At 41.9% G+C, this 144,179-nt stretch overlaps 2 protein-coding genes and 4 long non-coding RNA genes across 7 annotated transcripts; 2 read left to right on the top strand and 4 right to left on the bottom strand.

The window, feature by feature from the left end:
- Positions 1–1,793: 1,793 nt before the first annotated feature.
- LOC118557025 (protein NLRC3-like) lies at positions 1,794–40,386 on the top strand. Its single transcript, XM_036125894.1, has 7 exons — positions 1,794–1,810; positions 2,031–2,150; positions 8,898–8,976; positions 9,136–9,358; positions 23,952–23,969; positions 38,262–40,023; positions 40,149–40,386. The coding sequence occupies exons 2-7, from the start codon at positions 2,095–2,097 to the stop codon at positions 40,384–40,386; spliced, it is 2,376 nt and encodes a 791-aa protein (XP_035981787.1). The 5' UTR covers positions 1,794–1,810; positions 2,031–2,094.
- LOC118557095 lies at positions 21,997–23,597 on the bottom strand. Of its 2 annotated transcripts, XR_004927588.1 has the most exons (5): positions 22,665–23,597; positions 22,550–22,576; positions 22,410–22,445; positions 22,199–22,270; positions 21,997–22,108 (listed from the first exon to the last, which is right to left on the bottom strand). It is a non-coding gene; the product is annotated as an uncharacterized LOC118557095 (long non-coding RNA). The 2 variants fall into 2 exon arrangements; XR_004927587.1 differs by lacking the exon at positions 22,410–22,445.
- A 9,839-nt stretch (positions 40,387–50,225) lies between the features above and the next one.
- Positions 50,226–73,385, bottom strand: LOC118557101. Its single transcript, XR_004927596.1, has 3 exons — positions 73,241–73,385; positions 72,823–72,920; positions 50,226–50,260 (listed from the first exon to the last, which is right to left on the bottom strand). It is a non-coding gene; the product is annotated as an uncharacterized LOC118557101 (long non-coding RNA).
- An 11,212-nt stretch (positions 73,386–84,597) lies between these two features.
- Positions 84,598–118,372, top strand: LOC118557085 (NLR family CARD domain-containing protein 3-like). Its single transcript, XM_036126178.1, has 9 exons — positions 84,598–84,686; positions 84,907–85,032; positions 92,069–92,147; positions 92,307–92,532; positions 107,395–109,171; positions 109,297–109,470; positions 111,065–111,238; positions 117,589–117,635; positions 117,775–118,372. Exons 1-9 carry the CDS (start codon positions 84,598–84,600, stop codon positions 118,302–118,304), a joined length of 3,222 nt encoding a protein of 1,073 aa, XP_035982071.1. The 3' UTR covers positions 118,305–118,372.
- Positions 118,373–127,548: 9,176 nt separating this feature from the next.
- Positions 127,549–128,883, bottom strand: LOC105933422. The gene is made up of 3 exons (XR_004927597.1): positions 128,863–128,883; positions 128,696–128,759; positions 127,549–127,818 (listed from the first exon to the last, which is right to left on the bottom strand). It is a non-coding gene; the product is annotated as an uncharacterized LOC105933422 (long non-coding RNA).
- A 105-nt stretch (positions 128,884–128,988) lies between these two features.
- Positions 128,989–129,319, bottom strand: LOC118557100. The gene is made up of 3 exons (XR_004927595.1): positions 129,287–129,319; positions 129,160–129,207; positions 128,989–129,056 (listed from the first exon to the last, which is right to left on the bottom strand). It is a non-coding gene; the product is annotated as an uncharacterized LOC118557100 (long non-coding RNA).
- Positions 129,320–144,179: the final 14,860 nt, after the last annotated feature.

Genomic DNA, 144,179 nt, shown 5'->3' with positions numbered 1-144,179 from the left:
TAATTCAGCATTAAAACATGTTTTTTTTTACATGTGACAGTGTCCTGTATCATAACCACATCTCTGGCATTTGTTAGAAACCAAACTGTGAGAAAATCCGTTAAAATTCAGGGAGTTATGATTAATTTTAGTTGGTAAAACTGCTTCCTCAGTACAAATAAATGTACTGGGGTCGCATGAGAGATAATAATAATATCTATGGTCCAACATCTGTTGCTCTTTACTTTTACTTTCACTTTGAACCCAGTTTAGTTCATCGGTGGTTCTGTTTGGTCTCAGTCTGTTCAGATCTTGTTCTTCAGCACTTTGGACCGTTGGAACAAACTGTGAGTTTTCTCTGTTTCCTACCAGAACTTTGTCTTGAGGAACTTTCCAGTTATTTATAGTTTAATCTCTGCTGTTTGGAGACTAATTTACGGGGTTATGAGATTATTGATTTTCTGGAACCAAACGTTACGAAGAACTGATATTCATTTGTTTTCTTCACTGAACAAACTGCGTCATTTTATTCCCTGGAATCAAACTATGATGTCATGGCGCAAACAAGCCAGCAGGGGTCGCCATAACCCTGAACTTTACAGGGAAAATAACGGTATCTAAAAAGACTCTTTAGGTCACTGGATGTTTTAATGACTGACATTTTCTCAGGAACTATAAATGGGTATAATAGTTACCGTTAAACTAAAAGCTGATCACAGAATTGATGAAAAATGGTTTTAAAAAATTTCTTTAAACGATGTTTGTAAATTGTGAACTTATTTTTGGAGATAGCATGGTGACAGATGAATGGCTTGACAGATGACTGTAAAGCTTTCAGAATTATCATTAATTCTTTTTAATGATATTTCTGTAATGAGCTCAAGCTGAGTGACTAATGGCACTCCACATCCAGATGTCCAAACCTTTACCTTTTATTTTATTTATTTAACCAGGTAGATTATTAAGAACAAATTCTCAAGCTGGATGGAGCAGCTAAATCCAGACTAGACTATTGGCTTGTATCAGAAATCACATGTGATCTAGAAACTAACTGCAGTATCTCTGCTGCATCACTGACACACCAATGTACCTTTAGACTCCTCCAGAAAGACAAAGACAGAGTAGAGGAGGTTGGAAATTCAATTCAAATCTCCTTAAAACGTACCCTTTGTCAGGATCTAAAATTAACAAATAAGGACATAAAAAAAGATTATAGTGTAAAGTTTCCACACATTTCCTGTTAATTTCCACTAAAAGCCAAAGATTATTCATTTGAAGCTTACAGATGGAATAAACCCTCCTGAGTTTCTGTAGAAATATTTTGGCTTTTAGTGCAATAATTGCTCCTCCTGGAACCAACATGTTGAACCCAAAGACCAAATATTCTATGAATGAATGAAAACTAAGGCCTTTAGGAAGACTGACATAAATAGTTGCTGATGTTCAGTCAGAGTGGATCAATGTCAGTGGATGAAATGTTGCTCCATGGCTCCATCTAGTGGACTGATAGTAGAAGTACAGCAGCTGATGGCAGCTTCCTCTGCCTCTCACTGCTGTCTGACTGCATTCAGCTGATATGAAGCAGAGAAGAAGAGCCAATCAGAGGAGGAGCAGCTGATCTTTTTTCAGCACTAATGATGTAAAGGATGATCAGAGTTGATGATCAGATGAATGATGTGTGTTTCCTCTGCAGGTGAAGGTAGAAAGTGTGTGTGAGCTGATGTGGATGTGAATTCAGCAGCATGGATCAGCCTGAGGACAGAGAGGAGGGAGTCCCTCCCTCTAAAAGCACTCTGTGTGGGGAAGCTGAGAGCCAGAGCCACGCTCAGAGGTGAGATCAGCATCTCTAAGTGTCCAGAGCCCTTTTCACACAGCGTTCTCACTATATCAGGCCAGAAGAGACCAAGTGGTCCTGAAGCTGCTGCTGGTCCTCTTTGCTGCTTCATCCAGACTGAACACAGCAGCTCAGCTCAGTTAAACAGGTCCAGAATGTGGGCTGGTATGAAAACAGAACCTCACAGAATGTGTTTTGATCTTAATGTTTCTGTTAGGATCCATCAGAGACTGAAACCAGAACCAGAACCAGAACCCAGCTGTGTGTCCTTTAAGAGCGACATGTCAAAGGTTCTTCCTTTGACCTTCAAACCTTCTGGACCTGCATCCTCAGAGAGGTGAGCTGTATCTAACTGCTGTAACTGTGGAAACTGAGTCAATCTGAAATGTTTTTATTCCAACATGTGTTTAACGTGAGCTCAGCTCTTTTTCCCACATTTCTATGTTCATATGTGAAGTGGTGTGTGTTGGATGTTCTCCAGAACCACAGCAGTGAAAGTGGAAAGAATGGATGCTGCTATATCATGTTTACCAGACTCAGGCATAACCTCATTCTGGAGATGGGGTTGAAACTGCCACCCCGTTTCTTTGACTTAGGCAACTTTATTTGTCATTTTGTATGCACAGAGTGCGTACAGAACAAAATTCCGTTTGCATACAGCTTAAAAAATTACAGTAAATTGCAGTAAATTATAGGATAAGGTGCAGCAGTGATTTATAGTAAACAATTGAAATGTAAACAGTGTAAACAATGCAGGGGAAATAGACAGTGTGCGATCACAGTGTACAGGTGAGTATTATTAAAACCGTGCAAATATACGAATGTGGTACAGAGTCCATTTTGTGGCTTCAGCAGTTCCAGCAGTTCAACAGTCTGATGGCGACAGGGAAAAACTTTTGCAGAACCTGGTGGACCTGCAGCGGATGCCAGAAGGCAGCAGGGAGAACAGTCCATGGTGGGGGTGTGAGGGGTCCTTGATGATGTTTCGGGCTCGAGACACATTGTCCTTGATGGAGGGAAGAGGAGCCCCAATGATCCCTTCTGCTGTCCTCACCACTCTCCTCACGTTCTTCCAGTCGGTGGCACTGCAGCCTCCATACCACACAGAGAGACAGCTGGTCAGAATGCTCTCTATGGTGCTTCTGTAGAAGGTCGTGAGGATGGGCGGGGGCAGGTGGGCTCTCCTCATCCTCCGCAGGAAGTACAGTCATTTCTGTGCCCTCTTCACCAGTGACGTGGTGTTCACAGACCAGGTGAGGTTCTCCGTGATGTGCACCCCCAGGAACTTGGAACTTGGTGCTGCTGACCACCTCCACAGCTGAGCTGTTGATGAGCAGTGGAGCGTGGTGAGGCCGGTTCTTCCTGAAGTCGACGATGATCTCCTTCGTCTTCTCCACGTTCAGGATCAGGCTGTTGTCTCTGCACCAGCCCACCAGCTGCTCCACCTCCTCTCTGTAGTCCTGGTCGTTGTCGTCTCTGATCAGGCCCACCACCGTTGTGTCGTCAGCAAACTTCACGATGTGATTGGTGGTGAACCTGGGGATGCAGTCATGTGTCATCAGGGTGATCAGCAGGGGGCTCAGGACGCAGCCCTGAGGGGAGCCCGTGCTGAGGGTGATGACATCAGAGGTGTTCTGTCCGACCCGGACCGACTGAGGTCTGTTGGTGAGGAAGTCTAGCAGCCAGTTGCGAAGAGGTGTGCCGAGGTCCAGATGTTCTAGTTTTCCTACAAGGTGCTGTGAGATGATGGTGTTGAACGCTGAACTGAAGTCCAGGAACAGCATCCGCACGTGCGCGTTCTTCTCCTCCAGGTGTGCCAGGCTCAGGTGAAGAGAAGAGGAGATGGCGTCCTCAGTGGAGCGGTTCCGTCGGTAGGCAAACTTGAACGGGTCGAGTGTTGGGGGAAGACTGGGGACATTGTGCTCTTTTACCAGCTTTTCAAAGCACTTCATCATGATGGGAGTCAGTGCAACAGGCAGGTAGTCATTGAAACAGGTGACTTGAGGTTTCTTCAGCACCGGAATGATGGAGGCAGACTTGAAGCATGCTGGCACTATGGCTTGGTCCAGCGAGGTGTTAAAAATGTCTGTGAGGACACCAGCCAGCTGACCTGCACACTCCTTGAGCACCCGCCCAGGTATGTTGTTGGGGCCTGGGGCCTTCCGCAGGTTGACTCTCCTCAAAGTCTTCCACACGTCGGCGGTGTCAAGGCAGAGCACCTCCTCTTCCTGATGGGGGACATCTTTCACTGCTGGAGTGCTGTTCAGTGTCTCAAACCTCCCAAAGAAGTTATTTAGTCTATTGAGAAAGTCAGCATCAACTTCACCCACCGGGGGGAGGGCGTGTTGTATTCAGTGATCGCCCGTATGCCTTTCCACATGCTCCTGGTGTTCATTGCGTCATGGAAAAGCTCCTGTATTTTATTAGTGTGGTTCCGCTTCGCTAGCCCGATGGCACAGTTCAAGTTGGCTTTCGATGCCCTTAGTTCCTCCTGGTCACCAGACTTGAAGGCTGAGTTCCGAGCTTTTAGCGCTTGACGGACCTCCACAGTAATCCAGGGTCGTTGGTTTGCCCGGGTGATGATGGTCTTGGTGGTGCTGACGTCCTCAATGCATTTATTGATGTACCCTGACACAGTTATGCCGTACTCATCGATGTCAATCTTGTCATCATAAGTTGCTGCAGCTTTGAACTTGTTCCAGTCATAGCACTCAAAACAACATGGAGTGCCTCCATTGCTCCCTCAGTCCACACCCTCACCTGCCTCACTGTAGGTTTAGCTCTGATCAGCAGGGGCCTGTATGCAGGGATTAGCATCACAGAAAGATAATCTGAAGAGCCCAGGTGGGGGCGTGGGGCTGCCTTGAATGTGCCTTTTATGTTTGTGTAAACCAAGTCTAGAGTGCTCTCTCCCCGAGTAGCATCCAATCCACGTGTTGGTAAAATGAGGAAAACAGTTTTCATATTCATATTCGCCTGGTTAAAATCCCCATTAATAACGAAAACCCCCTCTGTGTGTGCAGATTGCAGCTCAGAGATTGTCTGATAGAGGACACTCATAGCCTCTTTTGTATTTGCGCTGGAGGGCACATAAACCGCTGTGATGATGACAACAGTGAACTCTCTAGGCAGGTAAAAAGGTCTGCAGCTAATAATCATAAGCTCTGTGTCCGGAGAGCAAAAATTTGTGACTATTCTAGCATTTTTACACCAGTTGTTATTGACGTAAGCGCAGAGTCCGCCCCCACGGGTCTTACCGCTGAGTTGTTTATTTCTGTCGCCACGGAAAGTAGCTAGCCCCTCCAGGCTAACAGTGTGGTCTGGGATTGTTGAGTTGAGCCATGTCTCGGTCAGGATCAGAGTGCAGCAGTCTCTAAACTCCCTCTTTGCAGAGAGTTAAAGTTGTAGATGGTCAATTTTGTTGTCCGGTGAGTGGACGTTGGAACGCAGGATGGAAGGGAGCGGCGATCTGAACAGGTTAACCTTTAACTTAACTGCCAAGCCTCCCCGGCAGCCACATTTCTTTGGCCGGCTACACCACTTCCATTTGGCCCTCCTTCGTCGTAGGCTGCTCGCCGAGTCCGCCGCTTCACAGGCCTCCGGGACTGAAACCCGTAGTAATCCGGAGCCGCATAAACAATCGAGCGTGGTGGTGGTTACAAGTCCAAAAACACTACATGACCATAACTCCAGCAGGCGCTGGCGGTCAAGTATTGATCGGCTGGGTAGATGAGTGGTTTCCGGCGAGACTTTTGACTGTTCTGCTTCTCACGAAGATCATAGATTATAGAGCCATGTTATATGGGGGAGGAATGAAATTAACTGACCTTAGGGTTAGGTACAAAAACCACTGATCTTAGGCCAGGAAAACAAATAATTAGGTTTAAACCCTCCATCAAGTGTAATACAAGGGTCAGACCTCTAGGGACAAACTACAAATACCTGGTTAGGACGATGAATTAAACCCACTGAACTTACGGTTAGGTCTAAAACACACCAAAGTTTGACTTTTGACTGTTTTTATCTGCTTTTAACATCTTTTGAAAAAATCTTTATTAATAATCTTTCTGAATGGACTTTATCTGTTTTTTTCCTGTGTTTTAGGTTTCCGTTGTTTTCTTTTATTTACTGTAATGCTTGTAATCATGCGATTTTTGTCATGGTTTGTTTTGCGTATTTTAGACTAATTGTTCATTATCCACTTCATGGCCATCTCAGCCACCTTCCAGTCACCACTCTCTGACCATAATTGGCTCCACCTTTACTGACTAATTATCCTAAAGCTATACTACCTGGTTCACTGTCTACAAATACCTGCCTGACCCAATCACGTCCTGACAGAACATCTCTTCCCTTCTCACTACATGCATGTTTTTCCTCCCAGTGATTGTGCTGCTCAGGGAGCTGATCACGTAGACCTGTTCTTGTCTGCTGTCACTAGTATTTTTAGTGCTTGTGCGCGCAACCTGTGTCCGGCAAGAATATCGAGTTCACAGATATCCATTAATTTCAGTACGTTCTGGCCAGTATAAACGCATTGTGTTTCCCTACCTCTAGACACCTGATTGAAATTATTAACAGGCCTCTGCAGCATTTGAGGGCTGCTAAAGGGTCATGCAATCATTTTCAGACTTAGACTTTAACTTAGACAACTTTATTGTCATTTTGTATGTACAGAGTGCATACAGAATGAAATTTTGTTGCATATAGCTTACAACAGAATAGCAAGAGTGCAGGTGGGATAAGGCAACAATACAATATACAGTAAGTGCAGTAGTGATCAGAATGTAACAATGCAGGAGAAAAACAGTGTGCAAGAACAGTGTGCAGAAGAATGTTCAACCGTTGTTCATGTGCAAACATAATGGTGCAAAAAGGCATTTGTGCAAAAATGCGGTAACGTTGAGTTGTGCACTATTTAAAAGGATAATGAAGGTTCGGCAATGTTGGTAATGCCAGATAATGATGTAATGATGCAAATGTGGTTCAGAGTCCAGTTTAGAGTTCAACAGTTCAAAAGTCTGATGGCAAAAGGGAAACAGCTGTTGCAGAACCTGGTGGACCTTCAGCGGATGCTGCGGAACCTCTTCCCGGAGGGGAGCAGATGCTCCAGTTTTTCCACCAGATGCTGTGGGATGATGGGATGAATACAACTTCACCCACCGGGGGGAGGGCGTGTTGTATTTAGTGATCTTCCGTATGCCTTTCCACATGCTCCTGGTGTTCCATGCGTCGTGGAAAAGCTCCTGGTTTTTCTGTCTATGGTTCTGCTTCGTTAACCTGATGGCACAGTTAAAGTTGGCTCTCGCTGTCCTCAGACTTGAAGGCTGAGTTCCATGCTTTCAGGGTAAGATGAACCTCCTAAGTCATCCAGGGTCATTGGTGTTCTTTGTGGTGCTGACGTCTTCAATGCATTTGATGATGTAGGCTGACACAGTCACGGCATACTCATCAATGTTTATGTTGTCCTCATATGTTGCTGCAGCTTTGAACGTGTTCCAGTCAGAGCACTCAAACAGTCCTGGAGTGCCTCCATTGCTCCCTCAGTCCACACCCTCGCCTGCCTCACTGTAGGTTTAGCTCTGATCAGCAGGGGCCTGTATGCAGGGATTAGCATCACAGAGAGATGGTCTGAAGAGCCCAGGTGGGGTCGAGGGGCTGATCTGAAGGCATGTTTTATTTATATATATATATATATATATATATATATATATATATATATATATATATATATATATATATACATATATATATATATATATATATATATATATATTACTAATTCCAGAGTGTTCTCTCCCCAAGTAGCAAAATCAACGTGTTGGTAAAAATGAGGGAGAACCGTTTTCATATTTGCTTGCTTAAATTCCCCAGCAATTATGAAAACACCCTCCATGTGTGCAGATTGCAGTTTGGAGATAGTCTGATACAGAACACTCATTAGTATTACTGCTGGGAGGGATGTAAATCGCTGTGATGTTAACAACAGTTAGCTCTCTCGGCAGGTAAAATGGTCTGCAGCTAAAAGTCAGTAGCTTGATGTCTGAAGAGCAAAACCTTGTGACTATTGTAGCATTTCTACACCAGTTTTTCTTGATGTAAAAACACCGCTGAGTTCTTTGTTTCTGTCTGCTTGGAAATGTGCGAGCCCTTACAGGCAAACGCCGTTGTCAGGATGACAGCGCAGCAGTCTCTAAACTCCCTCTTTGCAGAGACCTTGAATTGTAAATGGTCTATTTTGTTGTCCAGTGAGCGGACGTTGGAGAGCAGGATGGATGGAAGCGGCATTCTGTAGGGGTTAGCCTTTAGCTTAGCTTCTATACCTCTGTGACAGCCACGTTTATGCGGCTGGCTGCACCGCCTTCACTTGCTTCTCCTCCGGCATGTGCTGCTCTGCGAGTCCGCTGCATCTTCGACCCCTGGGACTTGTTCCTGGAGCACTCCGAAGCCACGTAAACAATCAAGCATAGTTGTAGTTACAAGTCCAAAAACACTATATGACAATAACTCCAGCAGGCGCTGGCGGTCAAGTACTGATCTGCTGGGTTGATGAATAGTTTGTAGCGAGTTTGGCAGCATTTTTTTATTAAAATGTCTGCAAGTTAGTCAGAGCTGTATGCCACCGCTGCCTTCAGGACGCCGCCGGAAGCAGTAAGGTGTGCTGGAACAGAGACACATATAGAACATCACAACAGAATAGTGGGCTCTGAGGGCCAGGGTTGAAGACCCCTGAACTAAACCACCTTAGATCTGGACATCAGAACCTGCTGAATGTTCCATTCATCCTGAAGACCTATGTGGACAGAACCTTCACCTCCACTGTCCCCAAACTCTGGGTTACTGTCTGAACCAGCATAAGATCTACTGACAGAGTGGACAGTTTAAAATGGGACCAAATATCGGATGGATGGTTTTAATTGCTCTGGTGTTCTTTTATTTATTTATTTATTTTTGTATTTGTATTGTGTTCATTTGATGCTCAGTTTTTCTGCTTTAAGGATTTTTACTGTGAAGGTTTTGCCAATTCATCTGTGAAAACTGGTGAATGAATATTTAATTCCTAATTGTTCTGGTTCCTCCACAGAGTGGACCAGCAGAACTCAGAGGTTCCCAGAGGTCCGTCTGCCCGGCAGCATCAAACCCAGCTGGACTCCATATTTATGGTCTGTACATGTACAACAACTACTTTTCCATCGGTTCTGTTCAGTCGTCTCCATGCTGGACTTTGTGGACCAGTGGACAGTCAGTCTGTCCAACATGGTTCTGATGTTTGGATCCATGATCTCAGTCTGATGTGTCCTTCATATATTATTCTGTTCCAGCTGCTGGAGGACAACATTGTTACTTTTGTGAAGAAGGAGCTAAAGAAGATCCAGAAGGTTCTGGATGACCCAGACTGCTCAGAGAGTCAGAGAGATGACGAGGAGGTGATGGAAGGTGAGGATGAAGAGCAGAGGAGCAGCAGCAGAGAGGCACTGATGAAGATCACTCTGAACTTCCTGAGGAGGATGAAGCAGGAGGAGCTGGCTGACCATCTGGAGAGCAGTAAGAGGATTTCTACAAAGATTTAACCTGATGGATAAATCACACATTTACTGATGTCTGAAGAGATGGAATCACATTTATTCAGATGATTTTCAGAAGATGTTCTTGTTTTGACCTTTTCCTCTGTGTTCCCTGGATCAGCCTTCATGTCTTTTTGGGGTAATTTGGTTCTCCAGTCAGCACCTGAGAATGTCTGAAAGAGACTAGATCTTTTCTGTTAGCCTATCCAAGTTACATTGACCAGGTTTCTTTGCAAAGAAATTAGCAGAAAGCAGAGAAAGAGATTGAGTAAGGTCAGCAGAGGAATGGAAAAGCAGAGTTTTAAGCAATCACCTTTTTCTGCTTGAAGATGTCAGATAGCCTTAAATAAGTTGGTTAAATTCTAGCTTAACTAAGTGTCAGGTCTAAATACCTAAAACATCATACAACACAGGGTGCCTGCACGCTGGGGTTTTCCCCAGTGAACGAGAGGGTGGCCTCCCTCCGCATTCGTGTGGGGGGACGGGTTCTGACTGTTGTTTACGCTTATGTGCCAAACAGCAGTTCAGATTACCCACCCTTTTTGGAGTCCTTGGAAGGGGTACTGGAGAGTGCCCCTCCTGGGGACTCCCTCGTTTTGCTGGGGGACTTCAACGCTCACGTGGGCAATGACAGTGGGACCTGGAGGGGCGTGGTTGGGAGGAATGGCCCACCTGATCTGAACTCGAGTGGTGTTTTGTTAGAGACATAAGGGTATATGTTCTGTCACTTTTTAATCCGATTTTGATGGATTAAAAGTGGGCGGGGCGATTAAAAAGGGGCGGGGCTTATTTTTTAATTGACCTTTTAGGTGATCACATGATTGTCACGTGACCCTGCTCGTGACCCTCATGTGACACCCTATCATTGACCCCTACCGTGACCTCCATATGACCCCTCATGTGACACCCTCATGTGACACCCCCCACATTAATCATTATTAAATTAATTATTCTTTTATTAATTGTATTATTATTATTTTCATTTATATTCATATCATTAATAATATTATTACTACTATCATTGATATTATAGTAATTATTTAATTCTGTTACGCATACCCAACCTTATTTAGTAGTATTATTGTAATCATTTAAAGTTATTTATAATTATTTAACTCCGGTATACATACCCAATCTTTTTATTAGTATTATTATAATTATTTTGAATTATTTAATTCCGTTACGCGCACCCAATCTTTAAGGTGGGAGGAAATCAGTCTTTGTTTCAGCCGTAAAAGCAGTCAGACTCTGAATACTTAAAGTTTCAAAATAAAGATTAAAAATAAAAACTATATAAATCGTTTAGACGCATAAGCTTCCCCATCCGGAATCTGTACATAAAAAGCTCAGGGTTCTCGCTCGGCTCAGAATCCTGCGATGCAACCCCTCAGCTCTCCCTGTAAACAGCAAGCGTTACTGATCGCTTACCAGTTGCAGCTTACAACATAATAAGTCCATACACTCTACAGGTCTCTGTCAGTTTGAGGGTCATAAGTTCACTCGGTCAGTAAGCAGTTAAAATAATACTCAACCTGTTCGAAGCGCCGCGCGGGAGGAGACACAAGGGGGGAGATGTCGCTTTCTCTCAATCATCTGACCCCTCAACACAAAAACTGTGTCTTTCTCTACAACCCTCGCGCTGTCATGCTTAGTATTTATAAATAGCGGACACCCTGTCACAAAAAAAAAAAATCGACAGGATGTTGTATTTCACGCCTTTACGTATCCTAAAAATCCCCATCACGCGGACAAACACAATGCCTGTATTATCAATAATGTATATATATAAGGCCCCCTTCCCCTCCCACCTAATCGAAGGCATATACGGTGACTCCTCCGAAAAATGTCAAAAGACATTTATGTGTGAAATGTTTGTCTCCCCTTTATTATAACTTTTTTGTTACCATCAAGGCTCAGTATAAAATTAAGCGTTGTAAAAATGAAAAAATGATTGAACTTTTTGGTGCTTACTGCTGTTTCTTGTTCTTCATTCAATTTTGCACAAATATCCTATTTCTCATCCGTACCCCTCCCCCATTTCCGACCCCCTCCCCCACTTCCGGAATCCATACCCCTCCCCCATTTCCGGTCCCCTCCCCCACTCTAGGAATTCAAAACTGACACAGATTCAACAAATAGGATCTTCTCACCAACATGGCAATCAAAGGCGGGGCTTACCGGTCGATGGTTTCTTCCGCGCAACTCCAAGACAGGCTCAAGATAAAACAACTCCGGTTATGTTTCTGCTTGACGCATCGCGTGACAAGATGATAGCAGACCAGATGTCAACGCTGTTCTGCAACTGTTGCAACTGGAGAGATGTTTTGGGTGATCAAGAAAGTGGTAGCTTTTTAGACCCGCCCTCCTCACAACACCCGATACCGCCCCCCCTTCAACGTTAACCACACCCCTTCTCAGTATAAAAAACAACCGGGCAGACCGATCGGAACATCCATGCAACTTCACTGACCAGACTTTTAGCATCTGAAACCATGAACAACTACGCGGTTGAAAGAACTACAGCTTCAACATCATCGCAGCATGGCTCCCCGGACAGCGACAAATTCTTTCCGGGACCGTACCACCCTCCTTTCCCCTCGCCAACCCCTGAATCCTCTTCCAAACTCGACAGCGACAGCGAGAGTCTCCTCACATCGCTGCAGAGGCGTATCGACGACTGGGCTAATGCCCCCGGAGGCATGCATGTACGGCCCGAGTACTTTGTTTTACGGGATGAGAATTCCACGCTTCCAACCACACTTCCAGCCAGGCTTCCAGCCATGCCGTCTCTGTCAGAGACCCAGGAGGAAGATTTACAAGTGCTGAATCTTCCACCCACCCCTGAGGTATCCCAGGACTCACAACTACCCTCGGGCCAAGGAGATCCAGCCTCCCCAGACCCTTCTCAACCCGAGGATACGCTGCTTCCATCCAGCCAAGGAGAGACTGACACCGGCGCCGATGAATACAATGGATGGAAGCGCTTCGGGTTCATCAAAGCGGTGAAAACCGTGGTGTTTCATCTTTTGAACGCTGCGATCGGAAAATACATGCACGGTAAATGTTATGGGTGTAATAACAACCGTCCTAGTCAGAGAGACCATGAATGTTCGGAGCTGCTTCAGAATGGGTTATTTGAACGCAATTACAAGGGTGTAATGCGACTACTTTATAACGCACGTTTCTTCGATGCCGTTCAACGGTTTCTAACCGCTCACAACATCCACCAAGACAACCACACAGTCAATGCCGTCGTGCAGGCCTATCTGTACGAATTGACGATGGTCAAACGGGTGCATGACCACATCAACGAGGTGTATAATCAGCTGGTTGAAGAAAACTATGAATTAAAAGATCAACTTGAAACCATCACGCAGTACTGGAGGGGATGCTGAAAACCAGTGCATGCATGTTTTCTCATATCTTTCTTTAATATATATTAAAGTAGTGTTTTCTACAATTAGTTTGTGATATATTAAATGAGTGTTTTTTAACATTGAGTGTGTGGTATATTAAAGTAGTGTTTTCTACAATTAGCTTGTGATATATGAAATGATTGTTGTTTACAATGAGTTTGTGATATAATAAACAAATGTAATTTCTTTCCTCACTCCTTATGTTAATAAAAAATATATAAAACCCAACTACATTCTTTCTACACTTTTCTTTCAACTAGAAAAAAAAAAATCTAAACATCTAAAATGGTACCACTACCATTCGTGTTTGTAACAGTGTTTTGAAACTCCAAATGGGCTAGCTAGGAGCACTGTGTATTTGTTATATGTTAAGCAGCAAACTTGCAGGCTATACTCTGTCTTTCTGAGTTACCACCCTTAGATTGGTGGTGTCTAAACTTTTTCACCCCACCAGTCAAAACGGTCAAGTGGAAATTACTCAAAATTGTATTTGCAGGTAAAACTGTTTCAATTTTACGCACTGTACAAGAAAACCGAGTTGTATGTAATCTGTGTCCATCTACCTCTAGTTTTGAGTTTCGAGCTAAATTTGTGCCATTCTTGAATTGAGGTTGAAGAGAAATTCTTTTTAAATGGCCCCTGGAAATAGTTTAGGCACCCCTGCCTTGGGCCGTTGCCTACTAGGCAATCCCGTGGAGGCGTTGTGGACAACTAAGATAACATCCGCAGGTATTATAATCACAACACATGTCCTCAGCCGCGCTTCTCCCCTTGCGCCTGTTCTCCGTCTCACTCAGCGGAGTTACAAAAGAGAAGCCGGCATGCACCTATGTAAAACCCAGTAAAATACATTAATAACAGCTTTTATCTGCAGCTCATTTTTCCATTGTCTGCCTAGAGAGCTTATCTCTAAAAATTAAAAAAAATCCCCGAGCCTATCGTTCCACTTCCCGCGTTACTCTACAAAGAGCAGAATAACTTAAGGGAATATTGTTTTGCACAACATGATATCTAGTGAAAACTTCAGTTTTAAAAGAAGAAATAACTTAATATAAGCAGGTCTGGAAATCAGTTAAGAGCCTGGTGCAAAGTCTTAAAAGCAGCATCTCTACATGTGTGACAGCTATCCCGTCCCACAAGCACATAAGGGTATCAGATATTAATTGAAGCACAACTTCTCTTTTACCAGAGATATTAAAAGTGGGGTGGAGAACATGACAGGACATCTGTGTTTTTAATGTTGATTTCAGAAGTCTTCCTGTTGCAAAACATTACCGTTGTTAATTATGAATATAGGCTAAATATATTTTCCTTTCATTACTTGAAGTCTGAAAACATTACATATCTTTTTTTTTTTCTAATACTGACTACTTGTCATTTTATGCAAATATGATAATTTGGTTAGTAGTTTATAAGATAAAACCAATCAAGCAAATACTTCTAAGTAGTGTATAAACATGTTGAAGAAGTTTTGCAATGGTATATTTCTTTTCTAAAATGAAAATTGGTAGAAACTGTCATGGTTTAGGTTTTTTGGTCCGGCTTTTTTCCTGTTTTTATTTTTTTAGTTCCTCCCCTCACTCAGCTCAGCCTCCAGATTTGTGCGGGTAATTATATTTCTGATTCATTTTTAGTTGAAAACGGCACCCCTCAGGGGAGTTAGTCCAGTACTATTTTCTATTATGATAAACCTGACATAGGAAAATCACTTTTTGCAGATGACGGGGCAAAGAGGAAGGAATATGTTGTAAAGAAAGTTCAGGATGCTATTGATTGTAGTGGAAGATTGGTCTTTGAAATGGGGATTTAAGTTATCTGTTGAGAAATCTCAATGTTTTTCACGAGAAAGAAAGTCAAAGAAGATATTTGTCTGAAATTGTATAAACAAAGATTAGAAAGGGTAAACGTTTTTAAATTCTTGGGGTTTGACAGTTTGCTTACGTGGAAACTATTCAATACTAAGAAAGTATTGAATATTATGAGGTGTTTAACAGGAAGTTTATGGGGAGCTGATCGTATGGCGTTGAAAAATGTAGATATTGCATTAGTTAGATCAGTTCTAGATTACGGTTGTATTGTTTTTTATTCAGCTTCTAATTCATCTTTAAAAGGTTGGACATAATTCAGGCTCAAGCGTTGAGAATATGTTGTGGAGCAGGTTGGAAAAATGCCATTAAGTCTTAGAAGGAAACAGTTGAGGGCAAATTATTGGGCTAATTTACAAAGTCAAAAAGAAACACATGTAACAATAAAAATACTAAATGAAAGTTGGGAAAGTAGTAAAATTAAAAAGGAGGTATTTAGTAAGGGAATTATTCAGATAATTGAGGAGTTAGGGATCAATAATTGGGCCGTTAGTCTACCTTAATGCCGGCTATACCATCATGGTTACTACCTCAAGCTAGTGTTGATCTTTCTTTATTAAAAAAGATTAGTTCAAGCAATAACATGTTAAGTATACAAGCTTATGTGAACACTTTGATACATGAGAGATATGGGTATTATGTACATGTATTCAGGGATGGGTAAAAAAAATCCAGAGAATGGAAAAACAAGCTGTGCTTTTGACATTCCTGAATTAAAAGTTAAGGTGTTTAAAACTGAATATTTGTCAGTTTATGCAGCATATTACTGGGAAGCATCCATAGTTTCAGCATTCCAGAAACTGTGGAACATGTGCTGTTTGAGTGTATTAAATACTCAAATCAAAGAATGGATCTAAGGAATGGAACAAGAAGGAATCAAACAACTGAACATTACAAATATCTTCTCAAATAAATACGGAAAGATGGTGCTTAAGATCATGTCATCTTATCTACAACAAACTGGACTAAAACTAACGATTTAAGGAAAAGTAACTAAAGATCAAGTAGGCGGTGATAATGCATTATTTGATTGCAAGACACCGGTAAAAAAAAGAAGAAGAAGCTCACCCTCCACTCCCTCAGCAATCTGTCACACCTGTTGGGCACTAATCAGTCAGAAGTAAAAGGCACCTCTCCAAAATAAGTCACTGACTGAAATGTTACTTGAGTTAAAGTATCTGAAATGTCTTATGTATGAAAATTACTGTAAAAATAGATGTATTTAATGTAATAAAAAGTAAGAAGTAAAACAAAGCAAATGCAGTTTGAATGACATTTTAGTAAACTTTAAAAGTCAAATTTACTTGAAATAATATAAACACCCAAGTGCAGGAGAAATTAGACAGAAAACACAACCTTTTTGTAAGCTTTCAGTTTTCCTTCTTCAAGTAAGGTCAGTGCTATATACTTTAAAATTGTACACAACCAAGTGCAGGTAAAATTTAGACCAGGGGGTGTATACTAAGAACACGGTTAATTGATAAACCAGTTCCAGCCAACCTACAGGAAGTGGTAAACCTGCTAATAGATACACCTGCGGGTTATCATTGAGTTAAGAAAACTCTCTGCTATTAGATGCTTTACCTATACCACAAGGTTAATTTAACCTGCCCTACCACTGAACCAGCTTCTTATCCTGTTGGTGGTGATGAACAAGGTCAGGCAAGTCCCGACTTTGTGGCAGTCAATCAGTAGGTGGGGTCAAAACACTTGCGAGTCTGCCTGTGATTCCGAATGGGAATCACTGGCGAGTCTCTCTTTTTGTAACGAGTAACTAAACCAAACATTGAACATGTATTGGAGTAAAAGTATGCAATTAAGATCAGAACTATAGTGAGGTAAAAGTTATCAAAAAATGTTATACTTGAGAAAAGTATAAAGTACTCCAAAATATACTTAAGTACAGTAACGAAGTAGAAATACAACACTGCTGGTTTGTTCCCTGCTTCAGCCGCTGGATTTTCCTGCCTTCATCCGTACCTCAAGTTTTGTTCGCTGCTTCATTGCCTGGATCTCCTGCTGCCCTTGTACTACAGCAACCTTGCATCTCATCTACATTTCTCGTCTCATTCTGATTTCCTCATCCACCAATCATCTCTCTTTCAATAAACTATAGTTCAGAAAAAGTTCATCCAAAGATAAATTTATAACAGAAACAAGTTTGGTTTTAGTACGGTGAAAATATTTTAATTAAAGGTTGTCAATGCCTATAAAATAATGAGCAAGGTGGGACAAGGGAAGGTGGAAAAACATCCCTGACAGAAGTAATCATATATTAGTCATCCGTCTTTGTTTTTTGAAAGCTGAACTCCGTTGCTTTTACAAAAGCATTTTTAAGCTTTACCGGAGCATAATTTGTTGTTTTAATCTTACTGCTGGCTGGATTTTTCCCTTTTATGCGGTATAACTACAAATACATGCACTACAAATACGCACAGTTTGCTAGGTTAACGAATGACTGCTAAACCACAATGTTTTTTTTGTTTTTGTTTTTTTTTTACCTGGGCACAGCCACCTATGGAGCTGGTCTGCCACTACCCTCTCTGGCATAGAACGTTTGTCTGCGTTCTTTCTGTGTCCCTGCTGTCTTCTCTAACCCCCACTTTTCCTCTCCACTGCTGCTACATGCTGCAGTCAATGACACAATGCAAGCGATTGTCCACTGTAGCAAAATCTTAAATCCCTTTGAGATGCTATTGCATCACATTAAATAGAACATTCATGCTTGAAAACCTGCCAATGTGGCTGAATTAAACAATTCTGCCGAGAAAAGTTGGCCATAGTTATTCCAAAATGATGTAAAAGACTCATTGCCCGTTATCACAAACGCTTAATGGCAGGCAACGGAGGAACAACCCTTTGTCAGGTTCAGAAGGCCATTTCTTTTTCACATAGGCTCAAGCTGTTATGTATAGCTTTTTTTTTTTAAATAAGTGAAATCATCATCTCAAAAAGGCAGACTGTCACACATTTGAGTTTGTCCTACGTTAACTAAGACCAACAAGCACATCACAAAGGTTTAAAGTTAAATAAAAGAAACTTGACAGTTATGAGCAGTAGTCTATGCTGTATCTTTATATATCCCTCAATACATGGAATCATCATTTGAAAACAGCATTTTGTATTTACTCTGGTTATCATTGTCTAATATTCAACTTTGTTTAACGACAGACAGTTAAGTGTGGGAAAAAAAGGAAAGAAAAGGGGGTTATCGGGGCAAATATTTTTCACAGGACTGACTTTAAAAGTCCGTTAAATATAAAAAGTGCGACAGCCAACTCCGGTATACTTAAACCAACAATATCTGAATAAGTTTCTACTGTTTAGGCTGCTAAGAATGTACTTCTGGTAACTCTGAACCCTGAGACTTCACAGAGTACAACAATGTATGTACCAGCGTTTATAGGGTAAAATTCAATTAAGTTTAGATAACAACATCAGATGCTTCTTTAACCCCAACTGAAGTAGAATAATTTAGTTGCTTGGAAAAACCAAGAACACTAAACATGCTTCACACTTTCAGAAGTAGACAAGGTTGTGATAGTATAGCCTGGAGCATGAATACTTTTACTGAATAAATGAACAGACGGACTGGGACTGCACTATTCACACATCTTGTTAGAAAAAAAAAAACACCAAAGAATTTATCGTCATTATGCATCATTATGCAATTTGAAACTTTAAAGACAATTTTGTATCAGTTCAGTTTTTGTTAATTTTTCTTACCAGGAAAAACTTATGAATGTAAACGTATAACATTTTTGAAACTCAGTAGAATTAGACTTTCTCCTGAAGCTCCCTTTTTCATTTAAACAAAAAAATTGAAGGAAAACAATGGTGAGGGCCAACGATGGCACCTAGAATATGGATGGACGCAGAAATGGTTTTAAATTCTTTCTGGAGACTATTGTCTTGTTGTGGCTAAAAGTTTACAACACTACTGTCTCAATATGGTGAGGGTCTCTATAACATTTAGAGTCTGCTTATGTGAATTAATTTCAATGGACTAAAAGATCATGTATGAGGTCTGACACTGGTGAGAAGTCCTGGCTCACATTCTCTGCTCCATTTAATCTGTGCCCTCCAGAGGTCAGAACCGACCATGTAGGCCAGTACAATTCATCCCACCAAAACCTGCTCTGGGTTTACTTTGTGCACTGGTGTGCCGTCCTTTTGAAACAGGAAGGTGTCATCCCTAAATTGGTCCCAAAAAGTTTGGAGCATGAAATTATCCAAAGATTTCTTGGTTTGCTGCAGCATTATGAGTTCCTTAAAGGAGCAATTAGCGATTTCTCACCAGAAGGTGAAGCTGCCTCCTCTGCTCTGCCCCACAGGATAATTGGAGGTACTAGTAGACTGTATATAAAACATTAAAATGTTCATCTCCAGATGGTCATGCAGGTGTTCAGTAAAGGAAATAATGGCATTGAAGCGAACATAACTTATTCTTCAGACCACCCAAGAAAAGGAGGTGGTGTAGCTTTATTTGTTAGATCCTGCCTTACAGTCTAGATTCTCGTTTCTAAATCTCTTCCTAAGCAGTTTGAACTTTCAGCTTTGAAGATTGACTTGTGCGGCGGATAGCTTTTAGCTGTTGTTGCTTGTTACAGAACTCCTTCAGCGATTGTTGACAGTTTCTTCTAATTTTCTAATTTTGTCTGATTAAAATGTTCAAGAAGAGAGACTGGTTTACTGTTTCCCTGTTAGAGGGTTTTGAGACACACCGTCTTGCTTTTAATGTTTCTCAAATTATTGACGGTGCTACTAAACCTAATTTCCATCTTTTCATCCTCAATGCAATTTTTGTAAATGATCTAAGTGATCATTGTCTAGTTGGTGCAGTTTGAAACACTAAAATCCTCCATTTTGAGCCTGTTCTTGTGTAAAAAAGAACTATAAAGCATTTTAGAGAACAGGCTTTTCTTCATGGTATATTTCATTACAATTGGAAGTTCATTTATCTGTTTGATGACATACATTTTCCTGGGACTATTTGTTTGATATTTTTTAACTATTGTATTGACAAATGTGCTCTGTTTCATCAGCTGAGAGTTAAGGGTTGAGTCATTTCCTGGTTCAACACTGAATTAGCAGGTCTCCTGGAAAGGAGAAATCAGCTCCGGGAAGTCACAAAGAAGAAATGATTCTGAAGTTGATGGGTTACATTTCCATCAATTAAAAAATCTGCTGGCTGCTACCTTAACGAAAGTAAAACACGATTATTGTGAAATGCCTAAATAACCTAAAGAAATTATACCAAGCTGTTAAGGCTCTCATTGCTCATTAACTAAATAATATAATTTACTTCAGTGCAAGGTAGCATCCTGTCTCAGTGACCTAGATTACTGTGATGTTTCTTATAATGCACCTGCCACCTCTCTGCATTAGATGCTGTCTATCATGGAGAATTACGGTTCATACCAGCGTCTCTCACACCTCACTGTACTTTATATTCCTTTAAATTTCAACCGGCCATCATCATCAACCCATAAACTCATGCATTGGTACATTTTCATCTTTAAAGCCGTCTGATCCTGTGTTATTTATCCCATTATATGTCATTTAGTCCAGCAAAAGACTTAGTTCCCAGGACTTTATCACTTTCAGTGCTCCATTAGTAAAAACATGAACTCTGTCCTATCAACGTGGAGCACTCTACAACAGGATATGAAAATATCCATGTTGATTCCTCTGGGAGAATTTAAGCTTATATTCAGAAATATAAAATAAATCTTGCCATGAAACTTGTTCTTGTTTTTAGGTTATATTTTGTCTTATTTAATATGATTTAAATCCTTTAAGTGTTTGTTTTGTTATTGTGTTTGTAAATATGTTTTTGTTTTGTTTTACCAAAACCAGTCTCCTGTAAATTATATCTTCCCAGATAGCAAAAGATGTCAATTCAATGTGGAATTAGGGTCAAAAAGATTAACTTTTGGTTAAGGTCGACGATTAATGGTGGATCAACCAATCATCCAGTTCTAGCCAATGTTGAAAAGATGTCATTGAATGTTGTTTTGAAGACAAATTTTAATGATCGAAAAGCCATTGTGTATGCTGTGTGTTGCACCCCTTCCTCCTCCTGAAAGCATTTTGTCATTGAGCCAGGGTTTGTCACATTTTAAATTAAATAACATATGTTGAGGACAGTGAGTCGTCATTTTTTTCAGTACATTTTACTTGTCTGGAAATATTTGTGCATAATGTGCAGTAAAAAAAAATATCATGTCAAAGAGCAAACAAAACATTTACAAACTAAAAATACCTTAAACACGTTCCAATTATTTGAAGATTTGCATTACCAGAATGAACGGCGAGTTGATCCAAGGAAGGGCAGTAAGCTTGTCTGAGCTTACTCAAAGCAGCATGCTGCTGCATGCTGCTGCATGCTGCAGTAACACTAATATCCATGACGTCCAAAGCAGAACGTTTTACTTATAAAGAGGAGAATAATTCTTGTTGCAGGTTATGCACACATATAACATATTGGGACAGCAAAGACTACGCTATAGAATTAAGAAATGGGGCATTTTAGTAATTTGTGCCTTTTAGTTTAACAGAGCACTAAAACTTTAGGTTTGAAAAACAAGGTGTACTAAACTTTACAAACTGGGTTTCAAAGACTAGACAAATCCAACTGTAAAAGCTTTTGAAACTGCGCCAGTTTTATCATCGTCTTGTTTTAGAATTTATGGACATATTGATAATAAGACCCATCTTCTGTTCAGCCAAGGTTAAACATTTTACTCAAAAAATGTTGTAAAAATTCACAAAGAAAACTGTGTTTTAGTATGTGAAGTGTTATATTAATCAACAGTGAGGTAAAATGAGAAGCCCTTGATATCTGCAGCAGATAAGTTCAACTTCATGGAAAGTTGACATAATCAACATCTTGTATTATGTCTTTTCAATTGTGACATTTACAGCAGACCTTGTTAAAACATTTAGCTTTTTCATGATGATAGCTTGTGTTAAGTTTTCATATTTAATGCAGTTTCTTCATTAAACTCCACAACTGTTTTTCAGCCATTCCTCATAAATTACTTTAATTCATCTAAATAACTTTTTTCTCTGTTTTGTTTTTAACCTATGTGAGGCAGAACTGAAAAGTGCTTTACAAATACAGTTTATAAGTATTAAAAGTTTAACATTTTAACAGAAACCCACTTCCAAAAGAGCCACCTTTTTAATGTATAGTTTATTGAGAAATAGGATATTTGTGCAAAATTGAATGAAGAACAAGAAACAGCAGTAAGCACCAAAAAGTTCAATCATTTTTCATTTTTACAACGCTTAATTTTATACTGAGCCTTGATGGTAACAAAAAAGTTATAATAAAGGGGAGACAAACATTTCACACATAAATGTCTTTGTCACAGTGTGCTGAAGAGGGACACTTTTCCTTATTGCACATCTCTTTGTAGCCTTCTGTCTGGGTTAGACCGCTTACTGTTTTTTGGGGGCAAAAACAGAAGAATAAAATAATTGTTTTAAAAAAAAAAAAAGCATTACTCCAATAAACACTAGTAAATATTTTACCGTCAATTGGGTTGTAGAGGAGGCAGTATTCATGGGAAGGGTTCCATTCTTGGATTTTGTGGTAGAAATGCCCTTTTAAAACACACAGAATGCACATTTAAAAAAAAAAAATTGTAAAACGTTTCAATGTAGAAAAGCAAACCAACCCTAATTTGCAAAAACGTTTTTGCTGCCGTCGGGCTAAAGAAAAAGATGATTTCTGTAACTTTACCCGGACTGAGGGAGGTGTGCTTTACTTCAAGTTCTTCTGAGGAACCAAACAAGGAACCCCTCAGAAAGAACACGCAAACCACTTATTTTTCATAAGCTATCCATTACAAGGAATATATTGCTAGCTCAGTGTTTCCTCACCTTATAGAACGTTCCCATTTAAAAACCCTAAAAGAATAAAAAGAAAATGGTTAAAACAACATATTAGTATCTTTAAATACTTTAGATACTTTATCTTTATGAAAGTAAATCCTACCGTAGTTCAACGGTGTTAAAAGTATATTTTCTTGCTTCACACCTGTGAGGTCTGAAAAATAATTAAACATATATTGTTACACCGCCGAAAAGCGTAAGGGGGGATTCCCCAAGGAAGATTACTACGGTATCACATGATCAGTAGCGTCATAGAGAGGATTCCCCCACCGTATATTCAACATATAACTTAAAAATCGTTAGAATATATTCATTAGAACTTACCAAAGAAGCGTATCCCATGTTGTAGGTTGGGGCTTGCGTTCTGACCCGCGGCATGGATGTGAGCGTTAGTGAGGACCGAAGCAGAAGACGCTTGTGACATATTTCGGAGGAGTCACCGTGCATGCATTCAGTTAGGTGGGAAGGGGGCCTTATATATACATTATTGATAATACAGGCATTGTGTTTGTCCCCGTGATGGGGATTTTTAGGATGCGTAAAGGCGTGAAATACAACGTCCTGACGATTTTTTTTTTTTTGTGACAGGGTGTCCGCTATTTATAAATACTAAGCATGATAGCGCGAGGGTTGTAGAGAAAGACACAGTTTTTGTGTTGAGGGGTCAGATGATTGAGAGAAAGCGAGATCTCCCCCCTTGTGTCTCCTCCCGCGCGGCGCTTCGAACAGGTTGAGTATTATTTTAACTGCTTACTGACCGAGTAAACTTATGACCCTCAAACTGACCTGTAGAGTGTATGGACTTATTATGTTGTAAGCTGCAACTGGTAAGCGATCAGTAACGCTTGCTGTTTACAGGGAGAGCTGAGGGGTTGCATCGCAGGATTCTGGGCCGAGCGAGAACCCTGAGCTTTTTATGTACAGATTCCGGATGGGGAAGCTTATGCGTCTAAACGATTTATATAGTTTTTATTTTTAATCTTTATTATAGTCTGACTGCTTTTACGGCTGAAACAAAGACTGATTTCCTCCCACCTTAAAGATTGGGTGCGCGTAACGGAATTAAATAATTCAAAATAATCATAATAATACTAATAAAAAGATTGGGTATGTATACCGGAGTTAAATAATTATAAATAACTTTAAATGATTACAATAATACTACTAAAAAAGGTCGGGTATGCGTAACAGAATTAAATAATTACTATAATATCAATGATAGTAGTAATAATATTATTAATGATATGAATATAAATGAAAATAATAATAATACAATTAATAAAGGAATAATTAATTTAATAATGATTAATGTGGGGGGTGTCACATGAGGGTCACGTGGTGGGGTCATATGGAGGTCACGGTAGGGGTCAATGATAGGGTGTCACATGAGGGTCACGAGCAGGGTCACGTGACGATCATGTGATCACCTAAAAGGTCAATTAAAAAATAAGCCCCGCCCCTTTTTAATCGCCCCGCCCACTTTTAATCCATCAAAATCGGATTAAAAAGTGACAGAACATATACCCTTATGTCTCTTTTGTTGTTGGACTTCGGTGCTCGTCATGGATTGTCCATCACAAACACCATGTTCAAGCATAAGGGTGTCCATATGTGCTCTTGGCACCAGGACACCCTAGGTCGCAGTTCAATGATCGACTTTGTTGTCGTTTCATCTGACCTGCGGCCGCATGTCTTGGACACTCGGGTGAAGAGAGGGGCGGAGCTCTCCACCGACCACTGCCTGGTGGTGAGTTGGCTCCGATGGCGGGGGAGGAAGCCGGTCCGACCGGGCAGGCCCAAACGTATTGTGAGGGTTTGCTGGGAACGTCTGGCAGAGTCCCCCGCTAGACGGAGCTTTAACTCCCACCTCCGGGAGAACTTTAAACACGTCCCGAGGGAGGCGGGGGATATTGAGTCTGAATGGACCATGTTCCGCGCCTCTATTGTTGAGGCGGCTAGTCGGAGCTGTGGCCGCAAGGTTGTCGGTGCATGTCGCAGCGGCAACCCTCGAACAACCCTGGAACCCGCTTCCCTCACCGCTGGTGAGGGAAGCGGGTTCAGCTGTCAAGTGGTTCAGCTGTCAAGCTGAAGAAGGAGTCCTACCGGGCTTTTTTGGCCTGTGGGACTCCGGAAGCAGCTGATGTGTACCGGCAGTCGAAGCGGCAGGCGGCTCGGCTGGTCGCAGAGGCAAAAACTCGGGCGTGGGAAGAGTTCGGAGAGGCCATGGAGAAAGACTTCCATACGGCTTTGAAGCGATTCTGGTCCACTATCCGGCGTCTCAGGAGGGGGAAGCAGTGCAGTACCAACACTGTTTACAGTGGGGGTGGTGTGCTGCTGACCTCGACTCGGGACGTCGTGTTTCGGTGGGCGGAATACTTCGAAGACCTCCTTAATCCCACCAACACGTCTTCCATTGCGGAAGCAGAGCCTGATGACTCTGGGTCGGGTTCTCCCATCTCTGGTGCTGAGGTTGCCGAGGTTGTTAAAAAGCTCCTCAGTGGCAAGGCCCCAGGGGTGGATGAGATTCACCCTGAGTACCTTAAGGCTCTGGATGTTGTGGAGCTGTGTTGGTTAACGCGGCTCTGCAGCATTGCGTGGACATCGGGGGCAGTTCCTCTGGATTGGCAGACTGGGGTGGTGGTCCCCCTATTTAAAAAGGGGGACCGGAGGGTGTGTTCCAACTACAGAGGAATCACACTGTTAAGCCTCCCTGGTAAGGTCTATTCAGGGGTTCTGGAAAGGAGGGTCCGTCGGATAGTCGAATCTCGGATTCAGGAAGAGCAGTGTGGTTTTCGTCCTGGCCGTGGAACACTGGACCAGCTCTACACCCTCAGCAGGATTCTGGAGGGGGCATGGGAGTTTGCCCAACCAGTCTACATGTGCTTTGTGGATCTGGAGAAGGCATTCGACCGTGTCCCCCGAGGGATCCTGTGGGGGTTACTCCGGGAGTATGGAGTACCGGGCCCTTTAATAAGGGCTGTCAGGTCTCTGTACGACCGGTGTCAGAGTCTGGTCCGCATTGCCGGCTGTAAGTCGGACTCGTTTCCGGTGAGAGTTGGACTCCGCCAAGGTTGCCCTTTGTCACCGATTCTGTTCATAACTTTTATGGACAGAATTTCTAGGCACAGCCAAGGTGTTGAGGGGATCCGTTTTGGTGGCCTTAGGATTGCGTCTCTGCTATTCGCGGATGACGTAGTCCTATTGGCTCCATCAGGGCGTGATCTACAGCTCTCACTGGAGCGGTTCGCAGCCGAGTGCGAAGCGGCCGGGATGAAAATCAGTGCCTCTAAATCCGAGACCATGGTCTTGAACCGGAAAAGGGTAGAGTGCCTTCTCCGGGTTGGGGAGGATGTGCTGCCCCTAGTGGAGGAGTTCAAGTATCTTGGGGTCTTGTTCACGAATGAGGGGAAGATGGAGCGGGAGATCGACAGGCGGATTGGTGCAGCGTCTGCTGTGAAGCGGGCACTGTACCGATCCGTTGTGGTGAAGAGAGAGCTGAGCCAAAAGGCGAAGCTCTCGATTTACCGGTCGATCTACGTTCCTACCCTCATCTATGGTCACGAGCTTTGGGTCATGCCCGAAAGAACAAGATCCCGGATACAAGCGGCTGAAATGAGTTTTCTCCGTAGTGTGTCTGGGCTCTCCCTTAGAGATAGGGTGAGGAGCTCAGTCATCCGGGGAGGACTCAGAGTATAGCCGCTGCTCCTCCACGTCCAGAGGAGCCAGTTGAGGTGGCTCGGGCATCTGGTCAGGATGCCTCCTGGACGCCTCCCTGGTGAGGTGTTCTGGGCACGTCCCACCGGGAGGAGGCCCAGGGGAAGACCCAGGACACGCTGGAGGGACTATGTCTCTCTGCTGGGAACGCCTTGGGATTCCTCCTGAGGAGCTGGCCCAAGTGGCTGGAGAGAGGGACGTCTGGGCCTCCCTACTGAAGCTGCTACCCCGAGACCCGACCCCGGATAAGCGGAAGAAGACGGACGGACGGACAGTGCCAGAAACGTTACAAAGAAAGGCACAAAGACAATTAGTTTGGTTTGGCTCGCGAGGAGAGTAGGAAGAGACCGTACAGTTACAATCTCCAACCCAGTCTGCCGGTCTCAGCGTTCTCTTCGGTTTTATTAAGTTTGGGGCGTTTCCCTAGTTACAGGACTGAGGCTGTACTGAAGGGTGGGGGAACAGGTAGTTTACAGCCTCAGTTGTCAAAAAAGATACACAGTTGAGTAATCATGTTAAGTCAGCACATAATCTTGTAGCTGAGTCTTCTTGTTTCAGGAAGGGAAGAAACAGAGCTTCTTCTGTTTCTTTGCACAGACATGGTTAAGCTATCATGTGAGTAATATGATTATATCAGAAGCTTACATTACTACAACAAGATAAATCGGTTAATGAAGTATAAACATTAATCCCAACACTAAGCTATCTTTATTTGTCTGCATGCCCAATATTAATTATGACTTTTACCCTCTGTATGTCTTGAAAATCTTTTGTTGTAAGAAGGTGGATTTCTTTAGGGTGTACAGCCTCCATTTAGCATTCATGAAAGCAGCAATTTAGAAATGAAATGGTATTGTCACTGTTCATGTTAAGGTGAAGCATGCAGTCAAAACCTGGTTCCGTTCATCTCAAATTAATATGGAGTATTTTTAAGTTATGGCTGATTCTAGGATGCACAGCATCACAGTCCCTCTCTGTTCTCACTGACAGGTGGTAGCCTGTTGGAAAAGAAACAGCTCTAGGTGCTCAGTTAGCTAATGACACATTTTACCATCTGTTCTGCCACTTCGTCCCACTGGCAGAAAGTTTAAGAATTGTAGGAATTTTCTCCAAGAAATCGTAACATTGAGCACCTTTAAGGGCAATGTTACCAAACATAAAGGCGGTATTTTTTGGGTTTTGTTATTTATGAGCAACTGTTGGGTTTTTAATAGGACGAAAGGAAGAAGAAAACACAACAACATTGGGGAACTTTATAAAATCCGCTGCAGCAGTCAAATTAATAAGGCATAGCACTCATAACTGCTCTTCTTTCAGTGTCAGCCGTAGGTTCTCCAGGAGTCCTTCTGATTGCTCCAGTCAACCTAATGTAAACTTCTTCTCTGGGAATCCTGGTGTTGAGAAGATCTGGCCTTTCCCGTTTAATGTTCATTTTTCTCCTTCTTGTGGAGGTGTGCCGTTCACCACTTGGCCTAACGCACGCTGACAGCACTAACTCCCTATACATAAACAATACACCCACCCCCCACCCCTCCCCTGCCGGAGCCACCGGAGACCCGTTAACATAATATAGTCTTAAGTTGACTACATTAACAGATTCTATTTTGATCCTGGTCTATCCACTGTATCTGGTAATTTACAGGTTCTATCTGCTTCCTTATCACTGCTGACCCTAAACATTTGGGCGCAAGCTTAGCAGAAAATTTGTCTGTAGCTTTACAAAGCGGATGAGTTCGGGCCTGGTACAAGTCTCCCTGCAAGAGCTGTACACTTCTATAATTATAATACTTGGCTTCTCTGACCTGGTTCATCCCTTCTCTCCGTCTAACTTGTTCTGCCATTCTTTGTGCCTTTCATATAGCTTATAGGGTGACTGCTGGGGACTAGGTGGATGGCTAATGATTCTCTCTCAGGCGGCCTTAAGATAGCAATAAAACATAAGCTCAGCCAGTGAGCTCCCCGTTGTCTCGTGCTGAACAGAATTGATGGCCAACCAGAACTCCTGGATTCACTGGTCTCATTTGATGTGATGCTCACCCACGAAGAAGGTCTTTCAGTAAGGTTGGCCTGCGCATGATAACTGGTGGTACATTTTTTAGTCACTCCCAAAGTTCTGCAAGTTATTTTCGATGTTGTGCTATCTTTCAAGGAAACATCTCCACCCACTTGTTGAAATAATCAATGATGAGCAGAAGATATTTGTTACCTTTTTTGCTATGTGGTAGTGGTCTCATTAGATAAACTCCATTTTTTCCCACAGCTTATTGATTGAAGTAGGCTGCATTAACCCAGCTGGTTTTTGGTTTTTATGTTAATAGGCTTGGCATGTAGTACAAGTCTTTACATAGGACCACACATGCTTACTGATTGAGGGCCACCAAGCTACCTCCAAAAGCCTATGCAACATTTTTAACCTTCCCAGATGTCCACTCAGAGGGTGATCATGGAAGTAGCATAAGAATTGGGAAATCAGGGGTTTAGGCAGGTCTAGTTGGAACTTCTCGCCATCGTCCTAATTGATTGACTTCCTGTACCATACCTCCTGGATTTTATAGAACCCCATTCTATTACTGTAGGTCTGTTAGCAGTAGCAGCCTGGATCATATCAAGGAGATCAGAGTTGTTCTCCTGGGCTGTTCTAATGTCCGCCAACGACAAAGGTTAATCTGTACCCAATTTAGAAGCAGCCATAGCCACAACTGCAAAGCTAGCATCAGATACTGCTCAGAATAGAGCATCTGGAACAAAGTTATGGAGCCCTTTTGGGACAGTTAAACGTCCACAGAAACGCTTCATGATCTGTATGTACAATGAATTCAGTTCCTTCTGCAACATGTCGCCATTTCTCTACAGCCCATACAACAGCCAAGCATTCCTTTTCTGAAGCAAAAAAATTGTCGCCGTTAAAATGGGTTTACGTTAACGCCGTTAATAACGCGTTTAACTGACAGCACTAATATATATATATATATATATATATATATATATATATATATATATATATATATATATATATATTTAAATTAATAAAATGCTAAATATTTCAGCACATGACTGGGAGACCGGGTATGGTTGTAACACTTTTTGCTCCAGCACCTTTAACTCACAGAATATTTGAGCTAGAGTTTTCAAACTTTTATACAAAATACCCACATTTGTTTACTACAAATTGCACCAATTCAAACCTCTGCAAGTGTAACCCACCCTAAATCTGGAGAAAGAAAGAAAAAAAGAAAACTTAAGTAGGGATAGTATGATATTGTGATCAATAATTGTCACAACATAAAGTATGAGTTTTCTATGTTCACCTTATAAATCAGACACCAATAGTTCAGGTTAAGCCACTTTGTGTTAATTAATTCTAATTCTCAACACTTTTCAGCAGTGGTAAACATTTTGCGGTAATGCCTACTAGGTGGCCACTGTGCGGCGCTGGTGTTCTTTCTGAACCTGTTGTGGAGGGAGAAACAGCGACAGCGTAGCTCTGAAAGAAGAAGAGAATAATATCCCGAAGAGTGAATTATTTTGTTCTTTCTTTTGATGGCGGCTTCTGAAAACTTTTTTTCTGTTAACATAGGTAAGCTCAAATATCATGATTATTCCTAACTTTTATCCTGTACAAGTTTTAAAGACTGCTGTTCGCATACAGTTGAAAGGAGGGGCACCATCTTAATGGCTGCTGTACTGACTACTTCTAGAAGTGTGGGTCGTGTGTTGATGTCAATGTAGTTGCTAAAACTGTTTCATTTTATACAAATTATTAGTTAAGACATATGTGGCCAAATGTTAAATTTCATTGTTGTGCTGACTTTAGAGTTGTAGTTTGATCTAAACGTAAAAAAAACAACAAAAAAAACTGTGCAGCGCTGTTTTTTTTTTTTTGTTCTCTTTCTGAACCTGTTGTGGAGGGAGAAACAGCGACAGCGTAGCTCTGAAAGAAGAAGAGAATAATATCCCGAAGAGTGAATTATTTTGTTCTTTCTTTTGATGGCGGCGTCTGAAAACTTTTTTTCTGTTAACATAGTTAATGGCTACTGAGAGATTGAGTGGCGGACTGTGAGCGAGACAGTGGGTACGACGGAGGAGTGGTGTGTTTCCATTCCGGCGACCATAGCAGGAGAGAGAGAGAGAGCGTGATGGACAGCGGGCTGGACTCTGAACTTCAGGCCTGAGTTTGAAATTTCATCTTTACTGTCTCATCAAATGAGGATTTTTTTTTTTGTTTTCCTCTTGTAGTGTTGGAGGATAATATCGGATTACATTTTTTTTTACTGAGCTCAAAATAGGTATTGGGTTGTGCACAACTAAACTAAATTGACTATTGCTGCAGCAAAATTTAAACAGGTACTTTTGTTTGTTCGTTTGCTTTATTTTTTTTTCTGGCCAGAATATATGTCATCATTATTATCTGACATTTTGGATCAGTAAGTGACCGTGTCTCATTTATTGTTGGACATTGGAAAATAATAATTTTTTTTCTTCAAAAGAGTTAAAGTGCAGTTGTGTTTTCATTTCTCTGTGTGAAGTCAATAATCATCGACAGCCAAAGACTAAATGATTATTAAGTGCTAGTTCATTTGATATCTATTTCATCTTTAATCCCTCGGACCAGGACATTGCTCAAAGTATTTAAGTAGTGATCCCAGACCTTGAGGTTATTTTTTTTACAGGTACATGTTGGAGGTTGATCAGAACCTGGTTACACAAGAATATCACAGACTTCATGAGTTCATGTCAAATACATGGTGTTCCTTTGTTACAACCTACCCCACTACTGGGGTAGGTTGGAACACCTGCTGGGATAAGTTGTAACAATTAGACAAAAGAAGCAAAAACAGAGGCCACACCATGTGATATGCTTCAAAAAGAGGTTTACTGAATTAAAAGAACAATACAAGAACAATGTCTCTCTCTCTCTGTGACTGACCATAACTCAAATATACTCTGTGTGTGTGCATGTGTGTAAATTATTCTACTAGAACAAACTTCCTTAACATATATAATGTATACTTAATGAACACTGAACAAACATGTAGGTCTAACAAAAACCAATGTCAATGTGTGTGTGCGTGTGCTTGTGTTTGTGTCTATGTGTGTGTATCCTTAATCAGAGTGATGAATGATGGTAGCCCAGGAGTGCAGGCTTGGTGGGCCCAGAGACTGCATAGGGCACATTTTACCCACACTTCCTGTGGCTTTGAGTTGCCAAATGGCTCCATACAGACAACACAAAAATATTCATCGTCTGAGGTCTCAGAATCCTCAGCATTGGCTTTTAACATTTTCTTGGCAGGCTTTCTTTCCTTCCTCTTTTGGTTGCCTTTATTCTTTGCAAAGAAACTCTTCCTTACATTTTTGCTTCCTCTTCCTTTTTTAAAACATATGCAGGCACACCTCTAACAGTCTTTCGTATCCACTACCTAGGCATTCTGTAAAATTATCAAAATCAAAATGTTCTTAGTTGTATGTAAGGGGATGGTTGTAACACTTTTTAAAGATGTGTTACAACCCACCCCAACCTTGTCAGCCATGTTTAGCTAGCTGTAGTAGCATAGCGGTTTGATATTAGCACAGGAAAATGCATCACATTTTGCCTGAGAAATTACACTTTCATTTAATGTTAGAAATATGGTTTTATCTGCAACAGTATAAATACTAAACAAAATATAGTCATGGTTTTCAAAAAAATTACTTTCTTACCTCAAAATCCGTGTTTTCTCCTTAGTATCTGCATGTGCCTGTTTCCAGCCTTGACAATCACAATATGGGATTGGGGAGGAAGCGGGTAAACACTGAAATGATCATGTGACTCCTATATTATCCCTGATTGGTGGAACTGGTGGTGTTACAACTCTCCCCATGTTACAACCATACCCTGTCTCCCCTACTTGATAGTTTTAGAACATAACATAAAAGTATATGGCATTTGACATTTTAAAAGTTTTAAGCCCCCCCTGAACATGAGAAAATCCGCGTTCGATGCTGTAGCGCACATATTCCCTAGATACTGGGGAAAATAGGGAGTACCAATATGGCGGCTGGTGGCTTCAAAGCGACTCGTTCTAACAGCGGGCGATTAGCACTCCAGTGTATAATAGAGCTCAGTGGTTCCACCTAAAAGGTCATCCATTGCAACTCTTGTAAACTCCGCATGTCGACCACCCCCCCCCCCCCCCCCCCCCAAACACCGGAGGAAACTTCAATTAAACCAGCCGTAAAGCTGTTGAAACTGGCGTCTTGTTTTGCTAAATCCCATATGACAGAAAAAAACGTTTGTTTAAAATTTCCCAGCACCTAAAGAGCAACGGAGATATTTTTGAGATGCTCTGAATATGTAGCTGCGACTGGTCAGTTGATTTTATAGTCACAATACAAGCTTTTGTTTTTGGGATTGTCACATTTTTATTATACAGATTTATATGTCTTAAGCACAAAATAACAGCTTTTTTTAATTTCAGGTTTATTTTGTGTCAGATTTTTCCTTGGTGTTCCTTTTGGCCACTGGGATGTTCTGTTTTTTAAGGTCCAGTGTTGACCATGAAAGAGACATAATGTGACAATATTGTAATTTGTGAAAAGCTTTTATGTGCAGCTGTGGTTAAAAAATGGCTAAAATATAACATTTTAAATTAATTTATATTTTGCAATAATATTTTCAAGCAAAAAAAAAAACTTGACACGTTAATATGAGATATGCCAATGCAACTTTAGGGCACTATTTGGCTAAAAACATTTGCTATTCAAGGTTATTTGAACATATCGTGATATATATCGTGTATCGCGATATAGCCCAAAGATATCGTTATATTAGATTTTCTTCATATCGTCCACCCCTAGTGTTAGATAGCAGAGCATGTTTGCAACACATTTGTTAATTTATTTCAGCCAGAAAAGAATTACTGCCTGTTATCTGGAAAGGCAGTGTGTTCAATGTTCACTTCAGCTTACTTAAATCCTTTCCTCAAGCGTGCTAAATTTCTTCTAGCTGTTATGCATTTTGTCAAAGATCTTCCTGTAGCAAACCACACCATATTCATTGCATTTTATTATAATTAAGATGTTTATTAAAGTTCCAGTAGATATTTCATTTACTTGTGTGTTTGAAAAAATGTAAAGAGAATGAGCTTTGGGAAAAAAATCCTATAAAATGCTCCCAACTGTCAGTTTACTTTTTTTTGGTTGTCAAAACTTTAGTCTTAAATTGACTTGTTTGTGGTTACGCCTCATTGTGACAGGCAGTGGGGCACTCCAGAAATTGGTTTGATTTTCACATACCAGTCATTGTTGAACTCACACACAGTCATATATGTCCTTATGCAACTTATTTAGATGTTTTTTCCCACAGTATATTTAATATGCTAGCACATCTTAGCTAACAGGTGGATGCGTCACCTTAACGTGTCCCTTACTTATAAGAGGTTTTGGAGCTTTCGAAACCAGAGAAATTATCTCAGCTGGGGGCTTCCGAACAACTTTGAACAGTTACTGGATTCTAAACCAGAGCCAATTTAATGTCCCATTTTTTTAGGGAGGCAGCTTTAATGTTGCGTTTTTGACAAAAAAATATTTTCTTTTCCATACAATAAAGGAACTCTAAGTAATCTATAGGGACAGCAAACAGGCTTAAATCAGAGGTAACCAGACTTTCGTTCAGTTCTTTATGAAAACATTTAGATACCTATCAATGAGTCTTAATGTACAGCAAACATTATTTTCTCTCTTACATATTTGCACTTATTTTGAACCATTTCTTTGCCTCCAAAAATACAAAACCTTACTCAAGAGCTAACATAGCCACTGGAGATATTTAAAAAGGAAAAAAAACATTTCTTGGGAGCGCTTGACTGTGACGTTGTCTTCTCTGTGGCCTCTAGAACAAAAGTGCTATTGTGGAAGTTGGCAAAAGAAGAAAAACAAAGTATGTGGTGTTTCAATTTTATTGGGACAAAAACAATCAATGAATCAAAGTTGCAGCAAAACTTTCTTGGTAAAGTCTTTTTGCCCAACTCGTCCCCACTTCTGGTCCTCTTCCTTCACAATGAGTCTTTGCATTCTGGTGTGAAATGTACATGTGTCCACCCCACAGCCCCCCTGAAGACAGAATGGCAAATAATACAACAAAAAGTATGACCATCTTCAACTAAACCATATTGCAAAAACAAAAAACACTAGTAGTACTGCTTAGGTGGTTTAACAAGGCAGCCACTATGTGTGTGCTTGGCAACCACAGGTGGTTAAAGTGAAGGAGGAGCAAGTCTCCGACAGCGGCGAAACTGCCCACCTGCAGGAAAAACAACAGCAGAAGTGGTCAGGGCATGAGAGCAAGTAGCAAAATCAGGAGGATGGCCGTGGTGTGGAGGTTGGGCCAACTTAATAGGACCATGCAGAAACACATCCTCCTGACTACCTCCCAGCTCAGCAGAAAAAAATTCTTCGACTTTGCCTATAGCACGCAAAATGGACCATCAATTAGGTTGAAGTGGAAAATAATGTAATGGCGTAATTGTCATGAACCAGAGACAGAGGGACCCAGAATTCGGCCAACGATTTCAACAATTTCCTCCTGGGGATTATTAAAGTATGTCTGATTCCTGACAAGCAGAGGTTAGGTGAAAGATTGTTTATTTACAAAATGCAAAAACAAAAACGGGCATCAGGCCAAAAAGGGGAAGAATACGTCCAATAACCAAAAATAACAAAAAGCAGTCACAGATGAAACTATCTACAAAAACAGGGGACAGGCCAACTCAAAAATCCAAAGATTGGTCTTATCAGGAAACAGGCAGGCAGAATCAACTCAAGCAGTGGTCAGTTAAATAGGCAAACAAACAGAGAACAGGGAATTCTGGACAAGACTGTTTAAGCCTTCTTGCTTCCCCGGGTCCGTTAAGTCGTGTGCAGGTCTTAGTTCAAAAGTGCAATAAAAACAAGGAACAGAATTGAAGTTTCGCCTTTGCAAAGGGAGAGAAGTTGCACCAGCCAGCACCGGCGAGCCAACAACTCTGTCATATTCCTTCTGCAGGCTCCTTTTATTAACTTCAAAGGGGAGGGTCTCACAGAGTTACATGAGCGAATGACACACTGTTGCACAATCAGGTCTACACCTTAACACTACCTCTACCCTATATGGAGCTGCTTCTTTGGCTGCCCGCTGTGCTGGGTCTTCCGGTCATTGCTTGCAAGCTGCTGACCGCAACCCCAAAACTGTCATGCTTTGTTTTCTGAACCCGAACACAACCACAACAGAGTAAGTTTTAACAGATTATTGAAGCTTGTGGATAGTGGAGGAAGGAACCAAGAGTCCGTACTGAGCAGAAGCAGGAGGATGGTGAAGGCAGGAACTGGCAAGAAGGTCAGAAGCAAAGCACGGAGGCAGCAGAACCAGGTGCACAGCAGAAAGGAGACTTGGAACCTGTCTGCATAATCCAGTCTTCATACCAATTGGCGTGGTTTTGAAGCTTTCTGCCAGCTGTCTTAAAAGCATATAAAACCATGTTAAACCTTCATAAAAGTGTAAGAAACGGATCAAAGTTAATACATTCCACAAGACTCACCGATAAGGATGGAAAAACAATGATCTGACAGAGTGCACGGGATAGAGGCAGGTATAAGTAGGGGAGTGAGCAGGTGAACGGAATGAAACTAATTACTGGAATTGGTGGAGCTAATCAGGGGAAGGAAAGTGACTGGAATTAAACTGAAGCTGATTGGATGGTGACTGGAGAAGGAGAGTGACAGGGTAGTGACTGAGAGGCTGATGAGACAGAAACAGCCTATAATTTATTTATTTATTTTCTTTCACTTTCTTTTTTAAGGTATCACACTACACATTCAATTCAATTCAATTTTATTTATATAGCGTCAAATCATGAAACATGTCATCTCAAGGCACTTTACAAAATCAAGTTCAATCATATTATACAGATTGGGTCAGATTATACAGATTGGTCAAAAATGTCCTATATAAGGACATGTCAGCTTAAATAATAATACATCCGTCCGTCCGTCCGTCCGTCCGTCTTCTTCCGCTTATCCGGGGTCGGGTGGCGGGGGTAGCAGCTTCAGTAGGGAGGCCCAGACGTCCCTCTCCCCGGCCACTTGGGCCAGCTCCTCAGGAGGAATCCCAAGGCGTTCCCCGCAGAGAGACATAGTCCCTCCAGCGTGTCCTGGGTCTTCCCCTGGGCCTCCTCCCGGTGGGACGTGCCCGGAACACCTCACCAGGGAGGCGTCCAGGAGGCATCCTGACCAGATGCCCGAGCCACCTCCAACTGGCTCCTCTCAAAGTGGCGGAGCAGCGGCTCTACTCTGAGTCCTCCCCGGATGACTGAGCTCCTCACCCTATCTCTAAGGGAGAGCCCAGACACACTACGGAGAAAACTCATTTCAGCCGCTTGTATCCGGGATCTCGTTCTTTTGGTCATGACCAAAAGCTCGTGACCATAGATGCGAAGCGGCCGGGATGAAAATCAGTGCCTCCAAATCCGAGACCATGGTCTTGAACCGGAAAAGGGTAGAGTGCCTCCTCCGGGTTGGGGAGGATGTGATGCCCCTAGTGGAGGAGTTCAAGTATCTTGGGGTCTTGTTCACGAATAATAATACATATGATTTAGCAATGGTATCAAGGTGTTACACGATTGTATCTGTTGCTTTATGTCTGTTGGTTGTGCTGTTCTTTTTGTGTCTCTTTCCAGGTGATGGAGCAGACAGAGGACATTTTATCATTCTCTTCCTTTTATCTCTTCTTTCTTTCACCTCTTCTCTTTCTTTTTTTTCTCTTCCTGTTCTTACTTTACTCTCCCATTGTAATGTTCATATAATTTGAAATTCTCCCTGCAGGAATCACAATAAAGCTATTTACATGCACAAATCAAGCGGAGCATTATGGCGAAAGCTGTTTGCTCCACTTGTAAAAGCAAAATCTGTCGAGCTCTATTTGGCATTAAGACATCAATTCTTATTGCCACATTGCTAGACAGGACACTGGAAAAAAAAAAAAAGAAACTAAGATGGACAACTACAGAGCCAAAATAACCATAAAGACCAAACCCAAGATAGAAAACAAAGCTAAGACTGAACAGAACACAAGCTATGATAAAAACTAATAAAGGAAACCAGCTAACTAAAACAGTTAACAGGCTAAACATAAATCCAACAAAATACAAAACAAGAAACAGAAATAAACCCTAAGGCAGGAAAGCTAACTTAACCAAAACAACAACATGAAACAGAACATTACAGTAATGGTTGATAAAAATGTACTTGGCGGACACTAGATCCTTGGGCACATGCGACTGTGGAAGGCAGAGATGTGCCTCCACTGGGGCGAAACACTTTGCCTGCTCACCGTATTGACAATTGAATCAGATGTACCAGGAAGAAAAATCTTCAATGGGGGTGGGTACCTGTCTTTAGTGGTTGCAGCAGTTAAATGCCTCTTTACCCTGTCAAGTACTTTTACCTCAGAGAAGCAGTCACACATTGAATAACTTCTTTTGTAGGAAATGACTCTCGAAACAGAATTTCATACTTTAACATTTTATTCTAAAAAAAAACTGAGAAATAGTGCAGATAAATACTGAGGCTCTGTTAACAGGTATCAACACAATAAAAGGAATGAGGAAGTTTAAGCCCAGAATGCTGTTAACACAAGTCTTTATAGAAGCCAAGCTCCTCCTCTGGCTCCTCTCGTTGTGCAAATAGAAAGTGGTCACCACATAGGTAGTATCTGCCAGACTGCTGAATAGCATATAGTCCAAGTTTATCCAAGTATATGTGCTGCCAGGAGACAACTGATCATTTCCTTTATCAGTCCAATTCCCCATATCTATGTATGTCACATGTGTGACCTACACAATGCCTATGAATTATCTGTTATTTTCCACAATAACAGCTTTCAACAGCTCCAACAACTTTTGGCTTCATGTTATATCTAACAGTTTCCTTCCTAATGTCACTTTTTGTGTTAATTCAGAACAACCTGTTGCAGTTTTTCAACATAAACTTAAATCTGGTCTGAAGAAAAAGTTCCAGTGTGTGTTTGAGGGGATCGCAAAAGCAGGAAGTCCAACGCTTCTGAACCAGATCTACACAGAGCTCTACATCACAGAGGGAGGGACTGGAGAGGTCAATGATGAACATGAGGTCAGACAGATTGAAACAGCATCCAGGAAACCACACAGACCAGAAACAACCATCAGACAAGAAGACATCTTTAAAGTCCCACCTGGAAGAGATCAACCAATCAGAACAGTGATGACAAAGGGAGTGGCTGGCATTGGGAAAACAGTCTTAACCCAGAAGTTCACTCTGGACTGGGCTGAAGACAAAGCCCACCAGAACATCCACTTCATATTTCCATTCACCTTCAGAGAGCTGAATGTGCTGAAAGAGAAAAAGTTCAGCTTGGTGGACCTTGTTCATCACTTCTTTACTGAAACCAAAGGAATCTGCAGCTTTGAACACTTCCAGGTTCTGTTCATCTTTGATGGTCTGGATGAGAGTCGACTTTCTCTGGACTTCCAGAACCAGGAGATCCTGACTGATGCTACAGAGTCCACCTCAGTGGATGTTCTGCTGACAAACCTCATCAGGGGGAAACTGCTTCCCTCTGCTCTCCTCTGGATAACCACACGACCTGCAGCAGCCAATCAGATCCCTCCTGAGTGTGTTGGCATGGTGACAGAGGTCAGAGGGTTCACTGACCCACAGAAGGAGGAGTACTTCAGGAAGAGATTCAGAGATGAGAAGCAGGCCAGGAGGATCATCTCCCACATGAAGACATCAAGAAGTCTCCACATCATGTGCCACATCCCAGTCTTCTGCTGGATCACTGCTACGGTTCTGGAGGATGTGTTGGAGACCAGAGAGGGAGGAGAGCTGCCCAGCACCCTGACTGAGATGTACATCCACTTCCTGGTGATTCAGACCAAAGTGAAGAAAGTCAAGTATGATGGAGGAGCTGAAACAGATCAACTCTGGAGTCCAGAGAGCAGGAAGATGATTGAGTCTCTGGGAAAACTGGCTTTTGATCAGCTGCAGAAAGGAAACCTGATCTTCTATGAATCAGACCTGAAAGAGTGTGGTATCGATATCAGAGCAGCCTCAGTGTACTCAGGAGTGTTTACTCAGATCTTTATAGAGGAGAGAGGGCTGTACCAGGACAAGGTGTTCTGCTTCGTCCATCTGAGTGTTCAGGAGTTTCTGGCTGCTTTTCATGTTCATCTGACCTTCATCGCCTCTGGTGTCAACCTAATGGAAGAAACAGAAAAAGTATCTAAGAAGTCTGAACCAAAGTCTCTTCACCAGACAGCTGTTGATCAGGCCTTACAGAGTCCAAATGGACACCTGGACTTGTTCCTCCGGTTCCTCCTGGGATTTTCACTGCAGACCAATCAGAGACTCCTACAAGGTCTGCTGACACAGACAGGAAGTAGCTCACATACCAATCAGGAAACAGTTCAGTACATCAAGAAGAAGATCAGTGAGAATGTGTCTGCAGAGAAAAGCATCAATCTGTTCCACTGTCTGAATGAACTGAAGGATCGTTCTCTAGTGGAGGAGATCCAACAGTCTCTAAGATCAGGAAGTCTCTCCACAGATAAACTGTCTCCTGCTCAGTGGTCAACTCTGATCTTCATCTTAGTGTCATCAGCAGAAGATCTGGATGTGTTTGACCTGAAGAAATTCTCTGCTTCAGAGGAGGTTCTTCTGAAGCTGCTGCCAGTGGTTAAAGCCTCCAACAAAGCTCTGTAAGGACACAGATTGTTGCTACTTATGTTTTTGGTAGTAAGAAATCTGCTAATGAGGTACATATCAATTCCTGTTTTTATTAGTTTATAATATTATACCAGATGTTTATTTCATGTCTCCTCAGACTCAGTGGCTGTAACCTCTCAGAGAGAAGTTGTGAAGCTCTTTCCTCAGTTCTCAGCTCCCAGTCCTCCAGACTTAGAGAACTGGACCTGAGTAACAACGATTTGCAGGATTCAGGAGTGAAGCTTCTCTCTGCTGGACTGGAGAGTCCAAACTGCAAACTGGAAACTCTCAGGTACAATGATCTCAATCCTGTAGAAACTAGATTTCTGGCTATTACCTACGCTGAGATTATCTAAATGTGTCATAGTTTGAGGGTCTGTCTTAGTTTAGTTTATGTTTTGGGTTCTTTCTTGTTTGATTTCCATTATGGTTTATGTTCTGCCTCTGTCTCAGTTTTTGTTCAGTCTGGATCTAGGCACTGATGCCTGGTCTGATCACCCATTGCATACACCTGCTTAGCTCCACCCTGTTTCTCATTACCTGTTCATCTGATCCACCTGCAATGGTCAGTATATATTCTGCCTTCAGATCAGACATCAATGCCAGATCATTTACGAGCCAATAGTGAGTTTTGTTCCAGCGTTCTGTTTTTTGATTGACCTGTTGATGCAAACCCGATTGTCTCTGGATTCTGAGCCAGGCTGACCCCTGAAACGCACTGCTTTAACCACTAGGCCACCACTCCCTTTGCAAGATGGCGCTGCGCAGGCAGCAGCCGATCACCTTGGCTCTGTCCTTTCTTTTCGTACTTTCTGTTCTTTACAGTGTTGTTTTTATATTGGTGAATACCTATTCGGGTATTCCGAACTTATGTGCACTGAAGAAGCCAAGTTTTGGGACTTTAGTGCTGAGCCTTCTGCTAGGTTCGGCACTTTTTGATGCTGCAAGGGGAGACCCCTTTGTCCACGACTCCGGGAGTCCCACTGTTTATAGGCACAACCAGCTCCTCGGACTACGGGACTCTATGCACCGCTGCCCTGCTTCCCACCACGCTGAGAAATCAGACATCCCTGCAGACATACAGAGGAGACGAAGAGGCTGCAGGGGTGGCCGGACGAAGCAGAGAAAAAGTTATCTACCATCGGTTGTCACGGGAAACGTTAGATCTCTCCGCAACAAGGCCGAGGAGCTCACAGCACTTACCCCTTTACAGAGGAGGTACAGGGACGCTAGTATCATGTGCTTCATGGAGACGTGGTTAGATGGATCTGTCCCAGACCCAGTGATCTCCCTGGATGGGTTTAAACTTAGCCGCACGGACAGGATTTTAGCGGTGAATGGAAAAAAGAGAGGAGGGGGGCTGGTGGTGTCTGTGAGTGAGAAATGGTGCAGCACGGCTCATGTTCACGTGAAAGAGCAGATACTCTCGGACTTAGTTACTTGCAATGAGTTTGAGACCTTATTATCTGCCTCGCAAGTTTGGTCACGTGATCGTGCTCTGTGTTTACATCACTCCCTCCATGGCGCGGTGAACAGACAGCAGACACAGCACCCCTGCACTCTCCTGCTCATCACAGTTGTACACACTCACCCAGTACGTCACGTGTACAACAAGGGGCAATAAAACTCTGGACCTTTTTTCTGCAAATGTTAAGGATGCTTACACCTCTACCCCCCTCTCCCCACTCGGATGCTCAGATCATAACCTTGTCTACCTACTCCCTTATTACTTTCCACTGGTGAGGAGGACAATAGCACAGAAGTCAGTGAAAGTTTGGTCAGATGAGGCCACTGAGAAACTGTTGTTCCAAAGCTTTCATGGTGATGACATCAACAGCCTGACTGAATGTATCACTGGCTACATGACCTTCTGTGTGGAGAGCATTGTGCCTACATGACAGCTATGACGCTTTCCAACCCAAACCCCCCCAGGACCCCTGAGCTGAAAATCCTCCTGACCCAGAACAAATAGGCTTTCTACTGAGGGGACAGAGAAGAGCAGCGTAGAGTTCAGTGGGAGCTCCTATGGAGGATCAGGGTGGCAATGAAGGACTATAGGAGGAAGATGTAGGGGCAGCTGGCGCAGAACAACGTCAAAGCAGTGTGGAGGGGTCTGAAGAACATCTCCGGCTTTGGGCAGAGAACCAGCAAGGCTGCAGATGGTGATACCGAGTTTTCAGATGAGTTAAACAGGTTCTTCACCCAGTTTTAGTCCCCTCACACTGGCCGCCTCCCTGCCCTCAACTCTCCACATGTCTCCAACCCCAAGCTCCACAGAGACTTATCCTCCCCCCGCTGACAACCTCACCAACGCCTGACTCATCCACACCTTCAATCCTGCCATCCTCCCCCCTCACAGTCACTTCAATGCAGCTGAGAGGGCAGCTGCTGAGGCTGAAACAGAGCAAAGCCTCAGGAATGGACGACATACCCCCAAGGCTGCTGTGGACCTGTACAGATGAGCTCTGTGAGGTCCTCAGCAACATCTACAACCTGAGCCTCAGCCTGGGGGTGGTGCCCACCCTGTGGAAGACCTCCTGTGTGGTACCGGTTCCCAAAAATGCCGCACACCAGGGAACCAGCCCACTTCAGACCAGTCACTCTGACCTCCCACCTGATGAAGACCATGGAGCACCTCATCCTTTCACACCAGCGCACCGTGGTGAGCCCCACCCTGGACCCGCTGCAGTTCGCCTACCGGCCCAACGTCAGAGTAGAGGATGCCATCATCTACCTGCTGCAGCGGACGCTCACCCACCTGGAGACCACCGGGAGCGCTGTGAGAGTCGTGTTCTTTGACTTCTCCAGCGCTTTCAACACCATCAGACCGGTGCTGGTGAGGGAGAAGCTGGAGGATGCTGGGGTGGACAAACATCTGGCTGACTGGACCATCGACTACCTCATTGACCGCCCTCAGTACGTGCGGCTGCACGGCTGTCAGTCAGAGGTGGCACTCTGCAGCACCGGGGCCCCCCAGGGCACCGTTCTGTCTCTGTTTCTTTTCACCCTCTACATCTCGGACTTTACTTACAACACGGACAGCTGCCACCTTCAGAAGTTCTCTGATGACTCGGCCATTGTGGGCTGTGTGTCTGAGGGGAACGAGCTGGAGTACCGGTCGGTCATCATGGACTGGTGTGACCATCAAAACCATCTGTGTCTAAACACCTGGTGAGGAAGGCCACTTCTGTCCTGGGCTGCTCTCTGGACTCTGTGGAGGGAGTGGCTGAGAGGAGGGTGTTGTCCAAGTTCACATCCACATGGACAACACCTTCCACCCCCTGCACCAGACTGTAGAGGAGCTGAGCAGCTCCTTTAGTGACAGACTTAGACACCCTGTCTGTAAAAAGGAGCGCTACCGCAGGTCATTCATTCCTGCTGCCATCAGATTATACAATGCTGCACTATAACTGTAACCATAACTGTAATAACTAATGTTCATTTACTTTTTAAACCCTGTGCAATAACCTGTGCAATAGTCCTGTTAAATAAATGACTTCTGCTGTTATAGTTATCTCACTACCTCACTGTGCTCTTTACCTGTTACCACTACAATGTACAACTTCAATACATATGTATATACGTCACCATGAATGTATATAAGTCATCTTAGAATACTGCTTTATTTCCTTTTTGTAGTTTTTTGTTTTTGTTTTGCTCCATTGTATATATGTGGACACACTGTATTTACCCTATGCACCTTGTCATCCTTTTGGCACCTTCTTTTGATTACTGCATTTTGAACCGATGTGTAACAAGTGAATTTCTCCACTGTGAGATCAATAAAGCCTATCTTATCTTATCTTATCTTGAACCTGTTTTTCCTGCCCCTTCTCTCTGCCTGCCTGTATTGCCTAACCTGGTTCTGTTCATTCAGTATCTGAATCTGCCTGATTCTTACCTAGTTAGTCTGCTTATTTGTATACCGACCCTGGACTGAGATTTGACCACTGAGCTTACCTGTCCCTGTCTTACCAGACTGCCGTAAAATAAAGTCATGAATTATTAAACTTTTGTATGGCTTAATACTGGGTCCACCTGTCCTGTTCTTGACAAAATGTTGTTTCATTAATAGGTTTGTTAACTTTTCCTCTCTGGCTTTTATTTTCTGTGAAGACAAACCACTGCTTCATTCTTTATTGCAGCTTCATTCCTTGACTCCATCAATAGATTAAAGCTATCTTGACACCAGAGCCATGGTTCCACTAAGAACACCAGGTTCTCTTTGGGACTTTAGGTCCAGCTTGAAAAAGGTTTAAAGCCAGCTCTTTCTGTAGAGTTTGCCAGTTTGCATCCCAGTGGAGCTCTAGTCAGGATTCATCTGTTTTAATGTGTCAGATGTTACTTTTTATAACTTACAAAACAAAATAGTTAGATTTTTATTTTACCTGCTGATTACCAGTTTCTTTGGCTTTTTTCCAAGCTGAAAATAAGCAGTCCAGAACTTGGGTTCTACCTCAATTTTTTCATATTTCTCATGTGCTGAATTGTGTGCCTGCAGCTTGTTAGGCTGTCTGATCTCAGAGAAAGGCTGTGCTTCTCTGGTTTCTGCTCTGAGCTCCAACCCCTCCTATCTGAAAGAGTTGGATCTGAGCTACAATCATCCAGGAGACTCAGGAGTGAAGCTGCTGTCGGCTGGACTGGAAGATCGATGCTGGAGACTGAAAGATCTCAGGTATGCAGGAACCTGCTACAGGTTGAGAGGTCTGATAGAGGAGGAAGAGGGAAAAATGTCTTCTCTGTCCTTTAGTCAGTCCAATAGAAAATAGTCAGGTTGAATGTACCAGGGAAGATTAAGATGGTGTGGTTAACGGCGTCAACTTCAGTTGTCAGATCTTAAAGCCAAACAACAGGAGAGTCCCAGAATCGTTTAAATTCTTGTCATTATTCTTTCCAAGTCTCAGGGTGGAGGCTCTGTTTTGACTCAATCAGTGGTTCTGCATTTCAAAGCTGCAGTGAGCAGCTGGTTAAAGAGACAGATCTTTGTTCATCCTTCTGACCCATCTGGGGTCGGTGTTGTCTTTAACATCTGCTTAATAGCCTCAAATCCATAGGATTTGCCTATAAAGCCATAGGTTTAGGCTACTAGTTCAGGCTACTAGGTTGCCTAACTTGTCCACTGGAAAAGGGGGAGGCCTTAGGTGGGAGGTTGCTAGTAGATTGGTCACTTCCTTCTTATCTAGCAATGAAGATCTCATAGGAACTCTATGTAATATCATTAGGTTCAGAGATCTTTAGAACCCTAGCTAGTTTGGGCTTTAACCCAGAATAAAGAAGGATGAAGGAAGGTGTTTAGTTCAACCCCAACAACAACACCGGGTTTTACGTTTTTTTTTTTTCATTAAATATCCCCTTTAATGAATATTATCTGGTCTGCTAGCATTTCAAATACCTGTTGCTAGACTGATTTCTAAAGTGGTACAGAAGAAACAAAATAACTGTAGTGCTGCTACAAGCAGTGTTTATGGTAATGTACCTCTCATCAGGATCCCTAACGAAAGTCTGCAGAAACTACAGTATATTCAGGACAGTGTTTTAATTATCCTCATGAGAGTGTAAAAGTATGAACATATGACACCCATTCTCCAATCACTTCCCATTTCTCCTAGGTTGAGTGTAAGGTCTGAAAGTCCCCAGATGTAGCAGATGAAAACTATGATCCTATCTCACTACAACAGTAGTTATATAATAATTATATAATAATTGTTAAGTAAAAACTGTAATGGTTAAAAATTACATAGGTCTAAATAAACAATCAATTAATGTTTCTATACAAGCACAAAGCTTGTATAGAACATTAATTTACTGTTGTGTTCAGAACAGGGGCCCCTTTTGTCCTCTGCCAATAAGCATCTATGGTCCTGAAAACCCCGCCTGCAATCAGTTTTGACTCTGGGGGAATGGAGACAAGGTGTAGTTGTCGATAGTGAAGCGAAGACTTTTCTTGAGGGAAATTGTGGCAAATAATTATCAGGTCTGAATTTTCACGGTTAAGTTTGAAGAAGTTGGTCTGGATCCAAGATTCGGTGTCATCCAGACAGTGTGAGGGAGAGTATTGAGTGGCAGGGTGATGGAGTTTGTGGAGATATAAAACTGGACATCATCAACATAGCTGTGGAAGTGGATGTTAGTGAATGATGTTGCCAAAAGGTAGCAGGTAAAGTTGAACAGGAGAGTACCAAGCACCAAACCCTGGGGGATGCGTTGGGACAGAGGGACATTGGAGGAGGTGCAGTTGTTGATGTGAACGAATTGTTGTTGTCTGTGAAATATGGTTTTAGACAGGAGAGTGCAGTGCCAGTTATGTAGAGAGAGGACTCAAGGCGGGAGAAAAGAATGGTGTGGCTAATGGTATCGAAAACTCTGGTCAGGTCAAGGAAGATGAGGACGTTAAGGTGGCCAGAATCTGCAGAGAGGAGGATGTCATTGGTGATTTTCAGGAGAGCTGTGTTGGAAATGAAACTGGTTTGAAAGAGTTAAAACAAGTCATTTGCCTGTCTCCAGCATTCAGTAGTTTATATTTACTAATAAATACAGTAAGACAGTATTCAAAACCTCTGGAGGTTTTTCACATTTTGTCATGTTACAGATACAACTTTCACTGCATTGTTTGGCCTCAAACCCAGCCGCAGTGCTTGTTTCCTCAAAGCTAAAGCTTCATCTCTTCTGACCGAAGCACACACTTCCAGTCCCAGAACAGTTAAGTTTTTCATTTTGTGATGGTAGCACAGAGTAGGCTTATTTTTTCTACCCCGACTCCCAAGCAGCTAGTTGTTTTATAATATAACATACATAATAAACAATACATGGTGGTTTTTGAGATTTTGTATCCCGAAAATGCTGCACTCTGCTAATAAAAAAACAATTGTTTATTGTTATAGAATTTAGTTTTATCCATACTGCAAGGTAAAGGTATAAAGGGAAACTGGTCAGAGTAAAAAAAAAGGACTTTAAAATGAAATAAAGGTTAATTTCTCAGGTGTTTAGAAGGATGAAATCAGCAAACAGCTCCTTAATTTTCAAGGAAAACCCGAAAGAAAAACAGGGGTTGCCGTTCAAAGTTACTGCAGGGCTATCGTTGGATGGGATTTGTAGGGTTAAAAAATAAGTGAAGCCTGCCTGACTCACTGCACCCTCAACATTTCCAACACAAGTTATCCAGATGATTCATCCAAGAAAACCACGGAGATGTTTTTGCATTTAAAAACGTTTTAGTAAGTGGATGGAAGAAAAAAAGGGTGCGAAACATACATACAAAAGATAAGGGCGTCAGCAGTTAAAAAAAACACTTGGCTCCACTCTGTGAGGTACACAACCACCAAACTCCCATGATGCATCATCCCTAAAAAGGTGACATGTATGCATCATTAAACCAAAGAACTAATGATAATAATAACAAAAATGTCCACAATAGCTAAATATACAAATTACCCAAATTAATATGAATTACCAATAATATCTAATAATTTCAAGAAAAGTAAATTTAGCAAGAAAAACAAAACACAAAACATTAACCATATTGCATACCAAGAAAATCACAAAGTATAAATTCAGGCTCCTACTGGATTAAATAAAAAGACACATTTTAATGTAAGCAACCGGGGAAAAACACATTTGCTAAAATGTCGTAAAACCCTTAAACTCCCCTGATAAGCTATGATCTTATTTTTCACCCCCGCCGTTCATTGTTGCAATGTTGATTGCAAAAGGGGTATTCTGCTGCGTCATGCAGGGGCCCATCTCATCCGGCCGACACCTAGCCCTGCACGGGATGGAAGCCTCCCTTCGCAGCCTCTAAACTTGTCTGATTAAATAAGCTTTGATCTTATTTTTATTTTTCCCCACCATTATGCTTACTTTTATTTTCCCCCACCATTATGCCAGTTGACACGGGACGTCTCGAACAAACGCGTCGAGGGTATTCTTTTGACAAACTCCTCCCCAAAGAGCCCGGCTCAGGCTTACACTTCAGCTGTGTAAGACACTATGATCGGTCGCGTCCACTGACCTGCTTCTAGCTAAGATCCAGCTGTTTGCTTAGAGAGGAGAAAGAACTGAAGTGAAAACCCTATCTTGCCATTGTATGGTTATTAGCGGAACAAGAGGGGAGCCTGCTTGGAGATGGTATTTGTTTTTTCATTTGCAGATTCCCAATAGTTTTCTTTTTCCGTTGTTGTCATTTATGTGGATAATCTGTTTATTGTTATCAAACCACAGCCCGTTAGTGCTAAGACACAAGTTTTGATTCTAAAGAGTAAAGTTTCATACGCAGAGTCTAGGTTTATACAACTAAACGCAGAGTCTAGGTTTATACAACTAAAGTTACACGTTTGGTTATAAGTAACCCCACAAAAACACATTTCTTGACCATATGCATAAAATAATAATTAATAATTAAATATATAAAAGAATAATTAAATTAAGAATTAAATAAATGCTTAAAAGTAACATGAGTGGGTATGGCCTGGGCAACGGGAATGTGTGTGTGCGCGTGTGTGTGTGTGGTGGGGGTCAGGAAGGGGGGGTAGGAAGGGGGGGTCAGAAAGGAGGGAATGGGTGTGAATTCCGGAAGGGAGGGGGGACTTCCAGTGTGTGTGTGTGTGTGTGTGTGTGGGTGTGGGGGGGGGTCATGAATCAATGTACCATAAATTAACTTTTGACATAAGATGGGTCCTATCAGTAGTGTGTGTGTGGGCTTTTAGTTATGTGGTAACAATATGTCCCAGTATTTTAGACGAAAGATTAAACGTGGGCTGGAAGTTTGACATGATTTAGGGTTTCAGTCCAAGGTTTTTTAGGGGGTGACAGCAGTTAGTTTGAGTGAGTGGGGGACTGAGCCATACCTGAGGGAGGAGGTGAACATTTCTGTGATGAGTGTGGAGGAGATGGTTTGTAAAGAGTCCTTGATGAGGTGAGACAGGATGCGGTCAAGGACACATGTAGATGTTTTCATGCCTGTCATAATTATGAGGAGCTCCCTTGTTGACACGGGGGAGAAGTGAGACAGAGGCTGAGAGGTGAGAAGAGGAGGAGCAAATGAGGGAGGAGGAGTGCAGGCTGTGGTGACAAAAGAGGAGGACAAGTTGTTATAAATAGTGTTGGAAAAATCAAAGAAAGGAGTTCCATTTGTCATAGGTGAATGAGTTTGAGGCACTGGGTTTGAGCAGTCTGTTTACTGTAGAGAACAGAGCCTTGGGGTTAGTGGAACCAAAGTGTATGAGGTGAGAGTAGTAGGTGGACTGGGCAGTACTTAGAACATCCTTGTACTGCTGAAGGTAATTAGTATAGTCTTGGAAATGGACAGTTAAACTGGTTTTCTTGTGAAGTCTTTCCAGCTGTCGTTTATGTGACTTAATTTTATTTAGTTCAGGAGTGTACCAGGGGGCAGTTCTGATGGGGGCTAGCTGATTGAGACAGGAGGACATTGTTTCTTTGTAGAATTTGTTGAAACCAGCAGGATTTTACTTACTCTGACAGCATTACATTACAGAAACACTTGATGATGTAATGATGTTGAGTCAAATCCGGGCCCACAGCCTTCTGTAAATGAACCACAAAGTGCCACTCTCGGCTGTCTGGACATTTTCGTTTATTTCTCTGAGGGAGTTGTGCTGAAATGTCATGTGATGTAAATATTTGTGGGATACCTAAAAGGTTCTTAGCAGCAGTAAGGGACGTCACAGGGTTCCTAGGAAAAGTAGCCTCCTTTCTTACTGACTACTCTATTTAGAGTACTGATCATGGAAACCACTGATGCAGTTCTGCTTTGGCTAAGAGTGTTTTTTTAGTGGAGGACAATGTGTGTCTGAGAGACATGTAATGTCCATGTTTGCTGCTGAAAGAGACTGATGGTCTGACCCCCCTCCTCCTTTCAGGGTGGAGCCTGCTGGAGAACAATGGCTGACACCAGGTCTGAGGAAGTGTAAGTGTGTTTTTATTTGATTCATGACAACAAAGCAGCTCACATTCAACCATCTTCAGACTGTCCATCACTCATTCAGGAGTCATCATCAATAAATGATCAGTAACTGCAGCTGGGTTGTCTTTGTTCTCTCCATCAGATTCCTGTCAACTCACAATCGACACAAACACAGTGAACAGAGAACTCAAACTGTCTGAAGACAACAGGAAGGTGACACTAGTGGAGGAGCTTCAGTCATATCCTGATCATCCAGACAGATTTGATCTTCCTCAGCTGCTGTGTAGAGATGGTCTGACTGGTCGCTGTTACTGGGAAGTTGAGTGGAAAGGAAAAGTTGATTTATCAGTGAGTTACAGAAGAATCATAAGGAGAGGGAATAGTCAAAACTGTGTGTTTGGATTAAATGATCAATCCTGGAGTCTGAGCTGCTTTGATACTGGTTACGCTGTCTGGCACAATTACAAAGGAACACCAATCTCCTCCTCCTCTGTCTCTAACAGAGTAGCAGTGTATGTGGACTGTCCTGCTGGTATTCTGTCCTTCTACAGCGTCTTCTCTGACTCACTGATGCACCTTTACACCTTCAACGCCACATTCACTGAACCTCTGTATCCTGGGTGCAGGTTCTGGCCTAGTCCAGGTTCCTCAGTATTTCTGTGCTGAGTTGAGTCTAAACAAAAAAGGCTGCAGAAACTAATTAAGGGTTGGGAAGGATTCCCTTTATTTAGAGGGTCACACTTTTATCAAAAATACATTTTATATGCTTCAAGTTGAACAGTGGCTCTGTGATCACTCCCACAGTGTTGAGGGAAAAAAAATTATCTCAATACAATCCCAAAATCTATAAAAAATAAAAGCAGTGTAGTCAGTGTTGCCAGATTTTGGGAGGTGGGTTGCATCCAATTTGGCTGCTTTTGAACACATTGAGCTTAGAAAATAGTGATTTGTTGTAAAAATTTGGAAAGCTTTTCACAACATTTGGCGGGTTTTTAGAAATAATTAATAAAAAAAATTGTTGTCATTATGTGGCAGAAAACTAAAAACTTGCAAATTTTAATAAAACACAATTTTCTTCAACTAATTTTATTACTTAATTTTCTTTTTTAAATGAGTACAATATGTCAAATCCGATATCATTTATGAATAATGGTCTTTGGTTAATCAACTGTCACTATGAAACTGTATTGCTCAATGTTGTATATTCCCTAAATGCGGTTGAGTTCTACTGATGAGCTTAAAAATGTTTCAGAGAAATGTTAGATTGGTCGATACTCTGTAAGAGAAAGGAATTTTATATTAAGTCAGATTTACAACTCATGTTGATAAAAATAATTCCAGGTGATATACCATGATTGTGTGTAAATGGTTGCCTGGTTGCACATTGTGTGGGGAACCTGTATACACAACATTTTTTTCTTTCCTATAGTGCAGTTGTGTCCTAATGGCATGTTCTTTATTATGCGTTTAATAATTCTCCACTTCTAATGTCCAAGGCCAGTAGATCCTATGGTTTGGGCTGTTTTCTACATTTACGTTGTGCTTGGGCTGAAAAATATCAATCAGATTAGTTCTGTGTCCAGTCAATTGACTGAAAAGTCAAGCATAAACACTGATAAACATGAGCACTAATGTCCACCTGAACACTGACTGGAGTAAACATTAAAACTAGAGGAGGTAACCACTGCAACTACACTGAAAAAATAAGTTCCTTGGATCAACTTAAACTTCCTCCTTGTTTGGGTTTTAGTTATGATTTGACTTTATTTATTGTTAGTTTTCAGTTTCCTCCTCCCCTTCTCACTCAGCCTTCCCTTCACTCCCTCTGCAGTCAGTCACACCTGTTGGTCATTAATCAGCCAGACTCATTTCACCTGCCAGCCTCCCTATTTAAGCCTCCCTCTGCTTTCACTCCTCTGCCGGTCCGTCATCATACAACACCTACTCCTTGCCTGTCCACATGTATATTTCCTGCTACCTTTGGAACTCTGTCACCTCTACTTCTCTAAAAGGTTCGTTCTCAGCCGTGCTAAGGAACCTGCTCCTGCTCTGGTTCGCTCTCTGCCAGGTAGTGATGGTGAGATGAAGCCTCATGAGGCATTGAACCACTTGAGCCAACTGGTTCGTGAAAGGGTTCATTTCTTGGAGCTTCACACACGGAACCACCTACTGGCCAGGTGTATAATCACAGTTAGCTGTATCTTAACACGTGTGATGCATTGATTTTTTTGTCTATTATGGCTCTTGGGAATGACTTCACAAAAAGTGTAGGATGAAATCATTTGTCTACATAAATTGTGTATACACATATGTGTATAATAAAATATTGTTTGAATGTATTCTCTGTGTGTAATTATTCCCAAAATAGTAGTGTCATGTGATATGGCATGGTGTGTAATAATCAGACCTCTCAACTTTGATCAAATGTTAAGAGTGAGATTATTTGGGGGCGGGGGTTATGGTCAACATTTTCCCCTCAGCAGCAACACTGAAGCACACAGAGGTTCACGCTGCGTCTTTACGCACGATCCAGCTGCTGATGTCTCCCTCTTTTCAGCTCAATGCACTTCTAGACTGTTACAGTTTATAACATTCTCATCACCTTTCACAGCGACAGGTTTCTCAGTCAGTCGCCGCGCTGACCAGACAACTTTCTATTGCTCTCGTCAGTGCGGCGGTGCGGTGGGCGGATTTTACCCCCGTTGGTGCGCTGCGGGGAAAATGCATAACTAAATACTGTAAAGGGCTCCTATAAAGGGAACAGGGGTATTGACAGGTCTGAGATGAAGCCCCTGATGTTACAAGTTCTTTAAAATGATCCTTAAAAGTGCGCACCTGAATTAAAGCGCGAGGCAGTAGCCCACCGAAGCGCCACTGATTCTATGTAAACATACAAGAGCATGAAACACAGCTAGTAACTCTCCTATTGACTTTAACTGGCACACGTTGCTACCGATGTGAGGACATTAAACGTAGTGATTCACGTTTTTAATGGTGAACGGTGATAAAAGCACCTGCTCCGAGGGAAAGGAGGGGGGAAGAGGAGCAAGCGCTGAGGCACAGAAATACGGCGCATGTGGTTAAAAAATGCAGAATTAATAAAAACAAAACTTATAAACAGACCAAGTGGCGTTTTAAACTGCATCTGGCAAGGGAGGTCTTCAGGCTGCACGGTCTGCCAGCTGACATTGTGTCAGACCGGGGTCCCCAGTTTGTGGCCTGTTACTGGCAGGAGTTTTGTGCCACGCTGGGTATTTCAGTCTGTCCTCCGGCTTCCATCCCCAAACAGATGGCCAGACGGAGAGGGTTAATCAGGAGGTCGAGACTAAGCTCCGTCTCCTTTGCCAGTCCGACCACACCAAGTGGGTCCAGAACCTGCCCTGGGTGGAGCACGCAATTAACTCCACGCCCTCTAGCTCCACTGGCCTCTCACCGTTCTTTGTGGTGTATGGTTTTCAGCCACCGGTGTTCTCCATTGAGGAGGTGGAGTCCAAGGTCCCGTCTGCCCGGCTGTCTGCCCTGAGGTGCCAGCGTGCCTGGAGAAGGGCTAGGAGGGCCATTCTCTCTGCCTCACAGAACCAGGCCCAGGCTGCTAACCGCCGGCAGGTCCCAGCCCCGCAGTACCAGGTGGGAGACAGAGTCTGGCTTTCCATAAGGGACCTTCCCTTGAAAGTGGATAACAAGAAGCTGGCACCTCGGTTTATTGGACCATTCTCCATCTCCAGGGTGGTGAACCCGGTGGCGGTCCGTCTCCGCCTGCCCCCTGCAATGAAGGTCCATCCTACCTTCCATGTTTCTCGAGTCAAGCCGGTTAGAACCTCAAGTCTGGAATCCGCCCTTGAGGGGGGGGGGGGGGGGGGCTCTGTGATGATTCTGGCACTGGAGCTGATTCTGTTCACAGTTAATACCCCTGTCCAGTCTCCACCCCGTTGCAATCAACCTCTACTGGTTTCACCTGTCTACACCTGCATAAAAGCTCTGTCCTCGTCAGTCTCCAGTGCCAGATCGTTTTCGAGCCTTGTCTGAGTAACATTCCAGCATTGTATCTTCCTGTCTGTCCCAGCACTTGACCTCGAGCTGTAACTGGTATTTTGAGCCTGCCTTTTCCTAGCCTGTGTCTGCCTGCCTGTCTCCTGGAACCCCTACCCTTGGACTGCCTCCTAGTGTATCGGATTTTGGATTTGGACCTGGATCCCCCCACTTGGATTTTCCCCGTGTACCTCGCCTTCCCCGTTACTGGACCTGGATTGCCTCTTGACAAACGCCCTCTGGAAAACCCCAAGTCTGACTGACTTCCTCCTCAGCCGCTCAACGGCTTCAGTCTCGCCTGCGGACGGATCGGCTCCCGTGGCAGCACGTCTGTACTGCCCGGCTCTCCTCAGTATAAGGTCAGTTCTCAGCAAAGTCTCTCCGCTCACTTTATTACTGAGTCTAAACCTGTGCCTTTGCCTCCAGGAAGTTCCAGCCAGTGAGCGCGAACCGCGAGAGTCGACGCCCGTTCCCGCAGTTTGATAAAAAACTTTTTAAGAACGTCACTGACCTGTTGTGGTGAATCTTGGGTCCAGCTTTCGGTTCATTGCAGATATTCCTGAGGTGACAAAAGGAAACTCTGGAAACCGGTTTAATATGGGATTTAAATGACATGTCTTGGTCAAAAACAACACCAAGATTTTTAACTTTATTACCAGAGGCCAAGTTAAGCCCAGTGCAGCCCGAACAAGCCAAGATAAAGATGGCCAGAAAGATGACACAGAAAAGAGGCGTCGTCAGAGCTACAGGAGGATTCATCCCAGATCTCAGCAGGACAAAGAGAGGACCAAGAACCTCCATCGTCACGAACACCGGTCCAGACTGGACCCGCCTCCCCTTCTTCTCCACAAAGCCCAGAAGTTCCTTTTCTGGAATTTTCTCACATCATGAACAAAGTATTTAAGACTGGCCTACAGATGACATCCTCTCCACATAGCCATTCTGCTGTGAATAAACCAGCATTTTCCAAAGGCCTCAGAGCCTCAGATCCTCCTCCTCCACGTATCACAGAACATTCTGGTACTGAGGAACTCCAAATTACTTCGCTGTGATACACACTGGGCCCTGGCCGCACGTTTATCAAACATCACAATTTCCAGAATCAGCTTAGGCCTTTTGCCGGAGATTATGGAATATCTGTGATAATACGTGGCAGAAATAAGAAAAACAAAAGGATAAACAGGAACAAATACTTAAAAGTCATAAACTGTCAGATGCAACCTGCCACAGAGACATCATCAACCACCAAGTCATATAAACTGGGTTTATTAAACATTAGATCTCTGTCAGGAAAATCCCTTTTAATTAATGACTTCATTATTGACAATAATCTTGATGTAATGTTTTTAACAAACATGGTTGCATGAATTTAGTGAAGCAGCTATACTGATGGAGTCAACACCTCCAAACAACAATTTCCTTTGTGAGAGCAAACAGCAAAGGAAAGGTGAAGGAGTAGCAACATTGTTTAATGATTCAATAAAGTGTAAAAAGGTGTTTTTGGGAAAATTCGACTCTTTTGAGCATTTGGCTCTCAAGGTAAAGAGCCCGGTACGAACTATGTTTCTGAATGTGTACATGCCTCCTAAGTCCACATCAAACCTTTTTTAAGGATTTTAGTGACCTGCTGTCTGTGATATGTGTTGATTATGACTGTTTAATTATTGTGGGAGACTTCAACTTTCATGTTGACAGCCCTGAAGACAGAAGTGCAAAAGAACTGTGTGACACACTTAGAAACTTTGGTTTAACTCAACATGTTAAACAGCCAACACACAAACAGGGACACATATTAGACTTAATCATCACTAAAGATTTCTAAAGTCAATGTAACTGATGTTGCCCTATCTGATCACTTCTCTGTTACCTTTGAAAGCATAATCTCCAGTGACTCATTTAGCCAAAGGGACATCGTAAGAAAACGCACCTTTAAGGACAATGCCACGGAAACTTTTATTCAAGCTTACTCTGCTACTTCAACCTTGGGCTGCAACTCAGTAGATGAGCTAGTAGATAACTTTCAGTCTAAAGTCTCAGACATCATTGACTGTGTTGCTCCAGTTAAACTGAAAGTTGTTTCTGGAAGAAAAAATCTCCTTGGAGAAATGCTCCAGCAGTTAGAGGTGAAAAAAGGGAATGTCGAAAAGCTGAACGCAGGTGTAGAAAGAACAGACTCCAGGTTCACTATGACATCTATAAAGAGAGACTTTACAGATATAACTTACAACTGAAAAATGCAAGAGAATCTTTCTTCTCAGAGATAATCAAGAAAAACATTTATGATGCTCGTGTCTTATTTGCCACAGTCGACAGATTAACAAATCCTCCTGTGTCCGTGGCTTCAGAACTCCACTCCACCAGGGCCTGCAATGAATTTGCTAACTTCTTTACTGAGAAAATCCAAAAGATTAGAGGATCAGTTTGTACATCCATGCCAACTCTAGAACCAAAGCTGTATCCAACTGGGACTTATCCTGACCAAATGTCCCAATTCAGCCAAATAAACTCCAAAATCTTAGAGGAGATCATTCAGCAGCTAAGTTCCTCCTCCTGCTGACTTGATGTTCTACCCTCAGTTTTCCTTTAAAAAGTTTTGCCTGTCATAGAGTCTGATTTGACTCAGATAATAAACACGTCCCTTCTGTCAGGTGTTTTCCCGCAGTCCCTAAAAACAGCAATTATCAAACCACTGTTGAAAAAGAACAATTTAAACAAACTTCTACTCCAAAACTTCAGGCCCATCTCAAACCTCCCCTTTATCAGTAAGATGTGGGAGAATTATTTAACTATTAACCTTTAAAAGAACGAAAGAAAGAAAAGACTCGAGAAAATGGCGTTCCTTTTGTCTCGACAACGAGAACTCTTCTTTATTACACCTGGAACGTGCAAACGGGTTCCAGCAGAGCGTTCTAAAACATTCATATCCAGTACTTGCCTATTTAAGGCTTACAGATGTGTGTGCGTTAAACACAAGAGTCTGTGTGTCTCCAGTGATGTGTGTGTGTTACACGCTACTGACGTCAATTGGCAACAGGGCTTAAGTTCTGGGAAGTGTTTATCACAGAAAGTACAAAAACAGAGCGATTAATTCCGCTGCTTGGAACAGTACAGTTAAACAATGAAAACCAGATGTTTTCCTCTCTACTCCCATCGGCGAGAGCCAGAAAAAAGGTCAAAATGACCCTAACTCCCATAAAGATTATTGAAAAAGCTGTATTTCAACAATTAAACACCTTAACTACGATCAGCCGCTTTGACGTTTTCCAGTCTGGCTTCCGTGCTCACCACAGTACAGAGACCGCCCTTATCAAGGTTTTTAATGACATCCATATAAATACAGACTGTGGAAGAAACACCGTGCTGGTTCTGTTGGACCTCAGTGCAGCATTTGATACTGTCGATCACTCCATCCTGTTAGAACGCCTGGAGAACTGGGTCGGCCTTTCTGGTACAGCACTCCACTGGTTTAAATCCTACTTAAAGGACAGGGACTTTTTGTATCAGTAGGTAACTTTACATCAAAGATGACAAAAATCACATGTGGGGTTCCCCAAGGGTCCATCCTGGGTCCCCTCCTTTTCAATATCTACATGTTCCCTCTAGCTCAGATAATAAAAAACAACATCATCAGCTACCATAACTATGCAGATGACACACAGCTTTACATCACCATGTCACCAGGTGACTATGAACCAGTTCAGGCACTGAGTAAATACCTAGAAGAAATTAATGCCTGGATGTGTCAAAACTTTCTTCAATTGAATGAAAACAAAACTGAAGTAATAATCTTTGGACCAATAGATGGGAGATCAAAAGTTAGCACACAGCTTCAGTCACTTCAGCTAGGAACCACTGATCAGGCCCGAAATCTGGGTGTAGTGATGGACTCAGACCTGAACCTTCAAAAGCATCTAAAACAATTACAAGGTCAGCTTTCTATCACCTGAGGAACATTTCCAAGATTAAATGACTAATGACTCAGAAGGATCTGGAAAAATTAATCCATGCGTTTATATTTAGTAGAATTGATTATCCAGATCTCCCATATTCTTTAAATTTGATATTTCAGGTTCAGGTGATAGAAAGCCGACCTTGTAACTGTCTTTAGATGCTTTTGGAGGTTCAGGTCTGAGTCCATTACTACACCCAGACCTCTCCTCTATTGGTCCAAATATTATTACTTCTGTTTTATCTTTAATCTCTTTGCTGTAACATCTGTTTCTAACACATAATCACTTTTAAAACATTTTCTGTTGCTGCACATCACGCTTGGGAACTCCTCGTGTTTCACGGTTTGCTCTCTTGGCGTGGTAGAAGGGTGCTAGCCTAGCTTCAGCCTAGCCTAGCTTTAGCTCCACAATGGCTTCCTCTCCTACTATTACTTCAGCTTCTCCGTCTCTGACTAAGTCTCCCCTTATCTCCTGCTCTCTGTGTCAGATGTTTAGCTATTCCTCTGCCTCCTTTAGTGATAATGGTACTTGTAATAAATGCAGTGTTTTTGTAGCTTTGGAGGCGAGGGTGTAAGAATTAGAGTCTCGGCTCCGTGCTATGGAAAGACCAGCTGATAGCCGCCCCTCTGCTAGCGCGGAGCCACATAGACCTAGCGTTAGTTCACTTAGTGGTCCTCCAGAAGCACCCGAGCAGCCGGGTGAGCAGGCTGGCTGGGTGACAATTCGTAGGAAGCATAGCTCTAGATTTGAGCCCCCAGTTCACCACCAACCCGTCTGCATTTCTAACAAATTTTCCCCACTCAGCGACACACCCGCTGAGAAGCCGACCCTGATTATTGGGAGCTCAATAGTCAGAAACGTGGCACTAGAGACACCAGGGACCATAGTTAAATGCCTGCCAGGGGCCAGAACGGGCGACATAGAATCTTACCTAAAACTGCTGGCTAAGGATAAGCGTAAATACAGTAAGATTGTTATTCACGCTGGCGGTAATGACACCCGGTCACGCCGATCGGAGGTCACTAAAGTTGGTGTTGCTTCGGTGTGTGAGTTTGCTAAAGCAATGTCGGACTCCGTAATTTTCTCTGGTCCCCTGCCTGATCTGACCAGTGATGACATGTTTAGCCGCATGTCATCATTCAACCGCTGGTTGTCTAGGTGGTGTCCTGAAAACGACGTGGGCTACATTGATAACTGGAGAACTTTCTGGGGAAAACCTGGTCTGATCCGGAGAGATGGCATCCATCCTACTTTGGATGGTGCTGCTCTTCTTTCTAGAAATCTGGCCGGATTTATTAGTTCTCCTAAATGCTGACAACCCAGGGTCCAGACCAGGAAGCAGAGCCGTAGTTTAACACACCTCTCTGCAGCTTTTATACTTTTACCCATCGATTATCCTATTGAGACGGTGCTTTCCCACGGCCAAAACTTAACAGATCAAAAACTTATCTAAAAGGAACAAATCATAAAAACCTAATAAAAATCAATACGGTTCACCTTGAACCTAAAAATAAAACAATTAAATGTGGTCTATTAAATATAAGGTCTCTCCCTCCAAAGACTTTATTAGTTAACAAATTGATTTCTGAAAAACAGATTGATTTGTTTTGTCTCACAGAAACCTGGCTACAAGAGGACTACGTTAGTATAAATGAGTCAACTCCCTCCAATTATTCAAATTTCCACATTCCCAGATCTGTGGGAAGGGGAGGAGTGGCAACCATCTTTCAGTCTGATTTATTAATTAGTCCCAGGCTAATTAATAACTACAGTTCTTTTGAACACTTAACCCTCAGTTTCCCTCATCCAAACTGCAAAGCAATAAAACCTCTTCTGTTTGTTGTTTTGTATCGTCCACCAGGCCCTTACTCTCAGTTTTTGGATGAGTTGTCAGATTTCTTATCTGATTTGGTGTTAAATACTGATAAGGTTATTATAGTGAGTGATTTTAACATCCATGTTGACACTGAATGTGATAACCTTAGTGTAGCCTTTAAAACTATCCTAGATTCAATTGGTTTTGCTCAAAATGTGCATAAACCGACGCACTCTTGGCTCCATACTTTAGACCTTGTGCTGACATATGGCATTGATTGTGAAGAATTAACAGTATTTCCTCACAACCCTGTCCTATCTGATCATTTTTTAATAACATTTGAGTTTAATCTAACTGAGTTCTCCACCCCCAAAAGAGGGTTCCATTATAGTAGATCTTTATCGGATAATGCTGTATCAAAACTTAAAGAGTCTGTCCCCTTTTTATTATCCTCCGTATTGCAGAAATGCCCTGTAGATGGCAGCAATGTTGTTTCTTCCAATTCACAAATAGATGTCTTTGTAAACGGTATGACTTCGTCATTGCGTTCTGCATTAGACAATGTAGCTCCCTTGAAAAAGAAGGTGATTATTCACAGGAAGCTGGCTCCTTGGTTTAATTCAGAGCTGCGTTCCTTGAAGCACAATGTTAGGAAATTGGAGAGAAAATGGCGCTCTACACACCAAGAGAAATCCTACCTAATCTGGAGGGACAGTCTATTGTTGTATAACAAGACCCTTCGCAGAGTTAGAGCAGCATATTTCAATCTGAAAAACTCACAGAGAAAGAAATTAGAAGGATTTTATTGATACAATATTTTAAGTCTTTGGCGCTCAGACCTCGGCAGGAACATTAATGCTGAATTATACTTTAATATGCATAAGTAGATGTATGAGAACAGGGATGTTCCCCCCCCAGGTCTGAAACTGGTGGTGGAGTGGAGATAGAAGAAGTTTGTTCAGTCCATATGGTGATCTGTTTAAGATAGATGTCCAACTTGATAAACACAGGTTTGCATGAACTGTCCATGATGAGCAAGCTTGAAGCGACTGTGGAGAGGAAAAACTCCCCTTTGGGAAGAAACCTCTGGCAGAACTGGGCCCAACATGGTGGTCTTCTGCCGGACCAATAACAGGCGATAGGGAGTGATGAAGACTGAAGGGAGAAAACACTCTGATGGGTTGAGGATGGAGGAATGTCTTGGAAGCTAGATGAACTCAGCTATGATGGTGGAGAAGGGGTTGGGGGTGGGTTGAATCGGACATCTGATTCGAAATCCAACATGCAATCCGTTTGCGCTTGCTGGTTAGCAGGCTGAGACGTGGATTTGAAGTTGCTTTTACGCTTTCTAGCGTACGCTTTCTTGCGGAAGATGTCTTGCGTATGCTTTCTTGCGGAAAATGTCTTGCGTATGCTTTCTTGCGGAAGATGTCTTGATTATGCTTTCTTGCGGAAGATGTCTTGATTATGCTTTCTTGCGGAAGATGTCTTGCAGATGATGCACATAGAGAAATGGGTGATCATGACAAGATGCGACACAGGTGACATGATGCATAACAGGATGCATAACAGAATGCTTGACGCAGGCATGAAAGAACACATGACAAGACGCAGGACCAGATACTACGAGACGCACGAGAGAGTGCATTGCAGGATACATAAAGAATGCATGAAAGGATACATAACAGAATGAGTGACGGGATAACTGTCAATATGAGTTGCGATATGAATGAAAGTATACATATGATTAATGATGATATGAAAGAAGCATGAAAGATCAACTATATGATAGGAGAGTTACGAACTGTGATGATTATGAATGATAAACTCAAAAGTTTCAATCCACCACCAGTATTTGCAGTTAGATTACCTTAAAGCCGAGAGGCATTGGGCAGCTAAAATGAATGGAAGCTCAGAACGATGTGTGAGGCATGATGATGACCGAGCCCATTGTTTGAGTGATCAGGAACCTGTGAAACAATTATAAAGAACCCCCCCCCAAAACCTACGGATGGCAGCATCCGTAAATTTTTAAACACATCCACGACAGAAAGGCATTATAGAATATATTTCGATCAGGCGAGAAGCAGACCAGACGGTCAAAACGGCAGCTCTCAACCAGAGGATCCTGTTCAAGAAGGAAAGAACAAATTTAGCGAACTCTAGCTGCCTGGAAATAAAGCATGACTCTGGCAATGATACATTTGTGAGATTGAGGTGACCAAGCGAGGAGGGCAGCTGACGGTTGAAAATAACTGATATGGGATGAGACTGATATCTTGTGAATTCGAGAGCTGAACTGCAGGCAGGAACCATGCTGGAACCAAGTTGAGATCAATACCTAGAACTCGATTTGCAGGCCGACAGGTTTAATTTAAAAAGGACAAACTGAGAATAGTGAAAGGAAGATCTAGGAGAGGAAGTGACCACAAGATGAATGAATGAAGAGGATGAAGATGGTAACATGACTTAAGACATAATTATCAAATAATGTTTGCTTAACTCATGAATGCATAAACTGCCGAGCGCATAATAAATGCTGTCATTAACGGATTAAGCTATTAAGCTCATTCCATGGTGTTTGAAATGAAAATACTTAGATTCTTACTACATTCTGATAAAACTGATGAACTTCATTACTTATTGGCTTAATTAGCCTCACCAGTCTGCAGACAGGATCCGAAATTTAAACTAATGTTATACAATAACGGCATGATAAATAATTGATCTCGGGTTGAATTCTGAACTGTGGTATGGGGAAGGTAACAGGAATTCTGTCCTGCTGCAACATGAGACCCTCAATGCTTGGACGCCTTTCTTCCCACCGGGTCCTGCTGAAAACCCTCTTTACAAATAAAACCTACCTCCCACAGACAAAGAGCTTTCTTTCTTCAGCTCACTCCTGCAGACTTTTTTAGCAGCTCTCACAGAGCAGACAAAGAAGGCCACCCATGAAGCCTGGTCGGCCCTGACCAACACACAAGCCAGCAGCTGGGAAAGGTGTCTGGCCAGCCACGCTTGATCCAAGGTCTGCTAGACTCGACTGTCTGCTTCAGCATCTGGAGAGGCTCTCATCGCCTGGGGAACATGTCCGAGCCATTATTTCAACAAATAATGTTCTGTTTAACTTGGCCCGCATTGTGAATAGATTGAAATACATGCAAATGACTCGACTCCATCCCATGTTCTTGAAATCAGACTCTCAGTGAACAAGGATTCACAGAGTTATCCTGATCAACCACCCTTGTTTGACCTTTCTTGTTTTGTTTGCAAATAGTTCCTTAGCCTCTTTCTATCTTCATTTTGCCCAGTAGCCCAATCAAGTCTCACCAACCTAGCAAAGAGGATTCACCAATTGAACATTGTGCTAATTCAGGCACCACAGAGAAAGCGTGCTCCAGACGGGCAGAGAAGAATGAAAAGGAGAAGCAGCGTAGCTTAATGAGAGGGCCGTTTGCCGCGAAGGCCTACCAAAACAGGGCCGTTTGCCGCGAAGGCCTACCAAAACAAGGCCGTTTGCCGCGAAGGCCTACAAAACAGGGCCGTTTGCCGCGAAGGCCTACAAAACAGGGCCGTTTGCCACGAAGGCCTAACAAAACAGGGCCGTTTGCCGCAAAGGCCTACAAAACAGTGATGTGGAATGGGAGATGAAGGTGAGGTGAATGGTGAGGTGAGGTGAGGGGAACGGTGAGATGGATGGTGAGATGAGGTGAGATGAATGGTGAGGTGCTCGGCCGGTGCTCGGGGTTGCTGCATGGCTGATGCATGGGGCTGATGCATGGGGCTGATGCATGGGGACATGAAAGAATGAATGCTCATGACATGAAGGACACAAAACAGGCACGTACAGAGTACATGAGGAGTAGGAGACGGGCACATGGCAGGGCACATGGCGGGCACATGGCCGGGCACGTGGCCGGGCACATGGCAGGGCACATGGCAGGGGTATGAGACAGGTACGAGCGGGGTACAAGACAGGGCACGAGACAAGGCACACAACGTAGCACGTGGCAGTGCACGATGAAAGTAGGTGAAGAGAATTTGACAGAATACTTTATGAATGCCTGGCCAGAGCAGCAGAGCTCGTGAAGGGCACAACAATTGGTATAAATCGCTGGATTTAAAATGCACTTCTGAAATAAAATGGGTTAAGTAACAACTCAACCCTACTGTCCGGTTAAACTGAACGTGAATGACATTGAAGGTACTTAATGCGGACGGATTGCCAATAGTAAGTCTTTGAATGACGAAATCAGAGATTTAAAATGCTGAGACATTTGCTAATACAGCCTGCAGGTTGATGATAAAGGGGAGACGAGAAGAACGTTACCATATCAAAGATAGTAAGAGAACACAGGAATGGGAAAACCAAAGAGGAAAAATGGTAAGGTTAACATTTCAACTTACAAACTTAATTAACACTTAAAATCAAGCATACTATGGACAAGAAATTACTGTAGAAAATATGAACAATGAGTTGAATTAGAATGACATAATTATGAAATAAGAGAAGATTAATGAAGTCCATCACGAACCATACTGCAACCAGTAGGTGGCAGTAATGCTACTACAAGCCTGTAGCCAACCGCCAAAACCAGAAGAAGAAGAAAACGAAAACAAACAGAATGGATGGGATACTTCTGCCTAACAGACGGACAGTTCAGGAGCATGATGAGCGAAATGCATGTAATAAGAATGAAAACATGAGTGGATACGTGTTACCTTGAGCTGCTAGGAGTGGGCATGAGAGGAGATCAGACTGAAAGTTGCGCAGGACGATAGCCGCTCTCGGCTACGAAGCAGAGCGGGACCGGAGCTGAGTCAGAGTTGTGACGGCGTCTACGTCGCTTGTGAAAAGCGGGGATTTGCAAGTTCATAGCGCCAGGAATCGGAGCTGATGAAAACAGAGGTTGGGAGACGGAATGAGACGCCACGGCGGAAGAAGGCCCGCTAAGAGAGCAAATCCAGGTCAGTGCTGGTTAAGATATGCTGGAGCGAATACAGAGATTGCAGAGGATGGATGCGCGGCTAGATGGCGTTCCTAAGAGCAGCAGGATTTGAGGATGAGTTGTTATCGACTTGAATCGGACATCTGATTCGAAATCCAACATGCAATCCGTTTGCGCTTGCTGGTTAGCAGGCTGAGACGTGGATTTGAAGTTGCTTTTAAGATGAGCGTGGGATGCTGATTGGCTTCATGGAGGTGCGGTTCGTAGCTGATTGGCTCACATCAGAGGCGTATCGGACTCTGATTGAATGGAGGCAGGCGATGAGTTTCTTCAATTGAACTTGCGCCTTCAGCTTCATTTTTCATCATTAATTGAGGAGAATAAGAATAATCCTAGATTTCTCTTCAGTACAGTTGCCAAACTTACCCAGAGCCACAGCTCTGTTGATCCATCCATTCCCTTAGCTCTTAGCAGTAATGATTTTATGGGATTCTTCATAAATAAAATTGATTCCATTAAAAATTAAATAATTGGCATTCTCCCAAACATGATTACCTCATCCTCAGTAAGTGAGGCAGCATTGTAGGAATCCTTAGAACCTGTGCAGTGTCTGAACTGTTTAAAAGCAGTAGAGCTTTCTGAGCTATCTAAAATTTTAGCTTCATCTAAACCTTCTACCTGTATGTTAGACCCGATCCCAACCAAGTTGTTTAAGGAGGTATTCCCTCTGATCAGTGGTCCTATTTTAGACATGATTAATCTATCCTTGGTAAATGGATATGTACCACAGGCTTTTAAAGTAGCTGTTATTAAACCTTTACTTAAGAAACCATCTCTTGATCAAGATGAGTTAGTAAATTACAGACCTATATCTAATCTTCTTTTCTTATCTAAAATTCTTGAGAAAGTAGTTGCTAATCAACTATGTGAACATTTACAAAGTAATGACCTACTTGAGGAGTTTCAGTCAGGCTTTAGAGCTCACCATAGCACTGAAACAGCTCTGGTGAAGGTCACCAATGATATTCTCATGGCCTGAGATAATGGACTTGTGTCTATGCTTGTCCTGTTAGATCTCAGTGCTGCATTTGATACAGTTGATCACAATATTCTCCTACAAAGACTTGAGCATACTGTAGGGATTAAGGGAAAAGCATTAGGCTGGTTTAAATCTTATCTGTCGGACAGATTCCAGTTTGTCCATGTTAATAATAAATCTTCCTCAAACTCTAGGGTCACTTGTGGAGTACCACAGGGTTCAGTCCTTGGACCAATTCTATTTACTATATATATGCTTCCGATTGGCAAAATTATCAGACAGCATGGGATTAATTTCCACTGTTATGCTGATGACACTCAGCTATATTTATCCATAAATCCTGATGAATCCAATCAGTTACTTCGACTGCAGTCATGTCTTGATGACATCAAAAGCTGGATGACTTTAAATTTCCTGCATTTAAATTCTGACAAGACAGAAGTTGTAATCTTTGGGCCAGAGTCTTCAAAAAATAAAGTTCTTAATCAATCACTTAATCTGGATGGCATTAACTTGGCCTCTGGTAATAAAGTTAAAAATCTTCACTGCATGAAAAGTGTGACTTTCGTCACTATGCGGCACTGTAGATTGTCGTGGAAGTTCAGGTTAACGGCTGTTCACGGTAATTTGCAGTCAACACCGAAAACTGCCATGAATTGTCAGAAATTGACGTGGCAGTTGTCCCCCCATGACCCCCCTCCTCCTAATTCTAGGGGAGGCTTTAACATGTAAATGAAAATGCTGTGAGCTATACAAACGCAAATCAGTGTTGCAGGGGGAGGTTTCGCCTTTAGCAAGACAGAGCCACATTTCACAGACTTGATGCACAGAAGAAGTGATGTGATGGCATTGTCAGAAATCTTGAAGGTTGATTGCCATGACAAAAGCATCATGGCCAGAAGTTTCATCAACAAGTCTCCTGGTTTTTCACTTGTGGACTGATCACTTCGTAAAATGTGTTATTTAGTTAGAAGTTATAAATTTACTGAAGGCTGTGGCTGGAAATAATTGGGGTGCAGATAGACAATCATTATTAAACATATATAAGGCTCTCATGAGATCAATAATACATTATGGCAGTTTTATTTATGGAGCAGCAGCTAAAACAACATTACAAAGAATAGATAGATAACAAAGTAGGGCTTTACGTATATGCACAGGAGCCGTGAAAACACCTATCAACGCTCTTTTAATAGAGACTGGAGAAACTCCACTGGAATTCAGAAGAATGAAATTAGGTTTAGTATATTGGATGAAAATTAAAAGTAGTATGGATGAAAATGTAACTTCAACAATTTTACAAACTTGTTGGGAATAAAAGGACATGCCAAGAATGGTGTCTTAAAGGATAATTGGGAAATAAAGGAAATATAAAGGATATTTATAGATTAAGGAAAGCATTATTTATTTATTATTTATCATCTTCAGAATACAAAATTAACAAATAGAATTTAATAGATGTAAAACAGTGTTGCTACACACTCATTAACAGTAGGTGGCGGTATGCACCTTAAAGTTGCTTGCGATCCGCCATGATAGAAGAGAAGAAGAAGACGAAGAAGAAGAAGAAGAAAAAACGTGCTGAGCGCTCCGCTACTGTGTGTTCATGTCCTCTTCTGAGCCTGAAGATGAAATAAAACCACAACTGCTGGTAAGTGATCAATGGCTGGACCACGTCTCGCGTTCAACTCGCCTTCAACTTGCAAGAACAAGCTTTATTAAAGTGTATTTTTTGTGATTCACAGTAAGCAGGACGCCGTCTTCACAACTCGGAGACAAATTGCAGGCGCTATGAACCGGAGCAAGGGTAAGATTTAAAGCAGTGCTCTCAACTCTCACGCATTGACCGTGTGACACACGCATTTCACTGACTTCACACGCTCACACGCAACACATGGCATTTCACACGCAAACATGGAATTTCTCACGCATAAAAATCACAAAGCCCATCTGGGCTGCGGATGACAAAACTCCGCCTTCTGCTGAGCTGTTTCGGTTTCTTTCACAGCTTGTGGCCATCAATAATTCCTGCTGCAGTTTGTGTTAACAGAGCAGCAGGAAGAGTGATCAGAGTTATGAATAATTTTAGTCTTAACAGTGGTGAAAGTGAGCCGGTAAGGTCCTGTACTACGTACACAGGAGGGGAGGGGGGGGAGCTGCTGCCAGATGACCGGTTCATTCAGAACCAGTCATGGCTGCACGCTGGATCATAAAACAGTTCTGCTAACCAGATGCAGTTTAAAACGCCACTTGGTCTGTTTATACGTTTCGTTTTTATTAATTCTGCATTTTTTAACTACATGCACCGTATTTCTGTGCCTCCGCGCTTGCTCCTCTCCCTCCCCTCCTTTCCCTCGCAGCAGGTGCTTTCTGGGCGTCAGTGCGCCCAGAGCGCACTGACGAGAGCAATAGAGATTTGTCTGGTCAGCGCGGCGACTGACTGAGCAACCTGTCGCTCTGAAAGGTGATGAGAATGTTATAAACTGTAACAGTCTAGAAGTGCATTGAGCTGAAAAGAGGGAGACATCAGCAGCTGGATCGTGCGTAAAGACGCAGCGGGAACCTCTGTGTGCTTCAGTGTTGCTGCTGAGGGGAAAATGTTGACCATAAAGGCTTGATGAAACTCAGCCTGAATCACCAATCAGGTTATAGATTTAAAATGATAAACAACCCATTGATGAATGTGTAACAGTATAATAATTCGGTCAATAACTTAATTTTATTCAGTATTATTTGAACAATTGTGTATTTTTTTATGTCTTAATCCGTTAACTGAACAATAAAGTATTAATACGTCTCTTTCTCTTTTTAACAAAAGTAATACATGTCTACTTCATTGTCTGGTGGGATAAAAATGAGATGGAGTTGACTCCACCGGCTCTTCCAGGGTCTGGTTAGCCCCGCCCCCAAACAAGCCCCGCCCCCCACATTAGCATAATCTCACTCTTAACTTTTGATAAAAGTTGAGAGGTCTGATTTAAAGAATATGCTTTCATTCTGCGGTAAAAGGAAATAGATACGGATAGATACCGATCATAACTGTACATTTTGTTTTCACAGACTAATCTCGCCTCATAATGAGGCGGTGACCTCCTATTTGCTCGGAGCAATAACTGCAAGTCCAGTGTAAGTGACTTGTTTTACTGTTTTCTCCTTCCTTGTTACTGTGACTTGCGTTTGACTTTTATTCATACCACTCTCATTTAATTGTTTTCCAGCCGCTTGTAAGACGTATTATGAGACGGTACGCAGGAGCTGAAGCTGCCAAGAGTTCAGCTCGGAGTTGAGCTAGAAGAAAGAGGGTAAGACTTTATTTGGTGACTATTTTTCAGGTGCATTGATAGATGTGTTGTGTCCATATGCAGTGCATCCCATCGCATAGTACTGATTTATTTATTTTTTTTTTTTTTTTGTTTGTTTTTACAGCTGCTGGAATCGAGGCAGAGTGTGCAGGCAGATGAGGAAGTGGAACTCTGGAAGTCCGCCACCATCGACCTCATGTCTGGCGAAGAAGATGGCGTCATTGGCGGAGTCTCCGGATGGATTGACGGCCGTCGTCATTTCGTTGGGTTGTGTGCAATTCTGTTCCCCTGTGAAAATCTGTTTCCCCCGTGTCAGGAACGCGCTTTGCAGCCATTTTCCCGGCGCTTCTAATTGATTTCTCGGTAAAACAACTCATATAATCATGTCAAGGTTGTAACAGTCAGTTTAATCGGCAGCTGTTTACAAAATTGTAAAATAAAAATAAATAAACGAGGTCTTCTTACGCTGTTTTGTTTTATTTTGCAATTTTGTTAAACAGTTGCCGATTAAACTGAATGTTACAACCTCAACATGATTATAGGACTTCTTTTACCGAGAAATCAACTAGAAGCGCCGGGAAAACCTGCTGCAAAGCGCGCTCCCGACACGGGGGAAACAGATTTTCACTGGGGAACAGAATTGCCCACAACACCGGATTTCTCTGAACTCTGTGAAGCCGCAGTCCCGGTTAGAGGCGATGCCGAAGTACAGAGCCACGCACAGTAGGCGTCTGCACATCGGACCTGCCTTGGAGAAAATGCTGCCAGCATTTACCTCCAACCCCGAGGCGGCAAACAGACAGTTCACGGAGTTGTAGTTTTTGGATACGCATGTGTGGGCAGATCCTCGCGTTGTATATAGTTGTGTTTGTTTTAATAAAGCTCTTTCTTTGCATAAACATCTTCCTGGCAAATGTTCATTTCCTGTATAAATTCATTCATGTCTTTGATGGTAGCCTAATAATAGTGTAGTAGTGTAGGATAACATGAATATACAGCATAATATGAATATATATATATATATATATATATAAATAAATATATATATATATATGAATAAATATATATGAATATATATGCCAACCAATCACGAGTAAGAACATTCAAGCCTGGCCTGGCCACGTGTGGTTTTGCTGCCAATCACGAGCGATTTTACTTGTTTGAAATAGTGGTTTCAGCCAATACTGAGTAGGTTATTCAAGCCAGACCTGGCCAGCCGCGCGGGTTCGCTGCATTCATATGCTAATTAGGGCCATTAGTACAGCTGATCGCTCTCCACATACGTCATAGTCCGGTTCCGACGATTTGTGGCACTGACAAACGGCAACAAGCGCGGGTTGCAAATTGTCGTTAACTGCCGAAAATGAGGGAGATCTGCGGTAGTTTACGGGGACGAAAATCTCACTTTTCGTGCAGTGCTTGGTGTTGTTTTCGACCAAGACATGTCATTTAAATCCCATATTAAACAGGTTTCCAGAGTTTCCTTTTTTCACCTCCGGAATATCGCCAAAATTAGAAACATTCTGTCCAGGAGTGATGCTGAAAAACTAGTCCATGCATTGTTACTTTAAGGCTGGACTATTGTAATTCTTTACTATCAGGAAGTCCACAAAATGCAGTTCGAAGTATTCAGCTGATTCAAAATGCTGCGGCAAGAGTTCTGATGAAAATCAACAAGAGGGATCATATTTCTCCAATTTTAGCTTCCCTTCATTGGCTTCCTGTTAAATCAAGAATAGAATTTAAAATTCTCCTTCTAACGTATAAAGCCCTTAATAATCAAGCTCCATCATATATCAGAGCTCTGATTACCCCGTATGTTCCTAACAGAGCACTTCGCTCTCAGACTGCAGGTCTGCTGGTGGTTCCTAGAGTCTCTTAAAGTAGAATGGGAGGCAGATCCTTTAGCCATCAGGCTCCTCTCCTGTGGAACCAACTCCCAGTTTTGGTCCGTGAGGCAGACACCCCGTCTACTTTTAAGACAAATCTTAAAACTTTCCTTTTTGACAAAGCTTATAGTTAGAGTGGCTCATACCCTGAGCTATCTCTATAGTTGTGCTGTGATAGGCCTAGGCTGCTGGAGGACATTAGGGTCTAATTTTCTCACTCTACTGATTTCTACTGTTCTTCAGTCTACTGTTCTCCAGTTTTGCATTGTATTACATTGAAATGACTGTCGTCATTTCAGCTTTTAACTTTTTGCTCTCTCTCTTTTTCTTCATACTAGGTACACCTGGTCTGGCGTTCTGTTAACTGTGACATCATCCAGAGAAGACGGCTCACCCGCTACTACCATCTAATGTAGAACAGATTACTAGATCAATGTGTGCTTTTGTGCTTTTTTGTCTCTCTTGTTGTGTCTCTGCTCTGTCTTCTGTAACCCCCAGTCGGTCGAGGCAGATGACCGTTCATACTGAGCCCGGTTCTGCCGGAGGTTTTTCTTCCCGTTAATGGGGAGTTTTTCTTCCCACTGTCGCTTCATGCTTGCTCAGTATGAGGGATTGCAGCAAAGCCATGTACAATGCAGACGACTATCCCTGTGGCTCTACGGTTCCCCAGGAGTGAATGCTGCTTGTCGGGACTTTGATGCAATCAACTGGTTTCTTTATATAGGACATTTTTGACCAATCTGTATAATCTGACCCAATCTGTATAATATGATTGAACTTGATTTTGTAAAGTGCCTTGAGATGACATGTTTCATGATTTGGCGCTATATAAATAAAATTGAATTGAATTGAATTGACGTCAGTTCAAGAACACCGAGAATGCACGAATCGAACTTGCATTGAAACACACATTGTTTACATTGTACAACCGGTACGGCAAACAAGGATATATGGATGTTTTCCGGGATCTTCTTTCACACACCAAATCTGCTGATCCACTTCTACTTTGAGCAAACGCTTATAAAAAATATCGGCGAACTAATTACAAGATAAAATGCCTTCTAGGTGCGTAGTTGGTGGCTGTAGTTTCGCTTATAGGCCTGGTGCAGACCGCGGTGAAGTTGGTTTGATATTGGACATTCAAGCTCTGCGGAGTCAGCAGGATCTAGCTCATGGTTGATCCGTTTGATGGACTCCGATTTCGGCCAGCGTCTTTCAGCTGCTCTCTTCTCCCATACGCGGTGGGACCGTCAACAAATCTTGTTTCTCAAGAGTGCTCCGCTGACTCCGCGGAGCTTGAATGTCCAATGTCAAGCCAACTTCACCGCGGTCTAGTGCAGGCCAGAAGGTAGCACTACATACTTGGCCGGTGGATCAAAAGATCCGAAAGAAATGGGATAAATTCGTAAAAGAAACGCAAAAGGACCGGATTGCCAGCAGTGACAGAAGTGTTTTATGCAATTCACATTTCACGAGCGAGGAAAGTCGTAGTGTCAGCAGACAGTGTTATTGCCGGATGCACGGTACTAGTTCTGTTTGTGACGTCACATTCTGAAACAGCCCGATTGAGGAATGTTCGGGCTCATTCGCATATACAGCAAGTTTTATCAAAATTACTTCTAAACGATGCACATAATTCACATATACAATTCTTTACTCTGGTGACTATTTGAATGCATCTGCGTTAAAATGCATTTTACGTGCGACTTAGACTTAAGGATCATGGGTCAGGTTTATCTTGAAGAGATCATTGTACAGAACAGCAAATGCTTATTGATGTCTATCTGAAAAGTAACCAGTAACATGGCAGTACATTTAACTGAAATTGTAAATGCTCTATCTGCAAAATTATGACATAATTAGCTAAACATTTTTTAGCAGGAATGTTTTAAAACTCACCTGTGGGGTGGGTGTTAGCTGTAAAATCACATCAGTCTTCCTCAGCCAAACCATTCCTCCAATCCTCCTGGCGGGTATCAGTTGTTTCGATTGCGCCCCTGCTGTCGTGAAGTCAGAACGACAACTTTTAATGTATCACGTGATACGTGATGGAGAAGCCAAGCTTTGCGCGGACGACCGGCGGAGCGGAACGCCTGTTTTTCACTGCCATTCACTATATGCATAGGCGATAGCGCTGCTGGAAACACTGCAATTGAGACAAAAGGCTAAAACTCTCTCATTTTAGCTAATGTTAGCTTGCAAAGATTACATTTTTCAACAGTTTTGTTTTAGCTATAAACAGTAGAAAACTCATAGGGAGACCTCTTCAAATCCCCTATTTAAATCAGGGACAAAATTGTGAATAATATTAACTTACTCTGTGGACACTGTGGAGGACGTCAGGCATCTCCAGGTATCTATGCAGTGAGCTGAGCAGATTATCCTGTGACTGATGGGCTGGAGTTTACAGTTTTCCTGCACTTTTCTTTCACAGTATGTTACTGTTTTCTGCAAGATGGAGATGCTCCCCCCCCCCCCCCCCCCCCAATAGCACCACTACCTAAGTCAGTTTCTCCAAATTACGTCACAAAAGACCACCGTTAACCCTAGCCGGACGCCACACTGACGATTTTAGACCTCAAAAAAAGACATGTTAGAAAAAAATAAACAGAAATCACAAAAATAATGGAAACAATCTCCTCTGATTATATTTCTATGACAACACAAAACTTATTTAGTAAATTATGAGCATAGCTAACAATATTTTATTAAAATTCAAAGTCGGATAGTGTACTTACCAGCCACAATTAAACGTGGAGAGTCAGGCAGCATGACTGTCATCTGCACAACTGCGGGTGTGGCAGATTACTTAAAAAGCCACAAAAGAAGATTAATGCATTTTGTGCGTGTGTAAAATTAGTTTCTGTGTAATTTCTAAGTATTCGTGTTCGCATTTGAACACATGTTTGCAAGAACCTAAGTTACACACAAACTGGTTTACACAGTTTACAATTCATGTGTTACACACAAACAATATTTTTTGGTTGATTTCTCTTCATAAAACTGCAGCGTAGCAGCGTGGAGTAGAGCAACGTTCAAAACCTAGCTACACCACCGAGGTGAGAAATAAGGTTTTACCAGAAGGCTATAAAATAAAAGCTTTTGGACAAGTAGAGGAGTCAGAAAAGAGTCAAAGGCGGTGCAGCATTTGAAAGACGCCGTCATACTCAGACAATTTGGGTCTGCAGTCTGACGCTGTGCTTGCTGTTTTTTAGCTTGACAGGTGGACAAGTGAGGTTTTTGTCCATTTTGGCTGTGATTTATTGTTTTTGCCAAAACAAATAAAGCTAAGCTTTATTGCTACATTGTATGTTTATCAGTAGTTGCTCTCAAATTACTTTTAGTCGAGGATTCACCCGCGCAGAGCGTATAAACGATTCCCCTCCTCCAGCTGATCGAGGACCTGCACACAGTCCCTGTGAGGATAGGAGGAGTGTGCTTCTCAGCAGGATTTAAAATTATGGCTTTCTTTGTCTCTCGGAAAAAAAATGTTTACTCCACCTGTGCATGGAAACACATAATCAAGTTTTTTATATACACATATACATATAATGTAGTTTATTAATATTTTGATGTAAACGTACTGAGTGCCTAAACTTGCAAATTTAAGCTAAAGTCAGCTTGTGAAAACAAAATGTATAGCTTTGCTATAGTGCTGAAACAGCAGAAAACACAACAGGAGAAATCCTAAAATCTCCCTCCTAAATCAGAAAAAGCATGAATATTGACTTATTGTTAACTTACTCTCTGGACAGGGTGGAGGACGTCCGAGCATCTGTGATGCAGCTGAGCTGTGCTTGGTTGTGACTGGCTGTTCTCTGCAGAGGCGCAAATTCGACTGTGAATAAGTAAGAAAAGAAAATCCTTGCAAGACTGGTGTTAGATGCAGAAAAACAGAAACCTAACATTGAACCACCAACATCAAAAACAACCAACACATAATACTGACAATTGCTAATTTTAGCCAAGTTTAGCACATTGCCCATTTTTTTGGTTCCTTTTATGTGGAAACTGACACAACATGCTAACGTAGACTCGCCATGTTACCTATTCAACCCTGTGATGTTTTTATGTTGGTATAATATTAAATTAAGACAAAATGCTAACACTTTCTAATTTTAGCTAATGTTAGCTTGCAAAATGTAAATTTTTCAACAGTTTTGTTATAGCACTGTTATAAACAGCAGAAAACCCAAAGGGAGAACTCCTCCAATCTCCTATTTAAATCAGGGACAAAATTGTGAATAATGTTAACTTACTCTGTGGACAGTGTGGAGGACGTCAGGCATCTCCAGGTATCTGCAGTGAGCTGAGCTGTTTATCCTGTGACTGATGGGCTGGAGTTTAGTGTTCCCACACTTTTCTTTCACTTTCCCATAATGCTTAGCTGATTACAGTAAAATTTATAGTAATCTTGTAAAATGTAAATCCTCTGAAATGGCTGCAATAATTTTTTTTCTCCCAGTTGCATTGCAGGTAACATTATGATACTGTATGGCAGCAATACAGTAACATACTGTTCAGATTTAACTGTAAATTTACATCAAAGGTTTACAGTGTGCAACCGTTGTCACTATGGAGGCACAAGATGGAGCTGGGCTTTTTTCTTATTTCTTTTATGATGCTTTTACCCCCCAACAGTAGCACTACACGCCAGTTTCTCCAAATTACGTCACAAAAACTTTTAAACCAATTGCAATGCAGATTCAAAATCCAATGCAAGACCACCGTTTAGCCCTAGGAGAGCGCCACACTGACGATTTTAGACATAAAAGAAGGATTTCAACAAACATGCACTTATTTGTCAAAATAATTACCAGGATCTGCTGACTGTACCATATGGTATACGACAATCTTGTTAACAGTTTATTCACAAAAAATGTTTATTTGGTGGGATGTTACCTTTAACCCTGCTAATTAGCACCCATGATTAGCATGCTGATTTCATAGCTAGCCGTTAGCATGGCACTCTCACTCACACTTGGCGGCAACTTCAGCTATCGACGAAGCTAAAGTGACTCACCAAGATGCTGTTCAAGTTTAGCACAGTAGAAAATATTCACACCACCTCTCTGCTCCATTTTCTGATTTAGAAAATTATTAGTCATCTATCCCACTAACATGTTTTATTACACATTAGCTTTTGGTATCACCAAACTCACCAATGTAGCATTCTTTTTGTTGCTGCATCCTCTCCGCTCCACGCCCTGGTCAGAAAGGTTAGACTACAGCGAGGCTGGTGAACACATGCGTGGACCGACAGACAGGAAGTAACAACGGTCAGCACTTCCTCTTTTCAAAATAAAATACACGTATTAGATAAAATAAATATTGGACAGAATTGGAACCAATCACAGCTCCTGAAAGTCAGCATCACATCTAGTAACACTCTTAATACTTTATTTTTTATTTTTTATAAAGCTTTATTGACAACTGCAATGATACATAGTCTCATAGGGACTTTAATTGCACACAAAGTCAAATTAAGAGCGACAGCAGTAACAAGAAACAAAGATAAACCCAGCAACAAACAGAGTAAAGACAAAACTAACAACAAAGGGGGCTACAGTGACGTCACAATGAGAGGCTTTTGTGTCAAAGACATTTTAGAGCTCAATCATCAGCCAGAATGACAATAGTTCTAGATAATGAAAATAATTCCTCGGTTCATTTTTGAATCTGCAGAGGGGAAAACAGTTTTTCCATTTTTTACTTTGAATGTGATAGTTGCCTAAAATGAAAATGATATTTACTAAATTATGGTGTTTTTGAGGGACAGCTACAACATACAGCAAAGTTTGTAGGAGATCAAAAACGAGAACATGACATATATTAAACCAGGTGATAACTTCCTCCCAAAACTTGAAAGAAATAGGGCAAGAAAAAAAATGTGTTGTACTGTTTCGCTCCTTCCCCACAAAAGACACAATTCCACTTCAAACTTAAATCAGTTCTTCAATGTTTCAGCAGCAGGGTAGTAATTAGTGATGATTTTAAACTGAGGTTCCTTCACTCTGGCTGAGACCGGCCACTTCAACTATTTGCAGATAGAATTTTTTTGGAGTAGTTTGGTTTAGCAACCGCACCTTGCTTGTTAAAGTTGGTAAAAAGTTTCAGTTTGAAAGTGTTTCTGATAACTTTATTATTACACAGTTTTTTCTTCAATTCTATATCTGTTTAACTCAGGTAATTTAGCAGCCACTGTTCAATAGACCAAAATGTTTTTGGATTAACTGAATTAAGGAAGGTGGAATTGCTTTACATACAGCTTTAAATTATCTACATGAAAATTTTAAGTGAAACTTGTCAACAAAATTCCTAAACTGTAGTAAGTCTCCATTCTCATCCAGTAGATCTACAAAACACAATTTTCACTTTGAAAATATATTTTCTATTTAGTTTAATATCCCTGTTGTTCCACAAGGTGGAGTTATATGGAGTAAAGTGAGAAAAGGCCATTTTCCAAAATAGTAGCATCTGCTTATGGAAGTCTGATAATTTTTATTTTAGTTTTGAATACATAGAAATCACATATCAGCATTAAGTTTAGACCACCAACACTCTCAAACAGACACTTTGTTTTGTAGAACCACATTGAACCAGTAGGGATAAAAAAAAACTGCTTTATCCAGTTTATTCTCAACCTGCTGATTGTAGATTCATATTCTGATGCTTTTAAACATCCAAGTTGGTAATCCTTAATTATCTTAGCTTTACTAATATAGTAATAGTATATCTTCCAGATAAAATTAAAAATGATGTAATTAACCTTTTTTATGAGAGCCTGTTTAACATTATGATTGACGAGGGTAAATTCATTTTGAAAGGCCTTCAGCTTTAACGAACAGAATTTTACCAAATATTACCTGGTTAACAAGTGATTTAGTGATTTTTCAATGTGATTTATTTTAACTTTATTGTTAGATTGGTTCGCTGTGGTTCCGTCATCATGTAGTGTGATACCCAGAGAAGTGACGGAGTGACAGAGATGCTTCCTGGATTGCTGACCTGTCTCTGTGCCCTGACTCTGCTCATGGATTCTGATTTGGACTGTCTGTGGATTTCTGATCACCTGGCTCTGACTCTGGAGCTGCTCTCAGACTACGGACTCTGTTTTATTCCCTCGGTCATCCTGCCTGCCTCTGTCATCACAGTTCTGACCCATTGCCTGCTTTCTGACCACCGAGCTGTAGCCAGTCTCTGGAGAAACTTCCTCAGAGTTTTCCCGACCGCTCTCCTGATCGCGTTGAGAGATCACCAGCATCGTTCCCCGCCTGTTCCCGGATCATGAGAAGTGCTTTCTGTCCCTGACGCTGATGATTCCCCGCCACCTGCAGCTGTTCCATTAAATAAACTGACTTTAAATGTTACCTGCCTTGTCTGGCTGAATTTTGGGTTCTCTGGTTCAGTTCATTTCAAAGATAAACTGATCCCTGATCATCTAGGGGAACCACAGACTATTCAGACTTTAAAACAATGGATTAAAAACATTTATTTTTAGCAGACCTTACAACTTTTAACCTTTACAATTATGCCACTGACTTATTTAGTCATGTGCATTTTACAATGATGTTTATTTTTTTATTTTTTGCTTTTACCTTTCGATGATGATTTTACCTGTAGCCCTTTGAGATTTTTCTTAAATGTAAAGTGCATTACAAATAAAATGTATCATTATTATTAGACTAAAAGGGCAGTTCTTTTTCTGACTGGAGCAGCTGTAGGACACCTTTGTGACACCTGACCTGTTCTGTAATCTGTTGCTGTATGAAGATCACCAACCTTCTTATTAATTTAACAACATTAGTTTTATTTTATCCACAATGGTGGGAGAAAAAGCTGTATAAAAAAATCCAAACTAACTAAATAATTCACTCAGCACCTCACAGAAAACAAAGCTTATTATTCTACTTTAATCTAAGTTATCCTCTCCTACACTATGGGGCCTAAAGTATTTGCCAGATGACGTTTATCTACACATGACCTATGATGACCTAATCCTGTTCTTAATGTTTAGGTTCAACAAGCTGATGTTCAGCTTTACAAAACCTGCACAGATCATCCAAGGACCTGACCTCCAGGATGGGTGTAGCAGGCCTGCTGCTGCTTTGGCTTCTTTAGAGCGACTTCCAGAAAGGATACAGTATACTTTCTATCAGGAATCATTAGCTTACAGGATGGTGAAGAAACTGGCAGGTGGACCCTGGGGGTGGTCAGCTCACAGCAGTGGAGCTGTTAGCTGCATACATGTTAATGTTCTTAAATCATTTAATCAAAAGAAATTTAGAGGATATATTTTATTTATGATTACAAGAAATATTCTAAGACTTCTCCTACTGATTTAGGCAATAGTGTCTGCAGACCCTGAGACCCCAGCTTCTCAATTTAGGTCTGTCATCAACAAGATGTAATCTGACCAATCATAGTTTTCCTAAGCTCCGCCCACTGCCAAGACCCTCCCCCTTGTTTACTCCAGAGATCCACCACATACACATTACATACGTAGATGCGTCATTACGTGCTGGAGCGTCACCGCCATATTGGGTGGGTCTCTTCTACCCAAGGCTGGCATTGGAGCAGTTAAATATATTGTTTGTTATTAATAGCAAAGTCATGTTAGATAGCTAAAGTAGTGACGTCATATTATTACGGTGTGCATGCTCACGTCCAACCAAAATCCTGTTGTGAGTATATAAAAGGAAGTGGAATAAATAAGCTTATACATCTGAATGCATTTCAAAATGGCGGTCTGTTGTTTCTGTTCTCCATGATAATTAGTAGAGAGTGTGAGCTGACAATTTTTGGTGATGGCAACTATGATAAACTGCTGTGAGAATGTCTAATGCTACAGGAGTCAATGAGAATTAATGCAGACAGAGCAACTTGAACTTATTTTCTGCAGCTTACAGTTGCAATAACCAGCAATAACTACTTAAAGTAGATCACACGGTGCACATGAACATTTTAGGCTGGAGATTGGTTCTGAAGATGAGTTTTACTTGGTGAGAACAACTCAGAAACCCAGCAGATGGACTGTCATTTTATGCTTATTAATCTGTTATCGCCGTATTTCACAAACAAAGTCTGCATCGCGCCAAATTATGTACCCTGGAGTTACAGAGTACAAACACATGCAAGAAGCTGCAAAACAGTTGACTTTGAAGGGTCTTAAGCTCCAGCCCTAGTTGCAGACAGAGTAAGACACTGGATTGACCTGGAAATTTTAAAGAACACCAGGCCTTTAAAAAACTATGTATGCACATGTGCACAGCACGCAGAAAGAAAGAAATTTTTGTTGGTTTGTAGAGAAGGCTCAGGATTGTACCTGTGAGATAAATACATTTAAATGAACAATTCAACTTTTTTCTTTATTAAAATATAAAATGTATTAATTTATACATGCGCTGTTTTGTAATATCATATGTCTCTTTGTTTAAGAGCAGAAAACAAAGTATTTCAGCATGAAGCACGTGTTTATTAAGACATTTAATAATATGCCGTACAACATGTCTGTCTTTTTAAAATAGCATAAAACTAATTATTTCAGTGAGAAATCAGGTATTTATGCATCAATATGCCATATGTCTGCCTGTTAAAGAGCATACATTATGAAATATGTTGTTTAAACAACATAATTCAGCATTAAAACATGTTTTTTACACGTGACAGTGTCCTGTATCATAACCACATCTCTGGTGTTTGTTAGAGACCAAACCGTGAGAAAATCCGTTAAAATTCAGGGAGTTATGATTAATTTTAGTTGGGAAAACTGCTTCCTCAGTACAAATAAATGTACTGGGGTCGCATGAGAGATAATAATAATATCTATGGTCCAACATCTGTTGCTCTTTACTTTTACTTTCACTTTGAACCCAGTTTGGTTCATCGGTGGTTGTGTCTGGTCTCAGTCTGTTGTTCAGATCTTGTTCTTCAGCACTTTGGACCGTTTGAACAAACTGTGAGTTTTCTCTATTTCCTACCAGAACTTTGTCTTGAGGAACTTTCCAGTTATTTATAGTTTCATCTCAACTGTTTGGAGACTAATTTACGGGGTTATGAGATTATTGATTTTCTGGAACCAAACGTGACCAACAGCTGATGTTTATTTATTTTCTTTACGGAACAAACTGCGTCATGGTTTTATTTACTAGTGTTAAACTATGATGTCGTGGCGCAAACAAGCCAGCAGGGGTCGCCATAACCCTGAATTTTACAGGGAAAATAACGGTATCTAAAAAGACTCTTTAGGTCACTGGATGTTTTAATGACTGAAATATTTCTGATCTCAGGAACTATAAATGGGTATAGTAGTTACCGTTAAAATAAAGGTTGATTACAGAATTGATTTAAAATGGTTTTAAAGATTTTTTAAAAAAAAGATGCTTAAATTGTGAACTTATTTTTGGAGATAATATGGTGACAGATGAATGGCTTGACAGAGGTCTATAAAGGTTTCAGAATGATCGTTAATTCTGAATTCCAGCTGAGTGACTGATGGCACTCCACATCCAGATGTCCAAACCTTTACCCTTTATTTTATTTAACCAGGTAGATTATTAAGAACACATTCTCAAGCTGGATGGAGCAGCTAAATCCAGACTAGACTATTGGCTTGTATCAGAAATCACATGTGATCTAGAAACTAACTGCAGTATCTCTGCTGCATCACTGACACACCAATGTACCTTTAGACTCCTCCAGAAAGACAAAGACAAATTTGTCAAATCTCCTTGAAATTGACCCTTTGTCAGGATCTAAAATTAACAAATAAGGACATAAAAATTATAGTGTAAAATTTCCACACATTTCCTGTTAATTTCCACTAAAAGCCAAAGATTATTCATTGGTTCATCGGTGGTTCTGTTTGGTCTCAGTCTGTTGTTCAGATCTTGTTCTTCAACACTTTGGACCGTTTGAACAAACTGTGAGTTTTCTCTGTTTCCTACCAGAACTTTGTCTTGAGGAACTTTCCAGTTATTTATAGTTTCATCTCTGCTGTTTGGAGACTAATTTACGGGGTTATGAGATTATTGATTTTCTGGAACCAAACGTGACCAACAGCTGATGTTTACAGGTCCATCTCAAATTATTAGCATATTGTGATAAAGTTAATTATTTTCCATAATGTAATGATAAAACTTGAACATTCATATATTTTAGATTCATTGCACACTAACTGAAATATTTCAGGTCTTTTATTGTCTTAATACAGATGATTTTCGCATACAGCTCATGAAAACCCAAAATTCCTATCTCACCAAATTAGCATATTTCATCCGACCAATAAAAGAAAAGTGTTCTTAATACAAAAAAAGTCTACCTTCAAATAATTATGTACTGTTTTGCGCTCAATACTTGGTCGGGAATCCTTTTGCAGAAATGACTGCTTCAATGCGGCGTGGCATGGAGGCAATCAGCCTGTGGCATTGCTGAGGTGTTATGGAGGCCCAGGATGCTTCCATAGCGGCCTTTAGCTCATCCAGAGTGTTGGGTCCTGCGTCTCAACTTTCTCTTCACAATATCCCACAGATTCTCTGTGGGGTTCATGTCAGGAGAGTTGGCAGTGATACCATGGTCAGTAAACCATTTACCAGTGTTGTTGGCACTGTGAGCAGGTGCCAGATCATGCTGAAAAATGAAATCTACATCTCCATAAAGCTTTTCAGCAGATGGAAGCATGAAGTGCTCCAAATAGTGCTATCAAACTCCTGATAGCTAGCTGCACTGACCCTGCCCTGGATAAAACCCAGTGGACCAACACCAGCAGCTGACATGACCTGGGGAATGCGGCACCTGCAGCCCATTTCCTGCACACGCCTGTGCACGGTGTTTCTATTCCAGACTCAGCCCACTGCTTCCGCAGGTCCTCCAAGGTCTGGAATCGGCCCTTCTCTACAATCTTGCTGAGGGTCCGGTCACCTCTTCTCGTTGTGCAGCGTTTTCTGCCACACTTTTTCTTTCCTGCAGACTTCCCACTGAGGTGCTTTGATACGGCACTCTGAGAACAGCCTATTCATTCAGAAACATCTTCCTGTGTCATAGCTTCTTGCTTGAGGGTGTCACTGATGGCCTTTTGGACAGCAGTCAGGTCGGCAGTCTAACCCATGATTGGGGTTTTGAGTGATGAACCAGGCTGGGAGTTTTAAAGGCCTCAGGAATCTTTTGCAGGTGTTTAGAGTTAATTTGTTGATTCAGATGATTAGCTTCATAGCTCGTTTAGAGACCCTTTCATGATATGCTAATTTCGTGAGAGAGGAATTTTGGGTTTTCATGAGCTGTATGCCAAAATCATCCGTATTAAGACAATAAAAGCTGAAATATTTCAGTTTGTGTGCAATGAATCTAAAATATATGAATGTTCAAGTTTTATCATTACATTAAGGAAAATAATGAACTTTATCACAATATGCTAATAATTTGAGAAGGACCTGTATTTATTTTTTTTACTGAACAAACTGTGTCATGGTTTTATTTACTGGTGTTAAACTCTGATGTCTGATGGGGAAAAAACCCCAAAAAAAACCCCAACTCTATAGAATTTTATAGGGAAAATAACGGTATTTAAAAAGACTCTTTAGGTCACTAGACGCTTGAATGACTGAAATATTTCAGATCTCAGGAACTATAAATGGGTATAATAGTTACCGTTAAAATAAAGGTTGATTACAGAATTGTTTAAAAATTGTTTTAAGGAATTTATTTAAAAGATGTTTAAATTGGGAACTTATTTTTGGAGATAACATGGTGACAGATGTCTATAAAGGTTTCAGAATTATCATTAATTCTTTTTAATTATATTTCTGTAATGAGCTCAAGCTGAGTGACTAATGGCACTCCATATCCAGATGTCCAAACCTTTACCTTTTATTTTATTTATTTAGCCAGGTTGATTATTAAGAACAAATTCTCAAGCTGGATGGAGCAGCTAAATCCAGACTAGAATATTGGCTTGTATCAGAAATCACATGTGATCTAGAAACTAACTGCAGTATCTCTGCTGCATCACTGACACACCAATGTACCTTTAGACTCCTCCAGAAAGACAAAGACAGAGCAGAGGAGGTTGGAAATTCAATTCAAATCTCCTTAAAATTGCCCCTTTGTCAGGATCTAAAATTAACAAATAAGGACATAAAAAAAGATTATACTGTAAAGTTTCCACACATTTCCTGTTAATTTCCACTAAAAGCCAAAGATTATTCATTTGAAGCTTACAGATGGAATAAACCCTCCTGAGTTTCTGTAGAAATATTTTGGCTTTTAGTGCAATTATTGCTCCTCCTGGAACCAACATGTTGAACCCAAAGACCAAATATTCTATGAATGAATGAAAACTAAGGCCTTTAGGAAGACTGACATAAATAGTTGCTGATGTTCAGTCAGAGAGAATCAGTGTCAGTGGATGAAATGTTGCTCCATGGCTCCATCTAGTGGACTGATAGTAGAAGTACAGCAGCTGATGGCAGCTTCCTCTGCCTCTCGCTGCTGTCTGACTGCATTCAGCTGATATGAAGCAGAGAAGAAGAGCCAATCAGAGGAGGAGCAGCTGATCTTTTTCCAGCACTAATGATGTAAAGGATGATCAGAGTTGATGATCAGATGAATGATGTGTGTTTCCTCTGCAGGTGAAGGTAGAAAGTGTGTGTGAGCTGATGTGGATGTGAATTCAGCAGCATGGATCAGCCTGAGGACAGAGAGGAGGGAGTCCCTCCCTCTAAAAGCACTCTGTGTGGGGAAGCTGAGAGCCAGAGCCACGCTCAGAGGTGAGATCAGCATCTCTAAGTGTCCAGAGCCCTTTTCACACAGCGTTCTCACTATATCAGGCCAGAAGAGACCAAGTGGTCCTGAAGCTGCTGCTGGTCCTCTTTGCTGCTTCATCCAGACTGAACACAGCAGCTCAGCTCAGTTAAACAGGTCCAGAATGTGGGCTGGTATGAAAACAGAACCTCACAGAATGTGTTTTGATCTCAATGTTTCTGTCAGGATCCATCAGAGACTGAAACCAGAACCAGAACCAGAACCAGAACCCAGCTGTGTGTCCTTTAAGAGCGACAGGTCAAAGGGTGGTCTCATTAACTTCAAATCTCCAGGACCTGCATCCTCAGAGAGGTGAGCTGTATCTAACTGCTGTAACTGTGGAAACTGAGTCAGTCTGAAATGTTTTTATTCCAACATGTGTTTAACGTGAGCTCAGCTCTTTTTCCCACATTTCTATGTTCATATGTGAAGCGGTGTGTGTTGGATGTTCTCCAGAACCACAGCAGTGAAAGTGGAAAGAATGGATGTTGGTGGAGGCGTCCTGGATGCTGCTACATCATGTTTAACAGCTCTGGGCTCTCATTGACCACATCCAAAAGTTTTGATGTATGAAAATAAAACCTTATCTGTAAAAAGTGTGGTCCTAACGGTGGCTCTGACCCAGGCGTACGTTAATCCTGGAGACGGGGAAACTGGTGCAACAGATGATGAAGTGGGGAATTGCAGCCAGACTTCATCATGGTTCCTCTCAGACGTTCAGTTTCACTCCATATCAGCCTTTAGCACTGGTGCCAGACTGGGTGGTGCCCCCCCCCCCACACACACACACACACTTTATGGCCCTGCCTGAACTGTTATCTGGCTCCACCAGAGATTCATGCTGAGAGGCTGTGACGATGTTTCTCTGTCTCTCCTTTAGGTTGTGCTCCTGCTTAGTCTAGAAAAAGACCAAACCAAATGTTTGCGTGTTTTGAAACCGGGCAGCATCCAAAAACCTCCCCAATAAAAAACAACAAAAAAACAACATGCCCAAAGAGACAAAAACGAGAATTATCCCCCTGTACAGTTAACATGTGTGCTTCAATGATACTTTGCCAGATTATATTTAAACAACACATGCAGTGTTTTTCACAAAGACTGCAAATAACAGCTGCAGCTGCAGTGAGCCACAGCACAGCGCGGTGCGCACCGATGGCAGGACACTATGTGGAAGAAATGCAGGCAGATGAAAACAATAGTAATGAGCTTCTGTGTTCATGAGAACTTCTTTAAAATAATAGAAGAAAAATAAAAACAAGGCCTGTGGAAGCAGCTTGGCGAGGTTACTGTCAAGATCCTCTGAGTTGTGGACTTGTTTCAGTTAATTAGTTGATTTGCCTCACCAGCCTGTATTTAAGTTCTCTCTGTTTGTTTCCCCGTTGTCGGGTCCTCCTGTGTTCTCCCTGTTGCTGTTGCTGCCAGAGGTCTTGTAAGTTTAGCGCTCATTAAAATTCTGCTTTGTTTTCACCACCATCCTGCCTCTGCCTCGTTGCCGCCTAGGTCCATGCCACCACCACATCATGACAGTTACATAATCTACACTACAACCAAGTAGAAAAAAAAACTTTGATTTTATTTTTCTGAATTAAATAAGGAAATGTTACAGCGGCCAAATCCCATTTACAATGTGTCATGGTTTTCAGGTGTTTAATCCACATGCAGAAGCACTCAGGGAAACAAGTCAAGGTTTAGCGGTTTTATTAAATAAACAGAGTAGACCTACGGTACGTCGGAAGATGATGGGATCTAAGAAGCGCAGGAGACAAAGAGAGACGGCAGGATGTCAGGTTCTAGAACGAAAGGAAAGGGATAGTTCTGTGCAAGGACTAGGTTTGATTTGACCTTTGGTAGGGACACTATTGGCCCAAAGCTTCATTGGTGTGACGTCATTGGTCCTACGCAATATGCACGCTCCAATTTTTTGATGCTTGACTTCAGCGTCAGGGCGTGTTTCGTCTGTCTAATGAGAAAAGCAGCATTTCTTGCTACATTTATACACATTTTATAAGCACGGCACACATTAGATGCTTTTTGTTATGTTTAAAGCATCACTGGATCTGATTAGATTAGATTAGATTAGATTAGATTCAACTTTATTGTCATTACACAGGTACAGGTACAAGGCAACGTAATGCAGTTTAGGTCTAACCAGAAGTGCAATAGCAGCAAGTGCAGGATAAACAATGGTTCCATAAGTACCGTGTCGATTGGGACTTTTTTCTCACTTTGAAAAAGTTTGGATTTGAACTTACCAGCAAAAGAGACAGACAGTAAATATGTGCCAATTAAACCAAATATAGTCAAAATATGTCTGTTGTCTAGATGTATCCTGTATTTTCTTTTGAAGATATAGAAATGCACAGAGATACACCCTACCCTCATTTTGTTTTTTTATCTAAGATACTCTGCACCATAAAACACAGCAAAATTATACATTCAAGGGACTGAAAATAAACTTCTTGTATTTACTCTACACTGGAAGTAGAAATGTGACTGACACTGACAGCATTTCAAATGTTAAATTTAAACTTCAACAAATGTACAACTGGGTTGTAGTTGCTCTCTTTAGCCCATTTCATGTAGGTTAAATAATTGCAATAATAGCAACAAAATATGATAAAAGGGAAACCCTCACCTTTTCTTTTTCAGACAGCTGTGGCTAAGAATCTGAATTTTTAACAGCCTTCAGTCTTTGCTTTTCCATCTTTCCAGCAGTCTTCAGAACTCCTGCCTGGCACAGAATATTTCGTTTTTAAAAATATATTAGGTTTCTGTTGATAAATGTAGAGGCTGAACACCTGCTGCTCCACGCCTCCCTGCTCATCAGCAACCACCTGCGGGAAGAGAGGGAGAGGAACGGCTGCACCGTCTGAACAGCAACAGCGCATTACAAACCTGCAGGTCAGGTCCTCAACCACACAGGCATGCCACATGAGTGTGATGTGCATGATGCACGGAAACAGCGCATCGATCCACACAATGGCCCTGTTGCCCACGATCTCTCAAACAAACATAGCGATTTGCCCACATAGCCCATTGCTATCAAATTACAAGAATAAAAGGAAGAAAAGTCCTAACCCTGCACACCAAGGTTAACTCCTAACCCTGATTGGCGTGAACAAGTCTGCGGGATGCTGGTGAGGAGGACAGAGATTCCCAGGTTAGGGCGCTGTGTCTATGTAAATAAATAAAATGTCAAATAATTATGCCAAAAGACCGTCCGTCTGTCCGTCTTCTTCCGCTTATCCGGGGTCGGGTCGCGGGGGTAGCAGCTTCAGTAGGGAGGCCCAGACAATTTATGCCAAAAGACAATTTTTTTAAATCAAAGCAAAATCAGTTGGGCACTGAATCGCTTTCTTTGCTCATCTCCCATGTTAGACACCGAGCTACAAAGCAAGTTTATTAGGACCACACCCTTTTTCAGTGGACCGGTTAGGCAACCTAGTAGCCTGAGGCCACCTATTTTCTGACCACCGCCCTAGTTAATTTTATACTACAGCACTTGTTACTGGATCGGTAAATTTCTAGAAACTTAAAAGTCCCTAAGGGTGTTGTTTATTAAAGGTTCGGCTAAAGGCAAACTTTTAAGACCTCCTAAATAATTTTAGAAACATGCGGCACATCTGTTTTACAATCATTAAAGAACACAATAAATGTTGACCCAATAATTGAATGTCCACAAATTCCTCTAGAATTTTATATTCTAGATATGCTGTGCTGAGAATCAACAGCACAGTAGAGAGATTACTTGGAGCGCTGGAACACTGAGGTAGCAGTAGAGTCAGCAGTGCAGCAGAGAGACGCAGACGTAGGAAACTCTGACAGACAGACGTGGGACAGACAATCTCTGTCTGACATGCGTGGGAAGGTTGAGGAAGGACAGGCGGTGAGGAGCTGACTGGAGTGAGTTCATATAGGGAGGCTTGCAGGTGGAATGAGTCCAGGACAAATGAAGGTTGAACAGGTGTGGATGATTAGGCAGAATGAAGACAGAGCTGGGCGGGAGAAGGAAGGTGCTGGAAAGGCTCAGGTGCAGCAGGCAGAATTGCACCCTGACAACATTTAATGTCCAAATTATTTTATTAATTTGTGAATAACATGGAAGATGGACGAGTTCACCACACCACTGATTTTGAGGTACCTTGACAGTCCTTACACATTTTAACAGATTTTTGAGTGCATTATATGAAATAGAATTTGTCAATAAACACAAAGGTAATTATATATAAAGCATACCGGATTATAAAGCACACCATCAATTTCTGAGAAGATTTAAGGATTTTAGGTGTGTCTGAAAATCTGTACATCCTAAACCGGTCTGTACATCTCCTTTTTAAATAGGGGGACCACCCCCTATTTAAAAAGGGGGGCCGGAGGGTGTGTTCCAAGTACAGAGGAATCACACTCTTAAGCCTCCCTGGTAAGGTCTATTCAGGGGTTCTGGAAAGGAGGGTCCATCGGATAGTCGAATCTCGGATTCAGGAAGAGCAGTGTGGTTTTGGTCCTGGCCGTGGAACACTGGATCAGCTCTAAACCCTCAGCAGGATTCTGGAGGGGGCATGGGAGTTTGCCCAACCAGTCTACATGTGCTTTGTGGATCTGGAGAAGGCATTCGGCCGTGTCCCCCGGGGGATCCTGTGGGGGGTACTCCGGGAGTATGGAGTACCGGACCCTTTAATAAGGGCTGTCAGGTCTCTGTACGACCGGTGTCAGAGTCTGGTCCGCATTGCCGGCAGTAAGTCGGACTCGTTTTCGGTTAGAGTTGGACTCCGCCAAGGCTGCCCTTTGTCACCGATTCTGTTCATAACTTTTATGACCCATAACCCACCAAGGTTTGGGTAAGGAACTGTTTTTATCTGTTTGAACATCCTTTGATATGCTCTCATTTGTGGACATTTTCTGTTTTTAGTTTCACTCTGTGTTCTGTCTCTCTTTAAGGTCTGTCGTGTTTTTTCTCTCCCCTCCAGCGCTTCTCCCCCCTCCCTCTCCTGCTTTGCTATGTCTTGTCTTCCTGACCACTTTCTTTATAACACCCAAACCCTGAAAACCATGGATCTGGTAAGCTGGTCTCTCAATGCCATTGATACATTTTTTTCAACGGTTAGGCAACAAAAGGGGGACCTGTCCGGTCCTGGTTTGACTCATTTTGTGGGATACACCCTATATTCTTGGATGGCAAGCGGTGTGTCTTTCGACTTTGTCATTCCTGGACGTGGAAACGTATACATGTTTGGATTCATGATACTTGGATTTCTACTTATTGGATTTGGAGGATTTTTGATGTATCAACAAATACAGCAGATGCCGGCTGCATGACGTGATCACTAAGGCAGTGAACGGACAGACCTGAAAGGTGGAGGAGCAGAGCCGAAAAGCTGGCTGTGCTGGTACGCAGACTGGCTTTGGTGGTTGAACTCAAAGGGGTGATGGGATAACATCTGGATATAAAGTGCGGAAAAGCCCAACCATTTGGAAAATTGGATTTACCATTTGGAGCCAGCAAAAGACTTAAAGCTGACAGGAAAGTCAGTGCAGCTTGCCTTATAACAAATAAAGTATTTGTATTATGCCTCCCTTATCAATGACACTCCTGGATTGTTATGGTGAAGAAGCTCAGAACTCACTGCCTCACTCAATCACTGCCTGCCAGAACGCCTCTTCCTTTCTTGCTACCTGCAAGTTTTTCCTCCTAGTGATTGTAGCGCTCAGCCAGCTGATCCCGTGAACCTGTTCTTTTCTGCCTCACTAATATGCTTTACTAGTGCTTGTGCGTGCCGCCTGTTTCAAGTTGTTACTGGGGTTTGTGTGTCTCACTGACTGTCACTGAGCTCTATTTATTTACTGGAGTGCGCATTGGCCGTGTATAACACACGTCACTGTGAAGCCACCAGCCGCCATATTGGTACTCCCTATTTCCCCCCAGTAACTAGGGAATATGTGCGCTACAGCATCAAATAACGAGGATTTTCTCATGTTCAGGGGGGGCTTAAGACTTTTAAAATGTCAAATGCCATATACTTTATGTTATGTTCTAAGACTATCAAGTACTGAGAAAGTCATGTACTGAGATATTTAGCATGTTATTTATTTATATATATATAAATAACATTTATAAATAACAATATACAAAAACATATATATACATATATGTATACATATAAACACACACACACACACACACACACACACACACACACACACACATATTTATATATATATATATATATATATATATATATATATATATATATATATATATATATATTATAAGTAACATGTAAAATATTTCAGCACCTAATTTCCTAATTTCCTAGTAGTTGATGGTGTTAGTACATCCACTGACTGTAGAATTACCTGTGAAACGTTTTCACACAGCCAGAAAACTGCTTGTTGTTGCAACCAAATCCTGTGGGATTCTGGGAGAGTAGGGAGGAGCAAGATGGCGGCCAGTGACTTCAGTTTTTCAGGCAAATCAGCACTCCAGTGAATAAATAGAGATCAGGGCTCACTCTGCCCTCACTGGGGACTCATCGGCAACATCTTGTCAACTATGTCTGCATGTATCTTCTGGTCCCCAGTCCAGACTGGTTTTCAGCCTGTACTGCCTTTCTGACATCTACATCTCTTACAATAAACTTTTAAAACACACTGTGTCCAGAAAGAATATTGGGTTCTCAGATACCCATTCATTTCAGTACATTCTTAGACTTAGACTTAGACTTTCTTTATTGTCATTTTGTAGCACAGAGTGCATACAGAACGAAATTTCGTTTTTTTTTTCGTTTTTTTTCTGGCCAGTATATACCCGTTGCCGGCATGCACATTGCGTTTCCCTGTCTCTAAACACCTGACCTAAATAAATGGGTGACTAAAAAGCCTCTGCAGCATTTGAAGGCTCCTGAGGGGTTATGCAATAATTTGATTTAGGTGTGCTGAAGCAAAGACACATCTAAAACATGCAGGATAGTGGGCCCTGAGGACCAAGGTTGAAGACCCCTGAACTAAACCACCTCAGATCTGAACATCAGAACCTGCTGGATGTTCCACACACTGTCCTGATGAGCTGTGTGGACAGAACCTTCATCTCCACTGACCTCAAGCTCTGGGTCACTGTCCCCACCACCATCAGCTCTATTGACAGGGTGGACAGGTGTAAAGTCCCAGTTGAAGACACACATTCTAAAATATTGGATGGATGGTTCTGATCGTTCTGGCATTCATCCTTTTATTTAATATTCCTTGAGCTTCATGGTACAAGTACTTGTACCATGAAGCTCTTCCTGATTCATCTGTGAAAACTGCTGGATGAATATTTCCTTCCTTCCTAATTGTTCTGGTTCCTCCACAGAGTGGACCAGCAGAACTCAGAGGTTCCCAGAGGTCCGTCTGCCCGGCAGCATCAAACCCAGCTGGACTCCATATTTATGGTCTGTACATGTACAACAACTACTTTTCCATCGGTTCTGTTCAGTCGTCTCCATGCTGGACTTTGTGGACCAGTGGACCGTCAGTCTGTCCAACATGGTTCTGATGTTTGGATCCATGATCTCAGTCTGATGTGTCCTTCATATATGATTCTGTTCCAGCTGCTGGAGGACAACATTGTCACTTTTGTGAAGAAGGAGCTGAAGAAGATCCAGAAGGTTCTGAGTCCAGATGACCCAGACTGCTCAGAGAGTCAGAGAGATGATGAGGAGGTGTTGGAAGGTGAGGATGAAGAGCAGAGGAGGAGCAGCAGAGAGGCTCTGATGAAGATCACTCTGAACTTCCTGAGGAGGATGAAGAAGGAGGAGCTGGCTGACCTTCTGCAGAGCAGTAAGAGCATTTCTACAAAGATTTAACCTGATGGATAAATCACACATTTACTGATGTCTGAAGAGATGGAATCACATTTATTCACATCAGAACTTTAGAAGATCATTTTGCTTTCACCTTTTCATATGTGTACCCAGGAGCCTTCGGGTCCTTTTTGGGCATTTTCGTTCTCAAATCAGCACCCGAGAATGTCTAAAAGAGACTAGACCTCTTCTCTTAGCATGTTCCAATTACATTGACCAGGTTTCTTCGCAAATAAATAAGCAGAAAGCAGGGAAAGAGTTTGAGTAAGGTCAGTAGAGGAACGGAAAAGCAGAGAGTTTTTTCAGCGACCACCTTTTTCTTCTAAATTTATTTGTATAGCACATTTTCGTACAAAGACAATGCAAAGTGCTTTACATGATAAAAACATCCGAAAAATGTAGACAGAGGGTGAGTTTGTTAGGTTGTTCTGTAAAATAACTATGAGGGACAGGAGAACACAAAGCATCTGGTTTTTAGTTTAAGGACATTGGACACATCAAAGCAGAGCTTCTTCACTGCAGAATGAAAATAACTTTAAGTGCAGTTTCCACCAAAAACCTGCAGAGAAATAGCTGAACTTTATATTCATATATATTTATATTTGTTTTTTTACTTTTTTTGGTATATATTTATAGGAACGTTTGGTTCTAGTTCTGTTCTGTGGATGTCTTTGCAGTTCTTAATTTGTTTAGCAAAAAAAGTTTGACTAAAATATTACATTGTTCTGTACACCGACAGAGTTTTTTTTCTTTAATTTCTTAACTTAAACACTTAATATTCGTAATAACTATAGTTGCAATATATTCTTTCACTTGTACTGTGCAGCTTAACTCTAGATGTAGCTTTTTTCATATTAATTAATCTTGTGCATAACTCCGGTGTCTAGGCCGACCTGGTTTTGCAACTGTCACACCCAGATTCCCTCACTGGGGGACAGTAAAGTTTTTTGAATTCTAATAAATTGGGAAAATATTTTTTTTCAAAAGTCAGTATTTATTGTGCCTGAATTTAGATTAGCTGTTTACCTTTTTGATGAACGTGTCATTATTCTTATTGTCCGTTTGTGGACTACAAGAACGAAAAGAGTTTAACTTAGCCCTGAAGAAAACTGGAAGGGTTCTGTTTTATATGAATAGAATTATGTTTTCAATCTAGAAATAATCCAGAATGTAATATGCAAGTGAAACCAAAAAGGGCTGAACTTTTAACATTTTGATCCTAGAACTTTTTAGTTATTTATTTATTTATTTCTATTATTCATAAATAAGATTAAGTAATTATGTGAAAATGCTGCAGAAAAATCCAGTTGCTTTGTTTTTTACTTTTTTTGGAATGCAGAAAATGTGAAATTCTTTTTATCGAATACTTGATTAATTGTCAGAATATTAATATAATAATCGGCTGCTAAAATATAATTGTTTATGACAGCTCTAACCCTCATGCCATGATTACAGTAATATTCTCACCCCAGTACCTGTTCTCTTTTTGGATATGGAGTTCCCCCACTACCAGTTGTCCCTTCCAAGTTTCCCACAGCACAAAAAGCTGTTTATGAGACAGAGAGGAGTATCTCGCAGCAGGATAATATTGTAATCGCCACCCCCTCCAAACTTATGAACGACCGTTCTGACACCCTCAACAAAATGGTGAGTGAGAACTCTAAGAAAATTGATTAAAACTATTGGAAAATAGGTCTGAAAAAACTGTGGACTTTGCATGTAAAGAGATAAAGAACACCCAGAAGAAAGTACAGGCAATCAACACCCGCCTGCAGGAGGAAAAAGAAATGGTCGAAAAGCTAAAAAACACATTCATGAGTTGGAAACCTTTTCAAGAAGATGGAACCTTAAGCTCTACGGAGTTGTCGAGGACCCAGACGAAAATGTCAAGTAAAATGTAGTGAAACTGTGTTAAGAAATCTTTCAGAGGTAGCTGAGAGACCAGGTACTGCTGTTGCTGTGGATGTCGCTTACCGTCTGGGCAACCATTTGCATATTAGTTTGAAACATAGAACTATCATGGAGCGGTTTTCACTGAGGTTGTATAAAGAGGCCATCTGGAGTGTTGCCAAAAATCACCCGACTTTATTTCAATCTGAAAAACTCACACAGAAAGAAAAGGCAATTAGAAGAATTTTATTGATACAATATTTTAAGAGTTTGGCGCTCAGACCTCGGCAGGAAAAATTCACGCTGAATTATACTTCAATATGCATTAGCAGGTGTATGAGAATAGGGATATTTCCCCCCGGGTCTGAAACTGGTGGTGGAGTGGAGATAAACAAAGTTTGTTCAGTCCATATGCTGAATTGTTTGAGCTAGATGTCCAACTTGATAAACACAGGTTTGCATAAACTGTCCATGATGAGCAAGCATGAAGCGACTGTGGAGAGGAAAAACTCCCCTTTGGGAAGAAACCTCTGGCAGAACCAGGCTCAACATGGCGGTCTTCTGTCGGACCGTTTTAAGGAGTGACTGGGAAATCCGTAAGAGTCCAGGAGGAATTACACTCTGATAGGGACGAGGTTGAAGGAGGACCGTAGGAAAGCCAGACGGAGCTGCTACGATGGTGGAGAAGGGGATGGAGGTGGGTTGAATCCAGTCATCAGAATCCAAACCAGACGCGGCATGCCACCGCTTGCTCGCTGAGCAGAAGGCTGAGATGAGGATGTGGAGTTCTTTTAAGATGAACCCAGGATGCTGATTGGCTTCGAGGAGGAGCAGTTCAAAGCTGATTGGCTTGTGTCGGAGGCGGATGAGTCCCTGATTGATGGAGGTAGGCAATAGAGTTTCTTCAGTCTGAATTTTCGCTTAAGCTGTATTTCAATCTGAAAAACTCACACAGAAAGAAAAGGCAATTAGAAGAATTTTATTGATACAATATTTTAAGAGTTTGGCGCTCAGACCTCGGCAGGAAAAATTCACGCTGAATTATACTTCAATATGCATAAGCAGGCGTATGAGAATAGGGATATTTCCCCCCAAAAATTGCAGAGGTCGAGGCCGGTGAATCAAACAGGCCGGTTGCCTTGAAGGCCTACCAAAGTTGAGTGAGATGAATGGGGAGATGAGGGGAGGTGTATGTTGAGGTGAATGAATAGAGATGGTCAGTCTCAGGATGATACTTGGAACTGAAAGGCTTGCAAAGGGGAACGTCTAAATCGAAATACTTGGACCTCAGCAGGAAACATAAATCAGGAAACATGATTTATACTTTAACATAGATAAACAGATGTATGAGAATAGGGATGTTCCCCCCCAAAAAAGCTGAGGTCCAGGCCATGCACGTGATGAATGAACAATCATAGCAGGGAGCATGGTGGGAAGCATCCAGGGGACATGGGAGGGAACACAGGGAGCATAGAAGGGAACATGGCAGAGAACGCAGGGAACACACAGGGAGCATGGCAGAGAACGCAGGGAATATGGCAGAGAACGCAGGGAATATGGCAGAGAACGCAGGGAACATGGCAGAGAACGCAGGGAACATGGCAGAGAACGCAGGGAACATGGCAGAGAACGCAGGGAGCATGCAGAGAACGCAGGGAATATGGCAGAGAACGCAGGGAATATGGCAGAGAACGCAGGGAATATGGCAGAGAACGCAGGGAACATGGCAGAGAACGCAGGGAGCATGCAGAGAACGCAGGGAATATGGCAGAGAACGCAGGGAATATGGCAGAGAACGCAGGGAACATGGCAGAGAACGCAGGGAGCATGCAGAGAACGCAGGGAATATGGCAGAGAACGCAGGGAATATGGCAGAGAACGCAGGGAATATGGCAGAGAACGCAGGGAATATGGCAGAGAACGCAGGGAACATGGCAGAGAACGCAGGGAGCATGCAGAGAACGCAGGGAATATGGCAGAGAACGCAGGGAATATGGCAGAGAACGCAGGGAACATGGCAGAGAACGCAGGGAACATGGCAGAGAACGCAGGGAATATGGCAGGGCAGGCTGCATGCAGACCAGTCCAAGCGGATGCCAAACTGCACCAGAGTTGCAGCGGTTTAACAACAATTGTTATCAATTGCTGAATTTAAAATGCACTTCATACTCCAACCAGTAGGTGGCAGCAATGCCACCACAAGCCCGGTGGCTACCGGCAACACCAGAAGAAGAAGAAAACGAAAACAAACAGTAAAATGAAATACGTTCGCCTGAATAGAGGACGAACATGGGTGAATACATATTACCTGAGCTGGCTCCGAACGCATTAGCGAGTGAATGAGAGAGTAGATCCGGCTGAAAAATTGCGGCCGGGACGAGCGGCAAGGTGGCGCCGCAAAGCCGATGAAAACCAGAGGAGGTCCCGGATGAGTCGGCGGATCTGCGAACCAAGAGCCAGCCCCACGGGATCAGTCTGAGAAAGACCCCGGCGCGCTATGAAGCGAAGCTGACCGGAACTTAGGCAGAGTTGGGACGCGTCTGCGTCGCTTGGAGTTCTTTGCGGCAGGAATCGGAGCTGACGAAAACAGAGGTCGGAAAGCAAGATGTGCAGCTAGATGGTATTCCTATGGCAGGAGGATTTCAGGATAACTTATTATCCCTTGAATCCAGTCATCAGAATCCAAACCAGACGCGGCATGCCACCGCTTGCTCGCTGAGCAGAAGGCTGAGACGAGGATGTGGAGTTCTTTTAAGATGGACCCAGGATCCTGATTGGCTTCGAGGAGGAGCAGTTCAAAACTGATTGGCTTGTGTCGGAGGCGGATGAGTCCCTGATTGATGGAGGTAGGCAATAGAGTTTCTTCAGTCTGAATTTTCGCTTAAGCTGCATGTGAAGCTAACCTTTGTTTTAATAAGGACCTGTCTCAACAAGTGAAGAATGCAACCAGAGACAACAGCAGAGGTTTGGCAGATAAACAGCGACAGTTTAGAATAGTTTACAGAATTAATTACACTCAAACCTCATCAGCAAAGCTTGGTTTCCAGAATACTAACAGAAGCTATGCCTGTTAGCTCCAGCTGTTTTAAAAACACAGTGAAAACACATTAAGTCTTTCTGGGGTCCACATTAAAAACATACAATAAAAAGCACAGTCACAAATATTACATTTCCAGAAATATCATTTCTCAACACACCGTAGTTTAGAAATGATCAGATAATACACAAAAGAACAAGTGAAATAAAACAGCCAACAAAACAAATAAAATAAAACAGTCAATAAAACAAAAACACTTCAAGGCATCAAATGGAGTCTCAGATTCTTTTTAAAAGATAATTTGCAATGAGTGCAGCAGATGTATTGAGGTAGATTATTCCAAAGATGCAATGATCTATATATAAAAGATCTCTTTAGAGCAATGGCTTTTGGACCTGAAAAACAAGCTACCCATTACTGGAACCTCTAGTGTTGTAATCATGAGCAGAATTACTAAAAACAATTTGTGAATGTATAGAAGCTGGAACATTACTGCTCGTGATTGACTTGAACAGCATAAGTGTATTAAAAAACAATTTGTTCTCAACCATAAGCCAGGAAAGGCGGCCATGCATCTGGTTGACATTAGCTCTAATGGGTCAGTACCAACCATGCTACCTTGTTCTGAACAACCGCAAGCTTTTTAAGTTCCCCTCTAGCAGCAGATGTTCACACTGTAGAGCAATAGTTAAGATGATGTTACTGATTCTTGACCTTGCTGCGGTCACCCCAGGTTATTTTACTGAATAATGTGGTATTTCTATTTTAGACTTCTGTGGGAGTAAAAAGACTCATGGAACCAGAATTATATTTACCATATTTAATCTAAAAGGCAGAGAAAGGCTTCATTTCAGTACTGTTCTTTTACACAACAACACAGACGTCATTTCTGGACGTGAGAGAGAGAGAGAGAAAGAGACCCTCATGTTCATCCTTCACCCAGACCTTATATAGGATCAGATGTGTTACACCCATTCAGGGGCATTTACAGCATGATAACGGTGTTCTGTTCATTACATAGGTGGAGAGGACTGCAATACATATGTGTCCCAGCTGATACATTTATCCAATCAGTGATTCTGTCCATTCTTTTTTTTGGGGGGGGGGATTTTTTTGCGGCTCTAGTGGCTTGCTTTTTCCAAAAGTAGGCTGACAGGAAGGGGGGTAGAAGAGGGGGAGAGACATTTGGCAAAGGACCGTGGGTCGGATTCGAACCCGGGTCGACCGCATCGAGGACTAAGGCCTCTGTATATGGGTCGCGCAACCCGCTGCGCCACATGCATGCCCGATTCTGTCCATTCTTAGTATGTCAGGCTCTGGGGTCACACAATCTCTTACAATGACATAAGACTAGATTCTGAACTATTTGACATAAAAGGGGATGGGCTACTAAAGAGCACCATTTCCTTGCTGTACTAATTGGTCTTCAAATTTTCAGAACAATATAATTAATGTGGTGAGACCAAGACAGAGAACACTCTACCATACCATGAAGGAGTTTGGCACTTTCAACTTGTTGAACCGTCAAGTCACAAAAATGTAAATTTAGCTTTGGGCTTGTGGACAGCTTGTGCCTTGAACCAATCAGCATGCACTTAGTCTTAGAGATGTTGAGGTCCAGTTTGTTACTCACCACCCAATCATATACAACATTCAGTTATCTGCTCAAAACCTGATTTAATTCACTGCATGAAGGTGCAGCATAATACAAAGTGGTATCATCTGCGTACAGGACAGTTCTGGCACATTTTTTAGCCCAAGCTAGATCATTAGCAGAGATTGAGAAAAGTAAAGGACCTAAACAGCTGCCCAGTGGAACTCCACACTCCAAATTTCTTCTTCTGGAGAGGCTGCCATTCAGATAAACCTTTTTGTGGTCTAAGAGACAGATTGCTTTCAATCCACTTTATTGCAGAAGAATTAAAACCAAAAAATGTAAGTGTCTGAGCTAAAGTATGGTCAAGAATGTAAAAAGCAGCACCAAAATCCAGGTACATAACACCTACCAACATAGAATTATCTATTGCTTTAAGCCACTCATTAGTCATATGAATCATTGCAGTAGAGGTTTAGTGGCCAGCCACCACATGGACATCAACTTGTTGATGTCCATGTGGTGGCTGGAAATATAAATTCACAACCTTTATCTTTCATTATAATGCTCTTAATACACCCATATGATCTAATGTTGTGTGAAGTTTTCATAGTCTGCCTTAATTGAGATACTTTCTCAACATAATAGTTATTAAAATGATTAGCAATATCATCTGGCTTTGTGAGAACAAATTCATTTGATTCAACAAAGGGTGTGCACACAATTGTCTTCCGACCCATGATTTAATTTAAAACATTACATATTCCTCTACTATTGTGCCTCACCTCATATAACCTTTGTTTAAAGTAGTCCCTTTTTTTTTTACCTTATTTCATTTTGAGATCTGATTACGTAGAGAACAGTATTTCCACCTGTCATCAATAGATCCAAAGAGCACAAAGACTTTTTTAGCAGAATCTCTCTCTGCCATTAGCATCCTAAGACTAAGGTCAAGCCAAGGGGCAAACCTATTTTTGACAAGAAACTTTTTTTAAGGGAGCATATTTGTTTATAGCATCCATAAACATTTACATAAATAAATCCAGTGCCGCTTCAGGGTTTTGCTCACTACAAACCATATCCCGGTTTGAGTGTGATGCTGATTCTATTTCAAATATTTCTGTCAAAAACTGTTACATATTTGGGTATAAATATTGAGCAAAACGAGACATAAAGATGCCTCAATAATTTTAATCCTATAATTGAAAAAACTGAAAAAAATAAACCTATGGCTTCTGCGTGATTTAGAAGAATTCTGCTCTCAAAGCTGAAGGGATATTGCGGTTAACTTATGCTGCCCAATCATTGGATGTAGAGACTCATACAAGCAAAACTATAAATAGAGCCCATTTAGATTTTGTTTGGAAGTGTTGTACTCATTTTCTAAAGAAGACTGCTTTGATTAATGATTACTTTAAAAGGGGACTCAACTTTGTTGATTTCACAACAATAAATCATATTTTCTGTGACAGACTGGTGACCTGTCCAGGGTGTACCCCGCCTCTTGCCCATTGAATGCTGGAGATAGGCACTAGCACCCCTCGCGACCCCATGAGGGCTAAGCATGAGGGAAAATGGATGGATGGATGGATGAAATAATACTTTGAATATAAATTTGGATAAAACATTATTTAAAATGTCCAACCTCTTTATGGAATGCAATTCCTCATCATATATTCACCATGGTAGGAGGTCGCGATTTTTTCTTACTTTGCAATTAAATTATTTATAAAATTCTACTTAAATTATTGGCTCTTCACAAGCAAATGCTGTTGGCATGGTCCCTAATTTACAAGCACAACTTCAGCCCACATAAAGGATTCATATGGAATAATAAATGTATTGTATATAAAAATAAGTCAATCTTCTTTCAAAATTTGGTTGATAATAAATTCAATACAGTAAGACAGCTTGTTCAATCAGGAACAAGCATAATCTGTACAATTATGCTGAATTTTTACAACATTGCGGATTTCCTGTTCCTCCAAAGGAATTTTCTATTGTTTTCGATGCCATCCCTTCTGGTATAACTTCTCGTCACAGAGGTGTATTTGGTAGCTATACTCGACCTTCCTTTCCCCTAGTCACTGACACGAACATTGGAAAGACTTGTGTTTTTTTATCATCTTTACATACCAAACAGAAGAACAGGACAATTCAGAATCTTTTTCACCATCTTCCTGCTCCTACTGGTCCAGTTTTGTTGAGAACATTTGCTGGAGTAGAGTTTGGCTGTTACCACACAAGTTAATTGTACTTTCTGTGATGTTTAAACAGAAACAGCAGTTAATTTATTTTGGTATTGCCCATATACATTTTGGAGTAATTTTTCTCACTTTATTATAGAAAATTTTTACCCTCACTATTATTTTTTGATCGGAAAATGTGTTATTTGGTCACCATGGGTATGACAACAAGCTACAATCTCAGTTTTATTTAATTAACCTGCTTCTTCTGATTTAATTATTTCTCACACCTAGATGCAAGTTCTCCAATCATAAGCCAAACTTCACATAGTTTATTCTGTATGTAAAACATTATATCTCTTCACTACAAGATAGTAAATTGGAAAGCATTAAAAACCTGTCATCTCTTTAAAATGTTTAATTTATTCCAATAAATTTGATGTATTTTATTTGAATGTTGTTTTAAACCCCATTTTTGACTTATGGCATACTCAAGCTGTATTATGACGTTATCCTATTTTTTTATTATTATCTGTCATGATTTGTCTTAGATGAACCCGGACTGAGCACACACACACACACACACACACACACACACACACACACACACACACACACACACACACACACACACACACACACACACACACACACACACACACACAGAGCTGGTTATGGTGCAGGAGCTGGCCGACAGGAACGGAGCGGGGAGAAATCCAGAGATGATGTGCTAGACAGTTCTAGGGAGAGCGGGGCTGCTGGAGTACAGGGGCAGCAGAAGATCCAGGCAATGAAGCAGCGAGCAAACTTGGAGCACAGGGAAGGCAGGAAACCCAGCAGCTAACAGAGGCTTGACTTGAGGCACAGAGGAGGCAGGAAACCCAGCAGCTAACAGAGGCTTGACTTCAGGCACAGAGGAGACAGCTAACAGAGGCTTGACTTCAGGCACAGAGAAGGCAGGAAACCCAACAGCTAACAGAGGCTTGACTTGAGGCTCAGAGAAGGCAGGAAACCCAGCAGCTAACAGAGGCTTGACTTGAGGCAAAGAGAAGACAGCTAACAGAGGCTTGACTTAAGGCACAGAGGAGGCAGGAGAATCCAATAGCTAGCAGAGGCCTGACTTGAAGCACATATGAGGCAGGATGATCCAGCAGCTAGCAGAGGCCTTACTTGAAGCTCAGATGAGGCAGGTAACTCGGCAGCTTGCTGAGGCTAACTTCAATCTCAGACGAGGCAGGAAACCCGGCAGCTAGCAGAGGCCTTACTTGAAGTTCAGAGAAGATGCAGGAGAATCCAATAGCTAGCAGAGGCCTGACTTGAAGCACATATGAGGCAGGATGATCCAGCAGCTAGCAGAGGCCTTACTTGAAGCTCAGATGAGGCAGGTAACTCGGCAGCTTGCTGAGGCTAACTTCAATCTCAGACGAGGCAGGAAACCCGGCAGCTAGCAGAGGCCTTACTTGAAGTTCAGAGAAGATGCAGGAAAATCCAGCAGCTAGCAGAGGCCTTACTTGAAGCTCAGATGAGGCAGGAAACCTGTCAGCTAGCTGAGGCTAACTTGAATCTCCATGGTGGCAGGAAACCCAGCAGCTTGCAGAGGCTTAACTAGAGGCACAGAGGTGGCAGGAATCCAACAGCTAACAGAGGCAAACCAGGCTGACAGACGTGAAGTGAATGGAGACTGATGCGGACTGGACCTGGCAGGCTTGGTGGTAGTAGTGACTGAAGAAGAGCTGGCGACCAGGAGCAAACTGAAGGGAGCTTATGAAGGGAGGCTGGCAGGTGGAGTTAGTTCTGACTGATAAGTGCCTGACAGGTATGACTGATTGCTGAGGGAGTGGAGGGTGAGCTGAGTGACAGCAGGAGGAACTGAAAAATAACAGAAAAAAAACAGACCAAAACTAAACCATGACATTATCAGTATTTTTTTGGTGGGGTTGTTATGTTTCAGCTTGAAGTATGCTGTATTCTGTGATACTTAATCTCAATAAAGATTGGATATAAAGTAATCTTCTGCTTCCATGTTGCAGGCAAAGGAAACACCATTATGTAAAAGTCATCGCCCCCTGTCAGCAGCTAATGCCTCTGCACCCTGTCTGGTACTTTTACCCCAGAGAAGCGGTGGCACATTGAATAACTTCTTTTGTAGTGAATTAATCTTGAAAGACAATTCTATACTTTAACACTTTGAATCTAAACAAACTACACAAATAGTACAGATCTGTATTGAGGCTCTATTAACAGGTATCAACACGGGAAAAGAGAAGAATGAGACAAGAATACTGGTCATGTCAGTCTTTATAGAAGCCAATCTCCTCCTACAGCGCCTCTCATTGCGCCAGTAGAAACTGGTCACCACTTGGGTATTATCTGGGAGACTGTGGAATAGCATGGATTCCAAGTTTATCCAAGTGTACATACTGCCAGGAGATAACTGATCATTTCCTTTAGTCCCATATATATATATATATATATATATATATATATATATATATATATATATATATATATATATATATATATATTTTTTTTTTTTTTTTTTTTTTTTTCTTCCGGCGGCGCCCCTGGCGGCAGCAGCCGAACACAGCTCTGTACCAACTCGCGGACTTTTTGCATAAAAATGCATAAAAATGCCGCCAAACTCGCTGGAAACCACTCATCTACCCAGCCGATCAGTACTTGACCGCGAGCGCCTGTTGGAGTTACGATCAAGTTGTGTTTTTGGACTTTTAAATACCACGCTCGACTGCTTACGTGACTGTGGCGTCCTACGGAGACCAGCCCCGGAGGCCTGTGAAGCGGCGGCCTCGACGAGCAGCTCACGCCGGAGGAGAGCGACGCGGAAGCGGTGTAGCCGGCCGAAGAAGCGCGGGTGCCGAGGAGGCTTAGCAGCGAGGCTAAAGGCTAACCCATTCAGACCGCCGCTACCATCCATCTGGCTTTCCAACGTTCGCTCACTGGACAACAAAATGGACCATTTACAACTCGAGCTCTCTACAAAGAGGGAGTTCAGGGACTGCTGCGCTCTCATTCTGACCGAAACATGGCTTTCATCATCAATCCCAGACAACGCCGTTAGCCTGGAGGGGCTAGCTACTTTCCGCGCCGACAGACAGACAGACAGAACTCTGCGGTAAGTCCCGAGGAGGCGGACTCTGCGTTTACACCAATAACACCTGGTGTAAAAATGCTAGATTAGTCACAAGTCTCTGCTCTCCGGACATTGAGCTTATGATTATTAGCTGCAGACCTTTTTATCTGCCTAGAGAGTTCACTGTTGTTATCATCGCAGCGGTTTACGTCCCTCCCAGCGCTAATACTAAAGATGCTATGGGTGTACTCAATCGGACTATCTCTGAGCTGCAATCTGCACACACAGAGGGTGTTTTCATCATTGCTGGGGATTTTAACCAGGCAAATATGAAAACTGTTCTCCCTCATTTTTACCAACACGTGGATTTTGCAACTCGGGGAGAGAACACTCTAGACTTAGTCTACACAAACATTAAAGGAGCATTCAGAGCAGTCCCCCGCCCCCACCTGGGCTCTTCAGACCACCTTTCTGTGATGCTATTCCCAGCATACAGGCCCCTGCTGATCAGAGCAAAACCAACAGCGAGGCAGGTGAGGGTGTGGACTGAGGGAGCAATGGAGGCGCTCCAGGACTGTTTTGAGTGCTCTGACTGGAACATGTTCAAAGCTGCTGCAACTTATGAGGACAAGATCAACATTGATGAGTACGCCATGACTGTGTCAGCCTACATCAACAAATGCATTGAGGACGTCAGCACCACCAAGACCATCATCACCCGAGCCAACCAACGACCCTGGATTACTGCGGAGGTCCGTCAAGCGCTAAAAGCACGGAACTCAGCCTTCAAGTCTGGAGACAAGGAGGCATTGAGGACAGCGAGAGCCAACCTGAACCGTGCCATCAGGCTAGCAAAGCGGAACCACAGTCAGAAAATCCAGGAGCTTTTCCATGACGCCAGCAACACCAGGAGCATGTGGAAAGGCATTCGGGCGATCACTGAATACAACACGCCCTCCCCCCCGGTGGGTGAAGTTGATGCTGACTTCCTCAATGGACTAAATAACTTCTTTGGGAGGTTTGAGGCACTAAACAGCACTCCAGCAGTGAAAGCTGTTCCCCATCAGGAAGAGGAGGTCCTCTGCCTTGACACCGCCGACGTGTGGAAGACTCTAAGGAGAGTCAACCCGCGGAAGGCCCCAGGCCCCGACAACATACCTGGGCGGGTGCTCAAGGAGTGTGCAGGTCAGCTGGCTGGTGTCCTCACAGACATTTTTAACACCTCGCTGGACCAAGCCACAGTGCCTGCATGCTTCAAGTCTGCCTCCATCATTCCGGTGCCAAAGAAACCTCAAGTCACCTGTTTCAACGACTACCGGCCTGTTGCACTGACTCCCGTCATGATGAAGTGCTTTGAAAGGCTGGTAAAGGAACACATTGTCTCCAGTCTCCCCCCAACACTCGACCCGTTCCAGTTTGCCTACCGACGGAACCGCTCCACTGAGGACGCCATCTTCTCTGCTCTTCACCTGAGCCTGGCACACCTGGAGGAGAAGAACACGCACGTGCGGATGCTGTTTCTGGACTTTAGTTCAGCGTTCAACACCATCATCCCACAACATCTGGTGGGAAAACTGGAGCATCTGGGCTTCAACACACCCCTACGAAACTGGCTGCTAGACTTCCTCACCAACAGACCTCAGTCAGTCCGGGTCGGACAGAACACCTCTGATGTCGTCACCCTCAGCACGGACTCCCCTCAGGGCTGCGTCCTGATCCCCCTGCTGTTCACCCTGATGACACACGACTGCGTCCCCAGGTTCACCACCAATCACATCGTGAAGTTTGCAGACGACACAACGGCGGTGGGCCTGATCAGAGACGACAACGACCAGGACTACAGAGGGGAGGTGGAGCAGCTGGTGGGCTGGTGCAGAGACAACAGCCTGATCCTGAACGTGGAGAAGACGAAGGAGCTCATCGTCGACTTCAGGAAAAACCGGCCTCACCATGTTCCACTGCTCATCAACAACTCAGCTGTGGAGGTGGTCAGCAGCACCAAGTTCCTGGGGGTGCACATCACGGACAACCTCACCTGGACTGTGAACACCACGTCACTGGTGAAGAGGGCACAGAAGCGACTGTACTTTCTGCGGAGGATGAGGAGAGCCCGCCCGCCCCCGCCCATCCTCACAACCTTCTACAGAAGCACCATAGACAGTATTCTGACCAGCTGTCTCTCTGTGTGGTGTGGAGGCTGCAGTGCCTCCGACTGGAAGAACGTGAGGAGAGTGGTGAGGACAGCAGAAGGGATCATCGGGGCTCCTCTTCCCTCCATTAAAGACATTTTATCGCAGCGCTGTGTGTCTCGAGCCCGTAACATCATCAGGGACCCCTCACACCCCCACCATAGACTATTCTCCCTGCTGCCCTCTGGAAAGAGGTTCCGCAGCATCCACTGCAGGTCCACTAGGTTCTGCAAAAGCTTTTTCCCTGCTGCCATCAGACTGTTGAACTGCTGAAGTACAAAAGTGTACCACACTAGATTCGCTGATTTGCACATTTGCACATTGTATCGTATCCTGCAAAATTGATGCTGCACCTTAACCGGAAACGTACTGCAAAACTGTGTACAATGCAACTGTCTACTTTTAAATCACTGCTGCACCCTACTGCATATTTGTCTACATTTGGTTTACATTGTTTACATTTCAACTGCCTACTGTTCACTGCTGCACTTTATCCGGAAGTAAATTGAAATTTATCCTGTAAGTGACTGCGATTGATCACTGCACTTTATCCTGTACTGTAATTCACTGCAAGGTATCCTGTAGAGTTACTGCAATATTTCTGAGCTGTGTGAAAACGAAATTTCGTTCTGTATGCACTCTGTGTATACAAAATGACAATAAAGAAAGTCTAAGTCTAAGTCTAATATATATATATATATATATATATGTATTACACATTTGTGATGTACAAAATGCCTGTGAATTATCTGTTATTTTGCCAATAACTGGTTTCAAGAGCTCCAAAAACCTTTAACTTCATGCAATATCTAATAGTTTCTTTCCTGGCTTTACTTTCTGTTCATTTAGAACATCTTACTACAGTTCAGCATAAACTGAAATCTGGTCTGAAGAAGAAGTTCCAGTGTGTGTTTGAGGGGATCGCTAAAGCAGGAAGTCCAACCCTTCTGAACCAGATCTACACAGAGCTCTACATCACAGAGGGAGGGACTGGAGAGGTCAATGATGAACATGAGGTCAGACAGATTGAAACAGCATCCAGGAAACCACACAGACCAGAAACAACCATCAGACAAGAAGACTTATTTAAAGTCCCACCTGGAAGAGACCAACCAATCAGAACAGTGATGACAAAGGGAGTGGCTGGCATTGGGAAAACAGTCTTAACCCAGAAGTTCACTCTGGACTGGGCTGAAGACAAAGCCCACCAGAACATCCACTTCATATTTCCATTCACCTTCAGAGAGCTGAGTGTGCTGAAAGAGAAAAAGTTCAGCTTGGTGGACCTTGTTCATCACTTCTTTACTGAAACCAAAGAAATCTGCAGCTTTGAACACTTCCAGGTTCTGTTCATCTTTGATGGTCTGGATGAGAGTCGACTTCCTCTGGACTTCCAGAACCAGGAGATCCTGACTGATGCTACAGAGTCCACCTCAGTGGATGTTCTGCTGACAAACCTCATCAGGGGGAAACTGCTTCCCTCTGCTCGCCTCTGGATAACCACACGACCTGCAGCAGCCAATCAGATCCCTCCTGAGTGTGTTGGCATGGTGACAGAGGTGAGAGGGTTCACTGACCCACAGAAGGAGGAGTACTTCATGAAGAGATTCAGAGATGAGGAGCAGGCCAGGAGGATCATCTCCCACATGAAGACATCAAGAAGCCTCCACATCATGTGCCACATCCCAGTCTTCTGCTGGATCACTGCTACGGTTCTGGAGGACGTGTTGGAGACCAGAGAGGGAGGAGAGCTGCCCAGCACCCTGACTGAGATGTACATCCACTTCCTGGTGGTTCAGACCAAAGTGAAGAAGGTCAAGTATGATGGAGGAGCTGAAACAGATCCACACTGGAGTCCAGAGAGCAGGAAGATGATTGAGTCTCTGGGAAAACTGGCTTTTGATCAGCTGCAGAAAGGAAACCTGATCTTCTATGAATCAGACCTGACAGAGTGTGGCATCGATATCAGAGCAGCTTCAGTGTACTCAGGAGTGTTCACACAGATCTTTAGAGAGGAGAGAGGAGGACTGATCCAGAACAAGGTGTTCTGCTTCGTCCATCTGAGTGTTCAGGAGTTTCTGGCTGCTCTTCATGTTCATCTCACCTTCATCACCTCTGGTGTCAACCTGATGGAAGAAACAAAAAGAACCGCTAAGAGACGCAGACTGAAGCCTTTTCATCAGAGAGCTGTTGACCAGGCCTTACAGAGTCCAAATGGACACCTGGACTTGTTCCTCCGGTTCCTCCTGGGACTTTCACTCCAGACCAATCAGAGACTCCTACAAGGTCTGCTGACACAGACAGGAAGTAGCTCACAGACCAATCAGGAAACAGTTCAGTACATCAAGGAGAAGATCAGTGAGAATGTGTCTGCAGAGAAAAGCATCAATCTGTTCCACTGTCTGAATGAACTGAAGGATCGTTCTCTAGTGGAGGAGATCCAACAGTCTCTGAGTTCAGGAAGTCTCTCCACAGATAAACTGTCTCCTGCTCAGTGGTCAGCTCTGATCTTCATCTTAGTGTCATCAGCAGAAGATCTGGATGTGTTTGACCTGAAGAAATTCTCTGCTTCAGAGGAGGTTCTCCTGAGGCTGCTGCCAGTGGTTAAAGCCTCCAACAAAGCTCTGTAAGGACACAGATTGTTGCTGCTTTTATTTCTGATAGTGAGAAGTCTGCTAATGAGGTAAATAGTGATTCATGTTTGCTTCAGTTTATGTATAATATAATATATATTTCCCCCTGTCTCCTCAGACTGAGTGGCTGTAACCTCTCAGAGAGAAGCTGTGAAGCTCTGTTCTCAGTTCTCAGCTCCCAGTCCTCCAGTCTCAGAGAACTGGACCTGAGTAACAACAACCTGCAGGATTCAGGAGTGAAGCTTCTCTCTGCTGGACTGGAGAGTCCAAACTGCAGACTGGAAACTCTCAGGTACAAAGTTCTCCATCTTGATGAAACCAGATTTCTGCCCATTACCTGCTGTCAAAGATAGTCTAAATGTTATTTTAATAACAGTTTCGGTAACTGTTCTTGTCTGACCTTCATTCTCTATGAATATAAACCACTGCTTTATTCTTTATCTTGGCTTCATTTATTGATTCCATCAATGAGATTAAAGTTATCTAAACATCAGAACCATGGTTCTATTAGGAACACCAGGTTATCTTTGGTATTTTAGGCCCAGCTTAAAGCCAGCCCCTTCTGCAGAGTTTAGTCCCAATTACACTGGCTCATAATCGAGAGACTGGGTTTTTGTTGCCCTGGCGAAGAGCTGGGTCAAACTGTGCTGCTTTAGAGCAGTCTTGAGTGAATGCCCCTCTCTTCAGTGATTGGCTGCGGGGCGATGAGGAGAAATGAGAAGGTTTGCTCTGAGGAAGTCCAGTTAAAGGGAAGAGCGACAAATTAATATTAAGGATCACTATGAACATAGTGGGTCACACTGAAATTTAATTGTATTTTTTTTAAACAAAATTAAACTTCAGCTTTCTATACATGCTGCATCAGATCCATGTTTTTATCAAGGGTTTGTCTCATTTCACACAAAAAGCTGTTCTCGCACCCTAAGACAATCGGGGGAAAAAGCCTGAAAATAAAAATAGTTTTAATGACGTTAGAATCTTTTCTATTTATGTACTCTCCTCGCCATGACTGAGACAAAAGATCTCATATAAAGGAGTAAATAACTCTGAAATCATTCTCAAGAAGGAGCGGTTTGCCCAAGTAACCTGCAACAACTCTCCAACACAAGCAGACAGAGATCAGACAGGCTCTGCTTTGTTCCATTATTAGATGGGAGATCCAGATATTTATCCTCATGGGTTATTCCTTAAAAATATCCTAGAGGGCGTGCTTTGGTGGCGCAGTGGTTACCGTGCACAACCCCTGTATGGAGGCCTTAGCCCTTGACGTGGCTGACGCAGGTTCAACCCCGACCTGTTGTCTCTCCCCCTCTCTCATTCCCCATTTCCTGTCAGCCTACTGTACAAAAATTGTGCCACTAGTGCCGTAAAAACCTAAAAAAATATATCCTAGACTTTCTTGCATGTACAGGTATAGAAACATTATTTATATTTTTTCTTTTATTTATGTTTCATTTATAATGATGTATGAAGATTTACCATTTCTTGCAGATTTCTTTAAAGTGTCAATTGGGGGGGGGGGGGGGGGGGTTCTAAAGCAACGCCCAGGAGGCATATCCTTCTTCTAGACCGTTCTAGGCTGGTAGAATCCCTACACCGGCAACTATAAACTGAGCAGGGAGGAGCCAAGCAGGGTGGGCCAGTGTAACTGCGCCTTTAGTGTCAGTTTACAGAGTTTCCATCCTAGTGGAGCTCTAGTCTGGATTCATCTGTTTAAATGTGCCAGATGTTATTTTTTATTCCCTACAAAAGGAAATACAGTTGGATTTATATTTTACCTGCTGATCACCAGTTTCTTGTGTTTTTCCCAGCTGAAAATTACCAGTCCAGAACTTCTACCTCAACTTCCTCAAGTTCTCATCATGTGTTGAATTGTGTGTCTGCAGCTTGTCAGGCTGTCTGGTCTCAGAGGAAGGCTGTGCTTCTCTGGTCTCAGCTCTGACCTCCAACCCCTCCCATCTGAAAAAGTTGGACCTAAGCTACAATTATCCAGGAGACTCAGGAGTGAAGCTGCTGTCATCTGGACTGAAGGATTCATGCTGGAAACTGGAAACTCTCAGGTATGGAGGAACCTGCTGCAGGTGGCAGTTTGTAGAGCACTTTATTTTGGAAAATATTTTATTTTGAAACTTCCCACATGACCTGGACACACATCTGAAGTTCAATCATCTCCAAAGTTACTTCAACCAAATCACTAGCATAGCATCAACTGCCGGTACCAGAGGAGGAAATGAACTACTTTTTTTGTTCTTTTACTTACTGGATGTCAACATATTTAAACACAAACAGATCCACAAAAATGTTTGAATCTTGGCTAAATACTCATATAAACCACTACAAACACCATTAAAACTATAAGCAATTAAATCAAAAAGCAAAGAAATTCCAGAAATGTTGTGACTCCATATATAGGTCATAGCTGACCACTTTAAAACTGTTATAACAACACGGGCAACTCAGCCGATCCCAATGAGCTTATAAATTGTTCAGTATAATTTTCTAGTCCCCACTGATGTTTTTCAATTCAATTCAATTCAATTAAATTTTATTTATATAGCGCCAAATCATGAAACATGTCATCTCAAGGCACTTTACAAAGTCAAGTTCAATCATATTATACAGATTGGGTCAGATTATACAGATTGGTCAAAAATGTCCTATATAAGGAAACCAGTTGATTGCATCAAAGTCCCGACAAGCAGCATTCACTCCTGGGGAAGCGTAGAGCCACAGGAAGAGTCATCTGCATTGTACATGGCTTTGCTGCAATCCCTCATACTGAGCAAGCATGAAGCGACAGTGGGAAGAAAAACCACCCATTAACGGGAAGGAAAAACCTTCAGCAGAACCGGGCTCAGTATGAACGGTCATCTGCCTCGACCGACTGGGGGTTACAGAAGACAGAACAGAGACACAACAAGAGAGACAAAAAAGCACAGAAGCACACATTGATCTAGACTTAGACTTAGACTTAGACTTTCTTTATTGTCATTTTGTAGCACAGAGTGCATACAGAACGAAATTTCGTTTTTTCATACAGCTCAGAAAGATTGCAGTAACTCTACAGGATACCTTGCAGTGAATTTACAGTACAGGATAAGAAAAATGCAGTGGTAAATCACAGTCAAATACAGGATAACTTTCAATTAAATTTCGGATAAAGTGCAGCAGTGAGCAGTAGGCAGATTGAAATGTAAAGACAATGTAAGCAATGTAAACAATTATGCAGTAAGGTGCAGCAGTGATTTAACAATAGACAGTTGCATTGTAAACAGTTTTTTGCAGTACGTTTCCGGAAAAAGTGCAGCAGCGATATTGAAGGATACATACAAATGTGCAAATTCGCGGGTCGTGTGTGGTACACAGTCCGTTTTTATACTTCAGCAGTTCAACAGTCTGATGGCAGCAGGGAAAAAGCTTTTGCAGAACCTGGTGGACCTGCAACGGATGCTGCGGAACCTCTTTCCAGAGGGCAGCAGGGAGAATAGTCTATGGTGGGGGTGTGAGGGGTCCCTGATGATGTTACGGGCTCGAGATCTAGTAATCTGTTCTACATTAGATGGTAATACCGGGTGATCTGTCTTCCCTGGATGATGTCACAGTTAACAGAACGCCAGACCAGGTGTACCTACTATGAAGAAAAAAAGAGAGAGAACAAAGAGATAAAAGCTGAAATGACGATAAGCAATGCAAACTGGAGAACAGTAGGAGAACCCAGTAGAGTGAGAGAAATAGACCCTGATGTCCTCCAGCAGCCTAAGCCTACAGCAGCATAACTACACAGATAGCTCAAGGTAACATGAGACACCCTAACTATAAGCTTTGTCAAAAAGGAAAGTTTTAGACTTAGACTTAGACAACTTTATTTGTCATTTGTATGCACAGAGTGTGTACAAAATAACATTTTGTTTGCATACAGCTTGCAAAATTACAGTAAATTGCAGTAAATTACAGGATAAGGTGCAGTAGTGATTTATAGTAAACAATTGAAATGTAAACAATGCAGGGGAAATAGACAGTGTGAGATCACAGTGTATAGGTGAGTATTATTAAAACCGTGCAAATATACAAATGTGGTACAGAGTCCATTTGTGTCTTCAGCAGTTCAACAGTCTGAAGCATATGTGCAAATGTGCAAATATACAAATGTGGTACAGAGTCCATTTTGTGGCTTCAGCAGTTCAGAGTCCATTTTGTGGCTTCAGCAGTTCAACAGTCTGATGGCAACAGAGTACCGTCAACCTTTGGACTCCAGCTGGCAGGATGGATCTGGTCCTGGAAAAGGCTCTTAAGCTGTGGCTACAGTCTTTAACTCGGTTTCACCTCACCTGCTGGAATCCTCCGGTATGTTGGTCTCTGGCTCGAAGGACCAATTAAATGTCAGGTTTAAAGCACCTAAAACATTCAATAAACAACACACATCAGGGAGAAAAGACAACAGACGTTAATTTTGCTCTCGAGAGGAGAAACGACAGAGATCTGCTCCTTTACAAATCTTTCATCGCTTTGAAGCACACCCCGTCATCACCTCTCTTTTTATTTCAAATAGGGGAGGTCCTTAATTACAAAACACCGTTGCAGCACTAAGGAAGTAGAGGAACAGTCACATCCAAGATAACACAGCATGATTTAATCACATCTCTTCCAGGCACTCAATGCAGACCATTCATTACTCAGAAAATGGGTCACAAGTATCACAGATAACTGGGTGCATCACAGTTACACAAATTCCTTGTACCATTATCAACACAACATGTTTCCTGTCTTCTGCAGGTCTCCTAGAATGGCAGAAGATAGTAAAGGACCCAAACAAATGATAAAGCTACAACACTAACCACCTCACTTATATATTCCAGTAAATATATGATGAAAAACCCAATAAATCATTAACACAATAAAAGAAATACAAAATATTCCCAACATCTATATATACATATCTGTACATATCTGTAAAACTCTATTTATAGTAATATCCACCTGTATATTATATTCGGTACATATCCAGCTGTAAATTTAGTTTACAATACTAGTTATCTATATATTATACTCATGTGACAAATCTATCAGTAAAATTCTGTTTATAATAGTAACAACAAACAGAAGAGGTTTTATTGCTTTGCAGTTTGGATGAGGGAAACTGAGGGTTAAATGTTCAAAAGAACTGTAGTTATTAATTGGTCTGGGACTAATTAATAAATTCGACTAAAAGATGGTTGCTACTCCTCCTCCTCTTCCCATAGATCTGGGAATGTGGAAATTTAAATACCTGGAGAGAGTTGACTCATTTATACTAACGTATTCCTCTTGTAGCCAGGTTTCTGTGAGACAATAAATAAATCTGTTTATCAGAAATCAATTCATTAACTAACAAAGTCTTTGTAAAGGGGGGGGGGGGGCTTATATTTAATAGACCAAATATGTATAATATGATTGAATTTGACTTTGTAAAGTGCCTTGAGATGACATGTTTCATGAATCGGCTCTATATAAATACAATTGAATTGAAATTGAATTGAAGTAATTGTTTGATTTTTAGGTTCAAGTTGAGTCATATTGATTTTTATTAGATTTTTTATGATTTGTTTGTTTTAGATCAGTTTGTGATCTATTCAGTTATAGCTAGGGTTGGGAATTGAAAAGATTTTCACGATTCCGATTCCCTTATCAATTCTGTGAAACGATTTGATTCGTTTTCGATTCTATTTTCAATTCCAATTTGGGGAAAAAAGGAGAACAAACAGTTTGATGATGAGCATCAACTTTGCTTACTTAACTATCACACGACCTTACAAACTAACACGGTCAAGATGTCCAAAGCAAATGTGCAACAGGAGTAACATTTAAATTTGTTTAAATAAAAAAAGGAATATAAGAACAAACTTAAATGCAGTAGATGAGTAGTTTAGAATACAAGAAAATGTAAGTTTGTTGTGACAGTTTCTTATTAGTCTCTCTTTAGATAACCTCAGTCATCTACATCTAATGGAGAAGCCATCCGTTTGATGAAAAAGCATTACTGTACAATTTTGAGAAATAAACTCATCTCCCCCTGATTTAAATAAACGAGCGTCACCTTTCTCTCGCTCCCTGAACTGCGGAGCAACTTCGTAGCATGTTTTGTTACATCCATTGCAATAGATAGAATCATGTAAGAATTCCAGCTACCAGTAGTTCTAATTAAACATGCTACCAATGAAGGGCTGAATTAATGAGAAAGGCACACTCCCTTAATAAACCCAAAGAGAGGTAGGAAATTGGTTTATTTCCAGAAATGGCATATGATTTACTAGGAACCAGCCAGTGATGTAAAACTAGCTACTTACCACCAGAGTTGCCTTCCATGCTGGTCGTAACTTTAGCTTCTGTCCGGTAAGAATCAAAAACACGGCATTCATTAAATTGTATGCCATGTTGTGTGCGCAGGTGTTTCTGCCTGTTGGATCTATTTCCTCTCACGGATGTATATGCCATTTTGCAATGATTGCAAAGCGCCTCGTTGCCATCGTTCTCTTCCTTAAAATGAAGCCAAACCTTCGACCGCTTACCTGATGGGGCAGCATTTTTTTTTTTTTCCGCCTGGTCACGTCATACTTGCTTACTGAATGCCGTGTGCATAACCTGCGTAAAAAACGTGACGTAACTTGCGTAAAAACGTGACGTAATTTGCGTAACTTGCTCAGAGCCACAGCACAACAGAATCGAAAAGAGAATTGTTAAGCAAGCTGCCAAACGGTGCCACGGAATTTAAAAACACAGAACCGGTTCTGGACAGGAACCGGTTTTCGATTCCCATCCCTAGTTATAGCCGTTTGAAAGACACCGTCTCAATAGGATAATGGGTGGGTGACAGTACAGAAGCTGCGGAGAGGTCTGCTAAACTACAGCTCTGCTTCCTGGTCTGGACCCTGGTTTGTCAGCATTCAGGAGAACTAATAAATCCGGGCAGATTCTTAGAAAGAAGAGCTGCACCATCCAAAGTGGGATGGATGCCGTCTCTCCGGATCAGACCAGATTTTCCCCAGAAAGTTCGCCAGTTATCTTAGACTTAGACAAACTTTTTTGTCATTTTGTATGCACAGAGTCCGTACAGAACGAAATTTTGTTTGCATACAGCTTGAGAATTTCAGTGAATTGCAGTGGATTTCAGAATAAAGTAACTTTGCTGGATAGTTTCAGGATAAAGTGCAGCAGTGATTTCACAGTACAGCAATTGAAATGTAAACAATACAGGACACGTGTGATACAGAGTCCAGTTTTAGCTTCAGCAGTTCAACAGTCTGATGGCAGCAGGGAAAAAGCTTTTACAGAACCTGGTGGACCTGCAGCAAATGCTGCGGAACCTCTTTCCAGAATGTAGCAGGGACAACAGTCCATGGTGGGGGTGTGTGGGGTCTCTGATGATGTTACGGGCTCGGGACACGCAGCGCTGAGATGAGATGTTCTTAATGGAGGGAAGAGGAGCCCCAATGATCCCTTCTGCTGCCCTCACCACTCTCCTCACGTTCTTCCACCCCACACAGTGAGACAGCTGGTCAGAATGCTCTCTATAGTGCTTCTGTAGAAGGTCTTGAGGATGGGCGGGGGCAGGTGGGCTCTCCTCATCCTCCTCAGGAAGTACAGTTGTTTCTGTGCCCTCTTCACCAGTGACGTGGTGTTCACAGACTAGGTGAGTTTGTCCGTGATGTGCACCCCCAGGAACTTGGTGCTGCTGACCACCTCCACAGCTGAGTTGTTGATGAGCAGTGGAGCAGGGTGAGGCTGGTTCTTCCTGAAGTCGACGATGATCTCCTTTGTCTTCTCCACGTTCAGGATCAGGCTGTTGTCTCTGCACCAGCCCACCAGCTGCTCCACCTCCTCTCTGTAGTCCTGGTCGTTGTCGTCCCTGATCATGCCCACCACCGTTGTGTCGTCTGCAAACTTCACAATGTGATTGGTGGTGAACCTGGGAGCGCAGTCGTGTGTCATCAGGGTGAACAGCAGGGGGCACAGCCCTGAGGGGAGCCCGTGCTGGGCTGCGTCCTGAGCCCCCTGCTGTTGTAGCCTACGTGTAGCCTACGTTGTTTTCAGGACACCACCTAGACAACCAGCGGTTGAATGATGACATGCGGCTAAACATGTCATCACTGGTCAGATGAGGCAGGGGGGCAGAGAAAATTACAGAGTCCGACATTGTTTTAGCAAACTTCCACACCTAAGCAACACCAACTTTAGTGACCTCCGATCGGCGTGAATAACAATCTTACTGTATTTACACTTATCCTCAGCCAGCAGTTTCAGGTAGGATTCTATGTCCCCCAAACCGTATTAGTTGATGCTAGATAATTGTAGGACAATGTGTGTCTGAGAGACATGTAATGTCCATGTTTGCTGCTGAAAGAGACTGATGGTCTGACCCCCCTCCTCCTTTCAGGGTGGAGCCTGCTGGAGAACGATGGTTGACACCAGGACTGAGGAAGTGTAAGTGTGTTTTTATTTGATTCATGACAACAAAGCAGCTCACATTCAACCATCTTCAGACTGTCCATCACTCATTCAGGAGTCATCGTCAATAAATGATCAATAACTGCAGCTGGATTGTCTTTGTTCTCTCCATCAGATTCCTGTCAACTCACAATCGACACAAACACAGTGAACAGAAACCTCAAACTGTCTCTAGACAACAGGAAGGTGACACATGTGGAGGAGCTTCATTCATATCCTGATCATCCAGACAGATTTGATGTTCCTCAAACGCTGTGTAGAGATGGTCTGACTGGTCGCTGTTACTGGGAGGTTGAGTGGAGAGGATACGTTTATATATCAGTGAGTTACAGAAGAATCAGGAGGAGAGGGGACATTGAAGACTGTTCGTTTGGAAAGAATGATCAGTCCTGGAGTCTGAGCTGCTCTGATGTTCGTTACACTGTCTGGCACAATAAAAGAGGAATGCATATATCCTCCTCCTCCTCTGCCTCTGGTAGAGTAGCAGTGTATGTGGACCATCCTGCTGGTATTCTGTCCTTCTACAGAGTCTCCTCTGACTCACTGATCCACCTCCACACCTTCAACACCACATTCACTGAACCTCTGCATCCTGGCTTTGGGTTCAGGAATACCAGTCCAGGTTCCTCAGTGTTTGTATGCTAAGTTCTCCTGTCAGAGAAAGCCTCTCCCTGTTGAACAGATACTTCAGTCTGTTCATGTCTGTCTTTCACTCAGAAACACGTTTTCACATTCATGAATTCAATCTGTTTCTTTGTGAAACTCTTCTAAATGATTCCTTGTAAACTTCTTCCTCTTCCAGTCCTTTAAAGATGGAAGCTGGGATTATTCCAGGATCCACATGTTGTTTTTCTGCCTGTTTCCAGTCAAAGCTTCACTCTGAATATCAGCATGTTGACTTTCTCTCTAGGTTTTTACTTTCATTCATCACTCAGATTTCATTGAAATGTTGCCAGTTTTTCTCTGAACATTTATATTTCTGTCAGCTTTTATTTTTCTAAACAGTTTTTAGATTCAAATGTTAAATTTTATTTTGTATATTTGCTGACAAAACGCCTCTTAAATGTGGTCATGACATCATGTGTCAATGATAATTCCAGTTTTAAACAGCTGGCAAAGTGAAGACGATTTGCTTTGTGAGCTTCTGATGGGTTGATTCATGTTATTTTTGTTAATTAATTACATTTATTCATCTATTTTAAGGCATCATCTCAAACTCTCTGCTTCTCTTTGTGACATCATGGAAACATTAATCAACCAAGACATCAGGAAAAAAAAACTTTTGACCAAGGTTCTCAGGAGCCCAGTGGTCGTATTCACAAAGATTCCTAGAACTAAAAGTAGCTTAGTGACGTCTTTTTAGGAAAGATATTTCTATATTCTAAGATTTTTCTTCTAATTTTACCTTAGTAAGATCAAAGTTATTCTAAAAGCATCTAAGGCCTCCAGAGAGCTCCTAAAGAGATAAAATGTTAGTAGTGAGGAGGGTCTTTACTGAGCCTGAAGCAGGAAGATGGTGGAAACAGAGAGAGCTGATTGGCCGTTCCACCACCTGAACTGTGGAGGAAATGAGCTCATAAACTTCTTCTAGTTTCAGCATCCCGACGGGTTAAAGGCGCGGCTATGTTAATGAGACTGATTAAGGATAAATATTAGAATATTGAATAATCCTGAATAAAAATGTGATATATAACAGAGGTAAGAAAGTATTTTCTGGATTTCATGATGTCAGCTGCCTAAATGGTCTAGAAGTTTGCTTGTGTGATGCCATCTCTTTGTTTTGATTGCTGCTGTGCTTCTCACGCAGCAGGCTGGTGCATAAAAGCACCAAAGATGCAGAGAGAAAAAGATGCTCTGATCTGCAGCAACATGCTTTAAAGTATTTGCTCTGTGATCCAGGGGCCAGTTTACCTTTCAACACTCCTCTATTCTCCTCTCAGAGCTCCGATCTGCTGTCCAATTCGGCTTTTCCACCATTTTTCTTCATTTTATGTCGTCATTTCTCCAAATCCAACTGCTTTATATAAGCAGGGGATCCCAGTAAAATGCTGACAGGTGAGTGGGCATTAATATCAACTAGATGAAGTAGTAAAATGACTGGTGAGTACAAATAAATGAGCAAATCAGAATAATGAAGAGGATTTAAATGAGTTCAAACATTCTGATGCTGTGGGACAATTATATAATTAGCTAAATTTTATGACATATTTCTTCATCCAGTCTAATCGTTTAATTTCTCCTTTGATCAATAAGAGCACATTTATATTTTTTGAATCAACCAATTACAGCACCGGGCAACAGGGTCAACCACACCTGACTAAGATAGAAGTGTCTGTCATTCTTCCTCAGAGTCTCAGCAGCATCTGAATCTCTGAAGCTCAGACTCCTAGGGAGGAGTTTCTAGACTAAGACAGGAGCTCTGAGAGACTCTGAGGATCTTTGTGAATACGAACCCAGGAGTTCTCTAACCGTTTCCAGACTGATAGATGTCAATTTGTTTTTCTAATGTTTCTGAATATTTTTGGCTGATGTGTTGCTTTTTATGATCTTTCAGCTGTCAAAGGTTCTGTTTAATTGTTCTATCTGCAGGTCTATTAATTATTGGGCTGATGTTTGGCAGAGAAATCACTTAGCTTCCTTAAAAATGTCCTTTAATTACAGTTCATGACATAAGAGGGTGTGATTACTTTCTCACATCCTTAATAAATCAAATCCTGATTTGAAAACTGCTTATTGTGTTTTCTTTATGCGATATTAAAATCAGTTTCATCTTAAATATTTAATTGGGACAAAAAAAGCAAAACCAGAACAAATCTGGGAGGGTGTGAATACCTTCTCACATCACTTTGTGTATGTTTGACATTTGTTGCTAATGTGCTGAGGTCCAAAGAAACCAACCTGTCTGGTCAGGATTTAGAAGCAGAACCTTGTATTTACGTGGTTCTGGATGTATGGATGAGTTTAGAACCTCCTGCAGAAACCAAACCAGATGCTCAGATCTTCTCATCTGGAGCATCTGAAGAACGTCTGACTGAAACCAGAGACATCAGGGCCAAACGTTTCCATGAAACCTTTAATCATCTCACTGTCAGGTGGGCAGCATAGAAAAATAAGCAGAAAACCAACAAAATAAAATCTGACAAAGCAGAAAAAAAAACCGTGACACCATGAAAACAGAACTTTCTGATTTCAGACCTGAATCTTTGAAACTAAGAAAGTTTGCAGGTTTGGTTCTGATGCTCCATGTCCAGAAAGACCAAAATCTAAAGTTCTGGCTTTAGGGTTCGTTTGTTTCAGTTCTCCTGGAGCTCCAGCCAGGTGGAGTCAGCCATCAGATCCTTCATCTAAAGAAAAGCTGAAAATATTGAAGCTCCTCCTGCAGAAAATGGACCTTCAGAACTTCTGAGGTGGACCCAGTGTAACCGCTGGACCGACAACATCTGCACATGGAGAGCAGAACACTGAGGCTACCATAGTAAACATCATGCTAAATATGAGCTGGAGCTCAGCCAGAAGCTTCAGTTTGGATCTGAAGAAACCAGAACATCCCAACCCAGACGAGAGGAACACTGAGGAGTCCACTGGACTCAGCCACCAGAACCACAGGCCTACAGGAACACAGAGGAGTCCACTGGACTCAGGAACCAGAACCACAGGCCTACAGCAAAATACAAGGTTCTGTTCAATCTGCACATAGGAGGTCCGTTCTTCATCTGCTGCAGAACTGAAGCCCAAACAGGTTCTACACAGAACAGAGGCGGTTCTTCAGGAGGGGAGGGCGATACCAGGGTCCACATCTGGACCCAGTGGAGCTGGGTTCTGATCAGTCCAGCAGAAACTGGCTGATGTCCCTGAAGGTCTTGATCGGGTTCATGGTTCTAGAGCAGCAGGTCTCCTCTGACGTTCTGCTCCGGGTTTGGACCTCCAACCTTCATCCCAGCAGGAACTTGCTGAAGTCTCACTGGTTGCTGCCTGAACGGCACCGGGCCAGGTGAGCAGAACAGGTCCGGCAGTAAGGACGCCATGGTTCTGCAGGAAGCCGCTGGCAGAGCGAGCAGAACCGAGGGCCCCTGTCCGTCCACTGGAGGGGCTGCTGGCGCCGGACAGACCGCGGGTCCCAGGAGGAGCTGGACGGACCCGTCCTGTGTTCTACATGGCGGCGCCAGTCGGTCTCGGGAGGGACATCCAGGCGGAGAGGCTGAGCGGGGACGTCTCCCGCCACAAGGGGGCGCTGTGGAGCAGAACCGGTTCTTCCCCCAGGCAGAGAGGCCTGCCGATGGTGGCTGCTGGAGGCACTGGTGATGCGACGGGGTGGGGCCAGGGTGGTGTAGAGAGTCTGTGGACCCGTAGGAGCAGCAGGACCGGTTCTGGGCCTGGGAAGGGAGGAGGAGGAGGGTGGGGCGCGGCGAGGAAGAGTGCCGTAATTCAGCGCCATGCTGGGGAGACCTGAGGGAGTCTGACTCCTGTCAAGACACAACCAGAAACTGTTGCTGTAGGTCCGAAGGAGGTCCTGAAGAGAAGGAGAGAAAAGGAGTTCTCCCTCCTGGTTGTTCCTGGTTCTGGTTCCAGTCTGAGCTTCTCTGGGAACTGTAATCTGGTTAGAAACTAAAGTTTGTCATATTTTCTGTTTCTCTAGATATGAAAGCTACTTTATTTAGTCGCTAACAGACCAATGACATGGAGAACCAATCAGGTCGCTGCATTTTCCCCTTGATCTGCAGTAAAGGAACGCCAACGAGCTGCAATCTGAATCTGATTCTAGTGGAGGTCAGAGTACATATCGCTGCAGCGCCTGTTGGATATCCAACTCTGCCCATCCTAGTCGGCCATTTTGATGACGTCACCCCTGGGAAGTGTGGCGAGGTGAAAGTAAAAATATGAATATTTATGATAAATTTGAACCTTATTTTAAAGATGTCTTATTGGGAATCACAAAATATAAAAAGGAACTTTCTGACCATTTCTTCTTGTGTAATCTTTTGCTACTGTTGGCCAAATTTTATATTCACAAATGTAAAATTATTATGACTAAACCCTCATGTATCTCTTTTTTAAAGGAAGCAACAACTTATTTTTCTACATTGTCCTCCTCCAATAACAAAAAGGCGGTTAAAACCTTATCTTTATGCTCTAAATTTAAAGTTTTTATGTAATCCCTTTATTTTTTTCAATTCAATTCAATTTTATTTATATAGCGCCAATTCACGAAACATGTCATCTTGAGGCACTTTACAAAGTCAAAATCAGTCAGATTATACAGATTGGTCAAAAATTTCCTATAGAAGGGAACCAGTTGAGTGCTTCAAAGTCCCGACAAGCAGCATTCACTCCTGAAGAAGCATAGAGCTACAGGGAGAGTCGTCTGCATTGTACATGGCTTTGCAGCAGTCCCTCATACTGAGCAAGCATGAAGCGACAGTGGAAAGAAAAACCACACATTAGCGGGAAGGAAAAACCTCCGGCAGAACCGGGCTCAGTATGAACGGCCATCTGCCTCGACCGACTGGGGGTTACAGAAGACAGAGCAGAGACACAACAAGACAGACAAAAAAGCACAGAAGCACACATTGATTCAGTAATCGGTTCTATATTAGATGATAGTAGCGGGTGATCTGTCTTCTCTGGATGATGTCACAGTTTAACAGAACGTCAGACCAGGTGTGCCTACTATGAAGAAAAAGAGAGAGAGCAAAAAGTTATAAGCTGAAATGACGACAGTCATTTCAATGTAATACAATGCAAAACTGGAGAACAGTAGACTGAAGAACAGTAGAAATCAGTAGAGCGAGAAAATTAGACCCTGATGTCCTCCAGTAGCCTATGCCTATCACAGCACAACTATAGAGGTAGCTCAGGGTAACATGAGCCACTCTAGCTTTGTCAAAAAGGAAAGTTTTAAGATTAGTCTTAAAAGTAGACGGGGTGTCTGCCTCACGGACCAAAACTGGGAGTTGGTTCCACAGGAGAGGAGCCTGATAGCTAAAGGATCTGCCTCCCATTCTACTTTTAGAGACTCTAGGAACCACCAGCAGACCTGCAGTCTGAGAGCGAAGTGCTCTGTTAGGAACATACGGGGTAATCAGAGCTCTGATATATGATGGAGCTTGATTATTAAGGGCTTTATACGTTAGAAGGAGAATTTTAAATTATATTCGGAGAATTTTAAATTATATTCTTGATTTAACAGGAAGCCAATGAAGGGAAGCTAAAATTGGAGAAATATGATCCCTCTTGTTGATATTCATCAGAACTCTTGCCCCAACATTTTGGATCAGCTGAAGACTTCGAACTGCATTTTGTGGACTTCCTGATATTAAAGAATTACAATAGTTCAGCCTTGAAGTAACAAATGCATGGACTAGTTTTTCAGCATCACCCCTGGACAGAATGTTTCTAATTTTGGCAATATTCCGGAGGTGAAAAAAGGAAACTCTGGAAACCTGTTTAATATGGGATTTAAATGACATGTCTTGGTCGAAAACAACACCAAGATTTTTTTACTTTATTACCACAGGCCAAGTTAATGCCATCCAGATTAAGTGATTGATTAAGAACTTTATTTTTTTGAGGACTCTGGCCCAAAGATTACAACTTCTGTCTTGTCAGAATTTAGATGCAGGAGATTTAAAGTCATCCAGCTTTTGATGTCATCAAGACATGACTGCAGTCGAAGTAACTGATTGGATTCATCAGGATTTATGGATAAATATAGCTGAGTGTCATCAGCATAACAGTGGAAATTAATCCCATGCTGTCTGATAATTTTGCAAATCGGAAGCATATATATAGTAAATAGAATTGGTCCAAGGACTGAACCCTGTGGTACTCCACAAGTGACCCTAGAGTTTGAGGAAGATTTATTATTAACATGAACAAACTGGAATCTGTCCGACAGATAAGATTTAAACCAGCCTAATGCTTTCCCCTTAATCCCTACAGTATGTTCAAGTCTTTGTAGGAGAATATTGTGATCAACTGTATCAAACGCAGCACTGAGATCTAACAGGACAAGTATAGACACAAGTCCATTATCTGAGGCCATGAGAATATCATTAGTGACCTTCACCAGAGCTGTTTCAGTGCTATGATGAGCTCTGAAGCCTGACTGAAACTCCTCAAGTAGGTCATTACTTTGTAAATGTTCACATAGTTGAGTAGCAACTACTTTCTCAAGAATTTTAGATAAGAAAAGAAGATTAGATATAGGTCTGTAATTTACTAACTCGTCTTGATCAAGAGATGGTTTCTTAAGTAAAGGTTCAATAACAGCTACTTTAAAAGCCTGTGGTACATATCCATTTACCAAGGATAGGTTAATCATGTCTAAAATAGGACCACTGATCAGAGGGAATACCTCCTTAAACAACTTGGTTGGGATTGGGTCTAACATACAGATATAAGGTTTAGATGAAGCTAAAATTTTAGATAGCTCAGAAAGCTCTACTGCTTTTAAACAGTTCAGACACTGCAGGCTCTAAAGATTCCTCCAATGCTGCCTCACTTACTGAGGAGGAGGTAATCATGTTTGGGAGGATGCCAATTATTTCATTTTTAATGGCATCAATTTTATTTATGAAGAATCCCATAAAGTCATTACTGCTAAGAGCTAAGGGAATGGATGGATCAACAGAGCTATGACTCTGTGCAAGTTTGGCAACTGTACTGAAGAGAAATCTAGGATTATTTTTATTCTCCTCAATTAATGATGAAAAATATGCTGCTCTAACTCTGCGAAGGGTGTTGTTATACAACAATAGTGGACGATACAAAACAACAAACAAGAGGTTTTATTGCTTTGCAGTTTGGATTAGGGGAAACTGAGGGTTAAATGTTCAAAAGAACTGTAGTTATTAATTGGCCTGGGACTAATTAATAAATCAGACTGAAAGATGGTTGCCACTCCTCCTCCTCTTCCCACAGATCTGGGAATGTGGAAATTTGAATAATTGGAGGGAGTTGACTCATTTATACTAACGTAGTCCTCTTGTAGCCAGGTTTCTGTGAGACAAAATAAGTCAATCTGATTATCAGAAATCAATTCATTAACTAACAAAGTCTTTGGAGGGAGGGACCTTATATTTAAAAGACCACATTTAATTGTTTTATTTTTAGGTTCGAGGTGAACAGTATTGATTTTTATTAGGTTTTTATGATTTGTTCCTTTTAGATAAGTTTTTGATCTGTTAAGTTTTGGCCGTGGGAAAGACATCGTCTCAATAGGATAATGGATGGGTAACAGTACAGAAGCTGCAGAGAGGTGTGTTAAACTACGGCTCTGCTTCCTGGTCTGGACCCTGGGTTGTCAGCATTTAGGAGAACTAATAAATCCGGCCAGATTTCTAGAAAGAAGAGCAGCACCATCCAAAGTGGGATGGATGCCGTCTCTCCGGATTACATGGTTATTGCTTATTATTTATTGCTATTTTTACTTTATTCAGTTAAAGGTATACTATGCAACCGGGGTTGATTTTCCAGCGAGGCTCCCCCCAGAGGGCGAAAGTAAAAGTGCACTGTCATAAAGATGCTCAGCTGTTCAGGTTTCTCCGTCAAGCCAGGCGCGGTTGTTTTGAGTTTAGCGGACAGGCGAACGCAACGAAAAGTAAAAAAACGGCAGTACAAACAATGACTAACACAGTGAAAGTATGAACATCAGGTCTCCCGCAGCCCTATCTTGCGGCCGCCTCGCCGCGGTAGCGTCTCGCCAACATAAAAAAAAATAAATAAATAATAATAATAATAATAATAAAACTCGATATGCTTGCATGTTTATTTGACGTTAACACGCGGTTCTTTGTTGTTGCTTTCGCGCGTGCATATAGTGAATGGCAGGGCAAAAACACATGGAGTTCTCGCCGTAAAGCAAGACCGACTCTCGCGGTGTTGCACGACAGTTCTGAACCTGTGGGTGCGGGCCGAGAGCTCTTGCAATTGCAAGTGCGGTATTTCCCCCACAGACCACCAGGGCGGCCGAGAAAACCTTTGTTCGACCTGAAATGACTCATTTAATCATCCAAAACGGCATGGAACACATTAATTAACTGAAAAATGTTGCATAGTATGCCTTTAATTTTTATTTATTTATTTATTTTTAATCAAACCCCTGGCAATTGTTCATAGGAAATTGTACTTCTTTCTGTATTATAAAGCATTTTCTAATAAAGCTTATTTAAAAAAAAAAAAAGTAAAAATATGAAGCGCAAACTTTAGAAAGTTTTAATTACAACATAAAAAACTGCAGTCCTTTTTTTTCGGTGACAGTAGCCATTAAAATAATTTCCCAAATATAAAAATGTTGCAATAAACATGCATTATCGTAATTGCTTCATGGCAATATAAACATTAATTTAAAAATAGTGAAATTAATCTTGCAAACACTGAATTAAACTCAATACATAATATTGTGTTAAAATAGTATGTGTTAACCCTCAATTGGACCCCTTTTAGTTTGTGTTGTTCAAAGGGCTGGTTATCCTTTTTTTTTTTCCTCATCTGGGGTCATGAACTTGTGTGTAAAATCTGGTCACTTTGATGTGTAGTGTGGGGTCTGTGCAGAGTTTGTATACAAAGATGATGTTGCGGGTCATTTTGACCCGGCCACATTAACGTGGGTAAGTAGCTGTTCAGATCCAAAAAAGATCCACCTCTGAGACCCAGACCAAGGTGTGTGTGAAGGAAGTTGGGTCTGAGGGTCTGTGTAAAACACTTTACATCACCACATCAAAGTCGAGGCAGACTGCGGTCATCAATATGACTCCGGGTCATATATATATATATATATATATATATATATATATATATATATATATATATATATATATATATATATGTGTGTATATGTTTTTTTTTTTTATTTTTTTTTGGGGGGGGGGGGTGGTAGGTGGGCCAGGGGTGGTGCCGGTCCTCTGGCTAAGGGGAAAGGGTAGGGGTGTTAAACATTGCCGACACAGCTGAACAAGAATTAATAAAAACTGTGTACTCTTCTTGATATTCAAAAACAAAAGGGAGGCATTCTCTTGAATCATGGATGTCATCATCATTGGCGATGTTCTGAAAGAACTGCTGTCATGGACAATATGCTGGGCAGTTCAACATGTCCACGGAAAAGAGACATGTTGTCCCGTATCCAGCATACTGCTTCATCGATTCTTGTCATGGTGCTCTGAGAGAAAGAGAAGTAAATTTGATATCACATTTACATTCAGTACAATACTTTTCACCAATACACATATTCCCATCCTAATAACTAATGGCCCCATGTCAATTTTCTGATACTTATTTCATAACTGCTGTCTATGAGTTTCAGAACATGGACAACAACAAAACAGCACACACCTTCTGAACATGAAGGATTTTGTTTTCTTTCAAACAGCATTGCATAGGGAACGGGGAACAGTTCCAATTAAAGAGACATTGAACCTGAATACGCCTAAATATTGCTGGCCACCGAAGCGCAAAGGATCAGCCGAGTCCAGCTGATATATTTGGAAAGCTTTGGGCATCAGGAGCTGTCAAGTGAAGTGTCAATAACAACCAACAATCAATAAATGTATATCACATTTTTTGGGGAGATGTTATAAAGGTGGCTACTTTCAATGTAATTATAAGCAGGTGTTCCTAGAGCTGTGGAAGCTGGATCTGCGGTTGGGAGTTTCCTGGTGTGCCTGTATTCCTACTCTGCTACAATTACAGCCACTGTTCATAGTCTTATTGCTATCATTACTGCCATCATTATCATGACTATCAATATCATTGGCATTTTTTATCCAGTTTATGTGTTACTGTGTAGGCTGCTTCTCTCTGCTCCCTCTCTCTTGCCCTATCTCTCTCACCCCCAACCGGCCGAGGCAGATGCTCTGTTTGGAAAGCTGGGAGATAACTGTTTTTGTGATGTGGCGCTATATAAATAAAATTGAATTGAACAAGTTAAATGTCAATGCATATATGTAGTACCTGCAAGGTCATTACTCTAATTGGTTTTAATAATAAAACAACAATCAACAATTTGAAGTTACACTGGAGCAAGTAAAGAATTACACAGAGGAACCAGTGTCCTGGTTTCCACACAGGAAAAATCAGGAGATCTTTTGATGCTGCATCAGCCTGTAGGTGATCATAAAGCCAATAAGTGTCCCCTTTCCCAACTTATGAAAATAGAAGACATTGCAGGCGGAAAAAAGGAGTAGAAAAAAGTAAATAAGCTTACCGGTAAATTAAGAAAAGTGTCCTGCCCAAGTGGCTGGGGAGAGGGACGTCTGGGCCTCCCTACTGAAGCTGCTACCCCCGCGACCCGACCCCGGATAAGAGGAAGAAGACGGACGGACGGACGGACGGTCCTGGAAAACTTGGTGCATGCCAAGTGGCAACGACATAGGCATCCGCTGCATACACATCCTTCTTCTGCCAACACATAAGTAAGGGACAGAAAAAGCTGTAATGTGAGGAATCACATGTTTGACAGACTTCATGATCAACTTAAAGGTTAACAAATAACTATGCACACCTTCCACCAGGCCATGTCACAAATGAGCTAAATGCAGCTGTTGGCAATCTATAAAGAGAAATGCAGAGGTTAATTTCAAATGTGAGGTAGAAAATCCACACACGTATAACTGCTATATCCTACTTACTGTTGCTTCCAAGTTGTGCTGCAAACCAAGTGACTGGAAGTCTTGCTGTGTTAAGTTGGAAGTCCAAACTTGGTTGTCCCAATAATCTCAGTTTCTGATCTTCTGGCATCGAGCACATAGTCAACCTTGAACAAGAGAAATTATACATACATATACATACACACATATACATACATACACACACACACACACACACATATATATATATATATATATATATATATATATATATATATATATATATATATATATACACAACAAACAAACAAACTAACAGCATTAATGGTCATGTTATTGTAACTACAGAATGTTATGAGCATACATTTACATATTTCCATTAAACTGAACTTGGGATCATATGTTTCAGAGGCAAACAATTACAGGGAAGGAGGAATCATTTTTAAAACGCACCTGTGACTCTGTGATGCCTGATCTGGCAAGCAGATGTCTTAAATGGGGTAGGCCCCAACAGTCTGGTCTGCACACTGAAAGATCTGGCACAAAAAAACAAACAAATAAAAAAAACAAAGTTTGTAAGGCTGTCATTTAGTAGATAGTCCATAGTGGAATATATCTCAAAAGGCTTAAACGTGCCTTTAATATTTGAAGATTCATCAAGCTGGCCTGCTGACAAACCTTGACCAAAACATTTGCCTTTTTCTGTGCATGTACAGTTTTAAAAAATATGAATGAATATTATCTATGACAACAAGCTGTACTGTTCGCCAACATAGTCAAAAACTTTTGTAAATGAACATTGTGTTACAAATTAAACCGCTAGCAACTCTGCTAAGTATACTGATATGTTTAATTAACGTTAGCAGGCTAATAACGTTATATTTCTCAAGCCGAAATAATTTTCACTCTAACTGTTGGGCTCTTACTAATCTTGCATACTTTCTTCACACAGAAATGATAACGTTCTGTAATGTTCATCCCTTGACATCTATAACTAAAACTAAACAGGGCCTAGCGCTAGCTAACATTAAATTGATGGTAGCCTACAAAACTACAACCTTATCATGCAAAAAACTAATGAAAACAATAAACTAGATCGTCACATCAAATATCATAATATATTTCATCCAGAAGGGTCAACAAAGTAATATCGTTAGGCCTATGAACATAAAATTATGTATTTTTAACTTACCGACATCGTTCGTTTTCCGATTTGCTATGGGCAGTAAAGTTTTGTTTGCGCCTAAGAAAGCTCATAGTCGCACGACGTCATCAAAATGGCCGACTTGGATGGGCGGAGTTGGATATCCAAAAGGCGCTGCAGCGAAAGGCTTCTCGTGATGTCTGCGTGTGGGGGGCCGTGGTGCTGGGGTCTGCTGTGAAGGGAACTAAAGTGCGGAAAGGAAAAACCTTCCACAAGTCACTAAGTTGTGCATGTCGCAGGAATTGTAAAATTAAAGCATGTTAATTTTAGCAAGGTAAAACATAAATAAAAGGGTATATGTACATTTCATAATATAACATAACTAGTTCTAATACAAAAATGTGTCTCAACCTGCCTTGTGCACGCTCTTCCCAGCAATGAAGCTTGACCTTCCTGGCCCCTTTGACAGAACATCAGCCGTGCTATTTCGACATTCTCAACCCCATAAAATATAAATATCTGTGCTTTAGTTTTCTTTAAAGTCTAAGTCTTGTACCGAAAAAATATCCTGAAAACCTTTGAATAACTTCCAGCACAAGGTAAACTTTGAATATTCATGTATCAAAAGTGTTCAAATTAAGTTTAAATATGAAATATCGCACATTTTTTACACCGATTATGGTATTTGGCGTTTGAGTGCTGCCTCCGTTTACGATCGGCCATTTCCGACGTGTGACGTCAGTTCAAGAACACCGAGAATGCGCGAAACGAACTTGCATAGAAACATACATTGTTTACATTGTACAACCGGTACGGCGAACAAGGATTTATATGCATGTTTTCCAGTATCTTCTTTCACACACCAAATCTGCTGATCCACGTCTACTTTGAGCAAACGCTTATAAAAAATATCGGCGAACTAATTACAAGATAAAATGCCTTCTAGGTGCGTAGTTGGTGGCTGTAGTGTCGCTTATAGGCCTAGTGCAGACCTAGTGCATCTGCGTTAAAATGCATTTTACGTGCGACTTAGACTTTAAGGATCATGGGTCAGGTTTATCTTGAAGAGATCATTGTACAGAACTGCAAATGCTTATTGATGTCTATCTGAAAAGTAACCAGTAACATGGCAGTACATTTAACTGAAATCGTAAATGCTCTCTCTGCATAATTATGACATATTTAGCTAAACATTTTTTAGCAGAAATGTTTTAAAACTCACCTGTGGGGTGGGTGTTAGCTGTAAAATCACATCAGTCTTCCTCAGCCAAACCACTCCTCCAATCCTCCTGGTGGGTATCAGTTGTTTCGATTGCCCCTCTGCTGTCATGAAGTCAGAACAACAACTCTTAACGTATCACGTGATACGTGATGGAGAAGACAAGCTTTGCGCGGACGACCGGCGGAGCGGAACGCCTGTTTTTCACTGCCATGCACTATATGCACGCGCGAAAGCAACAACAACAAAAAAAAAAACGCCTGTTACCGTCAAATAAACATGCTAGCATATCGAGTTAGGTTTTTTTTTTGGGGGGGGGGGGGGGGGGGGTTGGTGAGGTGATAGCGCTGCTGGAAACACTGCAATCCCCTGATGTTTTTATGTTGGTATAACTTTAAATTGAGACAAAAGGCTAAAACTCTCTAGTTTTAGCTAATGTTAGCTTGCAAAGATAACATTTTTCAACAGTGTTGTTTTAGCTATAAACAGCAGAACACTCAAAGGGAGAACTCCTCAAATCCCCTATTTAAATCAGGGACAAAATTGTGAATAATGTTAACTTACTCTGTGGACAGTGTGGAGGAGGTCAGGCATCTCCAGGTATCTGCAGTGAGCTGAGCTGTTTATCCTGTGACTGATGGGCTGGAGTTTACAGTTTTCCCACACTTTTCTTTCACCTTCCCATAATGCTTAGCTGTTTACAGTAAAATTTATAGTAATCTTGTAAAATGTAAATCCTCTGAAATAGCTGCAATAATTTTTTTTCTCCCAGTTGCATTGCAGGTAACATTATGATACTGTATGGCAGCAATACAGTAACATACTGTTCAGATTTAACTGTAAATTTACATCAAAGGTTTACAGTGTGCAACCGTGGTCACTATGGAGGCACAAGATGGAGCTGGGTTTTTTTCTTATTTCTTTTATGATGCTTTTACCCCCCAACAGTAGCACTACACGCCAGTTTCTCCAAATTACGTCACAAAAACTTTTAAACCAATTGCAATGCAGATTCAAAATCCAATGCAAGACCACCGTTTAGCCCTAGGAGAGCGCCACACTGACGATTTTAGACATAAAAGAAGGATTTCAACAAACATGCACTCCGTTTTCTGATTTAGAAAATTATTAGTCATCTATCCCACTAACATGTTTTATTACACATTAGCTTTTGGTATCACCAAACTCACCAATGTAGCATTCTTTTTGTTGCTGCATCCTCTCCGCTCCACGCCCTGGTCAGAAAGGTTAGACTACAGCGAGGCTGGTGAACACATGCGTGGACCGACAGGCAGGAAGTAACGACGGTCAGCACTTCCTCTTTTCAGAATAAAATACACGTATTAGCTAAAACAAATATTGGACAGAATTGGAACCAATCACAGCTCCTGAAAGTCAGCATCACATCTAGTATCCAACACTCTTAATACTTTTTTTTTTTTTTTTTTTTATAAAGCTTTATTGACAACTGCAATGATACATAGTTTCATAGGGACTTTAATTGCACACAAAGTCAAATTAAGAGCGACAGCAGTAACAAGAAACAAAGATAAATCCAGCAACAAACAGAGTAAAGACAAAACTAACAACAAAGGAGGTTACAGTGACGTCACAATGAGAGGCTTTTGTGTCAAAGACATTTTAGAGCTCAATCATCAGCCAGAATGACAATAGTTCTAGATAATGAAAATAATTCCTCGGTTCATTTTTGAATCTGCAGAGGGAAAACAGTTTTTCCATTTTTTGCTTTGAATGTGATAGTTGCCTAAAATGAAAATAATATTTACTAAATTATGGTGTTTTTGAGGGACAGCTACAACATACAGCAAAGTTTGTAGGAGATCAAAAACGAGAACATGACATATATTAAACCAGATGATAACTTCCTCCCAATACTTGAAAGAAATAGGGCAAGAAAAAAAGTGTTGTACTGTTTCGCTCCTTCCCCACAAAAGACACAATTCCACTTTAAACTTAAATCATTTCTTCAATGTTTCAGCAGCAGGGTAGTAATTATTGATGATTTTAAACTGAGTTCCCTTCACTCTGGCTGAGACCGGCCACTTCAACTATTTGCAGATAGCATTTTTTTGGAGTAGTTTGGTTTAGCAACCCCACCTTGCTTGTTAAAGTTGGTAAAAAGTTTCAGTTTGAAAGTGTTTCTGATAACTTTATTATTACACAGTTTTTTCTTCAATTCTATATCTGTTTAACTCAGGTAATTTAGCAGCCACTGTTCAATAGACCAAAATGTTTTTGGATTAACTGAATTAAGGAAGGTGGAATTGCTTTACATACAGCTTTAAATTCTCTACATGAAAATTTTAAGTGAAACTTGTCAACAAAATTCCTAAACTGTAATAAATCTCCATTCTCATCCAGTAGATCTACAAAACACAATTTTCACTTTGAAAATAGTTTTTCTATTTAGTATAATATCCCTGTTGTTCCACAAGTTGGAGTTATATGGAGTAAAGTGAGAAAAATACATTTTCCAAAATAGTAGCATCTGTTTATGGAAGTCTGATCATTTTAAGGGGAGTTTTGAATACATAGAAATCACATATCAGCATAAAGTTTGGACCACCAACACTCTCAAACAGACACTTTGTTTTGTAGAACCACATTGAACCAGTTGGGATAAAAACTGCTTTATGCAGTTTATTCTCAACCTGCTGATTGTAGTTTCAGATTCTGGTGCTTTTAAACATCCAAGTTGGTAATACTTAATTATTTTAGCTTTACTAATATAGTAATAGTATATCTTCCAGATAAAATTAAAAATTATGTAATTAACCTTTTTTACGAGAGCCTGGTCAACATAATGATAGATAAAGGCCTTCAGCTTTAATGAACAGAATTTTACCAAATATAGAAAGTTAATAATAATTGAACTTTATTGATCTCACAATGGAGAAATTCACTTCTGCATCTTAACCCATCCCCATGGGGAGCAGTGGGCTGCCACTGTGCAGCGCCTGGGGAGCAATCTGGGGTTAAGGGTCTTGCTCAGGGACCCAGAATGGCAGCTTGTGGGAGTTGAACTCAGAACCTCTGGGACCGAAGCTCTGTGCTCTAACCACTAGGCCAGTTACCTGGTTAACAAGTGATTTAGTGATTTTTCAATGTGATTTATTTTAACTTTATTGTTAGATTGGTTCGCTGTGGTTCCGTCATCATGTACTGTGATACTTAGAGAAGTGACGGAGTGACAGAGATGCTTCCTGGTTCCCCGCCTGTTCCCAGATCATGAGAAGTGGTTTCTGTCCCTGACGCTGACGATTCCCTGCCACCTGCAGCTGTTCCATTAAATAAACTGACTTTAAATGTTACCTGATCATCTGAGGGAACCACAGACTATTAAAGACTTAAAAAAAAAGGATTAAAAACATTTCTTTTTAGCAGACCTTACAACTTTTAACTTTTTATAATTATGCCACTGACTTATTTATTCATGTGTATTTTACAATGATGTTTAATTTTTTATTTTTTGCTTTTACCTTTCGATGATGATTTTACCTGTAGCCCTTTGAGATTTTGCTTAAATGTAAATTGCATTACAAATAAAATGTATTATTATAAGACTAAAAGGGCAGTTCATTTTCTGACTGGAGGACACCTTTGTGACACCTGTCCTGTAATCTGTTGCTATATGAAGATCACCAACATTCTTGCTAATTTAACATCAGTTTTATTTTATCCACAACAGTGGGGAAAAAAGCTGTACAAAAAAATCCAAACTAACTAAATAATTTACTCAGCACCTCACAGAAAACAAAACTTATTATTCTACTTTAATCTAAGTTATCCTCTCCTACACTATGGGGCCTAAAGTATTTGCCAGCTGACATTTATCTACACATGACCTATGATGACCTAATCCTGTTCTTAATGTTTAGGTTCAACATGCTGATGTTCAGCTTTACAAAACCTGCACAGATCATCCAAGGACCTGACCTCCAGGATGGGTGTAGCAGGCCTGCTGCTGCTTCATCTTGTTTAGAGCGACTTCCAGAAAGGATACAGTATACTTTCTATCAGGAATCATTAGCTTATAGGATGGTGGAGAAACTGGCAGGTGGACCGTGGGGGTTGTTAGAAGAAATGTGAATGTAATCATTTTCTTTTTATCTTTTTATTAAGGACTATTCTACTGTTTTAACTTCACACAGGAGAAACAGATGGTTCTCCTAGACCAAGAGTCTCTTGCTATATATGTTAATCTTACACCTCTGTGTGTGCCAACCCCATGTTGTAAAACCCCCCTTGCCTTTTGTTTTGTTTCTTACCCCCATGTTGTGAACCCCTGACTCCGCCTGCCACTTCTTTGATGTCTGATAATAAAGGCAAATGGACAGAGGTAACCAGCGCAGATAGAGCCGAGACTGTGATGAAAACGGCCTCACGTTTCTGGCTCTTCTGCCCTCTGTCTCTTTGAGAAGAGTCTAAAAACTTGTTTGTGTTGGCTTTCTTTCCAGAATCAAAGAGTTATTAAACTTAACTCTAACAGCTGGCGCCGTGACCCGGATCCCAACATATCGACTCGCTGACGACAGGAGCAACACGCTGTAAACCACTGCAGGTCTGTGGCAAGGACCTGGTGAAAGTCCCGGGAGGTAATTTCCTCGCTGGGACCAGCGTCTCCTTTCGGCAACGAGAAGATTGACGGGATTCCGACCGGGGAGAAAGCCAAACAAATCAAGTAAGTTTTAAAGCGATCGGTTAAAGTCCATCGTTCAGGGTTACGGGTGATTAAAAATTCCCCGAAAAGTTAATCGAGAGTTTGAGTCTCTCGAAGCTGCCGGTTTGAGTCCGTCGCAGAAGTTAAGGAAAACCAGGTTAAAGTCCTGAAAATTAGATTAAAAAAGGAAATCCAGGTTAAAGTCCTGAAAATTAGATTAAAAAAAGGAAATCCAGGTTAAAGTCCTGAAAATTAGATTAAAAAAGGAAATCCAGGTTAAAGTCCTGAAAATTAGATTAAAAAAAGGAAATCCAGGTTAAAGTCCTGAATGGTAGATTAAAAAAGAAATCCAGGTTAAAGTCCTGAAGAGGTAGAAAAAAAGGAAATCCAGGTTAAAGTCCTGAAAGGTATATTAAAAAAAAAAAAAAAAAAAAAAAAAAAAACGGTCCTGGAAATGATATAAACACAACGCAAAAGTAAAATAGGATGGGTTCCAGACAAAGTACAAAGGGAAATCCAAAAGGGGATGAAAAGTTTATGAATCAGATTGATCCACTTAATTTAAAATACTTGGGGAAGTGGAAGAAAAAGTATAATGTAAATGGTGTGTTGAAAGTGACTAAATGGGAAAACGTTGTGTGTCGGCTAGAAACAAGCGCTAGTGCAAAAACAGGAAAACAACAACAGGAAAAAATAAAAGAGCTTGAAATTGCACGCTGTTGGTTAAATCAAGCACAAAAAAGGCAGGCTGCACGAGCAAAAAATAAAGCAGACCGTAGGCAGAGACAGTCCCGACCAGAAGGAGGGAGTGGGGTGGCCAATGGAGCGGTGCGTCAAAGCCCGACTTCATCACCTATGTGGTCTCCTGCAAGTTTAGGCTCTAAACAAAAAAGAACCCCCCAGAACATTACTTCAGTAACGCAAACCATGGTGGCAACTGAAGAAAACAGACCACCACCGTATAATCCCTCAAACCCCCCCAAGGATGTTTCAAATCTGTACCCAGATCTGGATGGACTGAGTAAATCAGATCATTCATTATCTACAGACCAGTCCAAAGGATTGTGTCCTATGGTGCAGGTCGCAAATGCTAATGTAGGAGCTCAGCAGCCTCAAACAATCCCAGTTTTCCATCCGTGGTCGTTAGAGGAAACCAGAAAGGCTGTAGAAGGTGTCATTTCTCCACAGGAAGATCCAGAAAGATGGACCCAAGACATGGAGGGAATTCATAGCTCATATGGTTTAAATGGAAATGAGTTCGAACAAGCCTTACAGTCGTCAGTGGGAAAACATTGGGAAAAAGTAAGAGCGAATCATACAGGCAGAACCCCACGAGGCGGAATATTTGAACATCAAACACAAATGGGGATAGAAAAAAGGCAGAAATGGACAGCTCTAGCAAAAGCAGCACGAGCAGTTTTCCACAGAAGAGCAGATTATGGACACTTGGCGTCCATAAAACAAAAAATAGGGGAAGACGTAGACAAGTTCAAAATACGTTTTGAAAAAGAATATAGGTTTCACAGCGGCATCCCTCCCGCTGACAGAGATGAAACACCATATCAGCAACAGCTAAAAAAAATGTTGATGAGAGGTTTCCAGCCATATATCTATGAGTGGGTTAAAAAACATTTAGTTACACTGACAACGTCTAATGTAACCACAGTTATGAAATATGTGCGTCAAAAAAGAGAAACACGCAAAAAAGGGAGTTGGTGCATCTGGAGGGGGGACACACATTTTCTTGGCAGATCCTATGTGTGATTCAGAAGAAATATTTGCTTTCCAAGCCACCGGACCCTTCAACGGCGTTGAGGAGGTTTCCGAGGAGGCAGGGGTGGTCCTAGCGACTGAGGGGGCTTTCAGCCCAAATAAAAAAAAAAAAAAAAAAAAGAAATAGATGGAGGATGCAGGAATAATTAGACCATGCCCAGTGGGTGCAGAAACAAGTACAGTTACAAGCCCTGTTATCTCAGAAGAAGGTTAAAAGATACAGGAAGAAAAAATAAAAATAAAAAAACTCTAGCAGACTACATGAGAGAAATGTTGCAGTCTAAAGAAGTGTCCAATGCAAATTTACTGCCAGGAGAATCTTTTTCTCCACAGGATCCACAAACAGTGAGACCAGGAGACTGGGTGTTCGTCAAAGTCATCAGAAGGAAAAACTGGACAAGCCCAAGGTGGGAAGGACCATACCAAGTGCTCCTGACCATGCCAACAGCTGTGAAGATTGCTGAAAGACCATCCTAAATTCACCCCAGCCACTGTAAGTTACAGAGAGTGTTAAGTGCCTTAAGGTTGGAACTGTGGTGAAGTCCGACTTCAAAGGGGTTTGGTTTTTTAGGGCCACTCGTCTCAACGTCGGTGAAGAAATCAACTGATCCCTGTTCTTTAGAGTCCTGGGTAAAATTAACATCTCTGCTAACCTAGCAAAAATGTTTGCTGGACTCTGTTTGAGTCCAGATCCGCTGAGTGAGAGGAAAGAGGTTCATCCACTCCACTGCCATGAAGATTTGGCTGGGAAATCCCCCAGACCATCACCCAGACAATTTGTGGCAAATGTATGTGACGGTGTTGGCTGAAGAGAAGAACATGAGTAACTGCTACGTATGCTCAGTGATGCCCAAATCCACCAGACAACCCACACTGTATGCTAAGAGCATGCTGGCAGGAGACGGAACGTGTTTCCTGAGGACTGTCCTCGTACCTGTGTTTGCACCTGGAAATGTGTTTAATGGTACTGCAAAACAGAATGGTTTTGGACATGTTAACTGCTAGCCAAGGTGGCGTATGTGTAATGATTGGAATTTCCTGCTGTACGTATATTTCTGATGCAAATGAAACTCATATTACTGAAGTAATGTCTGCTTTAAAGAATCTGCAACAAGCAATGTCCCAGGATGCTGTTCCTCTAAGTGTGGACTTCATCTCCTGGTTCTTTTCAGGATCGTGGTGGCACCTTTCACTGAAAATAATGACACCCATTATTATTGTTTTTATTATTCTTTGTGTTTTTACTGCTTGTGTAATCCCATGCCTAAAGTCTATGATTGCTAAGACTATGGGAAATGTAATGTTTCAATATTAAATGCTTTCACAAATCCCTCTTGAAGAAGTACACCCCGTAGTTTAACTTTTCCCTTGTTAAATGCTTAACAAAATGACAGTCTCATTAAAAATGCAGAACGCAAGAAATGAGTACTTGAAGTAGGTTACGTTAAGCTCCAATTGTAAATAAAAATGATTAAAAGGAGGGAATGTTAGAAGAAATGTGAATGTAATCATTTTCTTTTTATCTTTTTATTAAGGACTATTCTACTGTTTTAACTTCACACAGGAGAAACAGATGGTTCTCCTAGACCAAGAGTCTCTTGCTATATATGTTAATCTTACACCTCTGTGTGTGCCAACCCCATGTTGTAAAACCCCCCTTGCCTTTTGTTTTGTTTCTTACCCCCATGTTGTGAACCCCTGACTCCGCCTGCCACTTCTTTGATGTCTGATAATAAAGGCAAATGGACAGAGGTAACCAGCGCAGATAGAGCCGAGACTGTGATGAAAACGGCCTCACGTTTCTGGCTCTTCTGCCCTCTGTCTCTTTGAGAAGAGTCTAAAAACTTGTTTGTGTTGGCTTTCTTTCCAGAATCAAAGAGTTATTAAACTTAACTCTAACAGGGGTGGTCAGCTCACAGCAGTGGAGCTGTTAGCTGCATACATGTTGATGTTCTAAAATCATTTGATCAAAAGAAATTTAGAGCAATTATTTTATTTATGATTACAAGAAATATCCTTACACTTCTCCTACTGATTTAGGCAATAGTGTCTGCAGACCCTGAGACCCCAGCTTCTCAATTTAGGTCTGTCATCAACAAGATGTAATCTGACCAATCATGGCTTTCCTAAGCTCCGCCCACAGCCAAGACCCTCCCCCTTGTTTACTTCAGAGATCCACCACATACACATTACGTAGATGCGTCATTACGTGCTGGAGCGTCACCGCCATATTGGGTGGGTCTCTTCTACCCAAGGCTGGCATTGGAGCAGTTAAACATATTGTTTGTTATTAATAGCAAAGTCATGTTAGATAGCTTAAGTAGTGACGTCATATTATTACAGTGTGCATGCTCACGTCCAACCAAAATCCTGTTGTGAGTATATAAAAGGAAGTGGAATAAATAAGCTTATACATCTGCATGCATTTCAAAATGGCGGTCTGTTGTTTCTGTTCTCCATGCTAACCAGTAGAGAGTGTGAGCTGACAATTCTTGGTGATTGCATCTACGATAAACTGCTGTGAGAATGTCTAATGCTACAGGAGCCAAGGAGAATAAATGCAGACAGATCAACTTGAACTTATTTTCTGCAGCTTACAGTTGCAATAACCAGCAAAAACTACTTAAAGTAGATCACACGGTGCACATGAACATTTTAGGCTGGAGATTGGTTCTGAAGATGAGTTTTACTTGGTGAGAACAACTCAGAAACCCAGCAGATGGACTGTAATTTTATGCTTATTAATCTGTTATCGCCGTATTTCACAAACAAAGTCTGCATCGCGCCAAATTATGTACCCTGGAGTTACAGAGTACAAACACATGCAAGAAGCTGCAAAACAGTGGACTTTGAAGGGTCTTAAGCTCCAGCCTTAGTTGCAGGCAGAGTAAGACACTGGATTGACCTGGAAATTTTAAAGAACACCAGGCCTTTAAAAAACTATGTATGCACAGCACGCAGAAATATGAAGAAATTATTGTTGGTGTGTGAAGGCTCAGGATTGTACCTGTGAGATAAATACATTTAAATGAACAATCCAAATTGTTTATTAAAATATAAAATTTATTAATTTATATATGTGCTGTTTTGTAATATATGTCTCTTTGTTTAAAAACAAAAAAAAGTATTTCAGCATGAAGCATGTATTTATTAACACATTTAATAATATGCCGTACGACATGTCTGTCTTTTTAAAATAGCATAAAACTAATTATTTCAGTGAGAAATCCGGTATTTATGCATCAATATGCCATATGTCTGCCTGTTAAAGAGCATACATTCATGACATATGTTGTTTAAACAACATAATTCAGCATTAAAACATGTTTTTTACACGTGACAGTGTCCTGTATCATAACCACATCTCTGGTGTTTGTTAGAGACCAAACCGTGAGAAAATCCGGTAAAATTCAGGGAGTTATGATTAATTTTAGTTGGTAAAACTGCTTCCTCAGTACAAATAAATGTTCTGGGGTCGCATGAGAGATAATAATAATATCTATGGTCCAACATCTGTTGCTCTTTACTTTTACTTTCACTTTGAACCCAGTTTGGTTCATCGGTGGTTCTGTTTGGTCTCAGTCTGTTGTTCAGATCTTGTTCTTCAGCACTTTGGACCGTTTGAACAAACTGTGAGTTTTCTCTGTTTCCTACCAGAACTTTGTCTTGAGGAACTTTCCAGTTATTTATAGTTTCATCTCTGCTGTTTAGAGACTAATTTACGGGGTTATGAGATTACTGATTTTCTGGAACCAAACGTTACGAAGAACTGATATTCATTTGTTTTCTTCACTGAACAAACTGCGTCATTTTATTCCCTGGAATCAAACTATGATGTCGTGGCGCAAACAAGCCAGCAGGGGTCGCCATAACCCTGAACTTTACAGGGAAAATAACGGTATCTAAAAAGACTCATTAGGTCACTGGATGTTTTAATGACTGACATTTTCTCAGGAACTATAAATGGGTATAATAGTTACCGTTAAACTAAAAGCTGATCACAGAATTGATGAAAAATGGTTTTAAAAATTTTCTTTAAACGATGTTTGTAAATTGTGAACTTATTTTTTGAGATAGCATGGTGACAGATGACTGTAAAGCTTTCAGAATTATCATTAATTCTGTTTAATGATATATCTGTAATGAGCTCAAGCTGAGTGACTAATGGCACTCCATATCCAGATGTCCAAACCTTTACCTTTTATTTTATTTATTTAAACAGGTAGATTATTAAGAACAAATTCTCAAGCTGGATGGAGCAGCTAAATCCAGACTAGAATATTGGCTTGTATCAGAAATCACATGTGATCTAGAAACTAACTGCAGTATCTCTGCTGCATCACCGACACACCAATGTACCTTTAGACTCCTCCAGAAAGACAAAGACAGAGTAGAGGAGGTTGGAAATTCATATGTCCTTGAAATTGACATTATTATCAAATTATTCATTTGAAGCTTACAGATGGAATAAACCCTCCTGAGTTTCTGTAGAAATATTTTGGCTTTTAGTGCAATAATTGCTCCTCCTGGAACCAACATGTTGAACCCAAAAACCAAATATTCTATGAATGAATGAAAACTAAGGCCTTTAGGAAGACTGACATAAATAGTTGCTGATGTTCAGTCAGAGTGAATCAGTGTCAGTGGATGAAATGTTGCTCCATGGCTCCATCTAGTGGACTGATGGTAGAAGTACAGCAGCTGATGGCAGCTTCCTCTGCCTCTCACTGCTGTCTGACTGCATTCAGCTGATATGAAGCAGAGAAGAAGAGCCAATCAGAGGAGGAGCAGCTGATCTTTTTCCAGCACTAATGATGTAAAGGATGATCAGAGTTGATGATCAGATGAATGATTTGTGTTTCCTCTGCAGGTGAAGGTAGAAAGTGTGTGTGAGCTGATGTGGATGTGAATTCAGCAGCATGGATCAGCCTGAGGACAGAGAGGAGGGAGTCCCTCCCTCTAAAACCACTCTGTGTGGGGAAGCTGAGAGCCAGAGCCACGCTCAGAGGTGAGATCAGCATCTCTAAGTGTCCAGAGCCCTTTTCACACAGCGTTCTCACTATATCAGGCCAGAAGAGACCAAGTGGTCCTGAAGCTGCTGCTGGTCCTCTTTGCTGCTTCATCCAGACTGAACACAGCAGCTCAGCTCAGTTAAACAGGTCCAGAATGTGGGCTGGTATGAAAGCAGAACCTCACAGAATGTGTTTTGATCTCAATGTTTCTGTTAGCATCCATCAGAGACTGAAACCAGAACCAGAACCAGAACCCAGCTGTGTGTCCTTTAAGAGTGACAGGTCAAAGGGTCTTCCTCTTCAGTTCAAATCTCCTGGACCTCCATCCTCAGAGAGGTGAGCTGTATCTAACTGCTGTAACTGTAGAAACTGAGTCAGTCTGAAATGTTTTTATTCCAACATGTGTTTAAGGTGAGCTCAGCTCTTTTTCCCACATTTCTATGTTCATATGTGAAGCGGTGTGTGTTGGATGTTCTCCAGAACCACAGCAGTGAAAGTGGAAAGAATGGATGTTGGTGGAGGCGTCCTGGATGCTGCTACATCATGTTTAACAGCTCTGGGCTCTCATTGACCACATCCAAAAGTTTTGATGTATGAAAATAAAACCTTATCTGTAAAAAGTGTGGTCCTAACGGTGGCTCTGACCCAGGCGTACGTTAATCCTGGAGACGGGGAAACTGGTGCAACAGATGGTGAAGTGGTGAAATACAGCCAGACTGCATCATGGTTCCTCTCAGATGTTCAGTTTCACTCCATATCAGCCTTTAGCACTGGTGCCAGAATGGGTGGGGCCACCCCCCCCACACACACACACACTTTACGGCCCTGCCTGAACCGTTATCTGGCTCCACCAGAGATTCATGCTGAGAGGCTGTGACGATGTCTCTCTGTCTCTCCTTTAGGTTGTGCTCCTGCTGTCTAGAGATAGAAAAAGACCCAAACCAAATGTTTGCGTGTTTTGAAGCCAGGCAGCATCCAAAAAAAACAACAAAAAAACAACAACAAAAGCAGCACAATTTATTACCATGCACAAAGAGACAAAAGGGAGAATTATCCCCCTGTACAGTTAACATGTGTGCTTCAATGATACTTTGCCAGTTTATATT

Source organism: Fundulus heteroclitus, chromosome 22 (genome assembly GCF_011125445.2).
Source record: "Fundulus heteroclitus isolate FHET01 chromosome 22, MU-UCD_Fhet_4.1, whole genome shotgun sequence".
In the NCBI taxonomy this organism is placed as follows: Eukaryota; Metazoa; Chordata; class Actinopteri; order Cyprinodontiformes; family Fundulidae; genus Fundulus; species Fundulus heteroclitus.
Note: the sequence above shows the minus strand (reverse complement) of the source record. Positions and strands in the feature narration are given on the sequence as shown.

Bases quoted from the DNA above. Each gene is read 5' to 3' on its own strand.
- LOC118557025 (XM_036125894.1), top strand. From the start codon at position 2,095: ATGTCAAAGGTTCTTCCTTTGACCTTCAAACCTTCTGGACCTGCATCC. The intron at 2,151-8,897 runs GTGAGCTGTATC...GTTCCTCCACAG, and splicing joins GGACCTGCATCCTCAGAGAG to AGTGGACCAGCAGAACTCAG. The intron at 8,977-9,135 runs GTCTGTACATGT...ATTCTGTTCCAG, and splicing joins AGCTGGACTCCATATTTATG to CTGCTGGAGGACAACATTGT.
- LOC118557085 (XM_036126178.1), top strand. From the start codon at position 84,598: ATGGATCAGCCTGAGGACAGAGAGGAGGGAGTCCCTCCCTCTAAAAGC. The intron at 109,172-109,296 runs GTAAGGACACAG...CTGTCTCCTCAG, and splicing joins AAAGCCTCCAACAAAGCTCT to ACTGAGTGGCTGTAACCTCT. The intron at 117,636-117,774 runs GTAAGTGTGTTT...TCTCTCCATCAG, and splicing joins GACACCAGGACTGAGGAAGT to ATTCCTGTCAACTCACAATC.